Source organism: Amaranthus tricolor, chromosome 1 (genome assembly GCF_026212465.1).
Source record: "Amaranthus tricolor cultivar Red isolate AtriRed21 chromosome 1, ASM2621246v1, whole genome shotgun sequence".
NCBI classification, from domain to species: domain Eukaryota; kingdom Viridiplantae; phylum Streptophyta; class Magnoliopsida; order Caryophyllales; family Amaranthaceae; genus Amaranthus; species Amaranthus tricolor.
In genome coordinates, this window is record NC_080047.1 from 9,686,551 (window position 1) to 9,830,729 (window position 144,179).

The 144,179-nt window shown below is 32.5% G+C and overlaps 9 protein-coding genes across 23 annotated transcripts; 4 read left to right on the plus strand and 5 right to left on the minus strand.

Moving 5' to 3' along the window:
* Positions 1–6,382: 6,382 nt before the first annotated feature.
* LOC130824874 (UDP-glycosyltransferase 84B2-like) lies at positions 6,383–8,480 on the minus strand. Its single transcript, XM_057689894.1, has one exon. It carries the CDS (start codon positions 8,343–8,345, stop codon positions 6,882–6,884), a length of 1,464 nt encoding a protein of 487 aa, XP_057545877.1. The 5' UTR covers positions 8,346–8,480; the 3' UTR covers positions 6,383–6,881.
* A 9,258-nt stretch (positions 8,481–17,738) lies between these two features.
* On the plus strand, positions 17,739–72,585 carry LOC130824880 (RNA pseudouridine synthase 4, mitochondrial-like). 13 transcript variants are annotated; one of them, XR_009046808.1, is made up of 13 exons: positions 17,741–17,977; positions 18,200–18,257; positions 18,371–18,450; positions 19,732–19,845; positions 20,016–20,120; positions 22,152–22,208; positions 22,283–22,429; positions 22,512–22,570; positions 22,684–22,763; positions 24,045–24,158; positions 24,329–24,433; positions 68,124–68,209; positions 71,170–71,904. XR_009046808.1 is itself a non-coding variant. In XM_057689910.1 (10 exons), the coding sequence occupies exons 5-10, from the start codon at positions 22,728–22,730 to the stop codon at positions 72,256–72,258; spliced, it is 723 nt and encodes a 240-aa protein (XP_057545893.1). In that variant the 5' UTR covers positions 19,801–19,845; positions 20,016–22,078; positions 22,152–22,429; positions 22,512–22,570; positions 22,684–22,727; the 3' UTR covers positions 72,259–72,584. The 13 variants fall into 13 exon arrangements, 8 of the variants coding, with proteins under 8 accessions (XP_057545898.1, XP_057545912.1, XP_057545907.1 ...); XR_009046807.1 differs by having other exon boundaries at positions 17,741–17,976; positions 18,093–18,257; XR_009046810.1 differs by having other exon boundaries at positions 17,741–17,976; positions 18,093–18,257; positions 22,292–22,429.
* Positions 72,586–73,560: 975 nt separating this feature from the next.
* LOC130824915 (probable cinnamyl alcohol dehydrogenase) lies at positions 73,561–80,704 on the plus strand. Its single transcript, XM_057689939.1, has 5 exons — positions 73,561–74,681; positions 75,344–75,457; positions 78,141–78,368; positions 79,046–79,485; positions 80,289–80,704. Exons 1-5 carry the CDS (start codon positions 74,593–74,595, stop codon positions 80,489–80,491), a joined length of 1,074 nt encoding a protein of 357 aa, XP_057545922.1. The 5' UTR covers positions 73,561–74,592; the 3' UTR covers positions 80,492–80,704.
* A 961-nt stretch (positions 80,705–81,665) lies between these two features.
* Positions 81,666–89,954, minus strand: LOC130824922 (uncharacterized). 2 transcript variants are annotated; one of them, XM_057689953.1, is made up of 11 exons: positions 89,770–89,901; positions 89,545–89,683; positions 86,962–87,029; positions 86,543–86,568; positions 85,514–85,604; positions 83,840–83,935; positions 83,081–83,149; positions 82,820–82,878; positions 82,590–82,712; positions 82,216–82,287; positions 81,666–82,108 (listed from the first exon to the last, which is right to left on the minus strand). In XM_057689953.1, the coding sequence occupies exons 2-11, from the start codon at positions 89,632–89,634 to the stop codon at positions 82,044–82,046; spliced, it is 759 nt and encodes a 252-aa protein (XP_057545936.1). In that variant the 5' UTR covers positions 89,635–89,683; positions 89,770–89,901; the 3' UTR covers positions 81,666–82,043. The 2 variants fall into 2 exon arrangements, with proteins under 2 accessions (XP_057545936.1, XP_057545930.1); XM_057689947.1 differs by having other exon boundaries at positions 89,545–89,954.
* Positions 89,955–91,795: 1,841 nt separating this feature from the next.
* Positions 91,796–92,907, minus strand: LOC130824931 (transcription factor MYB44-like). The gene has a single exon (XM_057689956.1). It carries the CDS (start codon positions 92,809–92,811, stop codon positions 92,092–92,094), a length of 720 nt encoding a protein of 239 aa, XP_057545939.1. The 5' UTR covers positions 92,812–92,907; the 3' UTR covers positions 91,796–92,091.
* Positions 92,908–116,423: 23,516 nt separating this feature from the next.
* LOC130824936 (uncharacterized) lies at positions 116,424–119,276 on the minus strand. The gene is made up of 2 exons (XM_057689961.1): positions 118,882–119,276; positions 116,424–117,043 (listed from the first exon to the last, which is right to left on the minus strand). The coding sequence occupies exons 1-2, from the start codon at positions 119,174–119,176 to the stop codon at positions 116,442–116,444; spliced, it is 897 nt and encodes a 298-aa protein (XP_057545944.1). The 5' UTR covers positions 119,177–119,276; the 3' UTR covers positions 116,424–116,441.
* Positions 119,277–124,059: 4,783 nt separating this feature from the next.
* LOC130824956 (uncharacterized) lies at positions 124,060–129,948 on the plus strand. Its single transcript, XM_057689980.1, has 2 exons — positions 124,060–124,540; positions 128,778–129,948. Exons 1-2 carry the CDS (start codon positions 124,274–124,276, stop codon positions 129,054–129,056), a joined length of 546 nt encoding a protein of 181 aa, XP_057545963.1. The 5' UTR covers positions 124,060–124,273; the 3' UTR covers positions 129,057–129,948.
* Positions 129,949–130,364: 416 nt separating this feature from the next.
* On the plus strand, positions 130,365–136,057 carry LOC130824948 (reticulon-like protein B11). Of its 2 annotated transcripts, none has more exons than XM_057689974.1 (6): positions 130,365–130,791; positions 130,920–131,100; positions 132,134–132,275; positions 132,369–132,438; positions 132,554–132,735; positions 135,063–136,057. In XM_057689974.1, exons 1-5 carry the CDS (start codon positions 130,731–130,733, stop codon positions 132,724–132,726), a joined length of 627 nt encoding a protein of 208 aa, XP_057545957.1. In that variant the 5' UTR covers positions 130,365–130,730; the 3' UTR covers positions 132,727–132,735; positions 135,063–136,057. The 2 variants fall into 2 exon arrangements, with proteins under 2 accessions (XP_057545957.1, XP_057545954.1); XM_057689971.1 differs by having other exon boundaries at positions 135,590–136,000.
* A 614-nt stretch (positions 136,058–136,671) lies between these two features.
* Positions 136,672–140,765, minus strand: LOC130824942 (protein TIC 21, chloroplastic). The gene is made up of 4 exons (XM_057689969.1): positions 140,320–140,765; positions 139,138–139,395; positions 138,334–138,534; positions 136,672–137,112 (listed from the first exon to the last, which is right to left on the minus strand). The coding sequence occupies exons 1-4, from the start codon at positions 140,605–140,607 to the stop codon at positions 136,999–137,001; spliced, it is 861 nt and encodes a 286-aa protein (XP_057545952.1). The 5' UTR covers positions 140,608–140,765; the 3' UTR covers positions 136,672–136,998.
* Positions 140,766–144,179: the final 3,414 nt, after the last annotated feature.

Sequence of the window (144,179 nt, forward strand, 5' to 3'; positions counted from 1 at the left end):
TATATATAATAGCTTTTTGATGTGTGCTTAAAAGTCATGTTTTTATCTTTTAATATATTATATGTAAGTGTTTATACGACAAAAACAAAAAAAAATATGAAAAATCAAATATAAAAAATTCATTTGTAAAACATCACCTATAAAAGAAATTTATTCTAAGTGTACCTTTAAATTGGTTATATGTACTCTTGGTTTTACTCTTGGTTTTTGTTGTCGTTCAATGCTCTTTACTCGATTACACCTAGCTTGTTTTAGGAAAAATCCCAAACTAACTCCGTAGTACTTCCAAAACATAACATAGTAATATACTAAGTAAAATTATTTTAACTTTCTAAGAAATAATAAATGGTAAACTAATAAAATGTAATTAACTTTTTATATTTTGAAAATAAAAGTAATATTAAATTATATAAAAATTATACAAAATTTTTTCTTATATACAGACATTAAGGCAATATATATTATTTTTAATGTATCAAATAACATACTAATAAACAAATAAATTATATTGATATTTATACATAGTTATTACCTTAAAAAATTTTAATTTAAATTTTGGGATCGATCATACAAAGGGATGGGGAGATTGACGGGATGTAAATTACCGTATACAGGCGGGTTGGCTCAAGTGGCGAGCAGCCACTGCAGTGCTATGTGACAGGAAATTCCCAAACAAGTTAAAAGGAAAATTCTACCGGGCGGCAATCAGACCTGCTCTGCTATATGGGACTGAGTGTTGGCCTGTAAAGAAGATTTTCGAACATAAGATGAAAGTTATAGAGATGCGTATGCTAAGGTGGATGTATGAGAACACTTTGATGGATCGAATCAGGAACCAAGAGTTTAGGGACAAACTAGGGGTAGCCCCTATATCTAAAAAAAATATGCGAAAATAGATTGAGGTGGTTTGAACATGTGCAGAGAAAGACTTTCGACGCTCCTGTGAGGATGGTAGAAAGCATTATAGTAGAGGGTAAGAGGAGTCGAGGAAGACCCATGAAAACTTGGGACGAGCAAATAAGAGTTGACTTGCATGAGTTACACCTCTCTGCGGACCTGGCTAGGGATAGGAATAGTTGAAGACGTCTTATCCACGCCTTAGATTACTGATGTCCTCTTAGTGTCCCTTTTGTGTGTTTAACCTCTTGCTTTTGTAGTTTTCTTTCTCTATGTTTTGTGTTTTCTTTTGTAGGGGGTTCTCCGTTTTATTTATACGCCTTTTAGTTATCCTACACGTGTATCTACGTCTCTTTATCTTTCTCGAGCCGGGGGACTCCTTTGTTTTCTATGCGCGGAAGCAACTAGGTCGGATGATGATGATGATGATTACCTTAAAAATTTTAAATTTAAATTTTGATTTACACAAATTCTTGTATGAGACGGTCTCACTGTGAGACGACTTAATATGGGCTGATCTGATTTTTAATTTCTTAAAATTAAATGAAAGAAACTGTTTTTATATAGTTTAACTTTGGCTCCTTATATGAGCTCGTCTCACAATAAAATGATCTCATACCAAACTTGCTGATTTATTTTTTAAATTTTCTTTATTTGAAAATAGACATGTTGTCTCCTAGTAATTTTTTTTTCTTTTCTCCAAGAAAACACCATCCCAACCAATTGGTAGGAATTGATTTTTGAAGTAGTGGTTCCCAACACAACATTTGTCAAAGAACATATACTAAATTTTTTTGCTGGAGACAGCCAAACAGACAATAATGAGTCAATTTAGTATGTTAATTAGTAGTATTTTAATCAATTTAATGAGTTTCACTCACGTTATAGCAAGCAATTTGGCTATCAACATCAATAACAATGACCAAAAAAGTAAACAAAGTTCCCAATTATATTCGGTAGCGTACCCAGGATTTTAATAAGGGTAATGATTTAAATCGCTAGTAATGTACATAAAAATTAATAATTTATTTTTTTATTAATAATTTTAACTTTTTAAGAAAATTTAATCTAAATAAATAATTATTTTAAATTTTTGAGAAAAAAATAAATGATATACTACTACTAATAAAGTATATTCTTATTTTTTTAAAGCAAAAACAGTATTAAATTACATAGATAAAATATAAGATTTTTTCTTAATAAGAGTTGTATATATTATTTTCCTTTTAACAAAGAGGTTTTCAAAATAAATCATAATATTAATTAGACAAAAAAAAATATATGGAGGGGATCTTAATATTTTTCACCTAATGATATATTTAACATTTAGTTTGCTTTTGGAAATAAGTAATTTATTTTAAATTGTAGATTTTAATTATAGAATCATAAATAAAGAATTTGATAATGACCATGGTTTGGGAAATTATTATCAAATAACATTATCATTCTCAAATTCTCAACTTTAACAACATTTAAAACAATGGCGAAATAATTGACTCAAACCAAATTTTAATATTTTTAATTTGTCAAACATTAAATTTGAGTTAGTTTTAGATTTCCAAATGAAATCATTATTGCTAAAGAATTTGAGCCAATTTAAGACTGTAAATGTATATTAAATCGTGCTATTTGAGAATATTAAATCGTGTTATTTGAGAGTATGTGAAAATGATTTTGTTTGATTAATGAAAAGAATATACTACATCAACATGCTAATAGTTTTATTAGTGCCTAGTGAGAGGTTTTTAATTGAAGACCCAAATCTGCCCCATTCTTGAAAGGTAATAGAAGATTACCATTATAGTGGTTGATGAAGTGAGGTTAGAGATGAAAAATTGTGTCTACTATGGGATGGACTTTGACCAAATAGGCCAATAATAATTAACTTAAACAACTAACTTAATAAATAAAAACTAAATTAATGCTACCAGTCGCTCAAGCAAACCAACCAAACCATCTATTAAATAATTGTCAAACACACGCTAAGTTAAATTTGGTTTTTTAGCTCTACCTTATTCCCAATTAAAATACGCTAAAAATTTCAAATCTAATAAGAACAGATAAAAATATGTAATATATTTTAATGTGCATTTTGATTAAAATTACAAATTCACATTGACATAATTAATTTCCAAAATTCAGAGAAAGAATCCATCATCCGTTTAAATAGTCATGTACTACCAAAAACTTCGTTTTAAGAATTAGAATGTTTGAAAACTTCAGAAATTTGGTCAGTCAATTAATATAAAGTACTAAAAGATTTTTGTTAGTTAATAATGTAAATAATTTTAAATAATGTTATACGAATGGACAAAAATTGTATAATATATATTTTTAAAAAATACAGAAAAACATAAAATAATGTTTTGAATCTAAATCCAGACCCTGAATCCACATTTTAGTCCAATAAATAAATAGGGTTAGGATCTGAGTTTAATTGAACTTAACCCAAATCTGATCTATGTCCATCCCTATAAGCAGACAATTAAGAGTTTAAGACTGCTAAATGTACCAACCAAAACATTCGTGGACAGCTTTGTATACATGGCTATAATTAAGGTTGATGGTTTGATTTGCATGCAGATTTTGTGCATCTTACTACTCCCTCAATCAAAAATTTCCTCATAGACATTTGGAGGGAGTACGAAGATTCCTGGCATTGACAATTCGTTATACACCTAACTTTTATGTACTGTTATTGTCGGTGGGGCAATACATTGAGCCGCCGGTGGCTTCGAGTTAGCCAGTTAAAGGTAGTTGGAATATGACATCACTACCGTCCAACTCCTTTATATGAATACAAACAAACGAGGAAAACAATATTAATCCCTTTGTACATTTGATACATTGGGTTCAAAATAAAATTGAAGTTCTATAATTATCCGGTTACATAACTCAATTCGAGTTTGAATTGATTTTTAAATTAATTAAAATGATGTAAAAGTTGATATTAATATAACATTCATTTTTAAAATCGATCCGAAATACTAGATTTGAAATCAACTTCTATTCCCCCCAACACCTTAAAATTGCAACATTTGATACAAAATTGAAGGATGGTTAAGGTTATTTATATAATGTATAGATAATATTAAGAAAAAAAAATTGTGTGAATGAAAATTTTAAAAAAATGATGGAGGTATTCTTATAAAAGGAAATTATAACAAATTAAAGAGACAAATTAATATATAAAAATTTGGATTTCAAAGTAACAGTGAAAGAAGTAGTATCTGACTATCCCTTTTATTATGTTACAAACACTATATTATTTTATTAATTTTAATCGGAGTGGAAAAAATAAGTGATTGAACATAAGAAATATGCAATTAGTGAATGTCATAACGAATAATAATTTCATTTGAAAATTTGAAATTGGCTCAAATTTATTATTTGGCAAATTTAAAATTTTTAAATTTAGATTTGGATCAATTCCACCATTGTTTTTAAAGTAAATAAAGTTGAGTATTTGAGAATGACTACCCAAATCTTATCATTCTCAAATTCTTCATTTATAATTTCATATTTGAAATCCATTATTTAAAATAAAATACTTGTTCGTAAAAACTACATAAAGAAATATGAAAATTAGATAATGGTAAAAGAAACAGTTTTTAGATGATTCTAAAAGAAAGGTGTACAACTATTATAAAAAAGTTTAAATAAAATCAGAGGTTTAATTTATAATAAAGTTATCCAAAATAAAAATTGTTCACCTTTTAGGTTTATTGAACTGGTATTTACCGAACTAAAGTTGTTCTAGAATAGGTTGATATCCAAAAAGAGTAAAATCGAATCCAAACAACAACTAAAATTTATAACCGAAAGTACCCAAACCCAATAGTGACCAAATCGACTCATATCCAATTTGAATTGTGCAAGAAACCGAATGTGATCTAATTCAAAATGAATTAATTCGTACTGATTTTTAACTGAATCGATGCAAACTCAAACTGATTATTAATCGACCTGTTATAAATCTAAATAAATTTTTACCGAAAACAAGTCAAAACTTTTTCAACAAATTTAGGACTAATTCAGTTGTTTTAATGCAAGAATTATTTATAAGGAATTGTAGAAAAACAAATCATAAATTAAAAACAACACTCTGAAAGTTGATTGACTTGAGCAATGACTTTGCATGTGCGAGGCTCGTCAAAGTTATGACCAAGAAAAGTCGCTGCTAAGGACATCGACTTTCCTTGATCAAGGCTGGTCAACTTGACCAAGAAAGTCTTGTCTTTTGACCTTAAATTTGACCTTGACTTCCCTTGAAACCCTGTTATTAGCCAATTTGGGTTCAAATTGATTGACTTTTACAACGATTCCTCTTGATGCTCATTTTGAAAGCAAGTTGCCTTGTATGGGACCGTGTCACTATGAAACGTGCCCAAATAGTAAGTGATCATTTAACATACTAAATATACACGAGTTAGCCCAAATACCCAATAGAAATAATCACACTATAAAACGATCTGATTTGAAAATTTGTGTTTTAGAAATTAGTTTTTCCTAGCTAATTTTGTAATTTTTAAATTAAAAAACGCTTTTATTTCTTCAATTTTCAATTTGTGAACTATATATTATATATTTATCATAACTTCTTGTTTTTACTTTGATGTTGTTCCTTAAAGATCACGTGTGACTATACAATATTTTCACAACCTATTATGCTTATTGGATTTGAACCCAAGTAAATATCAAGGAAATTAAGTTGGACAAACTGTAATCAACTTATCAACATTTTGAGTTGATTTAGGTTTGAATCAGACTACTTCAGTTTGACTAGTCTGTGTTATAGATCGGATAAAAGTTGGGTCGAATTCAAATAAAAATAAAGTTGATCAGATTAGAATAAAATTAAAATAAATTTATATTGGAATAAGCATGTCATATTGAATAAATTGTCTTAAAATTTCAATACTAGTTTTGGTCAATTATTATTAGCCTATTGATATTATAAATTTGTAGTAACGTATCATAGTTAATGCAAAAAAAAAATAAAATGATAAACTCGTTTAAAATTTGTATAAAGTTCAGTTATTTAAGGTTCAGATCCAAATCCAAATGGGATCCATCCCATTGCGCAGATGTAGTTTTGACTAACTGAGCACTCCTTAGAATTCTAAAATCCAATTTGTCTGAATGGGTTATTTGAAAAAGCATTGCTAACAAGTGCAAAGTAACATAGGCCACAGCAATCCAGAATGGATCGTGGGCCCGTACAAGTTTTTCATGGATTGTTTCACATATGTTAGCCCAATAATTGAAAGCATATGAACTTCTTGTTTTAAGGTCGTCTCACTGTAAGACAGTCTCATACAAGACAGGCTGTATAATGTTAGAAGTTACACTAATTAGCTGAAACTCTAACATAAGCTGATTCCTTAATATGACATAAGAAGACAATATAACAACTAATCAAAGGTTATAAGTTCAAATTTCACTCATCCTTAAGTTCAAGTGAAATATTTAGTGCTAAGTATGAGAAAATTTTATGTTGCATCCATAATTTTAGCCTAAAGAACTCTCGTGTAAAAGAATGTAATAGAATATATTACATACCCTGTTAGTCTGTGACTATAACCATCAACTGAATTAATTCCTTGACAATTGAATCCAAAAACTTACCCAATATATTTAGTCAAAAACAAAATTGAATACCACTATACTAAGCAATTAGAATAATGAAATTAAGTTTGTTTGACATTACCATCAAGTTCATACATTTTATTTAGATAATTTTAGAAGCAACTACTAAAATTAATAAACCTAAAATAAGTATTGCTAGTTTATACAACATATACAAACTATTTTCTAAGAAGTTTGGGATTTAATAGGAGAATTTATTTTACATTCTATATGAGACAAACTTTCAATAAATTAGCTCGTCTTGTATGAGACAGGCCATATATATAAGTGATTATTTAACAAATTAAATGTTTGTAGGCTAATCCAATTGAAATCTTTCCGTAAAACCGTCTCATTTAAGAATTTATGCCAACAATTTCATCAATGAACTCTTGGATATTTCGATCCGATGACCCGCCATTTTCCACCGAATTCCTAGCCAAGCCCTTCCACTCATTGGACTTGGCCCAAATCTCAGCTCCCTTAGGCCCACCCATTATCTCTTCAATACACTCTTGGATCATCTCACTTTCAACAAGCCCATCTTTATTGGGCCACACCCTAAGCCCAATACCCAAAACATCAACCAAGAGCTTAGCATTAGTGGGTTGATCACTCCACATAGCGTAAGCAATAATAGGAACCCCAACACTAATAGTTTCCAACACAGAATTCCATCCACAATGAGTTAAAAAACAACCAATAGCTTCATGTGTTAAAACTAGATTTTGTGGGGCCCAATTTACCACTAACCCTTGTTCTTTAGTTTCTTGTATGAATCCCTTTGGTAACTCCCCTGCACCCTCTTGTACAGGATAATCCGGTGGCTTCACAACCCATAAAAATGGCCTCTTGGTGTTTCGTAAGGCGGTCGCGATTCGATCCATTGCTTCTCTGGAATGTACAATCAAACTACCAAATGACACATAAATAACAGATTTTGGGTTATTTTTGTTAAGCCATTCTAAGCATTTATCATCAGATTTCCACATATCAATCCCTATAAAATTTTCTTCATCATGATCATCATGAATTTTACCTTCCAAGAGTTTGGGAGGGACTAATGGACCAACGGTTCTGATCGTGACAAATGTCGAGACATAATTGGATATCACATCTTTCTCAAGTTCATAGAAAGAATTAGCTAAAACCCATTTTAGTTTATGCAAATTTTGTATAGTTTCAAAGAATGTTTTTGTTAAACCCAAAAAAGAATTAGAAGGGAGTACAAAAGAAGGAAGATCACAAGGTTGTAACAAGGGCAAACCTGGTATTTCCACACTTTTTTCAAGGTTTTGTTTGGTGGGAAAATCATTAGGATTGGATTGAAATCTATGGTAGATAGCTAATAGGGTGCATGGTTGTATCCAAAGCATAGCACATGGGATACTTAACTCCTTTGCCACGTCAGCAACCCATGGTATGAACGAGTTATTAATTAGGCATGAAAATTTTTTGGGTCTAGTTTTGTTACAAGCTAAGGATGTGATAATATTACTTAAATTTTTAGACCCAAATTTGGCTAGGGTTTCCATGTATGTATTCAAATTGGCTTTCCGATCATAATCTAGGCTAAACCCATCGGAGAAAAGTAAAATATCGATCCCTGATATTGAGGGGATATCAGGGATCTGATCGGTGACGGTGGTGGTGGATTGGTTGTGTTTGAAAAATCGATGTCGGAAAATTTCGGTGGTGGCAAGGGTTACATGAAGACCTTTGTTTTGCAAGTGTTTACCTAGTCTAAGCATGGGATTAATATGACCTTGGGATGCAAAAGCCACCATCAATACATGAATTGGTTGTTTTTCTTTCTCCATGAGATATGATTTTGGGGTTGGACAAGCAAGAGAAGTAGCAAATAGTTTAGGTATGAGGTTTGATAAATGACGAAATTGGAGTAAATAAACAAAAATGGTTCATAAAATGTTATTGGATATTGAGAAATAGTGGATGTATATTATAAATATGATTTTTTTTTTTATTTATGTTAGTGCATGGTGAAATAATGGATTTGGATTCTTGTGAATTAAGGTGGGCCACATTGGCATTATCTTTGATGATTATAAACCATGTATTAGATAAATAAAAGAAGCATGATACATTATCCTATGGTACATTATCCTATGGATGGATATCATGATATGATAAAGCCAAATACTTAAGAGTAGTTGATAGGCTTCACCGAAAAGAGAAAATAAATTTCTTTGTATCACCAAGAAGGAAAATCACAAAGATTATCTACCTTATGATCAGTTGTCTATTAAAGATGATAATAATAATCACAAACACTCTTACTCTTTTAATCAAGAAAAAGGTTGCATGAAAGCAATGTGTAATACAAATAGCATGGTCACAGTTATCAGTGTCCTGCACAAAATTAGAGTTCAAGGGGAAGAAATAGTGGACAAATCATACTCGTAATTTAGCATATTCTTTCAAACTAAATTTTTTTAACATACTTTTCTGTCTCATTCATTTTGTATTATTTAAGTGAATTTTTTTATAAGAAAAAAATAGATCATGAGTAATATACGAAAAGTATTCAAACAATACTGACCAATGGGCATTTATGACAAATCTCACAAAATGAAATTTCTAATTTTATCAACAACAAGAGAAAAAATAATTCTTATATTATAGTTGTAATAAATTTTCTCAAGAATAAGGATCCTTGTAACAAAATTGTTAAGAATCTAACAAGTGCCAAAGTTATGAGTTAAGGCTAAGAAATTGTACAAGAAACAAAATGCAAACAATGACATCCACCAAATTATGGCTACATCTTCAATCAACACCTTCAAAAATATAAGAAACTACAAGAAAACAAGACAAGAATGATAGTGAATCTAACGGTTGGCCCGTGGTCATTGTTGAATACAACTCTTTTTCTACCTCTTTGGAATTTTCTTGTTGAAATTATTTAGGAGTCGCTTTGATTGAGAGTAAATATTTATAAGGTAAATAAAAATCAAACTAGAAAAATATAGTTAATTAAATAAATGATTAAAGGGATTTGATTGTTAAAGAGGTGAAACAATTGATTAGAAGGTAATGAAAAATGGAAAATATGGCAATTAGTTTTTTTATTTTGGGGTATAAATTTATCCTAGGGGAGGGCAGGGGAATTCTTTACCCCCTAATAAGAAAAATCAACCTCTTTTTTATTCATCTTTTTTTTTTGTTTTCTCTCATTCTACCTTTATCACAATTATTTCAATAACTTAATTTGCATCTGCAATTAGTTTTTTTTACATTAGTTTGAGTTTTTTATTCCCTTAAATATTCACTAATCCAAGCGACCCCTTAAAAGAAAAAATTTAATTGTGAAAGAGAAAAATGTAGCAATTTGACTTAATTAAACAAGTAGTGATTGAAATAGACCGTCAATCTCTCAACTATCGAAGTTGATTCAACACTCAATAATTACTATATGCAATAGTTTTGTGTCAAAAAACAACTCAACTAAATAAAAAATTTAATTGATGATAGTATAGCACCCCATGCATGTTATAAGTCTATCATATCCCTTCATACGACCCCTTATATTCGTGAGTACCTTCTATTACATTAATTCATAATAATATACACCTATCATTAAAATACCAACTTAAATTTTAACAGCATTTAAAAAGTGAGTTTGAGCAACCCAAACAAGAAAGAGAAGGAAATCCACTTACAAGCAAAATAAGATTCACTATTAAAAAATTGTACCACGAGTTATTCTTCTAACTCATAAACCAATTAAACAAGTTGGACGTGTCTTTGGCATTATTTCTCTAACTTTGATTTCCGTGTAATTTTTGTGGTTTGGAATATGTGTTGCTAATCGTAGAGGTATTTAAAATAAATTCGATAATTTGAAATTTATTTGGTTATGTAGTCGAATTTGATTTAACTCAATTTTAAAAATAAATTATAATTATTTAAAAAACATTATGGTCACAAAATCTAATTTCAAGCTAACCCAAAATACCTAACTCGAGATTATACCTGATAATCTAAATGAACACATCTAGATAAAAGTAAGAGAAGTCACACTGTCTCTCTAGTGCCGCTCATTTCTTTCAATTATTGTGTTCTATCTTGAGTCCAACATGAAAATAAATTTGGCCAAATTCAAGACTTTTTTCCTCGGAATTAAATTTCAGTAATCTTTGCATATTTAAATTCAATTTTATCCTTTGTAGTCGCATTTTTTGGTTTGATTTAGAGCAGAGTTGTTTTGATTATAGGCAAAAATTTATTTACCTAGGGCTCAGAGTTAAAAAGGGTTCAATATTTTAACTTAGCAATGATGTCATAGAACGTAAAATACCGTTTATAAAATTATAATTTTACTTAAGCTCAATATCCTAACTCTAGCATGCATTTTTTTTATTAGGTTAGTTATTTCATAAATTAGGATATATTTATAGTGATAATTATAATACATAGAGGTCGAATCTGCTATTTATCCAAATATTCATTAAAAATCGAAATTAACCCTTTATAAAAAAGACTTTTTTTTTTTTTCATTTTGCCTAAGACGTATGAAGGGCATGGATCAACATTGATTTAGCGAATAGAATTTTAAGACCAACTACTAATTTGGAAAGAAGGAATCCTCAATTCGGAATTTTTAACATTTGTAGAAGTATAAGGGATTGATTTTTCTCCTTGAAGCCTCCATGCACATACACCGCAAATAATGCATATTATAATTGTAGGTTTGGGATTCAATCTCTGCTGAGTACAGGTATTTAGTCGAGGGTTTCTTGACTGTGCGTATCCTCTTTACTCCCTCATTGAGAGGAACAAGTATGGTTTGTCCGCATTTTTCAGGAAAACAAACCCACCCGAATCCTACCTTATGCGAGATATTGAGAGTGTCCTTTACGTTTAGAGTATAATTGTAGGTCTTATATATATAGAAATGAATTCATGGTCAATCATGTTATAAACCCTCAAAAACTTGGAAGCCTTAATTATTAAATTGCGTAATATATGTTAAGTGTTTAAATATATATTTATAAAGTTGTTTGAAAAATATCATAATTTTCGAAATTACACGTATTTTTTGCTCAGACTCTGAATGTGAGATGGAAAGCGCCACGACATATATGGGATGACCATGGTAGAGAAATGAGATAGAAGAGGCTTAGGGATGGTAGCAAGAGACGACTCGGGCCACCTTATATGTGTTGCAGCAAAAATGACCTGAGCTACTCTAGTAAAAAACCGTTTATAGATAAGATATGTCAAAATAAAAATTTTATGCAAATAATTTATATTATAAGACATATTTTACAGTAAAACAATTTCATTTGAAAATGTGTGAAAAAATGACATTTTTAGGGAAGAAGCCAAAGTCTTGATTGAAGTTTATATGGAAGAAACCAACTATAAGCTTTCAGTTTCTAGTCAATTAGTACAAAATATATTGCTTTTATTTGGAAACTTACTTTTTATAATGTTTTTTTTTTTTTTAATTTTTTTTTATCAGCAATTGCAATCTTGAAGTGATCAATTTAGAGTTTATAGTGCTAAATTACACATAACTTATAATCTTAAACGAGTTCATTAGTTAAAGAGATCAATTATAATCTTAAATCGGTCAATTTTGACCTTTAAGTTATAAATTATAAATGATTAATTATAACTTTTAAAAGAAATAAATTTTAACCTTAAAGCTATTAACTATGACTTTAAATTTATTAATTACAGATCGTGTATTGTAAAAAATTATAATTGAGTCGATTGGGCTATTAACATATTGATATAGAGAGAGTCGAACCTTTAAACGGAATAAGCGCGCTCAAACCACTTAACTATATTATCATTATTTTTGGGAAACTGTTTAATAATCTATATATATATTTCTCGTTTTCACTATTTTTTTTTAGAAGCTGATTAGTTGAAAATATTGACTATTTTTATTAATTTATAAGTTAGCTGGATAAATTAGCTATTTAATGAGATTTTTAATCACCTTAGTTTAGTATTACTTTACCTACTTTACGTGTAGGTGAAGATGAAACACAATAGTTTTTTAATCACTTCCATTATGACAAGTCATTTTTATAGACCAATGTTTCACTATACACCTTCCTAATTGAAGGACTTTTGTTAAGTTTCCACTTATTATAAGAAACTACCGTCTTGTTGGTTTCCTGCCTTGAAACCAAATCAAAAGAACATAGAAGGCGGCCATAGAAAATTGCACCTAAACTTAGTCTCAAAACTCAATGCACAATATACTTATCTTGAATAGATATCCCTTTATAATTTATTTGTTCTTAAATAGTAGAATAATTAAATTTTAGTAAATTTTAATCATGGAGTCTTATTAATTTATATGAGATTTTAATTAATACACTTGTGTTAATATATATTTTTAAAACTCAATTTTTTATAATTTTTAAAAATTCACACTTGAAGTTTTAAGATTGCTTTTTTACAGTGTATGACATATTATGTGACCTCAACTATTAGTATTAGCTTCTAATTGAGTTGGAATCTTGACAAGGTATCACAAGAGGTCACATGTTCAAATGTCAACCACTTCTCATTAAAAGGGAAATATTCAGCGTCAGATATGAAAATTACTTGTACTGCATTCATAATTCTCAAAGAATGGATAGAGTATTATCCTTCATGCCCAAAAACATCAAACACAAATTTCCAAAATTTCCAAACACTATAAAAAGCCACCTTAGAATAAGCATTGTTTCATGCAAATTGCACAAAGCACAAGCACAAGCTTTGTGCCTTAAACGTTACAACACACAATCTTTATTGTGCTTTTATTATAGGTTTATTTACATTTATAAGAAACCAAATCATACACATTATATCATGCATTCTACTCTTAAACATATTGTACATTGTATGAGTAGATTAATTGCATATTCTTTCCTTCTTTCTCTCATCTTATGCTCTATTCTCCCGGCGATGGAGGCTCGGCGATTGCATTCCAATATCGACAAGGTTGCTTTTAGGGCAAGGAGGATGAGCTCGGGTCCTAGCAGAGGAGGAGAAGGGCACAAGAGATTCAAACATTTTCAAGTTTTTATCGAGCACAAGGAATTTAATCCTAATCCTGGTGAAGAACACGAGTAATTGCTAATTACTATTCATATTTTTTCAATATTAGAGGAAGGCTGAAGAATTCCTACAAACAAAAATCCTACGGACAAAGAGGAATCAAAGATTAGTTATTTCTAGACCTAATCTCTGTTAATTATTTTGATTCAACAAATATAATTACTATTATCTTCCTAATCTCTGTTTTTCAAGTCATGTACATATATTTTGTAATTCTTTTGTGCCTTTAGATATTTATATAATGAAGAAAGTTGATAGGACTATATATTATTTGATTCTATTTATTTATTATTTATATAATGACTAAGTAAATTAGTATTAGGCATGAATTTATGGAGCACTAAAATGATAAGGGTCCTTACTCCTTGCCCCTTTATAAGGGCAATCCATATCGTGCACGTAAGTTTAAATCCCATTGTTTAATTACTTAATAATTAATATCATATCATATGATTTGTACCGTTTTCGTTAAAGGGTGATTAGTTCATGAATAACAAGACAAATTAAGGCTTTAACGAATTATTCAAACTAAAAATGTAGAATTGCATTCACTGTCAGGATTATGAGTTAATCTAAGGGTTGAGGACTTTCCAGTTTATCGTTGTGATAGTGGTTTACCCCTCGCATCTACAAAATGAGAAAATTCTGTATGAATTTGATCTACACTATTTTAGTGAGCACTAACCTTAAAAGATAAAAAAAATAGTAATTACATTAATTGGATGGATTACATATTTGGTCGCATGCATTTCTCATGCTCTCGCTCTTGAGGGGGGATAAGCATTTGTGCTGATGACCATGATCAAGACATTTTTACACTGTACCCATACTAATTGTGTACTGTGGTTTTCATGTTTAAAGTAATTGTAAGTGCCATATTTCATGACTTAAAAGGTTATGGAGAAGACAACATGCAGATATAACATCTGCATGTGTTTCAGCTTCATAGAAGCTAGAATTGGGAAGTATTGCCCATCTCATCTTAAGCAAACCAAAGCACCTTTCAATTACATTTCTCGCAGCCGAGTGTTTCATGTTGAAATACTCTAGTGATGTTCTTGGTTTTTAACCATCTTTCCATTATTTTAAATGATACCTTTGACCCCTATATGGTGCCAAAAAGCCTTCTCCATTTGTATATCCAGCATCAACTAGGTAATAAGTTCCTAAGAAAATTGGTCAAAAAAGCTCATTATTAATCTAAATTCATAACTTATGATGTTGAAATAGGTAATATCCTCACCATGAGGAATCTTAATTGGATGAGTTCTTAGAAGGGCATCCTTTAGGATTCTACTATCAGCTGCAGAGCCTTTCCAACCCGGTAAAACATAGGTGAACTCCACATCTACTGAACAAGCTGCCAATACATTAGTTAAAATGTCACATTTTCTTCTTCGGTACCGAGACTTGTCAGTCTCTCGAACTCTCAAGTCAACGAATGTTACATCTAAAGCCCCTAGACAATTCTATAAGTTACCACACAAAAATGTATCGTTATTAAATATACTCATATAAAACCTAAAGCACAAACTATATAACCCACATATTTGTACCTTAAACCACTTCCATCTCTCATCATTGCTATCCTCAGGTATAGGTTCAGGAGTTTTCATAGGATTTTGTGCAATCACAAAACACACCTCAATATTTGTCGGAAGTTTCTAGTAATTGTCTCTTTTGATCTTCGCAAACATCTAACAAGCAAGCTTTGCTTTTGATCATGGCCCAATGTGTTTAACAATATTACAACCCTCTCTTCAGCAAACATATTTTTTGACTCCTTCAAACCACCATGATTTTTAAGCAAATCACATAATTTGTAAAATGTACTCCTATCCATCCTAAGTTGGTTAAAACACCTTAGTTCATCTCTAAGAAATTCATTAATATTTCTCATTCCGAGCATTAAGCTTCTTTTGGCAGAATCAACATTTTTTTTTCTTGGAACTTTAAGTAATTCAAGAAAGTTCATTAAGTAAGAAATGATAAACATCATGATCATATTCCTTAATTTAATAATATAAATAAGTGAAACAATGGCCTTTTGGCACTTAGAGAGCGGCATAGGAGGCATGGTTGTATAAAAGTAAATATATAGAAAAATGATGAAAACCAATAAATATTTTCAAAGCACAAACAATTCATTTTAAAATTTAGATTTCTAAAATTATCAGTAAATTTTGATTTCACTGCTTGTAAAATTATTTTAGCATCTCTTGCAAATCATAACAACAACAACAACAATAAAATTACACTGTTAGTAGTATATTTTCAATATGTCTTGTTAATTTGTAAATCAATATTACTAAAAAGATTGATCTATTTAATCTTGGATTCCAAAAGTTCTGGGTCCAATTGAACCATTAATACAAAAAAATTTCCATTTAAAAGCAACATTTGGCTTTGAATTGTTAAACATGGCGCAACAAACCATTAATACTAGTTTTTAATTGATTCAATTATATCGGTCATGAACAGTGGAACAATGGAATTTGGAATTGTTTGAGGTTGATTTCAATTCAATAGAAAATCAGCGATATGATCAAATTTTTGTTACAGATGTCATTAGATTGGAAAAATCTGAAAATTTAAAAATAGAATTAAAAAAAAGAAATAGAACATATTAGTTGAATCAGGAGCGCAAGTAGAAAATAGAGATAAGATGCGACTGATAAATGAGAAAAAATTTTATTTCCACTTAAAACATAATCCTATTCCTAGGGGGGTGGTTAGAAATGTAGTACCCCAATTTGGAGGGTAGATTTTTGGGCTAAATTATTTACATGTACACATCTAGATATATATCACAAAATATACACAACAATCCACATGTTACAAATATTCAATATATACAAAAAGGTTACTAATGTTTAATACTAATCATTCCATATATAATGTTTATACATAAGATATGGGTTGAGTTGAGTTGAATTGAGTGAAACATTAGCGAAAATTTGAAAAAAATAAGATTATTTAACAACTTAATTCCAAAAATAAGCTCCGTGAAAACTTATTTCCCAAAATAAGCGTCCGTACATCCAAGCCTAGCTTCGGGAAGAGTCGCTGTTAGTAACAGCGAAAGTGAAAAAAAAAATTAAAAGCCCAAAGTCGCTGTTAGTAACAGCGACGTAAAAAAAAAAAAATTAAAAGCCCAAAGTCGCTGTTACTAACAACGATTTTTTTTAAGTCGCTGTTACTAACAGCGACTTTGGGCTTTTAATTTTTTTTTTCACTTTCGCTGTCACTAACAGCGACTCTTCCTGAGGCTAGGCTTGGATGTACGGACGCTTATTTTGGGAAATAAGTTTTCACAGAGCTTATTTTTGGAATTAAGTTGTTAAATAATCTTTTTTTTTCTAATTTTCAACATTAGCAAAGTTAACCTCGTAATCTTTGACTAGCATAGGAAGGCGAAAACTAAGATCTTGGGTCGAATATAATTTGGTCTAAACCGTAAATGAAATCGTAGTTTCAATATTTGGTGTGGTATATGATTTGGTCTGTTTTTTTTATTTTCAAAAATAATTGCGGTTTTCGGTCTGGTCCCGATTTTTTGATTTTTTATATCAGACCAGACCACAAATATGTACCGATACAATGACTGTAAACCATTTTTTTATAAAAAAAAAAGGTTGCTACCTTAATATTTCGAGACGTAGTTATTTTTATAGTAATAAATATACTTGAATGATGTTGATGCATTAAACTAATTACAAACTAGTATAGAAACTCGTGCAATGGACGAATTTATTAGTATAAGATATATAAAAATATAATTTCAAAGAATATTGCAAATATATATTATCGTGATTAAATTTATCAAATACATAATTTTTAAAGCAAAAATTAAATACTAATTTTTTAAAAAAGTATTTATCAAATACATCATCTTTTTATTTAATTAAACATATCAAATTCTAGATTAGACATATAAAATTATATAAATATTACTTTACCTAAGTTATCTCCAATTTTAATAAATCAAATTTTAAATTAGGTAAGAAAATATAATATGGATTTTCTCCTAATGTGTAATAAAATCAATTTATACCAATACAGCTATACAAGATACGACAGGCTGTATGTGTAAAAAAATCAATCAAGAGTATATAAAACCAATACATACAGAATGACGGTGTGGTATAAAACATTGGCGGTGGAAGGGTCAAAGGAAAGTGGGTAACTTTACCGCCTTTTTCTTTCTCCATTAATGCTGTTTCATTGGGTAAAAGAATCAGTCGCCGGAGTATTGTAGGTGACATTGATTCAATAGAAACGACTACGTCTGCGCTGAAATGGGTTTATCGTTGTTGTCCTCACCTTCCTCGTTCACTTGCTCAGAAACTCTTTCGTCTTAAACAGGTATGATTTTACTCTGAAAATAGAATTTGGGGCAAACATAATGAAAATAAATTTATGATTATAAGTTATAGAGTTGCTTTCATGACATTTTTATAATGTTTTTTTAAATTTTGCAGCGTATTATTTTGTGTTTGTGTGTGATTATTCTTCTATTAATTCCCAAAACACCGCCTATGTGGGAGCCGGTGAATGAGATTGGATTATTTTGTGTTTGTGTGTGATTATTCTGCCATAATTGCTATCAACAAACCCCCAAAACTGCCAGTACAGGAAAATGACAGGTATAACATGCATTTTGTATCCTCTGCTTTGTACAAGAATGTGCAGCTTCGATATGTAAGCATTTTTACTTTAAAATTATGACTTACCGTGATGATTGATCGACATTGTTCAGGGTGGCCTTGGGATTATAAAGAGTTTAGATAAATTGGCTGCCACATGTCTAGATATGACATCAAAGAACGTCCAAGATCGGTGAGTTATGTGCATACTTTGTTTATGTGTTGTCATTCTTGTGTGTGAACCTATTATTCTGAGCCGCACTTTTTAACAATGGCCACATTGAGTCGTAGGGGTACAGTTCTAAGCGGTTTCGGACCTACCAAACCAGTATATCTGCATCATAATGGTGTAAAAAAATCACGTTTTAAGCCGGTTCACTATATATCTCATAGTTTTGGCTGTTTTTTGGCGGTGCAACAATCGCATTACCCTGTCACAACTGAAACCCATTTGTTGCAGAATATTTAGAGTACAATCTTAGAGTTTAAAGTGTATTAGACTTCTAGTTATAGCACCATTGGTAACATAACATCAAACTGTAATGTGACTTCAAAAATCATTCATAGTTTTAGAGGTAAACAACTTATTTGTTCTCATTAAGCTCACTAGTAAGAACTTGGGATGCAGGAACTCTTGTTTGTTGAACATGAATATCACTAGAGTTAGCCATATGTATACTTCTTAAAGTGTAAGGGGAATTATGTACTTTACTAGCAGAGAGCATGCTAGTTGGTTTTCTTTATTGCATCTGCACTTGAAAGTTCATAATATGACTATGGGAGATTAGTCTGCGTGGGTTCAAATTAGTTAGCTAGCGTAACAGAGTGACTTGACTTTTTATAAACTTATTTCTGTTTGTTTATGTTCATTTTTCAACTACATTGACAGACCACTATTAGGGATGATTAGCTTGAGTGTGATAGATTAAACTAAAATCTCACAATTTTGAGTTGGTCATATCCTTCCGTTATTAACATTCATTAGAAACAATGTCTTTTCTAGGTATGGATACCGCCGGTAAATCATTCCCGTTTAGTGAGGTTCATTGTTAGAAGTTATGTGGACTTGTAGGGCTTGGTGTTGTTTCTTTGTTTCTGGCTCATGTTTTTAATTGGATAGAATATAAGAACACTTGGTAGATTCTAGTGTATGTGTTTTTAATTGTAGTTTTTGGATGGAATGTTTGAACTATTGTTTTAGTTTTCTAACAAGTTTAATGCACCCATTAGAATTGGCAGTTCTCTTGATGATATCGTGTGTGGTTTCGTTTTGTTTTCGGTTAGAATATATGAAGGTTGGATAAAAACAGATTTTTTGCGATCTGTCTGCAATTGTAAGTCGTCAGATAAGTTGACTCGTCCCAACAGAAAAGAAATCAAAGAAGAAAAAAGGGGTCGAGGACAGTGTAAAAATACATATCTTGCCTTCCTGTTTAAATAAGCCTGTTAATGAGAAGTTCATGTTTCTTTTTAGGTTCACAGACTCGATAGAGATAGTAGTGGAATCTTGGTGATGGGAAGAACAGAAACAAGCACAGCAATTCTTCACTCTATTTTCCGTGAGAAAACTGTTGGCATATCAGAAGACGTAAGTCGCTGTATCTTCATTTTGTGTTGTCTTTTCTTGACAGACAACTTATTGAAAACTTGACTCACGAATTCTTGTTTGCTGAGGTTTTCTTTGTTTTGACTCTTAGCTTCATTGCCTTGTTAAGTATCTATTTTTATAGGGATGCTACTGTCATTTCTTATTTTCAGAAGGAGACTGATTTGAGGAAGAGAAACCTACAAAAGAGATTCTTGGCTCTTGTCTTTGGGGTTCCTAATCAACTGAAGGGAATGATCTCAGTACCACTAACTAAGGTTCTTGCTTTTCTCTTTAACATATTACATCTTTTCTGATTGTACACTTGCTCTTTTTCTTTCCCTTTTTTAGAATTTCATCTATAATTGATTTGTTGTAGTTCGCCTCGTTTCTAAAAGTTTTTCCACATTACTATAAAGAACAATTTTATATTGTTTGTCCATATGAGGATATATACTCTATTAAGATAGTATTTGTTTCCTCAATGTCCATAGTTGGTATACTAACATTAATGACATGATTTACATTATCTTCACGAACTCTCATATTATGTCACAAAATTCTCAAAGTTCATCATTATCAAAGTCAATAAGCTAATTCACCAATCACGAACCTCATACTAATTTACCCTTCTTCCAAAATCTCATTAATACTCTAGTTGGTGAAACACGAAGAAACACCTTATCATCAACTTGAAACTCGATAGGTCTACGCACCTGATTCTCATACTTCTATAATACTTACTATTTCCTACTACAAGTCAACTGAAATCATCACGAAGTCTGAACACTATTCAGCAATTCAAACTGTAAGCCTTAATCATCTTCTTATGTTCATTCCTAGGCATTACCAACACTAATGACATGATGTAATTTATCTTCACGAACTCTCATATTATTTCCCTAATTATCAATGTTCATCATTATCAAAGTCATTAATTTACCCTTCTTCCAGAATCTCATTACTGCTCTAGTTGGTGAAAACCGAAGGAAGACCTTATCGTTAACTTGAAGGTTGATAGATCTATGTCATTTATTTGCATAGCTCTTTTGTCAATTCAAAGAACTCAAATCCCAAACTTTTATAATACTCACTATTCCCTCCTACAAGTTAACTTCAATCATCACGAAGTTTGAACACTATTCAACAACTCAAACTATAAGCCTTAATCATCTTCTTATGTTCATTCCTGGGCATTACTAACTCTAATGAAATGATGTAATTTATCTTCACGAACTCTTATATTATTTCACCAAATTATCAATGTTCATCATTATCAAAGTCATTAATCTACTTCACTAATCCGCTCATATTATTTCACCAAATTATCAATGTTCATCATTATCAAAGTCATTAATCTACTTCACTAATCCGCTCAAAAATCTCCTAGGTTCCCATGAACCTTAGACTATTTTACCCTTCTTCAAGGATCTCATTACTGCTCTAGTAGGTGAAACATGAACGGACACCTTATCATCAACTTGAAACTCGATAGGTCTATGCCATTGATTTGCATAGCTCTTTTGTCTCAAAGTATAATAATAACAAAGTCTAAACACTTTTCAGCAACTTAAACTGTAAGCCATAATAATCTATATTATGTCTCAAAATTATCAAAGTTCATCAATCTCAAAGTCAATTGTAATCATCACAAAGTTTGAACACTATTCAGCAATTCACAATAAGCCTTAATAATCTTATGTTTATTCCTAGACTCTACTAACGCTAATGACGTTATGTACTTTATCTACATGAACCCTTATATTTTGTCACAAAACTATCAATGTTCATAAACATCAAAGTCGATAATTACGGGTTGAGAAATAATTTAATCAAATGAATGGAGTAGGATTTTTAATTTGAACGTCTATTGGTTCATGTTGGGGAACTAAACCCCTTGGAGATATTACTGTGAAGGTTTTTGTAAGAAAATTTGGTACAAGGGAATAGGAATTGTAATACTTTAATATGAGACTTTAAAGATTAGATTTTAACAACAAAAAAATATTTATGCCTTGTTTGTCGTGTTAGGGGCTTGGAAGGAAGAGATGAAAATGAAAGTCTCAACTAAAATACCATCCTTCTCAAGACATTTTTAGACGATTAAAGACTTGGAACTTTTTTTAGACAAAATTTCATTCTCTTTCTCAAATCCCACCTGCCAAGCACCCCCCTAAGTAATGTACTTAATTATGAGAGATGGGGATATTGGATGATGTGAACAAATCTTTTTGAGGTATTGTTTTGAATTTGATAGTGGGTTTAGGGAATTCTTCTTGATCGTTTAATTTTTGAGGTTGTGTGGGCAGGTTAGAAGAGACAATGTAGACGGCAACGCTGATGCTTCCGATTGCCCGTTGAAACGGGTAACCTTTGATGTGTAGCTTTTAAATCTTTGTTGAAAAGTTTCCAATGTATTAATCTGAGTGGTAGTGTCAAGTTTTGGAAGGTGGGAGCTAAAGACGTGATGAGGGAAGGAGAGCGGATCTTTCTACCTATAGGTGTTATGGAACCACCTATCAAGAAGCAGGAGTATGAGTGTAGCGAAGAAGAAATGAACTTCATTCGTTGCCTTGAGATATATAAGGTGTGATATCCTTTAACTTTTATTTTTACTGTTGTTTTGTGAATTTGGCTTGACTCACATTCTCAGTATGTTGTGAAGTCAGGATTCTGCCATAATTGCTATCAACAAACCCCCAAAACTGCCAGTACAGGAAAATGACAGGTATAACATGCATTTTGTATCCTCTGCTTTGTACAAGAATGTGCAGCTTCGATATGTAAGCATTTTTACTTTAAAATTATGACTTACCGTGATGATTGATCGACATTGTTCAGGGTGGCCTTGGGATTATAAAGAGTTTAGATAAATTGGCTGCCACATGTCTAGATATGACATCAAAGAACGTCCAAGATCGGTGAGTTATGTGCATACTTTGTTTATGTGTTGTCATTCTTGTGTGTGAACCTATTATTCTGAGCCGCACTTTTTAACAATGGCCACATTGAGTCGTAGGGGTACAGTTCTAAGCGGTTTCGGACCTACCAAACCAGTATATCTGCATCATAATGGTGTAAAAAAATCACGTTTTAAGCCGGTTCACTATATATCTCATAGTTTTGGCTGTTTTTTGGCGGTGCAACAATCGCATTACCCTGTCACAACTGAAACCCATTTGTTGCAGAATATTTAGAGTACAATCTTAGAGTTTAAAGTGTATTAGACTTCTAGTTATAGCACCATTGGTAACATAACATCAAACTGTAATGTGACTTCAAAAATCATTCATAGTTTTAGAGGTAAACAACTTATTTGTTCTCATTAAGCTCACTAGTAAGAACTTGGGATGCAGGAACTCTTGTTTGTTGAACATGAATATCACTAGAGTTAGCCATATGTATACTTCTTAAAGTGTAAGGGGAATTATGTACTTTACTAGCAGAGAGCATGCTAGTTGGTTTTCTTTATTGCATCTGCACTTGAAAGTTCATAATATGACTATGGGAGATTAGTCTGCGTGGGTTCAAATTAGTTAGCTAGCGTAACAGAGTGACTTGACTTTTTATAAACTTATTTCTGTTTGTTTATGTTCATTTTTCAACTACATTGACAGACCACTATTAGGGATGATTAGCTTGAGTGTGATAGATTAAACTAAAATCTCACAATTTTGAGTTGGTCATATCCTTCCGTTATTAACATTCATTAGAAACAATGTCTTTTCTAGGTATGGATACCGCCGGTAAATCATTCCCGTTTAGTGAGGTTCATTGTTAGAAGTTATGTGGACTTGTAGGGCTTGGTGTTGTTTCTTTGTTTCTGGCTCATGTTTTTAATTGGATAGAATATAAGAACACTTGGTAGATTCTAGTGTATGTGTTTTTAATTGTAGTTTTTGGATGGAATGTTTGAACTATTGTTTTAGTTTTCTAACAAGTTTAATGCACCCATTAGAATTGGCAGTTCTCTTGATGATATCGTGTGTGGTTTCGTTTTGTTTTCGGTTAGAATATATGAAGGTTGGATAAAAACAGATTTTTTGCGATCTGTCTGCAATTGTAAGTCGTCAGATAAGTTGACTCGTCCCAACAGAAAAGAAATCAAAGAAGAAAAAAGGGGTCGAGGACAGTGTAAAAATACATATCTTGCCTTCCTGTTTAAATAAGCCTGTTAATGAGAAGTTCATGTTTCTTTTTAGGTTCACAGACTCGATAGAGATAGTAGTGGAATCTTGGTGATGGGAAGAACAGAAACAAGCACAGCAATTCTTCACTCTATTTTCCGTGAGAAAACTGTTGGCATATCAGAAGACGTAAGTCGCTGTATCTTCATTTTGTGTTGTCTTTTCTTGACAGACAACTTATTGAAAACTTGACTCACGAATTCTTGTTTGCTGAGGTTTTCTTTGTTTTGACTCTTAGCTTCATTGCCTTGTTAAGTATCTATTTTTATAGGGATGCTGCTGTCATTTCTTATTTTCAGAAGGAGACTGATTTGAGGAAGAGAAACCTACAAAAGAGATTCTTGGCTCTTGTCTTTGGGGTTCCTAATCAACTGAAGGGAATGATCTCAGTACCACTAACTAAGGTTCTTGCTTTTCTCTTTAACATATTACATCTTTTCTGATTGTACACTTGCTCTTTTTCTTTCCCTTTTTTAGATTTTCATCTATAATTGATTTGTTGTAGTTCGCCTCGTTTCTAAATGTTTTTCCACATTACTATAAAGAACAATTTTATATTGTTTGTCCATATGAGAATATATACTCTATTAAGATAGTATTTGTTTCCTCAATGTCCATAGTTGGTATACTATCATTAATGACATGATTTACATTATCTTCACGAACTCTCATATTATGTCACAAAATTCTCAAAGTTCATCATTATCAAAGTCAATAAGCTAATTCACCAATCACGAACCTCAGACTAATTTACCCTTCTTCCAAAATCTCATTACTAGTCTAGTTGGTGAAACACGAAGAAACACCTTATCATCAACTTGAAACTCGATAGGTCTACGCACCTGATTCTCATACTTTTATAATACTTACTATTTCCTACTACAAGTCAACTGAAATCATCACGAAGTCTGAACACTATTCAGCAATTCAAACTATAAGCCTTAATCATCTTCTTATGTTCATTCCTAGGCATTACCAACACTAATGACATGATGTAATTTATCTTCATGAACTCTCATATTATTTCACCAAATTATCAATGTTCATCATTATCAAAGTCATTAATTTACCCTTCTTCCAGAATCTCATTACTGCTCTAGTTGGTGAAAACCGAAGGAAGACCTTATCGTTAACTTGAAGGTTGATAGATCTATGCCATTTATTTGCATAGCTCTTTTGTCAATTCAAAGAACTCAAATCCCAAACTTTTATAATACTCACTATTCCTTCCTACAAGTTAACTTCAATCATCACGAAGTTTGAACACTATTCAGCAACTCAAACTATAAGCCTTAATCATCTTCTTATGTTCATTCCTAGGCATTACTAACACTAATGACATGATGTAATTTATCTTCACGAACTCTTATATTATTTCACCAAATTATCAATGTTCATCATTATCAAAGTCATTAATCTACTTCACTAATCCGCTCATATTATTTCACCAAATTATCAATGTTCATCATTATCAAAGTCATTAATCTACTTCACTAATCCGCTCAAAAATCTCCTAGGTTCCCATGAACCTTAGACTATTTTACCCTTCTTCAAGGATCTCATTACTGCTCTAGTTGGTGAAACATGAACGGATACCTTATCATCAACTTGAAACTCGATAGGTCTATGCCACTGATTTGCATAGCTCTTTTGTCTCAAAGTATAATAATAACAAAGTCTAAACACTTTTCAGCAACTTAAACTGTAAGCCATAATAATCTCTATTATGTCTCAAAATTATCAAAGTTCATCAATCTCAAAGTCAATTGTAATCATCACAAAGTTTGAACACTATTCAGCAATTCACAATAAGCCTTAATAATCTTATGTTTATTCCTAGACTCTACTAACACTAATGACGTTATGTACTTTATCTACATGAACCCTTATATTTTGTCACAAAACTATCAATGTTCATAAACATAAAAGTCGATAATCTATTTCACCAATCCGCTCAGAAATCTCCTAGGTTCCCACGAATCTCATGCTAATTTACCCTTCTTCCAGAATCTCATTACTTCTCTAGTTGGTGAAACACGAAGGAACACCTTATCATCAACTTGAAACTAGATAGGTCTATGTCACTAATTTGCATAGCTCTTTGTCTATTCAAAGAACTTGAATCTCATCTCAAACTTTTATAATACTTACTATTCCCTCCCACAAGTCAACTGTAATCATCACGAAATCTGAACATTATTCTGCAACACAAGCTATAAGTCTTAATAATCTTCTTATGTTCATTCCTATGCTTTACTAACACTAATAACATGATGTACTTTACCTTCACGAACTCTTGTATTATGTTACAAAATGATCAAAGTTCATCAATATCAATGTTGATGATCTACTTCACCGGTCCGCTCAAAAATCTCCTAGGTTCCCATGAAACTTAGACTAATTTACCCTACTTCCAGAATCTCATTACTGTTCTAGTTGGTGGAACACGAAGGAACACCTTATCATCAATTTGAAACTCGATAGGTCTATGCCACTTATTTCGTTAGCTCTTTTCTCTATTCTAAGAACTCGAATATCAAACTTCTATAATACATACTATTCCCTCCTACAAGTCAACTGTAATCATCACGAAGTCTAAACACTATTCAACAGCACAAACTATAATCCTTAATCATCTTCTTATGTTCATTCCTAGGCTTTACTAACCATAATGACATGATATACTTTACCTTAACGATTTCTTATCTTATGTCACAATATTATCAAAGTTCATCAATATCAAAGTCGATAATCCACTTCATCAATCCGCTAATAAATCTCCTAGGTTCTCACGAACCTCAGACTAATTTTCTCTTCTTCCAAAATCTCATTACTGCTCTAGTTGGTGAAACACGAAGGAACACTTTATCATCAACTTGGCACTTGATAGGTCTATGCCACTGATTTACATAACTCTTTTGTCTATTCAAAGAACTTGAATCTCATCTCAAACTTTTATAATACTTACTATTTCCTACTACAAGTCAACTAAAATCATCACGAAGTCTGAACACTATTCAGCAACTCAAACTATAAGCCTTAATAATCTTCCTGTGTTCATTCCTAGGCTTTACTAACACTAGTGACATGATGTACTTTACCTTCACGAACTCTTGTATTATGTCACAAAACTATCAATGTTAATAAATATCAAAGTCGATGATCTACTTCACCAATCCGCTCAAAAATCTCCTACGTTCCCACGAAACTCAGACTAATTTGCCCTTCTTCCCGAATCTCATTAATGCTCTATTTGGTGAAACACGAACGAACACCTTATCATCAACTTGAAACTCGATCGGTCTATGCCATTGATTTCCATAGCTCTTTTGTCTATTTAAAGAAATCGAATGTCAAACTTTTATATTACTTACTATTCCCTCCTAAAAGTTAACTGTAATCATCACGAAGTCTGAACACTATTCAGCAACTCAAACTATAAGTCTTAATAATCTTCTTTTGTTCATTCCTAGGCTCTACTAACACTAATGTCTTTATGTACTTTATCTTCACGAACTCTTATATTATGTCACGAAACTATCAAAGTTCATCGACATCAAAGTTGATAATCTATTTCACCAATCCGCTCAAAAATCTCTTATGGTCCCACGAACCTCAGACTATTTACCCTTGTTCCATAATCTCATTACTGCTCTAGTTGGTGAAACACGAAGGAATACATTATCATCAACTTGAAACTCGAGAGGTCTATGCCACTTATTTGCATAACTCTTTTGTCTATTCAAAGAACTTGAATCTCATCTCAAACTTTTATAATACTTACTATTTCCTACTACAAGTCAACTAAAATCATCACGAAGTCTGAACACTATTCAGCAACTCAAACTATAAGCCTTAATAATCTTCCTGTGTTCATTCCTAGGCTTTACTAACACTAGTGACATGATGTACTTTACCTTCACGAACTCTTGGATTATGTCACAAAACTATCAATGTTCCTAAACATCAAAGTCGATGATCTACTTCACCAATCCGCTCAAAAATCTCCTACGTTCCCACGAAACTCAGATTAATTTGCCCTTCCTCTAGAATCTCATTACTGCTCTTGTTGGTGAATCACGAACGAACACCTTATCATCAACTTGAAACTCGATCGGTCTATGCCACTTATTTCCATAGCTCTTTTGTCTATTTAAAGTACTTGAATCTCAAACTTTTATAATACTTACTATTCCCTTCTACAAGTCAACTGAAATCATCACGAATTCTGAACACTATTCCGCAACTCAAACCATAAGCCATCATAATCCTCTCATGTTATTTCCTAGGCTTTACTAACACTAGTGACATGATGTACTTTACCTTCACGAACTCTTGTATTATGTCACAAAACTATCAATGTTCATAAACATCAAAGTCGATTATCTACTTCACCAATCCGCTCAAAAATCTCCTATGGTCCCACAAACCTCAGACTATTTACCCTTGTTCCATAATCTCATTACTGCTCTAGTTGGTGAAACATGAAGGAATACCTTATCATCAACTTGAAATCATCAACTTGAAACTCGAGAGGTCTATGCCACTGATTTGTATAACTCTTTTGTCTATTCAAATAACTTGAATCTCATTTCAAACTTTTATAATACTTGCTATTTCCTACAAGTCAACTTAATTCATCACGAAGTCTAAACACTATTTAGCAACTCAAACTCTAAGCCTTAATATTCTTCCTATGTTCATTCCTAGGCTTTACTAACACTAATGACATGATGTACTTTCCCTTCACGAACTCTTGTAATATGTCATAAAACTATCAATGTTCATAAACATCAAAGTCGATGATCTACTTCACCAATCCGCTCAATAATCTCCTACGTTCCCACGAAATTCAGACTACTTTGCCCTTCTTCCAGAATGTCATTACTGCTCTAGTTGGTTAAACACGACGGAACACCTTATCATCTACTTAAAACTCGATCGGTCTATGCCACTGATTTCCGTAGCTGTTTTGTCTATTTAAAGAAATTGAATCTCAAACTTTTATAGTACTTATTATTTCCTCCTACAAGTCAACTTAAATCGTCACGAAGTCTGAACAACTATTGAGCAACTCAAACTATAAGTCTTAATGATCTTCTTATGTTTATTCCTAGGCTCTACTAACACTAATGTCTTTATGTACTTTATCTTCACGAACTCCTGTATAATGTAACAAAACTATCATTGTTCATAAACATCAAAGTCGATGATCTACTTCACCAATCCGCTCAAAAATCTCCTACATTCCTACGAAACTCAGACTAATTTGCCCTTCTTCCAGAATCTCATTACTGCTCTAGTTGGTGGAACACAAAGTAACACCTTTTCATCTACTTGAAACTCGGGAGGTTTATGACACTGATTTGCATAACTCTTTTGTCTATTCAAAGAACTTGAATCTCATCTCAAACTTTTATAATACTTACTATTTCCTGCTTCAAGTAAACTCAGCAACTCAAACTATATGCCATCATAATCCTCTCATGTTCATTCCTAGGCTTTACTAACACTGGTGACATGATGTACTTTACCTTCACGAACTCTTGTATTATGTCACAAAACTATCAATGTTCATAAACATCAAAGCCGATTGTCTACTTCACCAATCCGCTCAAAAATCTCCTAAGTTCCCATGAAACTCAGACTAATTTGCCCTTCTTCCAGAATCTCATTACTGCTGTAGTTGGTGAAACACGAAGGAACACCTTATCATCAACTTGAAACTCGATCGGTCTATGCCACTGATTTCCATAGCTCTTTTGCCTATTTAAAGAAATCGAATATAATACATATTATTCTCTCCTACAAGTCAACTGTAATCGTCACGAAGTCTGAACACTATTCAGCAACTCAAACTATAAGTCTTAATAATCTTCTTATGTTTATTCCTAGGCTCTACTAACACTAATGTCTTTATGTACTTTATCTTCACGAACTCTTATATTATGTCACGAAACTATCAAAGTTCATCAACATCAAAGTTGATAATCTATTTCACCAATCCGCTCAAAAATCTCCTTTGGTCCCACGAACCTCAGACTATTTACCCTTGTTCCATAATCTCATTACTGCTCTACTTGGTGAAACACGAAAGAATTCCTTATCATCAACTTGAAACTCGAGAGGTCTATGCCACTAATTTGCATAACTCTTTTGTCTATTCAAAGAACTTGAATCTCATCTCAAACTTCTATAATACTTACTATTTCCTCCTACAAGACAACTGAAATCCTCACGAAATTTGAACACTATTCAGCAACTCAAACTATAAGCCATCATAATCCTCTCATGTTCATTTCTTAGCTTTACTAACACTAGTGACATGATGTACTTTACTTTCAGGAACTCTTGTATTATGTCACAAGACTATCAATGTTCATAAACATCAAAGTCGATGATCTACTTCACCAATACATTCCCACGAAACTCAGACTAATTTGCCCTTCTTCCAGAATCTCATTACTGTTCTAGTTGGTGAAACACGAAGGAACACCTTATCATCAACTTGAAACTCGAGAGGTCTATGCCACTGATTTGCATAACTCTTTTGTCTATTCAAAGAACTTGAATCTCATCCCAAACATTTATAATACTTACTATTTCCTACTACAAGTCAACTGAAATCATCACGAAGTCTGAACACTATTCAGCAACTTAAACTATAAGCCATCATAATCCTCTCATGTTCATTTCTAGGCTTTAATAACAATAGTGACATGATGAACTTTACCTTCACGAACTCTTGTATAATGTCACAAAACTATCATTGTTCATAAACATCAAAGTCGATGATCTACTTCACCAATCTGCTCAAAAATCTCCTACATTCCCACGAAACTCAGACTTATTTGCGCTTCTTCCAGAATCTAATTACTGCACTAGTTGGTGAAACACGAAGGAACACCTTATCATCAACTTGAAACTCGATCGGTCTATGCCACTGATTTCCATAGCTCTTTTGTCTATTTAAAGAAATCGACTATAATACATACTATTCCCTCCTACAAGTCAACTGTAATCATCACGAAGTCTGAACACTATTCAGCAACTCAAACTATAAGTCTTAATAATCTTTTTATGTTCATTCCTAGGGTCTACTAACACTAATGTCTTTATGTACTTTATCGTCACGAACACTCATATTATGTCACGAAACTATCAAAGTTCATCAACATCAAAGTTGATAATCTATTTCACCAATCCGCTCAAAAATCTCCTATGGTCCCACGAACCTCAGACTATTTACCCTTGTTCTATAATCTCATTATTGCTCTAGTTGGTGAAACACGAAGGAATACATTATCATCAACTTGAAACTCGAGAGGTCTATGCCACTTACTTGCATAACTCTTTTGTCTATTCAAAGAACTTGAATCTCATCTCAAACTTTTATAATACTTACTATTTCCTCCTACAAGACAACTGAAATCATCACGAAATTTGAACACTATTCAGCAACTCAAACTATAAGCCATCATAATCCTCTCATGTTCATTTCTTAGCTTTACTAACACTAGTGACATGATGTACTTTACTTTCAGGAACTCTTGTATTATGTCACAAGACTATCAATGTTCATAAACATCAAATTCGATGATCTACTTCACCAATACATTCCCACGAAACTCAGACTAATTTGCCCTTCTTCCAGAATCTCATTACTGCTCTAGTTGGTGAAACACGAAGGAACACCTTATCATCAACTTGAAACTCGAGAGGTCTATGCCACTGATTTGCATAACTCTTTTGTCTATTCAAAGAACTTGAATCTCATCCCAAACATTTATAATACTTACTATTTCCTACTACAAGTCAACTGAAATCATCACGAAGTCTGAACACTATTCAGCAACTTAAACTATAAGCCATCATAATCCTCTCATGTTCATTTCTAGGCTTTAATAACAGTAGTGACATGATGAACTTTACCTTCACGAACTCTTGTATAATGTCACAAAACTATCATTGTTCATAAACATCAAAGTCGATGATCTACTTCACCAATCTGCTCAAAAATCTCCTACATTCCCACGAAACTCAGACTTATTTGCGCTTCTTCCAGAATCTAATTACTGCACTAGTTGGTGAAACACGAAGGAACACCTTATCATCAACTTGAAACTCGATCGGTCTATGCCACTGATTTCCATAGCTCTTTTGTCTATTTAAAGAAATCGACTATAATACATACTATTCCCTCCTACAAGTCAACTGTAATCATCACGAAGTCTGAACACTATTCAGCAACTCAAACTATAAGTCTTAATAATCTTTTTATGTTCATTCCTAGGGTCTACTAACACTAATGTCTTTATGTACTTTATCGTCACGAACACTTATATTATGTCACGAAACTATCAAAGTTCATCAACATCAAAGTTGATAATCTATTTCACCAATCCGCTCAAAAATCTCCTATGGTCCCACGAACCTCAGACTATTTACCCTTGTTCTATAATCTCATTATTGCTCTAGTTGGTGAAACACGAAGGAATACATTATCATCAACTTGAAACTCGAGAGGTCTATGCCACTTACTTGCATAACTCTTTTGTCTATTCAAAGAACTTGAATCTCATCTCAAACTTTTATAATACTTACTATTTCCTCCTACAAGACAACTGAAATCCTCACGAAATTTGAACACTATTCAGCAACTCAAACTATAAGCCATCAGAATCCTCTCATGTTCATTTCTTAGCTTTACTAACACTAGTGACATGATGTACTTTACTTTCAGGAACTCTTGTATTATGTCACAAGACTATCAATGTTCATAAACATCAAAGTCGATGATCTACTTCACCAATACATTCCCACGAAACTCAGACTAATTTGCCCTTCTTCCAGAATCTCATTACTGCTCTAGTTGGTGAAACACGAAGGAACACCTTATCATCAACTTGAAACTCGAGAGGTCTATGCCACTGATTTGCATAACTCTTTTGTCTATTCAAAGAACTTGAATCTCATCCCAAACATTTATAATACTTACTATTTCCTACTACAAGTCAACTGAAATCATCACGAAGTCTGAACACTATTCAGCAACTTAAACTATAAGCCATCATAATCCTCTCATGTTCATTTCTAGGCTTTAATAACAGTAGTGACATGATGAACTTTACCTTCACGAACTCTTGTATAATGTCACAAAACTATCATTGTTCATAAACATCAAAGTCGATGATCTACTTCACCAATCTACTCAAAAATCTCCTACATTCCCACGAAACTCAGACTTATTTGCGCTTCTTCCAGAATCTAATTACTGCACTAGTTGGTGAAACACGAAGGAACACCTTATCATCAACTTGAAACTCGATCGGTCTATGCCACTGATTTCCATAGCTCTTTTGTCTATTTAAAGAAATCGACTATAATACATACTATTCCCTCCTACAAGTCAACTGTAATCATCACGAAGTCTGAACACTATTCAGCAACTCAAACTATAAGTCTTAATAATCTTTTTATGTTCATTCCTAGGGTCTACTAACACTAATGTCTTTATGTACTTTATCGTCACGAACACACATATTATGTCACGAAACTATCAAAGTTCATCAACATCAAAGTTGATAATCTATTTCACCAATCCGCTCAAAAATCTCCTATGGTCCCACGAACCTCAGACTATTTACCCTTGTTCTATAATCTCATTATTGCTCTAGTTGGTGAAACACGAAGGAATACATTATCATCAACTTGAAACTCGAGAGGTCTATGCCACTTACTTGCATAACTCTTTTGTCTATTCAAAGAACTTGAATCTCATCTCAAACTTTTATAATACTTACTATTTCCTCCTACAAGACAACTGAAATCCTCACGAAATTTGAACACTATTCAGCAACTCAAACTATAAGCCATCATAATCCTCTCATGTTCATTTCTTAGCTTTACTAACACTAGTGACATGATGTACTTTACTTTCAGGAACTCTTGTATTATGTCACAAGACTATCAATGTTCATAAACATCAAAGTCGATGATCTACTTCACCAATACATTCCCACGAAACTCAGACTAATTTGCCCTTCTTCCAGAATCTCATTACTGCTCTAGTTGGTGAAACACGAAGGAACACCTTATCATCAACTTGAAACTCGAGAGGTCTATGCCACTGATTTGCATAACTCTTTTGTCTATTCAAAGAACTTGAATCTCATCCCAAACATTTATAATACTTACTATTTCCTACTACAAGTCAACTGAAATCATCACGAAGTCTGAACACTATTCAGCAACTTAAACTATAAGCCATCATAATCCTCTCATGTTCATTTCTAGGCTTTAATAACAGTAGTGACATGATGAACTTTACCTTCACGAACTCTTGTATAATGTCACAAAACTATCATTGTTCATAAACATCAAAGTCGATGATCTACTTCACCAATCTGCTCAAAAATCTCCTACATTCCCACGAAACTCAGACTTATTTGCGCTTCTTCCAGAATCTAATTACTGCACTAGTTGGTGAAACACGAAGGAACACCTTATCATCAACTTGAAACTCGATCGGTCTATGCCACTGATTTCCATAGCTCTTTTGTCTATTTAAAGAAATCGACTATAATACATACTATTCCCTCCTACAAGTCAACTGTAATCATCACGAAGTCTGAACACTATTCAGCAACTCAAACTATAAGTCTTAATAATCTTTTTATGTTCATTCCTAGGGTCTACTAACACTAATGTCTTTATGTACTTTATCGTCACGAACACTCATATTATGTCACGAAACTATCAAAGTTCATCAACATCAAAGTTGATAATCTATTTCACCAATCCGCTCAAAAATCTCCTATGGTCCCACGAACCTCAGACTATTCACCCTTGTTCTATAATCTCATTATTGCTCTAGTTGGTGAAACACGAAGGAATACATTATCATCAACTTGAAACTCGAGAGGTCTATGCCACTTACTTGCATAACTCTTTTGTCTATTCAAAGAACTTGAATCTCATCTCAAACTTTTATAATACTTACTATTTCCTCCTACAAGACAACTGAAATCATCACGAAATTTGAACACTATTCAGCAACTCAAACTATAAGCCATCATAATCCTCTCATGTTCATTTCTTAGCTTTACTAACACTAGTGACATGATGTACTTTACTTTCAGGAACTCTTGTATTATGTCACAAGACTATCAATGTTCATAAACATCAAAGTCGATGATCTACTTCACCAATACATTCCCACGAAACTCAGACTAATTTGCCCTTCTTCCAGAATCTCATTACTGCTCTAGTTGGTGAAACACGAAGGAACACCTTATCATCAACTTGAAACTCGAGAGGTCTATGCCACTGATTTGCATAACTCTTTTGTCTATTCAAAGAACTTGAATCTCATCCCAAACATTTATAATACTTACTATTTCCTACTACAAGTCAACTGAAATCATCACGAAGTCTGAACACTATTCAGCAACTTAAACTATAAGCCATCATAATCCTCTCATGTTCATTTCTAGGCTTTAATAACAGTAGTGACATGATGAACTTTACCTTCACGAACTCTTGTATAATGTCACAAAACTATCATTGTTCATAAACATCAAAGTCGATGATCTACTTCACCAATCTGCTCAAAAATCTCCTACATTCCCACGAAACTCAGACTTATTTGCGCTTCTTCCAGAATCTAATTACTGCACTAGTTGGTGAAACACGAAGGAACACCTTATCATCAACTTGAAACTCGATCGGTCTATGCCACTGATTTCCATAGCTCTTTTGTCTATTTAAAGAAATCGACTATAATACATACTATTCCCTCCTACAAGTCAACTGTAATCATCACGAAGTCTGAACACTATTCAGCAACTCAAACTATAAGTCTTAATAATCTTTTTATGTTCATTCCTAGGCTCTACTAACACTAATGTCTTTATGTACTTTATCGTCACGAACACTTATATTATGTCACGAAACTATCAAAGTTCATCAACATCAAAGTTGATAATCTATTTCACCAATCCGCTCAAAAATCTCCTATGGTCCCACGAACCTCAGACTATTTACCCTTGTTCTATAATCTCATTATTGCTCTAGTTGGTGAAACACGAAGGAATACATTATCATCAACTTGAAACTCGAGAGGTCAATGCCACTTACTTGCATAACTCTTTTGTCTATTCAAAGAACTTGAATCTCATCTCAAACTTTTATAATACTTACTATTTCTTACTACAAGTCAACTGAAATCATCACGAAGTCTGAACACTATTCAGCAACTCAAACTATAAACCATCATAATCCTCTCATATTCTTTTATAGGCTTTACTAATACTAGTGACATGATGTACTTTACCTTCACGAACTCTTGTAAAATGTCACAAAACTATCAATGTTCATAAACATCAACGTCGATGATGTACTTCACCAATCCGCTCAAAAATCTCCTACATTCGCACGAAACTCAGACTAATTTGCCCTTCTTCCAGAATCTCATTACTGCTCTTTTGTCGATTTAAAGAAATCGAATATAATACATACTATTCCCTCCTACAAGTCAACTGTAATCATCACGAAGTCTGAACACTATTCAGCAACTCAAACTATAAGTCTTAATAATCTTCTTATGTTCATTCCTAGGCTCTACTAACACTAATGTATTTATGTACTTTATCTTCACGAACTCTTATATTTTGTCACGAAACTATCAACGTTCATCAACATCAAAGTTTATAATCTATTTCACCAATCCGCTCAAAAATCTCCTATGGTCCCACGAACCTCAGACTATTTTTCCTTGTTCCATAATCTCATTACTGCTCTAGTTGGTTAAACACGAAGGAATACCTTATCATAAACTTGAAACACAAGAGGTCTATGCCACTGATTTGCATAACTCTTTTGTCAATTCAAAGAACTTGAATCTCATCTCAAACTTTTATAATCCTTACTATTTCCTCCTACAAGTCAACTGAAATCGTTACGAAGTCTGAACACTATTCAGCAACTCAAACTATATGCCATCATAATCCTTTCATGTTCATTTCCAGGCGTTACTTATACAAGTGACACGATGTACTTTACCTTCACGAACTCTTGTATAATGTCACAAAACTGTCATTGTTCATAAACATCAAAGTCGATGATCTACTTCACCAATCCGCTCAAAAATCTCCTTCATTCCCACGAAACTCAGACTAATTTGCCCTTCTTTCAGAATCTCATTACTGCTCTAGTTGGTGAAACACGAAGGAACACCTTATCATCAACTTGAAACTCGATCGGTCTATGCCACTGATTTCCATAGCTCTTTTGTCTATTTAAAGAAATCGAATATAATACATACTATTCCCTCCTACAAATCAATTGTAATCATCACGAAGTTTGAACACTATTCAGCAACTCAAACTTTATTTCTTAATAATCTTCTTATGTTCATTCCTAGGTTCTACTAACACTAATGTCTTTATGTACATTATCTTTCACGAAATCTTATATTAGGTCACGAAAATGTCAAAGATCATGAACATCAAAGTTGATAATCTATTTAAGCAATCCGCTCAAAATTCTCCTTTGGTCCCACGAACCTCAGACTATTTACCCTTGTTCCATAATCTCATTACTGCTCTAGTTGGTGAAACACGAAGGAATACCTTATCATCAACTAGAAACTCGAGAGGTCTTTGCCACTGAGTTGCATAACTCTTTTGTCTATTAAAAGAACTTGAATCTCATCTGAATCTTTTATAATACTTACTATTTCCTCCTACAAGTCACTGAAATCATCACGAAGTCTGAACACTATTCAGCAACTTAAACTATAAGCCATCATAATCCTCTCATGTTTATTCCTAGGCTTTACTAACACTAGTGACATGATGTACTTTACCTTCACGAACTCTTATATTATGTCAAAATAATCAATGTTATCACTATCAAAGTAACTAATCTTCACTAATCCGCTAAAAAATCTCCTAGGCTCCCACGAATCTCTGACTAATTTACCCTTCTTGTAGAATCTCATTACTGCTCTAGTTTGTGAAACACAAAGGAATACCTTATCATCAACTTGAAACTCGATAAGTCTATGCTACAGATTACTATAGCTGTTTTGTCTATTTGAAGAACTCGAATCTCAGACTTTTATAATACTTACTATTCCGTCCTACAAGTCAACTGTAATCATCACGAAGTTTAAACACTATTCAGCAACTCAAACTATAAGCCTTAATAATCTTCGTATGTTCATTCCTCGGCTGTACTAACACTAATGACATGATGTACTTTACCTTCATGAACTTTTGTATTATGTCACAAAAATATCAATGTTCATAAACATCAAATTCGATGATCTACTTCACCAATCCGCTCAAAAATCTCCTACGTTCCCACGAAACTCAGACTAATTTGCCCTTCTTCCAGAATCTCGTTACTACTCTAGTTGGTGAAACACGAAGGAACACCTTATCATCAACTTGAAACTCGATCGGTCTATGCCACTGATTTTCATAGCTCTTTTGTCTATGTAAAGAAATCGAATATGATACTTACTATTCCCTCCTAAAAGTCAACTGTAATCATCACGAAGTCTGAACACTATTCAGCAACTCAAACTATAAGTCTTAATAATCTTCTTTTGTTCATTCCTGGGCTCTACTAACACTAATGTCTTTATGTACTTTATCTTCACGAACTCTTATATTATGTCACGAAACTATCAAAGTACATCAACATCAAAGTTGATAATCTATTTCACCGATCCGCTCAAAAGTCTCCTTTGGTCCCACAAACCTCAAACTATTTACCCTTGTTCCATAATCTCATTACTGCTCTAGTTGGTGAAACACGAACGAAAACCTTATCATCAACTTGAAACTCGAGAGGTCTATGCCACTGATTTGCATAACTCTTTTGTCTATTCAAACGATAAGCCATCATTATCCTCTCATTTTCATTCCTAGGCTTTACTAACACTAGTGACATGATGTACTTTACCTCATGAACTCTTGTATTATGTCACAAAACTATGAATGTTCATAAACATCAAAGTCGATGATCTACTTCATCAATCCGCTCAAAAATCTCCTACGTACCCACGAAACTCAGAATAATTTGCCCTTCTTCCAGAATCTCATTACTGCTCTAGTTGGTGAAACACGAAGGAGCACCTTATCATGAACTTGAAACTCGATTGGTCTATGCCACTAATTTTCCTAGCTCTTTCGTCTATTTAAAGAAATCGAATCTCAAACTTTTATAATACTTACTATTCACTCCTATAAGTCAACTGTAATCATCACGAAGTCTGAACACTATTCAGCAACTCAAACTATAAGTCTTAATAATCTTCTTGTGTTCATTCCTAGGCTGTACTAACACTAATGTCTTTATGTACTTTATCTTCACGAACTCTTATATTATGTCAGAAAATTATCAATGTTCATCACTATCAAAGTAACTAATCTTCTTCACTAATCCGCTCAAAAATCTCCTAGGCTCTCACGAATCTCACTAATTTACCCTTCTTCTAGAATCTCATTACTGCTCTAGTTTGTGAAACACAAAGGAATACCTTATCATCAACTTGAAACTCGATAGGTCTATGCCACTGATTACCATAGCTCTTTTTTCTATTTAAAGAACTCGAATCTCAAACTTTTATAATACTTACTTTTCCGTCCTACAAGTCAACTGTAATCATCACGAAGTCTGAATACTATTCAGCAACTCAAACTATAAGCCTTAATAATCTTTCTATGTTCATTCCTAGGCTTTACTAACGCTAATGACATGATGTACTGTACCTTCACGAACTCTTGCATTATGTCATAAAACTATCAATATTCATAAACATCAAAGTCGATGATCTACTTCACGAATCCGCTCAAAAATCTCCTACGTTCCCACGAAATTCAGACTAATTTGCCCTTCTTCCAAAATCTCATTACTGCTCTAGTTGGTGAAACACGAAGGAACACCTTATCATCAACTTGAAACTCGATCGGTCTATGCCACTGATTTCCGTAGCTCTTTTTTCTATTTAAAGAAATCGAATCTCAAACTTTTATAATACTTACTATTCCCTCCTAAAAGTTAACTGTAATCATCACGAAGTCTGAACACTATTCAGCAACTCAAACTATAAGTCTTAATAATCTTCTTTTGTTCATTCCTAGGCTCTACTAACACTAATGTCTTTATGTACTTTATCTTCACGAACTCTTATATTATGTCACGAATCTATCAAAGTTCATCAACAACAAAGTTGATAATCTATTTCACCAATCCGCTCAAAAGTCTCCTATGGTCCCACGAACCTCAGACTATTTACCCTTGTTCCATAATCTCATTACTGTTCTAGTTGGTGAAACACGAAGGAATACCTTATCATCAACTTGAAGCTCGAGAGGTCCATGCCACTGATTTGCATAACTCTTTTGTCTATTCAAAGAACTTGAATCTCATCTCAAACTTTTATAATACTTACTATTTCCTGCTACAAGTCAAATGAAATGATAACGAAGTCTGAACACTATTCAGCAACTCAAACTATAAGCCATCATAATCCTCTAATGTTCATTCCTAGGCTTTATTAACGCTAATGACATGATATACTGTACCTTCACGAACTCTTATATTATGTTAGAAAATTATCAACGTTCATCACTATCAAAGTAACTAATCTTCTTCTCTAATTCGCTCAAAAATCTCCTAGGCTCCCACGAATCTCACTAATTTACCCTTCTTCTCGAATCTCATTACTGCTCTAGTTTGTGAAACATAAAGGAATACCTAATCATCAACTTGTAACTCGATAGGTCTATGCCACTGATTACCATAGCTCTTTTTTCTATTAAATGAACTCGAATCTCAAACTTTTATTATAGTTACTATTCCGTCCTACAAGTCAACTGTAATCATCACGAAGTCTGAATACTATTCAGCAACTCAAACTATAAGCCTTAATAATCTTGTTATGTTCATTCTTAAGCTTAACTAACACTAATGACATGATGTACTTTACCTTCACGAACTCTTGTATTATGTCTCAAAACTATCAATGTTCATAAACATCATTGTCGATGATCTACTTCACCAATCCTCTCAAAAATCTCCTATGTTCCCACGAAACTCAGACTTATTTTCCCTTCTTCCAGAATCTCATTACTGCTCGAGTTGGTGAAACACGAAGGACCACCCTATCATCAACTTGAAACTCGATCGGTCTATGCCACTGCTCTTTTTTCTATTTAAAAAAATCGAATCTCAAACTTTTATAATACTTACTATTCCCTCGTCAAAGTCAACTGTAATCATCATGAAGTCTGAACACTATTCAGCAACTCAAACTATAAGTCTTAATAATCTTCTTTTGTTCATTCCTAGGCTCTACTAACACTAATGTTTTTATGTACTTTATCTTCACGAACTCTTATATTATGTCACGAAACTATCAAAGTTCATCAACAACAAAGTTGATAATCTATTTCACCAATCCGCTCAAAAGTCTCCTATGGTCCCACGAACCTCAGACTATTTACCCTTGTTCCATAATCTCATTACTGTTCTAGTTGGTGAAACACGAAGGAATACCTTATCATCAACTTGAAGCTCGAGAGGTCTATGCCACTGATTTGCATAACTCTTTTGTCTATTCAAAGAACTTGAATCTCATCTCAAACTTTTATAATACTTACTATTTCCTCCTACAAGTCAAATGAAATGATCACGAAGTCTGAACACTATTCAGCAACTCAAACTATAAGCCATCATAATCCTCTAATGTTCATTCCTAGGCTTTATTAACGCTAATGACATGATATACTGTACCTTCACGAACTCTTATATTATGTTAGAAAATTATCAACGTTCATCACTATCAAAGTAACTAATCTTCTTCTCTAATTCGCTCAAAAATCTCCTAGGCTCCCACGAATCTCACTAATTTACCCTTCTTCTCGAATCTCATTACTGCTCTAGTTTGTGAAACATAAAGGAATACCTAATCATCAACTTGTAACTCGATAGGTCTATGCCACTGATTACCATAGCTCTTTTTTCTATTAAATGAACTCGAATCTCAAACTTTTATTATAGTTACTATTCCGTCCTACAAGTCAACTGTAATCATCACGAAGTCTGAATACTATTCAGCAACTCAAACTATAAGCCTTAATAATCTTCCTATGTTCATTCCTAGGCTTTACTAACACTAATCACATGATATACTTTACCTTCACGAACTTTTGAATTATGTCACAAAACTATCAATGTTCATAAACATCAAAGTCGATGATCTACTTCACCAATCCGCTCAAAAATCTCCTACGTTCCCACGAAACTCAGACTAATTTGCCCTTCTTCCAGAATCTCATTACTGCTCTAGTTGGTGAAACACGAAGGAACACCTTATCATCAACTTGAAACTCGATCGGTCTATGCCACTGATTTCAATAGCTCTTTTGTCTATTTAAAGAAATCGTATCTCAAACTTTTATAATACTTACTATTCCCTTCTAGAAGTCAACTGTAATCATCACGAAGTCTGAACACTATTCAGCAACTCAAACTATAAGTCTAATAATCATCTTGTGTTCATTGCTAGGCTGTACTAACACTAATGTCTTTATGTACTTTATCTTCACGAACTCTTATATTATGTCACGAAACTATCAAAGTTCATCAACATCAAAGTTGATAATCTATTTCACCAATCCGCTCAAAAATCTGCTATGGACCCACGAACTTCAGACTATTTACCCTTGTTCCATAATCTCATTACTGCTCTAGTTGGTGAAACACGAAGGAATACCTTATCATCAACTTGAAACTCGGGAGGTCTATGCCATTGTTTTGCATAACTCTTTTGTCTATTCAAAGAACTTGAATCTCATCTGAAACTTTTATAATACTTACTATTTCCTCCTACAAGTCAACTGAAATCATCACGAAGTCTGAACACTATTCAGCAACTCAAACTATAAGCCATCATAATCCTCTCATGTTCATTTCTAGGCTTTACTAACACTAGTGACATGATGTACTTTACCTTCATAAGCTCTTATATTATGTCAGAAAATTATCAATGTTCATCACTATCAAAGTAACTAACCTTCTTCACTAATCCGCTCAAAAATCTCCTACGTTCCCACGAATCTCACTAATTTACCCTTCTTCTAGAATCTCATTATTGTTCTAGTTTGTGAAACACGAAGGAATACCTTATCATCAACTTGAAACTCGATAGGTCTATGCCACTGATTTCCATAGCTATTTTGTCTATTTAAAGAATTCGAATCTCAAACTTTTATAATACTTAATATTCCGTCGTACAAGTCAACTGTAATCGTCACGAAGTCTGAATACTATTCAGCAACTCAAACTATAAGCCTTAATAATCTTCCTATGTTCATTCCTACGCTTTACTAACGCTAATGACAAGATGTACTTTACCTTCACGAACTCTTGTATTATGTCTCAAAACTATCAATGTTCATAAACATCATTGTCGATGATCTACTTCACCAATCCTCTCAAAAATCTCCTATGTTCCCACGAAACTCAGACTTATTTTCCCTTCTTCCAGAATCTCATTACTGCTCGAGTTGGTGAAACACGAAGGACCACCCTATCATCAACTTGAAACTCGATCGGTCTATGCCACTGCTCTTTTTTCTATTTAAAAAAATCGAATCTCAAACTTTTATAATACTTACTATTCCCTCGTCAAAGTCAACTGTAATCATCATGAAGTCTGAACACTATTCAGCAACTCAAACTATAAGTCTTAATAATCTTCTTTTGTTCATTCCTAGGCTCTACTAACACTAATGTTTTTATGTACTTTATCTTCACGAACTCTTATATTATGTCACGAAACTATCAAAGTTCATCAACAACAAAGTTGATAATCTATTTCACCAATCCGCTCAAAAGTCTCCTACGGTCCCACGAACCTCAGACTATTTACCCTTGTTCCATAATCTCATTACTATTCTAGTTGGTGAAACACGAAGGAATACCTTATCATCAACTTGAAGCTCGAGAGGTCTATGCCACTGATTTGCATAACTCTTTTGTCTATTCAAAGAACTTGAATCTCATCTCAAACTTTTATAATACTTACTATTTCCTCCTACAAGTCAAATGAAATGATCACGAAGTCTAAACACTATTCAACAATTCAAACTATAAGCCATCATAATCCTCTAATGTTCATTCCTAGGCTTTACTAACGCTAATGACATGATATACTGTACCTTCACGAACTCTTATATTATGTTAGAAAATTATCAAAGTAACTAATCTTCTTCTCTAATTCGCTCAAAAATCTCCTAGGCTCCCACGAATCTCACTAATTTACCCTTCTTCTCGAATCTCATTACTGCTCTAGTTTATGAAACATAAAGGAATACCTAATCATCAACTTGTAACTCGATAGGTCTATGCCACTGATTACCATAGCTCTTTTTTCTATTAAATGAACTCGAATCTCAAACTTTTATTATAGTTACTATTCCGTCCTACAAGTCAACTGTAATCATCACGAAGTCTGAATACTATTCAGCAACTCAAACTATAAGCCTTAATAATCTTCCTATGTTCATTCCTAGGCTTTACTAACACTAATCACATGATATACTTTACCTTCACGAACTTTTGTATCGTGTCACAAAACTATCAATGTTCATAAACATCAAAGTCGATGATATACTTCACCAATCCGCTCAAAAATCTCCTACGTTACCACGAAACTCAGACTAATTTGCCCTTCTTCCAGAATCTCATTACTGCTCTAGTTGGTGAAACACGAAGGAACACCTTATCATCAACTTGAAACTCGATCGGTCTATGCCACTGATTTCCATAGCTCTTTTGTCTATTTAAAGAAATCGAGTCTCAAACTTTTATAATACTTACTATTCCCTTCTAGAAGTCAACTGTAATCATCACGAAGTCTGAACACTATTCAGCAACTCAAACTATAAGTCTTAATAATCTTCTTTTGTTCATTCCTAGGCTCTACTAACACTAATGTTTTTATGTACTTTATCTTCACGAACTCTTATATTATGTCACGAAACTATCAAAGTTCATCAACAACAAAGTTGATAATCTATTTCACCAATCCGCTCAAAAGTCTCCTATGGTCCCACGAACCTCAGACTATTTACCCTTGTTCCATAATCTCATTACTGTTCTAGTTGGTGAAACACGAAGGAATACCTTATCATCAACTTGAAGCTCGAGAGGTCTATGCCACTGATTTGCATAACTCTTTTGTCTATTCAAAGAACTTGAATCTCATCTCAAACTTTTATAATACTTACTATTTCCTCCTACAAGTCAAATGAAATGATCACGAAGTCTGAACACTATTCAGCAACTCAAACTATAAGCCATCATAATCCTCTAATGTTCATTCCTAGGCTTTATTAACGCTAATGACATGATATACTGTACCTTCACGAACTCTTATATTATGTTAGAAAATTATCAACGTTCATCACTATCAAAGTAACTAATCTTCTTCTCTAATTCGCTCAAAAATCTCCTAGGCTCCCACGAATCTCACTAATTTACCCTTCTTCTCGAATCTCATTACTGCTCTAGTTTGTGAAACATAAAGGAATACCTAATCATCAACTTGTAACTCGATAGGTCTATGCCACTGATTACCATAGCTCTTTTTTCTATTAAATGAACTCGAATCTCAAACTTTTATTATAGTTACTATTCCGTCCTACAAGTCAACTGTAATCATCACGAAGTCTGAATACTATTCAGCAACTCAAACTATAAGCCTTAATAATCTTCCTATGTTCATTCCTAGGCTTTACTAACACTAATCACATGATATACTTTACCTTCACGAACTTTTGAATTATGTCACAAAACTATCAATGTTCATAAACATCAAAGTCGATGATCTACTTCACCAATCCGCTCAAAAATCTCCTACGTTCCCACGAAACTCAGACTAATTTGCCCTTCTTCCAGAATCTCATTACTGCTCTAGTTGGTGAAACACGAAGGAACACCTTATCATCAACTTGAAACTCGATCGGTCTATGCCACTGATTTCAATAGCTCTTTTGTCTATTTAAAGAAATCGCATCTCAAACTTTTATAATACTTACTATTCCCTTCTAGAAGTCAACTGTAATCATCACGAAGTCTGAACACTATTCAGCAACTCAAACTATAAGTCTAATAATCATCTTGTGTTCATTGCTAGGCTGTACTAACACTAATGTCTTTATGTACTTTATCTTCACGAACTCTTATATTATGTCACGAAACTATCAAAGTTCATCAACATCAAAGTTGATAATCTATTTCACCAATCCGCTCAAAAATCTGCTATGGACCCACGAACTTCAGACTATTTACCCTTGTTCCATAATCTCATTACTGCTCTAGTTGGTGAAACACGAAGGAATACCTTATCATCAACTTGAAACTCGGGAGGTCTATGCCATTGTTTTGCATAACTCTTTTGTCTATTCAAAGAACTTGAATCTCATCTGAAACTTTTATAATACTTACTATTTCCTCCTACAAGTCAACTGAAATCATCACGAAGTCTGAACACTATTCAGCAACTCAAACTATAAGCCATCATAATCCTCTCATGTTCATTTCTAGGCTTTACTAACACTAGTGACATGATGTACTTTACCTTCATAAGCTCTTATATTATGTCAGAAAATTATCAATGTTCATCACTATCAAAGTAACTAACCTTCTTCACTAATCCGCTCAAAAATCTCCTACGTTCCCACGAATCTCACTAATTTACCCTTCTTCTAGAATCTCATTATTGTTCTAGTTTGTGAAACACGAAGGAATACCTTATCATCAACTTGAAACTCGATAGGTCTATGCCACTGATTTCCATAGCTATTTTGTCTATTTAAAGAATTCGAATCTCAAACTTTTATAATACTTAATATTCCGTCGTACAAGTCAACTGTAATCGTCACGAAGTCTGAATACTATTCAGCAACTCAAACTATAAGCCTTAATAATCTTCCTATGTTCATTCCTACGCTTTACTAACGCTAATGACAAGATGTACTTTACCTTCACGAACTCTTGTATTATGTCTCAAAACTATCAATGTTCATAAACATCATTGTCGATGATCTACTTCACCAATCCTCTCAAAAATCTCCTATGTTCCCACGAAACTCAGACTTATTTTCCCTTCTTCCAGAATCTCATTACTGCTCGAGTTGGTGAAACACGAAGGACCACCCTATCATCAACTTGAAACTCGATCGGTCTATGCCACTGCTCTTTTTTCTATTTAAAAAAATCGAATCTCAAACTTTTATAATACTTACTATTCCCTCGTCAAAGTCAACTGTAATCATCATGAAGTCTGAACACTATTCAGCAACTCAAACTATAAGTCTTAATAATCTTCTTTTGTTCATTCCTAGGCTCTACTAACACTAATGTTTTTATGTACTTTATCTTCACGAACTCTTATATTATGTCACGAAACTATCAAAGTTCATCAACAACAAAGTTGATAATCTATTTCACCAATCCGCTCAAAAGTCTCCTACGGTCCCACGAACCTCAGACTATTTACCCTTGTTCCATAATCTCATTACTATTCTAGTTGGTGAAACACGAAGGAATACCTTATCATCAACTTGAAGCTCGAGAGGTCTATGCCACTGATTTGCATAACTCTTTTGTCTATTCAAAGAACTTGAATCTCATCTCAAACTTTTATAATACTTACTATTTCCTCCTACAAGTCAAATGAAATGATCACGAAGTCTAAACACTATTCAACAATTCAAACTATAAGCCATCATAATCCTCTAATGTTCATTCCTAGGCTTTACTAACGCTAATGACATGATATACTGTACCTTCACGAACTCTTATATTATGTTAGAAAATTATCAAAGTAACTAATCTTCTTCTCTAATTCGCTCAAAAATCTCCTAGGCTCCCACGAATCTCACTAATTTACCCTTCTTCTCGAATCTCATTACTGCTCTAGTTTATGAAACATAAAGGAATACCTAATCATCAACTTGTAACTCGATAGGTCTATGCCACTGATTACCATAGCTCTTTTTTCTATTAAATGAACTCGAATCTCAAACTTTTATTATAGTTACTATTCCGTCCTACAAGTCAACTGTAATCATCACGAAGTCTGAATACTATTCAGCAACTCAAACTATAAGCCTTAATAATCTTCCTATGTTCATTCCTAGGCTTTACTAACACTAATCACATGATATACTTTACCTTCACGAACTTTTGTATCGTGTCACAAAACTATCAATGTTCATAAACATCAAAGTCGATGATATACTTCACCAATCCGCTCAAAAATCTCCTACGTTACCACGAAACTCAGACTAATTTGCCCTTCTTCCAGAATCTCATTACTGCTCTAGTTGGTGAAACACGAAGGAACACCTTATCATCAACTTGAAACTCGATCGGTCTATGCCACTGATTTCCATAGCTCTTTTGTCTATTTAAAGAAATCGAGTCTCAAACTTTTATAATACTTACTATTCCCTTCTAGAAGTCAACTGTAATCATCACGAAGTCTGAACACTATTCAGCAACTCAAACTATAAGTCTTAATAATCTTCTTTTGTTCATTCCTAGGCTCTACTAACACTAATGTTTTTATGTACTTTATCTTCACGAACTCTTATATTATGTCACGAAACTATCAAAGTTCATCAACAACAAAGTTGATAATCTATTTCACCAATCCGCTCAAAAGTCTCCTATGGTCCCACGAACCTCAGACTATTTACCCTTGTTCCATAATCTCATTACTGTTCTAGTTGGTGAAACACGAAGGAATACCTTATCATCAACTTGAAGCTCGAGAGGTCTATGCCACTGATTTGCATAACTCTTTTGTCTATTCAAAGAACTTGAATCTCATCTCAAACTTTTATAATACTTACTATTTCCTCCTACAAGTCAAATGAAATGATCACGAAGTCTGAACACTATTCAGCAACTCAAACTATAAGCCATCATAATCCTCTAATGTTCATTCCTAGGCTTTATTAACGCTAATGACATGATATACTGTACCTTCACGAACTCTTATATTATGTTAGAAAATTATCAACGTTCATCACTATCAAAGTAACTAATCTTCTTCTCTAATTCGCTCAAAAATCTCCTAGGCTCCCACGAATCTCACTAATTTACCCTTCTTCTCGAATCTCATTACTGCTCTAGTTTGTGAAACATAAAGGAATACCTAATCATCAACTTGTAACTCGATAGGTCTATGCCACTGATTACCATAGCTCTTTTTTCTATTAAATGAACTCGAATCTCAAACTTTTATTATAGTTACTATTCCGTCCTACAAGTCAACTGTAATCATCACGAAGTCTGAATACTATTCAGCAACTCAAACTATAAGCCTTAATAATCTTCCTATGTTCATTCCTAGGCTTTACTAACACTAATCACATGATATACTTTACCTTCACGAACTTTTGAATTATGTCACAAAACTATCAATGTTCATAAACATCAAAGTCGATGATCTACTTCACCAATCCGCTCAAAAATCTCCTACGTTCCCACGAAACTCAGACTAATTTGCCCTTCTTCCAGAATCTCATTACTGCTCTAGTTGGTGAAACACGAAGGAACACCTTATCATCAACTTGAAACTCGATCGGTCTATGCCACTGATTTCAATAGCTCTTTTGTCTATTTAAAGAAATCGCATCTCAAACTTTTATAATACTTACTATTCCCTTCTAGAAGTCAACTGTAATCATCACGAAGTCTGAACACTATTCAGCAACTCAAACTATAAGTCTAATAATCATCTTGTGTTCATTGCTAGGCTGTACTAACACTAATGTCTTTATGTACTTTATCTTCACGAACTCTTATATTATGTCACGAAACTATCAAAGTTCATCAACATCAAAGTTGATAATCTATTTCACCAATCCGCTCAAAAATCTGCTATGGACCCACGAACTTCAGACTATTTACCCTTGTTCCATAATCTCATTACTGCTCTAGTTGGTGAAACACGAAGGAATACCTTATCATCAACTTGAAACTCGGGAGGTCTATGCCACTGTTTTGCATAACTCTTTTGTCTATTCAAAGAACTTGAATCTCATCTGAAACTTTTATAATACTTACTATTTCCTCCTACAAGTCAACTGAAATCATCACGAAGTCTGAACACTATTCAGCAACTCAAACTATAAGCCATCATAATCCTCTCATGTTCATTTCTAGGCTTTACTAACACTAGTGACATGATGTACTTTACCTTCATAAGCTCTTATATTATGTCAGAAAATTATCAATGTTCATCACTATCAAAGTAACTAACCTTCTTCACTAATCCGCTCAAAAATCTCCTACGTTCCCACGAATCTCACTAATTTACCCTTCTTCTAGAATCTCATTATTGTTCTAGTTTGTGAAACACGAAGGAATACCTTATCATCAACTTGAAACTCGATAGGTCTATGCCACTGATTTCCATAGCTATTTTGTCTATTTAAAGAATTCGAATCTCAAACTTTTATAATACTTAATATTCCGTCGTACAAGTCAACTGTAATCGTCACGAAGTCTGAATACTATTCAGCAACTCAAACTATAAGCCTTAATAATCTTCCTATGTTCATTCCTACGCTTTACTAACGCTAATGACAAGATGTACTTTACCTTCACGAACTCTTGTATTATGTCTCAAAACTATCAATGTTCATAAACATCATTGTCGATGATCTACTTCACCAATCCTCTCAAAAATCTCCTATGTTCCCACGAAACTCAGACTTATTTTCCCTTCTTCCAGAATCTCATTACTGCTCGAGTTGGTGAAACACGAAGGACCACCCTATCATCAACTTGAAACTCGATCGGTCTATGCCACTGCTCTTTTTTCTATTTAAAAAAATCGAATCTCAAACTTTTATAATACTTACTATTCCCTCGTCAAAGTCAACTGTAATCATCATGAAGTCTGAACACTATTCAGCAACTCAAACTATAAGTCTTAATAATCTTCTTTTGTTCATTCCTAGGCTCTACTAACACTAATGTTTTTATGTACTTTATCTTCACGAACTCTTATATTATGTCACGAAACTATCAAAGTTCATCAACAACAAAGTTGATAATCTATTTCACCAATCCGCTCAAAAGTCTCCTACGGTCCCACGAACCTCAGACTATTTACCCTTGTTCCATAATCTCATTACTATTCTAGTTGGTGAAACACGAAGGAATACCTTATCATCAACTTGAAGCTCGAGAGGTCTATGCCACTGATTTGCATAACTCTTTTGTCTATTCAAAGAACTTGAATCTCATCTCAAACTTTTATAATACTTACTATTTCCTCCTACAAGTCAAATGAAATGATCACGAAGTCTAAACACTATTCAACAATTCAAACTATAAGCCATCATAATCCTCTAATGTTCATTCCTAGGCTTTACTAACGCTAATGACATGATATACTGTACCTTCACGAACTCTTATATTATGTTAGAAAATTATCAAAGTAACTAATCTTCTTCTCTAATTCGCTCAAAAATCTCCTAGGCTCCCACGAATCTCACTAATTTACCCTTCTTCTCGAATCTCATTACTGCTCTAGTTTATGAAACATAAAGGAATACCTAATCATCAACTTGTAACTCGATAGGTCTATGCCACTGATTACCATAGCTCTTTTTTCTATTAAATGAACTCGAATCTCAAACTTTTATTATAGTTACTATTCCGTCCTACAAGTCAACTGTAATCATCACGAAGTCTGAATACTATTCAGCAACTCAAACTATAAGCCTTAATAATCTTCCTATGTTCATTCCTAGGCTTTACTAACACTAATCACATGATATACTTTACCTTCACGAACTTTTGTATCGTGTCACAAAACTATCAATGTTCATAAACATCAAAGTCGATGATATACTTCACCAATCCGCTCAAAAATCTCCTACGTTACCACGAAACTCAGACTAATTTGCCCTTCTTCCAGAATCTCATTACTGCTCTAGTTGGTGAAACACGAAGGAACACCTTATCATCAACTTGAAACTCGATCGGTCTATGCCACTGATTTCCATAGCTCTTTTGTCTATTTAAAGAAATCGAGTCTCAAACTTTTATAATACTTACTATTCCCTTCTAGAAGTCAACTGTAATCATCACGAAGTCTGAACACTATTCAGCAACTCAAACTATAAGTCTTAATAATCTTCTTTTGTTCATTCCTAGGCTCTACTAACACTAATGTTTTTATGTACTTTATCTTCACGAACTCTTATATTATGTCACGAAACTATCAAAGTTCATCAACAACAAAGTTGATAATCTATTTCACCAATCCGCTCAAAAGTCTCCTATGGTCCCACGAACCTCAGACTATTTACCCTTGTTCCATAATCTCATTACTGTTCTAGTTGGTGAAACACGAAGGAATACCTTATCATCAACTTGAAGCTCAAGAGGTCTATGCCACTGATTTGCATAACTCTTTTGTCTATTCAAAGAACTTGAATCTCATCTCAAACTTTTATAATACTTACTATTTCCTCCTACAAGTCAAATGAAATGATCACGAAGTCTGAACACTATTCAGCAACTCAAACTATAAGCCATCATAATCCTCTAATGTTCATTCCTAGGCTTTATTAACGCTAATGACATGATATACTGTACCTTCACGAACTCTTATATTATGTTAGAAAATTATCAACGTTCATCACTATCAAAGTAACTAATCTTCTTCTCTAATTCGCTCAAAAATCTCCTAGGCTCCCACGAATCTCACTAATTTACCCTTCTTCTCGAATCTCATTACTGCTCTAGTTTGTGAAACATAAAGGAATACCTAATCATCAACTTGTAACTCGATAGGTCTATGCCACTGATTACCATAGCTCTTTTTTCTATTAAATGAACTCGAATCTCAAACTTTTATTATAGTTACTATTCCGTCCTACAAGTCAACTGTAATCATCACGAAGTCTGAATACTATTCAGCAACTCAAACTATAAGCCTTAATAATCTTCCTATGTTCATTCCTAGGCTTTACTAACACTAATCACATGATATACTTTACCTTCACGAACTTTTGAATTATGTCACAAAACTATCAATGTTCATAAACATCAAAGTCGATGATCTACTTCACCAATCCGCTCAAAAATCTCCTACGTTCCCACGAAACTCAGACTAATTTGCCCTTCTTCCAGAATCTCATTACTGCTCTAGTTGGTGAAACACGAAGGAACACCTTATCATCAACTTGAAACTCGATCGGTCTATGCCACTGATTTCAATAGCTCTTTTGTCTATTTAAAGAAATCGCATCTCAAACTTTTATAATACTTACTATTCCCTTCTAGAAGTCAACTGTAATCATCACGAAGTCTGAACACTATTCAGCAACTCAAACTATAAGTCTAATAATCATCTTGTGTTCATTGCTAGGCTGTACTAACACTAATGTCTTTATGTACTTTATCTTCACGAACTCTTATATTATGTCACGAAACTATCAAAGTTCATCAACATCAAAGTTGATAATCTATTTCACCAATCCGCTCAAAAATCTGCTATGGACCCACGAACTTCAGACTATTTACCCTTGTTCCATAATCTCATTACTGCTCTAGTTGGTGAAACACGAAGGAATACCTTATCATCAACTTGAAACTCGGGAGGTCTATGCCATTGTTTTGCATAACTCTTTTGTCTATTCAAAGAACTTGAATCTCATCTGAAACTTTTATAATACTTACTATTTCCTCCTACAAGTCAACTGAAATCATCACGAAGTCTGAACACTATTCAGCAACTCAAACTATAAGCCATCATAATCCTCTCATGTTCATTTCTAGGCTTTACTAACACTAGTGACATGATGTACTTTACCTTCATAAGCTCTTATATTATGTCAGAAAATTATCAATGTTCATCACTATCAAAGTAACTAACCTTCTTCACTAATCCGCTCAAAAATCTCCTACGTTCCCACGAATCTCACTAATTTACCCTTCTTCTAGAATCTCATTATTGTTCTAGTTTGTGAAACACGAAGGAATACCTTATCATCAACTTGAAACTCGATAGGTCTATGCCACTGATTTCCATAGCTATTTTGTCTATTTAAAGAATTCGAATCTCAAACTTTTATAATACTTAATATTCCGTCGTACAAGTCAACTGTAATCGTCACGAAGTCTGAATACTATTCAGCAACTCAAACTATAAGCCTTAATAATCTTCCTATGTTCATTCCTACGCTTTACTAACGCTAATGACAAGATGTACTTTACCTTCACGAACTCTTGTATTATGTCTCAAAACTATCAATGTTCATAAACATCATTGTCGATGATCTACTTCACCAATCCTCTCAAAAATCTCCTATGTTCCCACGAAACTCAGACTTATTTTCCCTTCTTCCAGAATCTCATTACTGCTCGAGTTGGTGAAACACGAAGGACCACCCTATCATCAACTTGAAACTCGATCGGTCTATGCCACTGCTCTTTTTTCTATTTAAAAAAATCGAATCTCAAACTTTTATAATACTTACTATTCCCTCGTCAAAGTCAACTGTAATCATCATGAAGTCTGAACACTATTCAGCAACTCAAACTATAAGTCTTAATAATCTTCTTTTGTTCATTCCTAGGCTCTACTAACACTAATGTTTTTATGTACTTTATCTTCACGAACTCTTATATTATGTCACGAAACTATCAAAGTTCATCAACAACAAAGTTGATAATCTATTTCACCAATCCGCTCAAAAGTCTCCTACGGTCCCACGAACCTCAGACTATTTACCCTTGTTCCATAATCTCATTACTATTCTAGTTGGTGAAACACGAAGGAATACCTTATCATCAACTTGAAGCTCGAGAGGTCTATGCCACTGATTTGCATAACTCTTTTGTCTATTCAAAGAACTTGAATCTCATCTCAAACTTTTATAATACTTACTATTTCCTCCTACAAGTCAAATGAAATGATCACGAAGTCTAAACACTATTCAACAATTCAAACTATAAGCCATCATAATCCTCTAATGTTCATTCCTAGGCTTTACTAACGCTAATGACATGATATACTGTACCTTCACGAACTCTTATATTATGTTAGAAAATTATCAAAGTAACTAATCTTCTTCTCTAATTCGCTCAAAAATCTCCTAGGCTCCCACGAATCTCACTAATTTACCCTTCTTCTCGAATCTCATTACTGCTCTAGTTTATGAAACATAAAGGAATACCTAATCATCAACTTGTAACTCGATAGGTCTATGCCACTGATTACCATAGCTCTTTTTTCTATTAAATGAACTCGAATCTCAAACTTTTATTATAGTTACTATTCCGTCCTACAAGTCAACTGTAATCATCACGAAGTCTGAATACTATTCAGCAACTCAAACTATAAGCCTTAATAATCTTCCTATGTTCATTCCTAGGCTTTACTAACACTAATCACATGATATACTTTACCTTCACGAACTTTTGTATCGTGTCACAAAACTATCAATGTTCATAAACATCAAAGTCGATGATATACTTCACCAATCCGCTCAAAAATCTCCTACGTTACCACGAAACTCAGACTAATTTGCCCTTCTTCCAGAATCTCATTACTGCTCTAGTTGGTGAAACACGAAGGAACACCTTATCATCAACTTGAAACTCGATCGGTCTATGCCACTGATTTCCATAGCTCTTTTGTCTATTTAAAGAAATCGAGTCTCAAACTTTTATAATACTTACTATTCCCTTCTAGAAGTCAACTGTAATCATCACGAAGTCTGAACACTATTCAGCAACTCAAACTATAAGTCTTAATAATCTTCTTTTGTTCATTCCTAGGCTCTACTAACACTAATGTTTTTATGTACTTTATCTTCACGAACTCTTATATTATGTCACGAAACTATCAAAGTTCATCAACAACAAAGTTGATAATCTATTTCACCAATCCGCTCAAAAGTCTCCTATGGTCCCACGAACCTCAGACTATTTACCCTTGTTCCATAATCTCATTACTGTTCTAGTTGGTGAAACACGAAGGAATACCTTATCATCAACTTGAAGCTCGAGAGGTCTATGCCACTGATTTGCATAACTCTTTTGTCTATTCAAAGAACTTGAATCTCATCTCAAACTTTTATAATACTTACTATTTCCTCCTACAAGTCAAATGAAATGATCACGAAGTCTGAACACTATTCAGCAACTCAAACTATAAGCCATCATAATCCTCTAATGTTCATTCCTAGGCTTTATTAACGCTAATGACATGATATACTGTACCTTCACGAACTCTTATATTATGTTAGAAAATTATCAACGTTCATCACTATCAAAGTAACTAATCTTCTTCTCTAATTCGCTCAAAAATCTCCTAGGCTCCCACGAATCTCACTAATTTACCCTTCTTCTCGAATCTCATTACTGCTCTAGTTTGTGAAACATAAAGGAATACCTAATCATCAACTTGTAACTCGATAGGTCTATGCCACTGATTACCATAGCTCTTTTTTCTATTAAATGAACTCGAATCTCAAACTTTTATTATAGTTACTATTCCGTCCTACAAGTCAACTGTAATCATCACGAAGTTTGAATACTATTCAGCAACTCAAACTATAAGCCTTAATAATCTTCCTATGTTCATTCCTAGGCTTTACTAACACTAATCACATGATATACTTTACCTTCACGAACTTTTGAATTATGTCACAAAACTATCAATGTTCATAAACATCAAAGTCGATGATCTACTTCACCAATCCGCTCAAAAATCTCCTACGTTCCCACGAAACTCAGACTAATTTGCCCTTCTTCCAGAATCTCATTACTGCTCTAGTTGGTGAAACACGAAGGAACACCTTATCATCAACTTGAAACTCGATCGGTCTATGCCACTGATTTCAATAGCTCTTTTGTCTATTTAAAGAAATCGCATCTCAAACTTTTATAATACTTACTATTCCCTTCTAGAAGTCAACTGTAATCATCACGAAGTCTGAACACTATTCAGCAACTCAAACTATAAGTCTAATAATCATCTTGTGTTCATTGCTAGGCTGTACTAACACTAATGTCTTTATGTACTTTATCTTCACGAACTCTTATATTATGTCACGAAACTATCAAAGTTCATCAACATCAAAGTTGATAATCTATTTCACCAATCCGCTCAAAAATCTGCTATGGACCCACGAACTTCAGACTATTTACCCTTGTTCCATAATCTCATTACTGCTCTAGTTGGTGAAACACGAAGGAATACCTTATCATCAACTTGAAACTCGGGAGGTCTATGCCACTGTTTTGCATAACTCTTTTGTCTATTCAAAGAACTTGAATCTCATCTGAAACTTTTATAATACTTACTATTTCCTCCTACAAGTCAACTGAAATCATCACGAAGTCTGAACACTATTCAGCAACTCAAACTATAAGCCATCATAATCCTCTCATGTTCATTTCTAGGCTTTACTAACACTAGTGACATGATGTACTTTACCTTCATAAGCTCTTATATTATGTCAGAAAATTATCAATGTTCATCACTATCAAAGTAACTAACCTTCTTCACTAATCCGCTCAAAAATCTCCTACGTTCCCACGAATCTCACTAATTTACCCTTCTTCTAGAATCTCATTATTGTTCTAGTTTGTGAAACACGAAGGAATACCTTATCATCAACTTGAAACTCGATAGGTCTATGCCACTGATTTCCATAGCTATTTTGTCTATTTAAAGAATTCGAATCTCAAACTTTTATAATACTTAATATTCCGTCGTACAAGTCAACTGTAATCGTCACGAAGTCTGAATACTATTCAGCAACTCAAACTATAAGCCTTAATAATCTTCCTATGTTCATTCCTACGCTTTACTAACGCTAATGACAAGATGTACTTTACCTTCACGAACTCTTGTATTATGTCTCAAAACTATCAATGTTCATAAACATCATTGTCGATGATCTACTTCACCAATCCTCTCAAAAATCTCCTATGTTCCCACGAAACTCAGACTTATTTTCCCTTCTTCCAGAATCTCATTACTGCTCGAGTTGGTGAAACACGAAGGACCACCCTATCATCAACTTGAAACTCGATCGGTCTATGCCACTGCTCTTTTTTCTATTTAAAAAAATCGAATCTCAAACTTTTATAATACTTACTATTCCCTCGTCAAAGTCAACTGTAATCATCATGAAGTCTGAACACTATTCAGCAACTCAAACTATAAGTCTTAATAATCTTCTTTTGTTCATTCCTAGGCTCTACTAACACTAATGTTTTTATGTACTTTATCTTCACGAACTCTTATATTATGTCACGAAACTATCAAAGTTCATCAACAACAAAGTTGATAATCTATTTCACCAATCCGCTCAAAAGTCTCCTACGGTCCCACGAACCTCAGACTATTTACCCTTGTTCCATAATCTCATTACTATTCTAGTTGGTGAAACACGAAGGAATACCTTATCATCAACTTGAAGCTCGAGAGGTCTATGCCACTGATTTGCATAACTCTTTTGTCTATTCAAAGAACTTGAATCTCATCTCAAACTTTTATAATACTTACTATTTCCTCCTACAAGTCAAATGAAATGATCACGAAGTCTAAACACTATTCAACAATTCAAACTATAAGCCATCATAATCCTCTAATGTTCATTCCTAGGCTTTACTAACGCTAATGACATGATATACTGTACCTTCACGAACTCTTATATTATGTTAGAAAATTATCAAAGTAACTAATCTTCTTCTCTAATTCGCTCAAAAATCTCCTAGGCTCCCACGAATCTCACTAATTTACCCTTCTTCTCGAATCTCATTACTGCTCTAGTTTATGAAACATAAAGGAATACCTAATCATCAACTTGTAACTCGATAGGTCTATGCCACTGATTACCATAGCTCTTTTTTCTATTAAATGAACTCGAATCTCAAACTTTTATTATAGTTACTATTCCGTCCTACAAGTCAACTGTAATCATCACGAAGTCTGAATACTATTCAGCAACTCAAACTATAAGCCTTAATAATCTTCCTATGTTCATTCCTAGGCTTTACTAACACTAATCACATGATATACTTTACCTTCACGAACTTTTGTATCGTGTCACAAAACTATCAATGTTCATAAACATCAAAGTCGATGATATACTTCACCAATCCGCTCAAAAATCTCCTACGTTACCACGAAACTCAGACTAATTTGCCCTTCTTCCAGAATCTCATTACTGCTCTAGTTGGTGAAACACGAAGGAACACCTTATCATCAACTTGAAACTCGATCGGTCTATGCCACTGATTTCCATAGCTCTTTTGTCTATTTAAAGAAATCGAGTCTCAAACTTTTATAATACTTACTATTCCCTTCTAGAAGTCAACTGTAATCATCACGAAGTCTGAACACTATTCAGCAACTCAAACTATAAGTCTTAATAATCTTCTTTTGTTCATTCCTAGGCTCTACTAACACTAATGTTTTTATGTACTTTATCTTCACGAACTCTTATATTATGTCACGAAACTATCAAAGTTCATCAACAACAAAGTTGATAATCTATTTCACCAATCCGCTCAAAAGTCTCCTATGGTCCCACGAACCTCAGACTATTTACCCTTGTTCCATAATCTCATTACTGTTCTAGTTGGTGAAACACGAAGGAATACCTTATCATCAACTTGAAGCTCGAGAGGTCTATGCCACTGATTTGCATAACTCTTTTGTCTATTCAAAGAACTTGAATCTCATCTCAAACTTTTATAATACTTACTATTTCCTCCTACAAGTCAAATGAAATGATCACGAAGTCTGAACACTATTCAGCAACTCAAACTATAAGCCATCATAATCCTCTAATGTTCATTCCTAGGCTTTATTAACGCTAATGACATGATATACTGTACCTTCACGAACTCTTATATTATGTTAGAAAATTATCAACGTTCATCACTATCAAAGTAACTAATCTTCTTCTCTAATTCGCTCAAAAATCTCCTAGGCTCCCACGAATCTCACTAATTTACCCTTCTTCTCGAATCTCATTACTGCTCTAGTTTGTGAAACATAAAGGAATACCTAATCATCAACTTGTAACTCGATAGGTCTATGCCACTGATTACCATAGCTCTTTTTTCTATTAAATGAACTCGAATCTCAAACTTTTATTATAGTTACTATTCCGTCCTACAAGTCAACTGTAATCATCACGAAGTCTGAATACTATTCAGCAACTCAAACTATAAGCCTTAATAATCTTCCTATGTTCATTCCTAGGCTTTACTAACACTAATCACATGATATACTTTACCTTCACGAACTTTTGAATTATGTCACAAAACTATCAATGTTCATAAACATCAAAGTCGATGATCTACTTCACCAATCCGCTCAAAAATCTCCTACGTTCCCACGAAACTCAGACTAATTTGCCCTTCTTCCAGAATCTCATTACTGCTCTAGTTGGTGAAACACGAAGGAACACCTTATCATCAACTTGAAACTCGATCGGTCTATGCCACTGATTTCAATAGCTCTTTTGTCTATTTAAAGAAATCGCATCTCAAACTTTTATAATACTTACTATTCCCTTCTAGAAGTCAACTGTAATCATCACGAAGTCTGAACACTATTCAGCAACTCAAACTATAAGTCTAATAATCATCTTGTGTTCATTGCTAGGCTGTACTAACACTAATGTCTTTATGTACTTTATCTTCACGAACTCTTATATTATGTCACGAAACTATCAAAGTTCATCAACATCAAAGTTGATAATCTATTTCACCAATCCGCTCAAAAATCTGCTATGGACCCACGAACTTCAGACTATTTACCCTTGTTCCATAATCTCATTACCGCTCAAAAATCCTAGGCTTTACTAACACTAGTGACATGATGTACTTTACCTTCATAAACTCTTATATTATGTCAGAAAATTATCAATGTTCATCACTATCAAAGTAACTAATCTTCTTCACTAATCCGCTCAAAAATCTCCTACGTTCCCACGAATCTCACTAATTTACCATTCTTCTCGAATCTCATTACTGTACTAGTTTGTGAAACACGAAGGAATACTTTATCATCAACTTGAAACTCGATAGGTCTATGCCACTGATTTCCATAGCTATTTTGTCTATTTAAAGAATTCGAATCTCAAACTTTTGTAATACTTAATATTCCGTCGTACAAGTCAACTGTAATCATCACGAAGTCTGAATACTATTCAGCAACTCAAACTATAAGCCTTAATAATCTTCCTATGTTCATTCCTACGCTTTACTAACTCTAATGACAAGATGTGCTTTACCTTCACGAACTCTTGTATTATGTCTCAAAACTATCAATGTTCATAAACATCATTGTCGATGATCTACTTCACCAATCCTCTCAAAATCTCCTACGTTCCCACGAAAGTAAGACTTATTTTCCCTTCTTCCAGAATCTCATTACTGCTCGAGTTGGTGAAACACGAAGAAACACCTTATCATCAACTTGAAACTCGATCGGTCTATTCCACTGATTTCCGTAGCTCTTTTCAAAGTTCATCAACATCAAAGTTGATAATCTATTTCACCAATCCGCTCAAAAGTCTCCCATGGTCCCATGAACCTCAGACTATTTACCCTTGTTCCATAATCTCATTACTGTTCTAGTTGGTGAAACACGAAGGAATACCTTATCATCAACTTGAAACTCGAGAGGTCTATGCCACTGATTTGCATAACTCTTTTGTCTATTCAAAGAACTTGAATCTCATCTCAAACTTTTATAATACTTACTATTTTCTCCTACAAGTCAAATGAAATGATCACGAAGTCTGAACACTATTCAGCAACTCAAACTATAAGCCATCATAATCCTCTCATGTTCATTCCTAGGCTTTACTAACGCTAATGACATGATATACTGTACGTTCACGAACTCTTATATTATGTTAGAAAATTATCAACGTTCATCACTATCAAAGTAACTAATCTTCTTTACTAATTCGCTCAAAAATCTCCTAGGCTCCCACGAATCTCACTAATTTACCCTTCTTCTCGAATCTCATTACTGCTCTAGTTTGTGAAACATAAAGGAATACCTAATCATCAACTTGTAACTCGATAGGTCTATGCCACTGATTACCATAGCTCTTTTTTCTACTAAATGAACTCGAATCTCAAACTTTTATTATAGTTACTATTCCGTCCTACAAGTCAACTGTAATCATCACAAAGTCTGAATACTATTCAGCAACTCAAACTATAAGCCTTAATAATCTTGTTATGTTCATTCTTAAGCTTAACTAACACTAATGACATGATGTACTTTACCTTCACAAACTCTTGTATTATGTCACAAAACTATCAATGTTCATAAACATCAATGTCGATGATCTACTTCACCAATCCAGTCAAAAATCTCCTACGTTCCCACGAAACTCAGACTTATTTTCCCTTCTTCCAGAATCTCATTACTGCTAGAGTTGGTGGAACACGAAGGAACACCTTATCATCAACTTGAAACTCGATCGGTCTATGCCATTGATTTTCGTAGCTCTTTTTTCTATTTAAAGAAATCGAATCTCAAACTTTTATAATACTTACTATTCCCTCCTAAAAGTCAACTGTAATCATCACGAAGTCTGAACAATATTCAGCAACTCAAACTATAAGTCTTAATAATCTTCTTTTGTTCATTCCTGGGCTCTACTAACACTAATGTCTTTATGTACTTTATCTTCACGAACTCTTATATTATGTCACGACACTATCAAAGTTCATCAACATCAAAGTTGATAATCTATTTCACCAATCCGCTCAAAAGTCTCCTATGGTCCCACGAACCTCTGACTTTTTACCCTTGTTCCATAATCTCATTAATGCTCTAGTTGGTGAAACACGAAGGAACACCTTATCATCAACTTGATACTGGAGAGGTCTATGCCACTGATTTGCGTAACTCTTTTGTCTATTCAAAGAACTTGAATCTCATCTCAAACTTTTATAATACTTACTATTTCCTCCTACAAGTCAAATGAAATGATCACGAAGTCTGAACACTATTCAGCAACTCAAACTATAAGCCATCATAATCCTCTCATGTTCATTCCTAGGCTTTACTAACACTAGTGACATGATGTACTTTACCTTCATAAACTCTTATATTATGTCAGAAAATTTTCAATGTTCATCACTATCAAAGTTACTAATCTTCTTCACTAATCCGCTCAAAAATCTCCTAGGCTCCCACGAATCTCAAACTAATTTACCCTTCTTCTAGAATCTCATTATTGCTCTAGTTTGTGAAACACAAAGGAATACCTTAACATCAACTTGAAACTCGATAGGTCTATGCCACCGATTACCGTAGCTCTTTTGTCTATTTAAAGAATTCGAATCTCAAACTTTTATAATACTTACTATTCCGTCCTACAAGTCAACTGTAATCATCACGATGTCTGAATACTATTTAGCAACTCAAACTATAAGCCTTAACAATCTTCCTATGTTCATTCCTAGGCTTTACTAACACTAATGACATGATGTACTTTACCTTCATGAACTCTTGTATTATGTCACAAAACTATCAATGTTCATAAACATCAAAGTCGATGATCTACTTCACCCATCCGCTTAAAAATCTCCTACGTTCCCACGAAACTCAGACTAATTTGGCCTTCTTCCAGAATCTCATGACTGCTCTAGTTGGTGAAACACGAAGGAACACCTCATCATCAACTTGAAACTCGATCGGTCTATGCCACTGATTTCCATAGCTCTTTTGTCTATTTAAAGAAATCGAATCTCAAACTTTTATAATACTTACTATTCCCTCCTACAAGTCAACTGTAATCATTATGAAGTCTGAACACTATTTAGCAACTCAAACTATTAGTCTTAATAATCTTCTTGTGTTCATTCCTAGGCTCTATTAACACTAATGTTTTTATGTACTTTATCTTCACCAACTCTTATATTATGTCACGAAACTATCAAAGTTCATCAACATCAAAGTTGATAATCTATTTCTCCAATCCGCTCAAAAGTCTCTTATGGTCCCACGAATCTCACACTATTTACCCTTGTTCCATAATCTCATTACTGCTCTTTGAAACTCGAAAGGTCTATGCCACTTATTTGCATAACTCTTTTCTCTATTCAAAGAACTTGAATTTCATTTGAAACTTTTATAATACTTACTATTTCCTCCTACAAGTCAACTGAAATCATCACGAAGTCTGAACACTATTCAGCAACTCAAACTATAAGCCATCATAATCCTCTCATGTTCATTCCTAGGCATTACTAACACTAATGACATGATGTACTTTACCTTCACGAACTCTTATATTATATCAGAAATTTATCAATGTTATCAAAGTAACTAATCTTCTTCACTAATCCGCTCAAAAATCTCCTAGGCTCCCACGAATCTCAGACTAATTTACCCTTCTTCTAGAATCTCATTACTGCTCTAGTTTGTGAAACACAAAGGAATACCTTATCATCAACTTGAAACTCGATAGGTCTATCCCACTGATTACCTTAGCTCTTTTGTCTATTTAAAGAATTCGAATCTCAAACTTTTATAATACTTACTATTCCGTCCTACAAGTCAACTGTAATCATCACGATGTCTGAATACTATTTAACAACTCAAACTATAAGCCTTAATAATCTTCCTATGTTCATTCCGAGGCTTTACTAACACTAATGACATGATGTACTTTAGCTTCACGAACTCTTGTATTATGTCACAAAACTATCAATGTTAATAAACATCAAAGTCGATGATCTACTTCACCAATCCGGTCAAAAATCTCCTACGTTCCCACGAAACTCAGGCTAATTTGGCCTTCTTCCAGAATCTCATGACTGCTCTAGTTGGTGAAACACGAAGGAACACTTTATAATACTTACTATTCCCTCCTGCAAGTCAACTGTAATCATCACGAAGTCTGAACACTATTCCGCAACTCAAACTATAAGTCTTAATAATCTTCTTGTGTTCATTCCTAGGCTCTACTAACACTAATGTCTTTATGTACTTTATCTTCACGAACTCTTATATTATGTCACGAAACTATCAAAGTTTATCAACATCAAAGTTGATAATCTATTTCACCAATCCGCTCAAAAGTCTCCTATGGTCCCACGAACCTCAGACTATTTACCCTTGTTCCATAATCTAATTACTGCTCTAGTTGCTGAAACACGAAGGAACACCTTATCATCAACTTGAACTCGATAGGTCAATGGCACTGATTTGCATAGCTCTTTTGTTTATTCAAAGAACTTGAATCTTATCTCAAACTTTTATAATACTTACTATTCCCTCCTACAAGTCAACTGTAATCATCACGAAATCTGAATACTATTCAGCAACTCAACCTATAAGCCATCATAATCCTCTTATGTTCATTCCTAGGCTTTACTAACACTAGTGACATGACATCATGTAATTTACCTTAACGAACTTTGATATTATGTCAGAAAATTATCAATGTTCATCACTATCAAAGTAACTAATCTTCTTCACTAATCCGCTCAAAAATCTCCTAGGCTCCCACGAATCTCAGATTAATTTACCCTTCTTCTACAATCTCATTACTGCTCCAGTTTGCGAAACACGAAGGAACACCTTATCATAAACTTGAAACTCGATAGGTCTATGCCACTGATTTCCATAGCTCTTGTCTATTTGAAAGAACTCGAATCTCAAACTGTTATAATACTTACTATTCCCTCCTACTAGTCTACTGTAATCATCATGAAGTCTGAACACTATTCAAACAATAAGCCTTAATCATCTTCTTATGTTTATTCCTAGGCGTTTACTAACACTAATGACATGATGTACTTTACCTTCACGAACTCTTATATTATGTCAGAAAATTAGTTCATCAATGTCAGAGTAAATAATCTTTTTCACCAATCCGCTCTAGAATCTCCTAGGTTGCCACGAACCTCTACCTAATTTACTCTTCTTCCAGAATCTCATTACTTCTCTGGTTGTTGAAAAATGAAGGAACACGTTATCATCAACTTGAAACTCGATAGGTCTATGCCACTGATTTCGGTAGCTCTTTTGTCTATTTAAAGAACTCGAATCTCAAACTTCTATAATACTTACTATCCCCTCCAATAAGTCAAATGTAATCATCACTAAGTCTGAACACTATTCAGCAACTCAAATTGTAAGTCTTAATAATCTTCTTATGTTCATTCCTAGAATCTACTAACACTAATGACTTTATGTACTTTATCATCACGAACTCTTATATTATGTCACAAAACTATCAAAGTTCATCAATATGAAAGTCGATAATCTACGTCACCAATCCGTGCAAAACTCTCCTAGGTTCCCACGAATCTCAGACTAATTTACCCTTCTTCTAGAATCTCATTACTGCTCTAGTTTGTGAAACACAAAGGAACACCTTATCATCAACTTGAAACTCAATAGGTCTATGCCACTGATTTCCATAGTTCTTTTGTATATTTAAAGAACTCGAATCTCAAACTTTTATCATACTTACTATTCCCTCCTACAAGTCAACTGTAATCATTACGAAGTCTGAACACTATTCAGCAACTCCAACTATAAGTCTTAATAATCTTCTTATGTTCATTCCTAGAATCTACTAACACTAACGTCTTTATGTACTTTATCTTCACGAACTCTTATATATTATGTCACAGAACTATCAAAGTTCATCAATATGAAAGTCAATAATCTACGTCACTAATCCGCGCAAAACTCTCCTAGGTTCCCACGAATCTCAGACTAATTTACCCTTCTTCTAGAATCTCATTACTGCTCTAGTTTTGTGAAACATAAAGGAACACCTTATCATCAACTTGAAACTCGATAGGTCTAAGCCACTGATTTCCATAGTTCTTTTGTATATTTAAAGAACTCGAATCTCAAACTTTTATCATACTTACTATTCCCTCCTACAAGTCAACTGTAATCATTACGAAGTCTAACACTATTCAGCAACTCCAACTATAAGTCTTAATAATAATCTTCTTATGTTCATTCCTAAGCTCTACTAACACTAATGTCTTTATGTACTTTATCTTCACGAACTCTTATATTATGTCACAAAATTATCAAATTTCATCATTATTAAAGTCGATAAACTACTTCACAAATGCGCTCAAAAATCTCCTAGGGTCCAACAAACCTCAGACTAATATACCCTTCTTGAATCTCATTACTGCTCTTTGTTCCTATTATACATACATTGGTGTTTGGTGCATTTGCTAGTTTCACTTTGGTGACCCCTGATTTGTTAGAAAATGCTGTATGCATGTAAATGATGATTTTTGCCTTCGTAATGCGTAATTTTTTTAATTTAATTGTTGATGGTGCACAAATGGATACTTTATTTTGGTCAAGATTCTAGAATGGATCTTGGATAGGCATATATCAAGCGATTGGCTATCTATTTGACCATGATTATGGCTTATGGCTTACTTAACTTGGCAACTCAAGGGTGGCCATCTCTCTTAAAATTCTTGCCCACGGGTCTACACAAATAGAAAAGGGTATCTTAGTTATTAAAGCTACAAAATATTACACTCTCTGTGTCCCTCTAAGAAAGCACCACTTGACTCAAAAAGCTCTCACATATTCAATTCAAATGGTGCTTTTTCAGAGGGACGGGGGGTGAGTATGAATTAGAGAATTTAGCACATTAATAGGAGTCCACAAACAAGATGTTAGAGTTTGTTAGAGGGGTGAGGAGTAGCCTATATATAAGAGGGGAATGAGAGAATGGAAACTAGAGAAATAATGTAAAATAGAGTTTATACTCTTTGCAAGAGAACAAGCCTCTCAAATACCTTGTAATACTTTTCACAATCTTCCATCAATATCATTTTGCTTGTCTTTTCTCTCTCTTCCTGTTCTTGTAATACTATGGCCAACTCAGGTCACATCATATGTATGACAATTGTAGTTTGCATATTGTTAATATGGAGATTGTGGTTTATCTGTTTATTGTTTTACGTGCTGTTAGATGATGGCAGGTCTGAACGAATTACTATTGCAGATGGTGCTTCTTCAAGTCAGCATGCTGTGACAGAGTTTAGAGTCATTGAGACTTCAGCTTACGGTACTTTATTATTTTCATATGTATTTTTGATAAATATTTTTTTCTTTAGTCACTAACAAAGGTAAGGTCGTGTATATCTAACCCCTTAACCCCACCCTAGTTGGGAGCCTCTTTATGGCATTGGTTTAATGGAATGTCGTTGTTAAGTTAGTCAATTCATTTTTTCAACCTTTTAACTTTCAGTAACACAGTAAGTTACCCTAGTACAAGCTGCAAAAGGGCTGAAGAAGTCATTTGTTTCTCGTCGAAGGAGAAACTGTCGGGTATCAATTACCATTACTTGATTGTCTTGTTTCACCCGGAGTCTTTCAAGTGGAAGTTCATTGTCTCCGTTTTTACAGTTTCGGAATTTTTTTTATCAAAGAATTATTAAAGATCAGGATTACTGTCATATGATTCACTAATCTCCTTGCAAATCGCGAATCAAAAAAAGGATGAGTTTTGGTCTTTCCCTCCTGTTGATAGATGATACCACTACTTCTCTATCCTCCTTATCTTGTCTACCTATTTTATGGATGTGTAATTAAGACGTACGGAGTTATTTTACTTGATTTATAAAAACAAAAAAAAAATACTAGCTTGAGAATTTTGGGAGGAAACTCAACGTTTTGATAGTTCCTAATCTCCTATCAAGAATTCTACCTTTAGAATTTAAGGTCTTATGATTAATCATTATATTTCCCAATCTACTTTTTGGGTTATGGTCATAATTCTCAGTCTAATATCCTGCACAAAGTCAAAGTCTGAGGAAGATGTAGCGAATAGATTAATATTCGTACCCTTTGAGGGAGAGAGAAGGAAAAATTTATGTATTCAATTAATCTCGAATCTACTCTTCTCTTAACCAAAATAGAAAGTTACGTAAGTTTTTTTTTTTGTGGAAAGGTTATAAATCGTAAATTATAACGAGTATAACTCTTGCATCAACTAACACTCCAAGTGACCCCAATTTGCTAAATACTATATAGAGTTTTGGATAAAATCAGAGAGAGAAAAATGAAATCTAAAGTCAAAATAGCATTAACTTACCTCTCGTTACAATATAAACTTTACAAAGTGCAAGCTGTTTACTTATTTAATCCATTATTGTGGTCTCCTGTTCTCTCTCAATTTATTGAATTTTTTATTTTAATTTGTCTTAATTTACTCTAATTTTAAACCGATTATAAATTTTTGATTTTCACCAAAACTTGGTCGAGACCGTCTCAAATTGAGACTAAGAGTGGGTCGGCTCAATTCGCGTATGTAATAACATCACACATTTTCCTTATTTTTTCATTTTCTGGGCATTGATCAATTTTGACCTTAAAGGTATCAATGTCAACGTAAAGTAATACTTAAAATTGGCCGGTATTTTAGGAAAATTTGTGGGAATACTTTTCATTTAGTTGTGATAGTTGTTGGTGGGTGAGTCACACCAACAACCAAACTTAGAAGCCAAAAAACAGACAAAAACAAAAAGTAGGGAGTGAACACGAAGTCTGAACTTGAATCTCATTACTACTCTAGTTGGTGAAACACGAAGGAACACCTTATCATCAACTTGAAACTCGATAGGTCTATGGCACTGATTTGCATAGCTCTTTTGTCTATTCAAAGAACTTGAATCTCATCTCAAAGTTTTATAATACTTACTATTCCCTCCTACAAGTCAACTATAATCATCATGAAGTCTGAACACTATTCAACAACTCAAACTATAAACTTTAAAAATCTTCTTATGTTCATTCCTAGGCTTTACTAGCACTAATGACATGATGTACTTTATCTTCACGAACTATTATATTATATCACAAAATTATGAAAGTTCATCAATATCAAAGTCGATAATCTACTTCACCAATCCGCTCAAAAATCTCCTAGGTTCCCACGAAGCTCAGACTAATTTACTCTTCTTCCAGAATCTCATTACTGCTCTAGTTGATGAAATACGAAGAAACACCATATCATCAACTTGAAACTCTGTAAGTACTTTATCTTCACGAACTCTCATATTATGTCACAAAATTATCAAAGTTCATCATTATTAAAATCGATAAACTACTTCACAAATGCGCTCAAAAATCTCCTAGGGTCCAACAAACCTCAGACTAATATACCCTTCTTGAATCTCATTACTGCTCTTTTTTCCTATTATACATACATTGGTGTTTGGTGCATTTGCTAGTTTCTCTTTGGTGACCCCTGATTTGTTAGAAAATGCTGTAAGCATGTATATGATGATTTTTGCCTTCGTAATGCGTAATTTTTTCAATTTAATTGTTGATGGTGCACAAATGGATACTTTATTTTGGTTAAGATTCTAGAATGGATCTTGGATAGGCATATATCAAGCGATTGACTATCTATTTGACCATGATTATGGCTTATGGCTTACTTAACTTGGCAACTCAAGGGTGGCCATCTCTCTTTGTCCTAGTCCTTCTTAGTTAGTTGTTGTGACTGTAAATTCTTGCCCATGGGTCTACACAAATAGAAAAGGGTATCTTAGTTATTAAAGCTACAAAATATTACACTCTCTGTGTCCCTCTAAGAAAGCACCACCTGACTCAAAAAGCTCTCACATATTCAATTCAAATGGTGCTTTTTCAGAGGGACGGGGGTGAGTATGAATTAGAGAATTTAGCACATTAATAGGAGTCCATAAACAAGCTGTTAGAGTTTGTTAGAGGGTGAGGAGTAGCCTATATATAAGAGGGGAATGAGAGAATGGAAACTAGAGAAATAATGTAAAATAGAGTTTATACTCTTTGCAAGAGAACAAGCCTCTCGAATACCTTGTAATACTTTTCACAATCTTCCATCAATATCATTTTTGCTTGTCTTTTCTCTCTCTTCCTGTTCTTGTAATACTATGGCCAACTCAGGTCATATCACATATGTATGACAATTGTAGTTTGAATATTGTTAATATGGAGATTGTGGTTTATCTGTTTATTTTTTCTGTTCTATTGTTTTAGGTGCTGTTAGATGATGGTAGGTCTGAACGAATTACTATTGCAGATGGTGCTTCTTCAAGTCAGCATGCTGTGACAGAGTTTAGAGTCATTGAGACTTCAGCTTACGATACTTTATTATTTTCATATGTATTTTTAAAAAATTTTTTTTCTTTAGTCACTAATAAAGGTAAGGTCGTGTATATCTAACCCCTTAACCCCACCCTAGTTGGGAACCTCTTTATGGCATTGGTTTAATGGAATGTCGTAAGTTAGTCAATTCATTTTTCAACCTTTTAACTTTTAGTAACTCAGTAAGTTACCCTATTACAAGCTGCAAAATGGCTGAAGAAGTCATTTGTTTCTCGTCGAGGGAGAAACTGTCGGGTATCAATTACCATTACTTGATTGGCTTGTTTCACCCGGAGTCTTTCAAGTGGAAGTTCATTGTCTCCGTTTTTACAGTTTCGGAATTTTTTCTATCAAAGAATTAATTAAAGATCATGATTACTGTCATATGATTCACTAATCTCCTTGCAAATCGCGAAACAAAAAAGCGAATTATGGTCCGTTTTGGGCTATTTTACTGTCATTTTGAGCGAATCGCGAATTCAAAAAGCGAATTAACTAGCGAATTATGTTGCACTGATCAGGATTTCTTTTAAGAAACACAGTTTACTGACAATTCATTCTCTTCTTGAAAATTTTCCAGGGTATACATGGTTAGAGCTATGCCCAGTCACAGGCAGGAAACACCAGGTTTTTTTCGGATGAACATTTGTTCTCCTTTTCCCTGTTACAGTATGCTATTCTAACATCACAGCCTCATGTCGAATTTCCATCCTCGTACAAATGCAGCTTCGAGTGCATTGTGCAGAGGTTCTAGGAACAGCTATCGTAGGAGACTGCAAATATGGCCGGCAAGCTCATCGGCAATGGGAACCTTTACCGTCAAGCCTTGATGAGGACGTTACTGAACCAAAGCTAGTACCCTTCGGCCTCAATTTACATTGTGGAAGCATATCCGAGAAGCAACCCCATTTGCATCTACACTGTAAGCAAATGATTTTACCCAACAATTCTGTTGCTCTCGATCATGCTCTCGTGATGTAGACTCTGATTTGCTTCTTTTTTATAAACAAATTGAATTTATGTTATGATATATACCTACTGTAAAATATTATCGAATATTATTATAAATATATATTTATGATCAATCATATCTTTATAAGCATCATAAAGACTATCATGTTTAATTTAATGAAAATATATTTATCTGCTTTACCCTTACAATTGATCTTGAACAAAACGGCTTCATAATGAGATCATCTTATGGTTTTTATTGGAAAAAAAGTAATAGTTGCAACACACTTAAAATTACAGCTTAATTCCTTAATAGTTACTCATAAAGCTAGCAATTACTCATACATTTACTTCCAATGAACAAATCATACTAGAGTGAACACAGACCACTCTTGTATTAGTAGTTTAGATAATCAAGTTTTTCCTAAATTAAATAAATTCATACCTTTGATCTCTGGATTTAAATTATTCGTATTTTGCCATAGTTGAATTAAAATATACTTTATCTTGTCTCTTTACTTGTAATATTTTCTATTTAAGTTCTATTAGTTTTGCTTTAGGAATAATAATCTATGACTTTTATTATTTATATTTTCCTTTTTAATTTTCAATACTCACTATTTTCACTCTTTTTATCATTTTTTTAAAATTTCATGTAATTAGGACAAAATTGATAAGAGGAATAGTAATAAGATCATAATAGGATCAGAGACACTAAGCAGTTTCACACTAGTTTCTTTTATTGACTTTATTTATGAACCAAACACAAAATATAAGTGCATCTATTTCTTTTAAATGAAAATTGTTTCATTTATGTAAAAGAAACACATATAGATAGTCAATATGAAAATGAAAATTGCATGTATTTTTTAGATGAAGAATATATATTTTTTTAAATAAAAAGAGTCACATCTAATAAAATATAATAATATTATAAAATATATTATTTTATTGAACACATTGCATTAGAAAAAATAATAATAATAAATAAAACCTTGTATGAAGCAAACATCACACTCTCACCTACCACATATGGAAAATTTTAGATTCTTTAGTTTTGAAAAAAGTAACTAAAAAATTAAATTTTAATATGAGTAATTATTAAGAAAATAGATGGGAAAGCATCACTTTCTCCCACCAACTACCAAAGTTGGTATAGTGGAGTGGGCAGTGATGAGTTTTGGTCTTTCCCCCCTGTTGATAGATGACACCACTACTTCTCTATCTTCCTTATCTTGTCTACCTATTTTATGGATATGTAAATAAGACGTACGGAGTTATTTTACTTGATTTATAAAAACAAAAAAAATACTAGCTTGATAATTTTGGGAGGAAACTCAACGTTTTGATAGTTCCTAATCTCCTATCAAGAATTCTACCTTTAGAATTTAAGGTCTTATGATTAATCATTATATTTCCCAATCTACTTTTTGGGTTATGGTCATAATTCTCAGTCTAATATCCCTCACAAAGTCAAAGTCTGAGGAAGATATAGCGAATAGATTAATATTCGTACCCTTTGAGGGAGAGAGAAGGAAATGTTTATGTATTCATTTAATCTCGAATCTACTCTTCTCTTAACCAAAATAGATGGTTACGTAAGTTTTTTTTTTTAGTGGAAAGGTTATAAATTGTAAATTATAACGCAGTATAAATCTTGCATCAACTAACACTCCAAGTGACCCCAATTTGCTAAATACTATATAGAGTTTTGGATAAAATCAGAGAGAGAAAAATGAAATCTAAAGTCAAAATAGCATTAACTTACCTCTCATTACAATATAAAACTTTACAAAGTGCAAGCTGCTTACTTATTTAATCCATTATTGTGGTCTCTTGTTCTCTCTCAATTTATTGAATTTTTCATTTTAATTTGTCTTAATTTACTCTAATTTTAAACCGATTATAAATTTTTGATTTTCACCAAAACTTGGTCAAGACCGTCTCAAATTGAGACTAAGAGTGGGTCGGCTCAATTCGCGTGTATAATAACATCACACATTTTTTCTTATTTGTTTTATTTTCTGATAATTTATCAATTTTGACCTTAAAGATATCAATATCAACGTAAAGTAATACTTGAAGTTGGCCGGTATTTTAGGAAAATTTGTGGGAATACTTTTCATTTAGTTGTGATAGTTGTTGGTGAGTGAGTCACACCAACGACCAAACTTAGAAGCCAAAAAACAGACAAAAAACAAAAAGTAGGGAGTGAACAATACTCTAATCCATCATTTCTTATAATTTATAAATATACACTTGTATTGTATTCCCACTAAATAATTCATCCATTCCCATACTTCCTATCCTTAACCCAAATACCTCAATTCAACTGAAAAATCTGAAATAAAAAAGAAATATTTCATGGGTAGCCAAGAATCTGGAAGAATCATAACTGGTTGGGCTGCTAAAGACTCATCTGGCCATCTTTCCCCTTACTCCTACTCTCTCAGGTATTTTTTTCTCCCTTTTTCTACCACTTTTTTTATTTTTTTTATTTTTTTTTTAATTAAATATGATCTCCTACCATCAAACCTGCCCGTTATAAGAGGTTATGAGGAGTATGAGGACGATTTGTGTTGAATCTACACTTCTAGTCAATAGAATATATAACATAAGGTATCCACACTTCACCCCATAGAATATATAATATATTATGAGAAATCAACCATCAATTTAAATTTTTATTGAATTAGTTTTTTTACACTTAAAATTACGCTATTGATTATAATAATACCAAAAAAATAAAATAAATAAAGGACCCTCATTTTGTTTTTACCTTGATATTTGAATTTTTGTACAATTTCAAGAATTCAATATAATTTATGATTGACGTGGGGCTTGAACCAATCACGAGGGTAAAAGAAACGAAATTAACCGCTAAATTAATTTATAATTTTCATTTTTGAAGAACTTAAAAGTATTTATTAAAATTATATGCAGTTGAGTGACCTTAAAAACCAATCCATATAATAAATTGAATATTTTGGAGTATTTGTTAAATTCTGAATTCTAATATAAAGTTTTGTACACTTGCTTTTTTTCTTCTAAAATGTTAATTATGTATGTTTTTATTTTTATTTAATTAAATAATAACATTGTTGATGTAAAACAGAGAAACAGGGGCAGAAGATGTATACATAAAGGTGTTATCGTGTGGAATTTGTCATACTGATCTTCATCAAGCCAAGAATGACCTTGGAATGTCTCGCTACCCCATGGTCCCTGGGTACCTTCCCTTTTTCTAATGCTCTTTTTGTTGTTCCTTTTATTAAATAAATTTCAGAGACCATTTTTACAAAAGACAGCTCTCTAGATTCAGACCTATATAAAAAAAAATAAAAAATTCTTTATTAAGACCGTGAGACAGCTTAATATGGGTTTGCCCAATCTTAAATTTTTAAAATTTAATTAGATTTGTTATAAATTAACATTTATTATTTGATTGTTTTGTCTCTCATAACTCACCTATTTAACTAAACAATCACAATTTTAGACGTACACATCTTTGAGTTTAGGCTCTAAAATTAATGTATTATTCTATAATTAAAAATTCATTTTAATAAATATAAAAGTAAAAAAGTTTGATTATGCATGAACGAAAGTAAATTGTTGAAGAAAATCGATTAATTCTATAGTTGAAGCTAGCAAATATTGATTTTTAGGACTAGGTGTTTGGATTTGATTCTCATATTTTTTTTTCAATCTACCCTATAATAATTAAAAAAAAATAAATTATAGAGAATTGATAAATAGTATGAAAAAGTGATAATTTTTTAAAAGAAAAAATTGTCCAGAATAATTCAATATATTGTCCATCTGCTGTGAATAATCTCTATTATTAATTATTTCTAAATAATCGAACCTTTGTATATTATTTGCCTACAACACTCATTTCCACATTTTAACCGGCTATTATAGGTACCTACCACCAAAGAGGAGTATGTTAAGACCTACAAGAAGCATAAGAGGGGGGAAAGAAGTGAGTGTAGCGGCTAGTAGGTATCTACAGTGGCCGGTTAAAATGTGAAAAAGGTGCAGTCAGCAAATGATATACAAAGGTTGAATTGTTTAGAAATAATCAATAATAATTGAAAGCTATAGATGAAATTATTCTAAACTAACTTTTCCTTTTTGAAAATGTATGAAGTTGATGATTAGAAGTTGAGAGTAGTTGGTAGTTGGTACCTGGCACTTGGTAGGAATTTAAGAAAAATAATAGGTGTGAAAAGGTAGAATGCGCCAATCCAATGTTACATTAATTTTAGGTGGAACTAATAAACATATTTCTCTCTTAAAAAAAAGCATACTTGTACTCTCAAAAAAAATAAACGAACTACATTTATTCTTTATTCCTTCCTTATAAAACGAGGTTGCAGTGGTGAAATTTGGATGAAATATTAAATATAAACTTGAGTTTAAAAAATGTTAATTATTGAGCCATTATTATATGATTGTTAAAAGTGTTATTATATAAATATTATTAGAAAAAATTATCGTAAATAATTCAACCTTTTATTTATTTATTGTGAATAATCTCAAATTTTGATTGCTATCTTATAATCTAATATTTATTATGTATTTGCTCCCAATATACGTAGTGATTTGAACCACCAGAACCCATGACTCTGAATCACCATAGCGCTATCCTTACCCTTTCCTTCTTACACTGGGTATGATGTGAATAAATTAAAAATGAGATTATTAACAAATAATCAAAAATATGATTATTCATAGCGAATAAAAAAAAAAGTTAGATTATTTTCGACAATTTTTTCAATACCATATGGAGAAAAAGAAGATTCGATAGTGATGCCCCTCCTATTCTAAAGGACAAAGAACAACAAATGATTTATTTTTTGTCCTTCAAATGTTATGACATTATATTCTTTTTAACAACAAACAAACTTTGACTTTAGGTTCGGATACGTAAACACTTAGTTTAAACTTTTTATAATCAAATTTTCTTTAGGTTTAATAACTCTGAAAAGTTGTTCGGATAAGATAACGCCACGTGCCTACTGCAAGATAATGTTATTTAGGTTCGTTGTATATAGTTAAATTCTATATTTACTCTATGATTAACATGAATACAAGCTGATACTCTTTTTTAGTCAATTAAGATTTCTACTTATGATAGGACTTGCAGATATTGTGTAAGAGAGTGTCACACCCTACTTATTATATCTTTAAATAATGGAACTTATATTACTAAACTTTTAATATGTTAATTTAAAATCTGGAGAAATTCAAGAGTCAAGATTTTGGTCGTGCTCAGTAATTTGATTTAAAACTCTATTATTAAATTGTCTATTAAATAACAGGGGTGAAGCAAAAATTTTAGAGGCCCTATTTATTTTTACGATGTCTTTCATATAACAAAACAAACAAACTTAGTATACCACTATTTAAGCAATTGAGCTAAAGGTATAAAAGCGTTAAAATGTTTTTCTAAAAATCTGGGGGGGCAAAGCCCCTGCCCGCCCCCGAGAAGTATCGCCTCTGCTTCATTATATCAAAAGTTAATTAAAATTTTTTTATTTCAAGAAAAGTAATTCAAGACAAAATGTATTATAACATTGTATTCTAAAATTATTTCAAATATAAATAGTTTACAAAAAATCACTTAAAAAGTTTTGCTCAAATTCGGGCCTAAATAGCACCATTTAATATTTAAGGCCCCTTAGTTTTAGAGGCTCTAGGCGGTAGATTATCCGGATATGCTAAGAACCGGCTCTGTGTAGAACAAAGACAAATGATTTCGATAACATTTAAAAAAATGTGCTTAATAAGATTTGAATTCGGATTAATATTGTCACATAGCAAAGCTTCCCGACTTAATTCAAGCACATATATTAGCATTTATAATTACATGAATTTATACATAAGTCGTCTAACACAATGAAATGCAGGCATGAAGTGGTTGGTGAAGTGGTGGAGGTAGGATCAAATGTGAGCAAATTCAAAGTAGGAGACCGTGTCGGAGTCGGGGTGATCGTCGGATGCTGCCGGAACTGCCACCCTTGCAAATCAGAAGAAGAACAATATTGCAACAAGAAGATTTGGTCTTATAATGATGTCTATTCTGATGGCAACCCTACTCAAGGTGGCTTTGCCTCCAACATGATTGTTGATCAAAAGTATGTCCTAATTTTCATTTAGTAGCTACTCCTAATTCCTGTTTGTTTCTTCTTTTATATATCAATTTCCTCCGATTCACGGTAAATGTCACGTTTGAATTTGCACAAATATTAAGGCAAGAATGGACACCGACCACAACAAAAAAATGTTTACATCTGCAAATTAAATAAAGCAATGAAGAGACAATTGGAAAATAACTCACATGTGTGTACAAGACCCACACAAGAGAAGAGTTGACTTGACGCAAACCCAAGGACGTTTCATCTTAAAAGCAATTTGTAATAGGAGGAGTACCCATCAAGCTTATATGTTAATTCTTTCTAATTCTACAATGTGAAATTACATGTGGGTTATTTTTCCAACATGGTCCACTGTAAAATGTGTCACATGTTCAAATTAAAGAGATAATCATAATAAAAAGTTCAGATCTGTTAAAAAATTGGACATTTGCTCTAGATTGAAGGGAGTAAAAAATTTTCAGAAAAATCAGTCAAACAAAGGAAAAAAAGCTCTCACAAAGAGCGTTGTATTCATGCTTGTGGCCAAAAGGGTTTTTATATGACGGGCATAATAGAGTATACAAGATATTCGAGGGTTTCAACTATTTCTTTTTAAACTTTTAGTTAACTTGGTTCTTTGACGATCATCATGTAAATTTTGTTAAATTCCCTTGCAGATTTGCGGTGAAGATACCAGATGGAATGGAGCCAGAGCAAGCAGCCCCATTATTGTGTGCTGGATTGACAGTATACAGCCCACTAAAGCATTTTGGGCTGAACAAAAGTGGGCTAAGAGGGGGGATAATGGGCCTAGGAGGTGTGGGCCATATGGGAGTAAAGATAGCCAAAGCTATGGGCCATCATGTAACAGTTATAAGCTCATCTGAGAAGAAGAAAAGGGAAGCATTGGATCATTTGGGTGCTGATGAGTATGTGGTAAGCTCAAATGCTGAGAAAATGCAAGAGTTGGGTGACTCACTTGACTATATAATTGACACAGTACCAGTTTTTCACCCACTTGAGCCTTACCTTCCTCTTTTGAAGTTGAATGGGAAGTTAATATTAAATGGTGTCATCAGTACTCCTTTAACTTTTTTAACTCCTATGGTTATGCTTGGTAAGTTACTAAACCTATCTCTTTCAAATGTTGTGATTTAATAAGAATGTAATATGAATTATAAGGGCTTTTTGGTAAGCTAATTAGTTAGTCTGTCTCAAAAAACATTACCTAAAAATGTTATGTTGAGATCGAGAAATAAAAAGAAAAAATGCTTATAGGATTGCTAGTATTACACATATCAACTTGGTGCATCTTTTTATAGGAACGTCAGTTGTAAAAAATTCTAATGTTTTGTCAGTTTGGGGAGTAGTCTAAGGATAGATTACCTCATGAGATGTTCTTAAGAGTCTCAACGAGTAAGGACAAAGTGTATTAAAAGGACTTGTTATGATCCAAAACCAATAGAACTATAGATTTTTTATTTCGCTGAGAAAGGATAATCTAAACCTCAAACACATTGAAGATTTATCTGTCATGGAACCAACTCAACTAAAAGCTTAAGCTGATGGTTGAGGCCCCATGATATGTTATATAATCTAACACGCTCCCTCACATGAGAGCCTTTTGAGCCAGAAGCGTGGATGCAACACAGACCCTCTTCATACCTGGCACTGAATATTCCAATTAAACGAGGGGTTGTCGAGAGTCGAACCCGTGGACCTCTTTCACATTGGCTTCTGATACCATGTCAAGGAACCAACTCAACCAAAAGCTTACGTTGATAATTGAGGCCCCATGATATATAAACTCTAACATGGATGAGGTTGGCGTGTCTCTTAGTGAGATCGTCTCATACAAACAGTTTGTGATTATTGACTTGCATAGGTTGATGTAAGCAAGTTAAAATTTGTGAATTTCAGGTAGAAAGTCCATAACAGGAAGTTTTATAGGAAGCATGAAAGAAGCAGAAGAAATGCTACAATTTTGTCAAGAAAAAGGAGTGAAATCTCAGATTGAGATTGTTAAAATGGATTACATCAACCAAGCAATGGAAAGGCTTGAGAAGAACGACGTTAGATACCGTTTTGTGGTTGATGTTGCAGGCAGCAAACTTGATCAGTAATTTTCATGGATTACTAAGAAGGCTTGAACTGATCATTGTGTTTTGATCTTTGTTTTTCTATCTGTTGTTTAAAAATTAAATTGTTTTGTTTGTTTGTGTGTAAACTCAAAACTTAATTCTTCTCAAGATGATTTAAATCTGTGAGCGATGTGGAATGTGCAAGAAGAAAAGCAGAGTACTAGGAAATAAATAAAGGTCTTTCCATTAATAAAATGTTATCTTCCTATTTTTATATGTTGATTATTGATTTATTGTGCTGCCTCATCATGTGCTTTTAGTGCTAAATGTAGCAATTTCGGTAAACAGAAGAGTTAGATGCTAAGGTTTTAGAGATTAACAACTTGAACTCATTTTCAAATGCTAGAATTGGCTTACATATTATATTTAGCAAATTTTGAATTCAGAAATGTGTCGATTTCATAGAATTTCAATAACATAAAATGGGCAAGTATTAAAATTTGAAAATTCTAATATATAAATGTCACTTACAATTCTCAAATTTAAATATCACAAACTCTAAATAGTGAAATATTATCTTAATGTATTTTTGTGTAACGTCTTTGTCGGACAATATATAAAGCTCTACACAAAAAATGAGAGAGATGATATTGTAAAATTCTAAATTGAAATAGAACTTTCATATTATAATAATAAGGTCAACTAAGGATCCTTTGTTGAATGCTACCATGTTTTTGTCATATTATTCTCTTTTTCACTATCTCATTCAAAATACAGAACTTAAGTAATTAGATCAACAAAAAAACATGATAATTGATTGCTTGAAATTTTTGAATATTATTTAAACATCATGTCACAAAAAATTTAAGAATATAGAGTATCGGTATTTTAGAACCTCAAATTTTTTTAAATGTTCAAAGACACTCAATAAAACATCTGAAAAGATATAAGCTAGTTCCTATGTCTCTAAGAGATTGTCACATTTTTCATTTTAGTATATATCCTTCTATTTCTTATTAACACATCTTCTCTTATTTTCTCGTACTAACAATTCTATCCATATGATTTAGTAATTCATATCAATTTTTCAACACATGTGTCAATTGTTAGTATTGCAATATCTTAGAAACAGACTGAGTACATGTACTAAAAAATGAAAAATTGTTCATCAAGCATGCAAACAAGAAACTTTCTATTTTGTTACAAAATATACCTCTAAAGCTCTATTTGCCGTCATATTTCCAAGTTTACATCACTCATTCAACAACTGGACTAAACGAACAGCAGAGTGGTCAAAAGAATGGGGGGAAACCATTACAATTAGCATTGCACAACATAGATCCAATAGTTAACAATATCTTCCCTCTGCATTCTGCATCCTATTTCCTTCCCTTGCTTTAAAAAAAAGGTAACTACATCGAGGGAGTAGTCGGAGAACGAGACCTTATATATGTCGTAAAAGTTGCAAATAACCACTTGAAAATTCCTTCATATTTCAATGGAACGTTCATAGCACCGGTGTCCTAAATGGGTGTCAACTGCCATGTATCATTTTTCGGGTTGTGCATAAAATTTGGATAGTTCACCTTCAAAATTATACTCGGGTACTGAAGTAGATGTTCAATACATATCTTGAAGGATTGAAGCCACTAAGAATAACTGTAGAAACAAAATGAAATAGCAATCAGATGAAATATTAGATAGCCAACGGTCAGCTAATTAAGCTTTTTCTTTGATTAATAAATAATGGGATTCTTCATACTTACAAATAGGACAAAGGATTATAACAATGCCAATAGGATAGAGGAAAAAGGTCGTCCTCTCCAGAAAAGGCAGCACTGCAAAGTTGAATGGTTTATTCAGAAACAATGTCTCTTATGCTAGCATTCACTTTTTATTAACAAAAATAACATGCCGTTATCATATGTCAAATGGCCCCCCGGTTTGGATGTCGGATGCACACAACCTTACCTTGTAATAATAAAAAGGTTGTTTCCAATGGATCCTTGATTCTTTAAAGACAACAACAAAAATTACAATTTTATGTGATAATTCATCAACCATGCTTGGAAACCTTTGATAAATTATTGACCATGGGACTGCACTAAAGTTCCTAAATCACGAAAGATATCAGTCTTACCATCGTAACCTAAAAAGTTGAGATAATGGTAGTACGAGACGGAAACCATGAAAAGCAAGTTTGATAACAGAACAGGTATAAATCCATGCGCCAGAAGAAGTGGTGACAAAAAGTAATGTATCACTGCAACCAAAGAAGTCCATCGAAATATTCAGACATGCAAGCATTATAAATTGTCTTTAACAACTGAAAATACATACTTCTATAAAATAGGAGAACACCAAACTTACCGTATAGTAGAACAAACATTGGGAAGAAAGAATTGCAGTGCACATCAAATGCATACAACCTAGCATACCAAATCATTGCCAGGACAAAAGTTATGCACGAGTTCAAGAATGCAAAACCAAAATTCAGCTTATACCTCAAATCCTCAATAAAACCAAATAAGAAATAAATAAAGTGCTCAAAATCCTCGAGAGTTTAGTTAAACAAATGCCAACCCATATGACATCATATTCCTCACAACTAAAAGCCTGAAGCATACTCACCATTCCACTCGTTGTTCAACCACATAACTATTTGGAGCCTCTTCTCTGAGGTAGTTATTTGTCAGAAACCTGCATTTTCAGAAAAATGTAAGCATCGACCTATATGCTATAAGCAACGAACACGTTTAGAAGCTCCAGCCTATAATTGAGGGTCACCCATTCATGAGACAATGCAAGAATGCAACAACGAGCTAGTTACCAATTTATCAAGTAAATTATGGGGAAGGTAAAATTCCATCTTTGCGAATTCAAAATTTTTAAAAACACACTCAATAGCACATTGCCACAGACAAGATGCCGAATCTGGTTTAAAAATATCTTACCAGTTTCAAAGGAAACCAACTACTTTCAATCAATACATAGCACTGTCAGCGAGGGAAAATAAAAAATACAGAAGAAAAAACTAAACGGTACGGAAATTGGCACATATGAGGCAGATGCAGACCTTATACTAGAATAAACACTGAATAGCACCATTGTGAACATTCATTTATTTTCTACCCATTGTAGCATGCCCACCACCCAAAGGTTCATATCCAAAATTCATATTATGAGGCCAATACTAGAGCATGCATACTGATCTGACAGCTTAGCATGCCCAGCGTTAAACATTTAGTTGAGCATACAAAGGTTTTATTCCATTTCAAGTGAGGAGGCATACTACAGAACAAAAGTGGCAATTCCTATTCAAGAGACACTGAAAGAACATGGAAATTGGAAGTCTCCCCATTTGGAGGGATGGGCTGAGAAATAACCTACCAACAAGAAGTTGCCAGCATTGCTCCTGTTATGATGAAATGGAAAAGCAATACTGAAAGAACTACGTAAACAGCATGTCCTGTGCTATGATCATACCTGCATTCCAATACAGTCGAATATCAGAAAGTTCAGCTAATATTAGTAACCTTTTTGGGAGTTCATACTATCCTCTCCTTAGAGCCTAGACTCAGGGCGAACGCGCTGGCTTTTTGTAGGCGAGGCACATTTTTTCGTTAAAAAGCTTTAAAATCAATTTTGAAACATACATAATAATTAAAACAACATGACATTCATATCATAATAACCAAAAGCTTGAAAACATTCATTTACTTAGCACGTAATTATTAAAATGAGAATACGAAGAATACATAGTTATTTCTTCATCTTCTCCCTTTTTCCTCAATTTATTTTTTAGAAGCAATGGTTTCTTGTACTTCAAATCTAAGTGAATTTGAGTTTGAGTCTCATTTCTTTTCAAACAAAAAAGATTTTAGTTGATCACTCAACCAAATGAATAGGTGCACCAGGCGCAAAACGCATCAAGGTGCACGCCTCTTGTGGTCAGCTTTGTCTCACCTAGCTCAAGGGTTTTCGGCTGAACTTAAACTCGAGGAGCACAAGGCACAAAGCGAGGTGTGCTTTTTACATGACTTTAGATGGTTGTCAATGGTTGTGTTCAATTTAGGGGACGATTTTAGATGCTTTAATAGTAGTGGTTTACGATGAGTATTGGAGTATATTGTGTGGTGGCTTTTTGAGATAGGATGACTAAGGACCATAGTGCAAAAAAGTGGTAACAGTCACGATTGTAGTAACAAGGATGATGCGGAGTACTGCCAAACATTGGCCTAATTTATGAATAACGCTTGGAATGGCATAAAACGTGGTTTTTTTACACCTATATGGTGCGGGTAAAAATAATTGGCTAAATTTGAATATCTTTAAGATGAGACTGATACAATAAGATGCAGCCTTATTTTTGCACTTGCGAGGAACGTAGTGGATTAGAGTTAGTGGTGGTGGCAATAGTGGGCCCGAGGATATGATGGTGGTAGTGATTGTGTCTAGGTTAGTGGGTTAAAGTCTAAAGAGGATATGATTTAACTTAATTATTTTTTGGAAGCGAAGAAGAATTTAAAGATTAATCCTCCCTTATATTATTTTTTTCTTCGAATAGGTTTTACTTCAGAAGCAAAATGAAACAAGATCACAACAATTTTCTGTTTATAAGGATTGTCAAATCCTCAAATGTCACAAACATTTTCACCTAAACTACCATAAATCTTCGAAGAACAAGAAATCAATGCTCCAAACTTAATGCAGAGCCATTTTTCATGAACATTAAGGATCTTGTTGCGAAGCTTTATCAATGTAAACGGATAGACGCTGACGCTAGCAAATTCACAAAGAAAAACATGAGTATAGAAATTTAGTATTAGTATCCAACTAGCTATTCCAATTGCTACTTTTTTTTCCCAGGCTAGCTATTAGTTAGGATAACACATGCATGAGCTTTACTCCTCTCAAAAACTAGCTAAAATGAACAGCCCAACTAAGTATCATGGTTTAAAAGTGCATAATTAACAAAGGTTTTCATGATTGCTACAATTGTTTGGTATAAATTTTAAAATCGCATTAAATAGACAAGTACTCAAGTAAAAATTAGGAGCTTACGCAACGCAATATGCCAAAGTTGTAACTGCTAAGAGAAGGATGCATATAACAACAAAAGCAGGATCATCACGTGCCCATTGATTCTTGGTTTCTAAAACAAGGAAATGGTTACATTAGCTACTTCTATTCGTTTTGGAGCCTTTGCATTCCAGAAATTAAAATGCCATTCAGTTCACAACAAAATGCTCTAATTTCTAGATTATAAAAACAAGAAAATTGAATATGGCCAACTGCCTAAACAAAATTAGGATCTTCTACTATGTTAATATATGTATATACTATATTAAAATGGACAAGCAAACATATCGCCAACCCTAAAAAAAAGTAGTTTTACAAAATGCACTGAAAATTTCAATTTTAAAAATTTTATTTGACACAAAGAGCGACCAAAGTAACAAGATAGAAGAACATACTCCCTTTGTCTCTATGACAATGTTTTAACTTATAAATTGAGAATAAAATACAAATTAAGAGTGATAAGTGAACAGTGAGAAAAAATAAATGAGACTAATGGCTAGAATTGGAGGAAGTAGCAACTTTTGTTTATGGTAGGTTATTTGACATAAAACAAAGGTAAATTAATGGATAAACAAAAGTTGATATTATTCTAGGAAAACGACCTCTAAATTGGAATCATTCATGAATTATCACAAATTGATATTTTTCTAGGAAAACAACCCTGTAAAAGTTTGTATTATTCATGGTAATTTTTCCTATTTATAAATACATATCATAAGTAATTCTAAATAGGAAAAAACAAAAGGAAACAGAGATAGTTATTAAACAATGAAAATTGCTTCTAATAATACACAAATATACCAAATATATGGCACTAACCAACAAGAAATCTATGAGATAAAAGGAAATCTTAGCCCCTATATTTGTCTAAAAAAGCTACATAGCTAAACACTAAATCAATAGAACAATGCAAAATATAATATCAAATATTATAGATCTTTGTGCTTTTTACTCATCAAAAGTAATTTCATTGCACCTATTAGCAAAAATTGGTAAAGGAAATATGCTTACGTTTGTGGTACTTTGTGTGTTGATAACTGCATGATTGTCCATTTGACATGTCAAACCAAAGAGAAAACAACATGTTAGATAACACATCTCTAATATCGATTTTTTCAGAAAGAATATGACTTTCTTGATTTCAAAGAATACAAAACAAGAGAAACTTAAAAGCAGAATCAATGCATCATAGAGCAAGAGACGATGGTAGTTTTACTCGGACAAACTCCCCCTAAAAGTTAAAAGTAGATGAAAAACCTTTGATTCTCTAAGAATAGTTCAAGAATACATGTTTAACCTTACAAGATGATATCATGATAAGCAATTCTTCGTGTTTTTAAATTACAGTGTCTAAATAATAATAGGAGAGTTCAAGCAAAAGATGACCCCGCAAATAAAATGAGTCCAAGCATATAAAAAAGATCACTTACACTACTTTTGGTGAGGTACACAGGTGAAGCATTTGCCAGAAAGTATATTCAATATCCATTTGTTGCCACTGCACTCAAACAACAGAGAAAATAAAACTTATGATCTCATACGTTTTAATCTCTCATTCTCTCCACCTTGGCACACAAGAATTAATGTGAAAGCAAGCTGCTAATTAAATATTAACTACCATAAGCATTCCATGTTTAAATCTGGATTCAGGACTATAATAACCTATCAAAAAGCAAGCAACAGTCTGCCATGATCAACCAGCACAGTGCTTTCAGTGAATCAATATCAGTATTAAGGTTCTGAACAATGAGCACAGAATTCACTCAAGAGCTAATTTTCCAATGAGCTTTCCGCACAAGGAAGCAAGTTTTTCTCCCTTACAGTAAAAGTTAAGAATGTGACTAGCCAAATAACAATACAACAGCCAAGAATTACATATTTCACCTTTCTTTTTATAACTTTAAAACTGATAAAAGCAACATATGAAAACCTTCATGACTAGCAATGGACTAAGCTAGTGAACAACGTTAAAAAAGAAAGAACCAGCACCTATTTGGTCCCACCTCATCAGTAAATCATTATGTGGGGAACACGAAATGTCACATCAGTCAAAACCATCGTTACCAAAACCTGAAAACTTCCCTCTTAATTCCTGTTTCAAAACCTTCGTTTCTAAAACTCTATATTAATGTCTCCAAAACTACATTCCTCAAATGTTTTTTTCAAGACCAAAACCATATATAATACCATAAGCCCTTCTTTTTCTTTTTTTCTTTTTACTCATTTTCTTTTCATATCTTTATTTACTCATTTCATTTTTAGTTGTAAATATAAGTGTGCCTATGCTTCGTACATTTCGAAATTCAAAAAGTAATGTTTCTCATTCACATTTCCATTTCTCGTATCTGATCTAATTTCGTTTCTAGTAACATTTGTTCAAAACCAAGCAGAGCGATTTTCATCTGTTCTAAGCAAAAGCTAAAAAGTGACCATGTCAAGTTTTAAATCTAGTGGAAAATTCAATAAATTAAAATCCTTCACTATGTTGAAGCTATGAGATACGCTTCCTCATTTCCTTGTATAAGTTAACCTACAAATATACAATGACTTCTTTGATAATTGCAGTCATTCAAAATCAGAGATACTGTTTCACTAAAATATTTCAAACATGCTCCAAGGGACCGCTAAAATATTTTCGATATTTGCCTTTTCTCACCATTAAGAGAAAAGTAAGAAAAAAAAAGCTACACTAAGCTGTTGAACTCATAGTAGCAACACTTATATATTTATAGCTTCTCAACATCCAACCAGATAAGTCCACTAAGCCCCCTCTAAACGTGTATGAGCTTACATTTTAATATCCAAAAACCCCACCTCTCGCAAGCTATGCATTGGGTCATCATTTGTATGTAGTGATCAAGTAACTTTTACTACCATCTTATATCTTTCTAATTCCAAACACTAAAACAACCCTGTAATTCTCTGCTACCGACCTTCCGATCCACATGAAGAGTTCCCAAATGTATCTGCATACTCTAGTGCAATATTACTAATGATGCACCATGATTTTCTTCAATTCACTACAAGACTCATCAATTGAAATGTGATGGCCTTTACAACTACGAAAAAGTAAATGACAGTCCCACAAGTGGATCTCCGACATCAACAAACATGTTGATTATGGCATATCAGCCATTATTTAAACCATGGATTCCATCAACTGCCCCTGGAAATTTTGGTCAAGTTTCATCACTGCATATCAATAAACTCCAACAGCTTTAAAACACCTCCAATAATTTTTTTACCTAATTAGATAGATGAAATCCTCCCCAACTTCATACCCTCAACCGCCATTTCCCCACTCTAAAATGAACAAACACGCATCATCAACTGCCAAGCAGCCAAGCACCAACCCCTTCACCCTTTTCCTTAATCTCTCGAAAACAACTCAAACCAACTCTAGCTTCTAAATGCATCAAAATTTTGCAAAATGATGTGGCATAATTACTCTAAATACCAAATTTTGGATCGATCATATAATGCCGCCACACAAAAAAAAAACTAAGGAATAAGAGCAACACCAAAGACCCAACTTACCACATCCGCTACATTAAACAAATGTTAAATTGTGAAATCGCTAGAATAATCCTCATTTTGCATTCAATAAAATCTTGGCACAAATTAATATCATCAAGTAGATTGCAATCATTTCTACTAAAATTGCAAATTTAGCCCAATTTCTTAAGATCCAAAAAGAAATTAGCAAATAAAACCTTCTAGTTACCGCATTGACAATAAAATAAACAGAAACAAACAGCATCTGCAGTAAAATAAACAGAAACAAACAGTATCGACATAAATATTATAGACAATCAAAGATTAGTAACAATAGAACCCTACAAAGATCTGTTTTAATTCAAAAAGAACTAGAAATATCACAAAACTTTTCCACAATATCCAAAATCACTTTCACACAACCAACCGAATTTGAACAAACAAATCCAGATCCAATAACAAGAAATGGAGTAGCAAATTTTAAAATTAAACGAAAATGGAAAAAGAAAAAGAATTGCCTTGATAATTCGACGGAGATAATGAGGGAAAACAGGATTAGGTTGCCGCGAAGTGGACGGTGTGCGTCCTTTCGACGATGTCGGCAACATCTTCGTTCCTTCGATCTTAGGATCTCTTCTTATTCAGCGCTTCTCTTCACTGTTTTTTTTTAATAAAAAAGATTTGAGGGAGAAAAATTGTGTTTGTGGAGATCGATGAATGGATAACAAGAAGAAAAGCTTCACCTAAACTTCGTTGATGGAAGACGATGACTTTCTCTCTCCTCTCTTGTTTGTGAACTCCATTGATAGTTTGATACTCTTGAATTTTTATTTTTTTTTAGTTGTAGCCTTGTGGGATACTGGGATGAAGGCAGGTTTAGTTGAAAATTGAATTCAGATCTTTCATAAAAAAAAAATAAAAAAGTGGTATTTCATAGCTTAATTTACTTTTTTTAATTTGTAGTTACTTAAAATAAAAACAAAAGAAAATTGAAAATGAGATTATATTTTTATTTGCTCATGCTAATGAGATAATTTAAAATATAAAACTAAATTTAAAACTTACAATTAAAAATTTGTAGTTAGGCAGAACACATCCATTCAATTACCATAGTAAACCATAAAGTGTCACGGTCACCATTTTGTGACATTGGCAAGACACGACATATGATGGTGACTTGTGTTAGAAAATATAAAGAATTCGTGTGTGACTTGTGGCCCTAAATATGGCCCTTGCGACGCTTTTGATTGTGTCGTGTTTCATTATAATTTATGTACCATTGCTTAAGGTAGTCGATATGACACATTATATGACCTACTCTATTAGAGCCTATTATTTGATATACTTTACTATAGTCATAGATGTTAATTTTTAATTAAGAGAATCACATCCCACTTTCAGTAAAACACTTAACGTAAAATTTCTTATTATAGTTTGCTCGCTTCTCAATCTATTTTTATACTTGTAAATCAAAAGAAAAATCAAATAATTAAAAAATTTGTTATAAAAAAATTTGTTTACCAATTTTAGTAACTTATAACGTGTGAAGTTGTAACTTGTAACCCTCTCATAATAATTTTATTACAATTGAATTGCATTGTTACTCGTTAGCTCATTGAATAGCTAAAATTAGATGTTAAACACACTTTGAATGTTATTGTACTCTCAACCTCTTACTTATTGGTTAATAATTACTTGGTATTTTACCTTACAATTTTCCCAACAATACTTGCATCCCTTAATCCTCCCCATTCCCCAAAAATTGGCAACAACTCCGTATCAATAAGTAGCATAAATTGAAGTTTCTTATTTCACTTTGCTATTGAAACTCAAAAACATCTATATACTTCTTTTATTACCTTATACTTATTATATTTGACTTTTTACACAATCCATATCATTATTTAATCGTTTATGTAATGAATTACACAAAACTAAAAATTATAAAATATTAATATTATAAGGTTAACTAGCCGCAATATATAAAATAAGTTTAAACTATAAGTTGTAACACCCCGACCCCTCAGATCACCAATGACTACTAATGGAGACTGTAAACCGGTCCCACAGATCAAAACAAGTCTTTCTAGCGCACTTTGGCTCACTCATGTGTAACCGGGAAAATTTCCCAAGAGATCACCCATCTTAAGATTGCTCCCCACCAAACACGCTTAACGGTGGAGTTGTTAGTAAATATGAAAAAAAAAATGCATCTTATTAATATGAGTAGTCTATCAATCCTTTTAAATCTCAATCTGGAGTATCACATAAATAATGTCAATAATCATAATTTAAGAAGAATACAATATCTTAAAAGAAACGGTTGGACCAAGAAATGAAAGCCCATTGGGCCAAATTAATCTGGTGAAGTACGAGACTAACAGTTTACTAGTACTACTATGTATTATAAAATGCCCATAAATGCCCCTGCCCCACCCAAACATCAACCGAACCATCATCTATCCCGTTTTTATTTAATTTAATAAAATAAAATTCATCTATCCCGTTTTGAAATCAAACTGTCCCTTAATTGTACCGCACTCCAACCGTACATCCTCCGTACCTTTTCAATTTTAACATACTATTTTATACATAAATAATTGCCTCCTAAATTTACAAATATCATAATAAGAGAATAAAAATTAATTACATTATATTAAAAAGTATTAATGAAAATTTCATCACTAAATAATTTTATCTTATGTTTCTATTTTATTCTTATGAGGATATCACTTTCATCATAAGAATTAACGCTTTTTAAAATCCAAATTTCTACCAAAAATGTTGGTCCATTTCAATGTTTTGAGTCTAAATAGTAAAATATCTGATTTTTTTTCTTACTCCTAACGATCTATGGCTCTGTCTCCTCATTTTTTGTACATTTTTTTTTTCACAAAACAACTTGTGAAAGAAACTGCCCAAATCTTAACAAAAGGGGAACTTTAAATTTGAAAAAAACAAAAAGAGAAAATATGCAGGAAAATCCATCCTTTCCATCAATAAAAATGGCCATCGTAAAAGCGCTGAAAGACGGCGTTTCGAGCATTTTCTTCACCATCAGAAAACTAAGTACTACCACCATTTCTCTCAGCTTCCATCATATAGTGTCGCACTTCTTTCCTTATCATTTCTTGCATCACCACCATTAACTCAGGACTAAACGACATCGCTTCCTTGCCACCGCGAGTCACCTCTTGAGTCGACTCACTCCGAGTATTCGCGTTATTGTTATTCTCGGAAATTCCAGGTAAACACAGACTCAACTCAAGTAACGGCTCATCCTCATTCTTCTCTACCAGATTACCCGATGATGATCGAAAAACGACGCCGGATGAATCACTGACGTCAGATTCCGTCGGACTCAATGGCGGAGAGGAGGAAATCTCAGGCCGTTTTATCGGTCGAAAAATTTCATCACCGACCGAAGTAATCGACGAAAACTTCCGCTTCAAAGTACTATTCCAGTGGTTTTTAATCGCATTATCAGTGCGACCATTGAGATGTCTAGCAATCGTAGCCCACTTATTACCATACTTCGCGTGCGCTTTAACGATGATATCATCTTCCTCGGGAGAAAACGGTCGGTGTTCAACTTCTGGTGAAAGCTGATTACACCAACGAAGTCGACAAGATTTTCCAGACCTACCAGGAATAGATTTGCTAATCACAGACCAATTCCTAGCACCGTATTTTTGCACCATTCTTTGAAGGAGTTCATCCTCTTCAGGACTCCAAGGACCTTTGATACGATCCGCCGCCATTGATAGATTTTGGAGGTTTTCCATAATTCAAACCCAAACCCTAACCCTAAATTGAAATTTGTGAGGAGGCGGAGATGTTGTGGCCTCTAAGATTAGAGGGTGTTCGTGGTAGAAAGAATGCGTGAGGAGAATATAAAGGAGGGGTTACGAGAAAGGAGCAAATCAGGTATTATCCGGTACACGGTTATAAGGGAAGACAGCTGGGGTGGGGGCCACGTGAACTTACGTAACTGCTTGGAAATTTACTGGATTTAACTAACCCATTTATTTGGGAGTTTATCGAGAAACAATTCAACTAATTAGGAAAAGGCTTGAGGTGTCCATTCGTCTACTACTTGCAGTTGAACAATGTGAGTATTTATTTTTGTAACAACCATTTTCAGTTTTTTTCTTTTCCTTTTGAACGGTAACAACACAAGTAACAACTATTTTTCAGTTTTTAACATCTTTTAATAATTTTGACTATCTATTATTTTTTCTAAATTATCATTATAAATCATTCTTAGCGTTGAGACGAGTTTATATAAAAGACTTATTATATTAAAAAATTTTATTATTGGGTTATTTAACTCAAATATGAAGCACGTTTCACAATAAAACCTTTTCATATAAAAATTTGTGTAACTTATATTTTTATTTTAAATTGTATTTTTAATTGGATAGTATAGTTTGTGGTTCGCTTAAAGCATTAAATCAAGATTATTGTGTCCATATTAATGTATATTTGATGTGACTTTATTTTAGTAGAAAATGTATTCTGTATATTAGTCTATTAGGTGGACTTTTACTTTCTACTATAAATCATAAATAATAAAAAAAAAGTACTAGAATGTGTTTAGTTTCTACTATTTTTTTTATTAGTCATTTTATATGAGATTGTCTTGCAATCCTTTATTTCAAACATTAGAAAAATGAAAACTAAATTCCAGGAAGTGGTTTTTTTTTTAACAAATAGATATAATTGTTTTTTTATATAGTTTGCACTGACTCAATTGAAATCGTCTCACAGTGAGACAACCTTAAAAGAGAATTACTAATTTTTTATTTATATAAACATATGGCCACATTTATTAAAACACAAATTGTTGTGAGAGACTGTCTTTTCGAGAGATACATTGAATATATATGGGCTAAATAACCAGATTAATACGTTAAAGAGAAAAAAATAAGAATGTAGACTTTTTGTTTTGAGACCGTATCTTTGAGATACGGTCTCCCACTAGTTGTTATTAAAATTAATATAAAATTTAAATTTAAATTTAAGGAGAATTGTGTGAAAGTTAAAAGGATAAGAAGATGACGAAAAATAACTAAATCCTATTCTATGGCATTTAATTTGTTTATTTTAACATTTTAGTTTGTTTAAAATTCTTTGCTTTGTATCTATTTTTTAAATGACCCATTTTTTAACTTTAATTTGATTTACATATTTTCTTTTATAATTAAATAGTTAAAATTTTAATCTATTATATTTAATTTTTAAATCTATGTCAAAATCAAATATGACAATTTCACTAGACAGATACTCTAAGGAGTAACGAGGATTTCAGGAGATAAGATTTAGACAGAAAGACAGGCTGGAAGGCAATAAGGAGGGAAATGTCATTTCAAAACAGATGCACGGAAGTTTGGCTGAAATGGAGAAAACGACAAAAAAGGGGTTGCGTGGGGAAGCGTTACGGGAAGTGAACAAAATTAAAAAACTTGTAATATTGGGATGACGCTGAGTTGTAAGTCCAGGCTGTATTACCTGCTAAAAGATCGACACTCTTAACGGCCTAGTTATTTCTTTACTCATTCCACTCCTCGCTGACCACCGTCCTTTCTTCTTCGCCTTATTAATAATTTATAAATTGATTTTTATTATTTTTGACTTTTTAATCAATTAAAAAAACTAAAAAAATGTGTTTTGTAAATAATATTATAGACAGGTTGAAAAGTTAACTTTTCGTTAAAATTAAGAAGTTTTTTTTTGCTTCTTAATCTATTTTTTTCTAACAAATAGTCAATAATTAATATTAAATATTTCTTTTAACAGATGGGTTATCCTGCTAGTTTAAAAGTAAAAAAAATAAATTAAGTAATACTAAAATGATAATTTTTTTCCTATTTTTGGAGTATTTCATATATTATCTCATTGATTTACATGTATTATAGGAATTTCTAAGACCTTCTTTAAGGGCACAATTGATGCGCAGTTTGTCGGCATTTTGCTATGCATAGTTTTCGTTGGTTTTTATTAGTTGCTACAAATAGTGATATTTTTTCTCATAAGATGTTACTATCTATAACAACTAATAAAAATCAAAAAAAGTATACGTGACTAACTATAAATGCGTTGCTGTTGCTTGTACCAACATAGGCGACATCTTAACCATTCCTACTTTATTAGTTTTTTAGTATTGATTTTAATCAAAGTTGAATACAATTTCTTTTGAATTTGACTATTTGAGCATTGAAGTGAGAATAAATTATTAATGTTAGATTGAATTAGATAGAAAATCAATTGGAGAGAACAAGTTTTAAGTACTCAATAATAACTAATTTTTTTATATTAAGGGCTGTAAATTTTTCTACAACTAAGTAAGGAAGAGATAATAAATTCTTTTTGTATGTGGAGAGAATTAAACTCTCAATATAAGGGATGTAGCAATGATGGACATCAAAATGTAATAAGGTTATATTTGGGAATATATATTTCAATTTGAATTATAGATTTTAATTGTAAAATTATAAATGAATAATTTAATAATAATTAGTTTTGAAAAGTTATTATAAAATTTTCAATTTTTAGTTCCTTTTTAAAACAATGATAGAATTGAATTAATTATTTTAGTGTCAAATCAAATAAAACTGAATCTTATGCATTCCTGGTGAAATCATTGCTAAAGAAAAAAAGTAATCTTACTAAAATAGAAAATAATGTAAATAGAGATGGATAAATGAAATACAAAATGAGTCCCATAACTACAAGCAGAGAGCGAGCTTCCCTTGATCTTTCGCTTTCAAAAGTAATACTTTTATACTCCTTTACGTTAGAACATTGAAATGGAATAAAATGATTTTTTTTTAAATAATAATTGTATAATGTAGTTGTGCTAAACGGTTAGAGAGCATTTTCTCCCAGAAGATAAGCATCTCTCGATTGCTACATTGTCTTTGTCTACCAACAATGGAATGTATTATAAATATGTTATATCAACATAAGAATCTTAGGTACGTTAATTTAGTGATTCAAAACTTTTTTTATTTTTATAATTTGGATTGGATTTTAATACCTATAGCAATGATTTATGAATTTATCCTCTCGTCTTTTATCTGTAAAAATTTTCTAGTTTAATTTTAAATGAAAATGAAAAATACGATTGAATTTTTATAAGATAAATAAAAAATAACTCTTTATTATTAAAATATAATCACACAAAATTCAAACTTTTAGAACTAAATTTTTCCTATTTATATTATAATTAGGCTTACGGTTAGTTCTCACATCATTGCAATGTAATATATATGAGCTATTCTTGTGAGAGAACTTCTCTTGGTGAAACGACCTGATACAAAGAACTCATATTTTCATAATATATATATTAAATGGGCTATTTAATCCAAATATAAAAAGCGGGGTGATAACATATATACACAATTTGTGATATACTATAAATAAATACTTTAATAGACTAGTGGTTGTTTATTTTATTTTATAGAAGTAATTAGCATACTCCATTATATGACGTTGTGGCCTAACTTTATATAATTGGTTGTTTACTACTAGCAAGGAAAAGAGATTGCTAGTTAAAAAAAAAAAAAAAAGTTAAAAAGTGTAGCCGTGCTATGAGCTATAAAATAATACTCCTTAAGTAATTGTTACTTAAGTTGGATCCAATTTTATTTTTAAGTACAACTTTGGGTTTTTATTCATGATTATTGTCCAAAAGAGATTACATACTTTTCCATTGGTGTTTTTTTTTTATGGAAAAGAGAGATATTTGATATAAATGAAGAGGAAAAATAATATATTATGAGGATAAAATTAAAAAATAAAATATATCATGTATGAATGAAATTAAAAAATAGTGGTTAAATATTATATAAAAAGAAATAATATAAAAAAAAAAGAAAAATAATAAAAAATAAAAAATAATTCGTGGATTCAAAATATATCAATTATAAGTAATATATACAATAGTTTAGAATTTCAAATAAAAAGTTAAAGTTTTCAATTTTTCTCTATTTCATTAAAGAGCTAAAAAGTGAAATTAACCTTTAATAGAAGTATAGAACTACTAAATAACCCTTGGTTTACCACTAACGCTAGAAGGTGTATACATGTTTGAAAAATAACAAAGTAAATTTACGTATTTTTTTTATGAATTCGGTTGAAATTTTTTATTAGTTTTTTCTCTATTTTTATTAGTGATAAATAAAACTTGAAATTAAATTTCATTATATATATTTGTATTTTTCCAACATAAAGTAATTTTCTAAGAAACATTAAAAGGTATAATTCCATCAAAATTTTATATCGTATTAATATTTTTTTCAAAAAAAAAAATATTAGCCAAATATCGTTCTCAAGGACTACAATAACGTAAATAGATAAATATTCTTAATTAGTTTTGAGATGGAAATTGATCAACAAATACTTCTTGTAGAAAACATACGTATTTGTTTAAAGATAGGAACGAGCAGGAATTTATTGCATCAAATACAAGAAATAAATACAAGAAACCAACCCACCAATCACCAACTTTAACTAATCATTAAGGTAGTACTTTTTTTTTTTTTTTTTTTATTATGTAGTATTAAATATTTATTTCATGGAAGAGGTAGACTAGATGAGAATTGATCTATGAATTACAAGATGTTTTCCTTCTTTTTTAAGAATCATTACGGTATTAGTATTAATTAATATTGTTTTAGGTAGGTTGATGGAAGAGGAAGACTAGGCGAGAATTAATTTAAGGATCATAGTATGTAGTTAGATGGATGTTTTCCTTCTTTTTTAAGATTGTATGTAGCTGGAAAAGTAAAAGTGATCGGTGAAAATTAAATTCAAAATCTTTTTTAAAAAATAATACTTATTTACCGACTAATAAAAAATATGATTTTCTTCTTATATTGATGGTTTTGGACTTTAGATGGTCAAAATTATTCTACCAACTAATACCTAACCGGTTAGTTAAACCCGTTTTTTGCATTAAGGATGGGAGGCAATATTCATTGAATTTCATGCTTGTTTTTTAAAAAAAAACAAATTTATGTTTGTTAGTTGTGACGTCATAAGTTATGAGAATTTTTCAAAATCATACGCCAATATTTGAAAATAATCTCATAAACAGAATTCAATTTAGTTGTTGTTGATAATTGAGTGCGGGTATTTATTTTTGCCACTATAGAATATTAAATTGATGACTATTATTCATCATTATCATTATCATATCCAGTGTATCCCGCACATAAAAAACTATGATCAGGGTCTGGGGAGGGAAGGACGGCGGCAACTCATAACCATAAAGGAGAACGCGACCAAATAGCCCTTGACTCGAGAAAAAATAAGAGAAGTTTTTGTAACGACGAAGACCGTGTAATTTAAAAACAAAGGTGATGCACAAGTATGCGGGAACTATAGATGGATTAAACTTCTAAGCCATACTATGAAACTGTAGGAAAGAGTGATCGAGAAAAGAATTAGACGAGAGACGGTAATTAGAGAGAACCAATTCAGATTCATGCCGGGAAAATCATCCACCGAGACAATCCATCTTTTGAGGAGACTGATGGAAAAGTATAGGGAACGAAAGAAGGATTTGCATCTGGTGTTCATTGACTTGGAGAAAGCGTACGATAGCATACTCGTAAATCCATGTCTGAAGCAATATGAGGCAACCAACAATGGTCTTGCAATCAGCCCTAGACGCCATTCCCAGTTGCCGATACATGTACGCCAGCGTCACCGCACCCTAAGCGATCTCATCCTGATCGACATTGACGGTTAGTATTGGGTGAGGTCACATGCCAGTTCCGGTCTTATCCGCCAACAGTGTAGAGTCGACAATAGCTATGTAATAGGCTGTCGACTGGGTCTCCATAGCCTGGGACTGATGGCACAAGTGCATAACTTCACCAACATTGATGCAACCGCTGGTGAATATCCCTTTTCATCGTAACTCGGAGATGGGCTCCCCAAATAGACCAGCAATAGCGAGCTTTCACTCCCCCTCAGCAGGTTCAGCCGGTAGTAAACCTACGTATGCCCAATATGCGTTGGACGTCGTGTAACATAATCGTCATCTCCCCCCAGGGCATGTGGAAGGTGTTCGTATCCGGCTGCCACCTCTCCATGATGGCCGATATCAAAGCACAGTCAATGTGCTGGTGCATAATGTACGGTAGCCGGGCGAGGGGAGTGGCAAGTAGAACATCGTAAAGCGCATTAGACATATCCCGCTTTCCGATGATCGCCTCTAACGGCTTCTTTCTACTACGACACTCCAGAACCGGAGGCGTACGCTCAGAGCCCTATAAAATAACTTTAGCTATATGCCCCCTATAGCTGGGTATCAAGCGCGTATCAGTGGGCCCCCGGGCTGGGGCGATGTGATCATCTAGTCCGTTCCAGCGGACTGTGAGCGCCTGCTCCCCCGTGGCGACTCATTATCCACGTGACTATCTCTGGCATGCTCAAATGTGCCTGCAGAACTAGGGCCGGCACGCATGAATTTATCGTCGTGCCCGCGGACAATTGTCCAATCCACTGGGCGACCAACAGAGCCTTGGTGCTCATCATCATCATCACTAGAAACCCCCCAACTACTCTAGAGGCTAGCCTGGTCATCAAACCAAATGCGCACTTGGTGCAGCGTATTCGACCGTTGGGCCTCACTGTGTCTGGCAACCTCTTCCTGCCTAGCCCTCCTAGCAGAACTCGTAACTCCCCTCTCATGAGGGTCCCCTCTGAGTAGGTTAGGCTTAGAAATATTACCGCTCAACAAGTGTCTAAAAAAACTCTTTCCTTTTCCTTGATTACCAGTCATTTACTACAATTTTGATAATATAATTAACTATTATTAATAAATAAAAATAATCAAATGTTACATTAAATTAACCACACGAACAAAAGACAATAATTAATTAACATATTAAACTACACATTATCAACAAATATAATTTAACAACAAAAATATTAATTATATTATTATTATTATTCTAATTAATTTTCTAAATTAACAATAATCATAATAATAATAATAATATTAATAATAAAAATAATAACAATAAAAATAATCATAACAATAATAACAAAAACAATAATAATAATCATAACAATAATAACAAAAAAAATATTTATAAATAACATTAAAATTTTTTTTTTACTAACAATAACAATAATAACAACAATATCAACAATAAAAATAATAAAAATAATATTCAAAAGAAATACAAAAAGTTAATAATAATAATAATAATAATAATAATAATAATAATAATAATAATAATAATAATAATAACAATAATAATAATAATAATAATAATATTAATAATTAATAATAATAATAATAATAACAATAATATATATATATATATATATATATATATATATATATATATATATATATATATATATATTTTAAAAAACAATAGTGAGTCGCTGGTTTTTTGCGACTGACCCGCGGCTCAGTCGCACGCGACTCATTTTTCTTCTTTTTTTTTACAATTAATTAAATTCGAATGAAAATTACTTCGATTATTTGTTTGCGGTGTGAATTTCTTAGCTTTTGATACACGAATTTTATGTTGTAATTTAATGTTTTAAGAGTGATAATAGCGTCTTTTAGTGAGGTTAGAGCATATATAAGAAATTTTAAATCCAAAAGCAAATTGGTAAATTCATTAAAATAGGGGTGACGGTGTTTAAGGATTGTATAAAATTTTTGACATGTAGTTATCATGTCTTTATGCACCTGATAACCATCCCTTATCACGTGCCATGGACCAACATTTCATTTGTCCTTAGTTACCATCTCAATCTTTATTTTATCTTAAGTTAGATGCTTCACTATTCACTAACAACGAATGTTTATCAACAAACTTAAGTGGGGGTGACATTGATGAAAAAAGCTAAGCTAGGTTATATGTTGAGTGTCCTAACTCCTAGCTAGACATTATTCTAGTCAATTTTGTTACTTCTCAATATAATTTTGGTGATTGTAGGAAATTTTTACAATAAAAAAATTATTTTAAATTTTATTGGAGTATATAACATATTATGAAGTTCAATTATTAGTTTAAATTTTTAGTTGAGTTGATTTTTTAACATGACTATAAAAGCCAGCCTGACAAAAGATCACATATTTAAATCTTAACCATTCCGAATTTAAAGTAGAATAATGCTAAGTATGAGGAGGGGCATGTGTTGCATTTGATCCTTTTAGCCCAAATAACTCTTGTGTGAGGGGAAATTATTAAAGTATATATAAAATATGCCAAGTTCATTTATTAAGTTTCGCTCCATAATATAGAGTTGTCCAATACATTTTATAAACTCTATCAAACACAATATTTTTCATATGGAGTACATATTTTAGCATGAATGCATCAATTGTAGTATAAATGTAATCACCCCTATTTGTAATGGCTTTCGTAGGTTATTCATCCCTATTTGTATAAAGGTTGTAGTTTGGTCGGATTTTAAAGATAAATCAAATTAAATTCGACCATATTTAGCCCTATCGGTAATAGCTTTTGTATGTTATTCAAGTTCATTTATTATTGATTTCAGTGTATAATTGCTCTCGAATGTTTACATATATTACTTCTATAATGTTGTTTTATAAAGTATTTTTATATTACATTCATCGATCCACTGGTAAACAACCTATTTCTAATATACATCAATAAATAGTCATATACTAATCACCATCGACAAATATATTTTATTTGTCTATTAATTAATAATCTGTTTACCTATTGTATAGACATCATGATTCCTAAAAAGAAAAAAAAAAAGTATATTCCTAGACTCCTAGTAAGTAGTAACTCACCAAGCATGAAAATCATAAATTTGAGAAACACAAACTAAGTATGCAAAAATTGAGATACACCATCACAAACAACAATACCAACAATATAAATCACCTTATTAATTTAAAAATTTATGGGAAAGCTAATTTTGTATTTGCCGAGACTCTAAACTATAACTCTAATTATTTAGTTAAAAATTCAATTAATATTAAATCACACTAACATATAACATAAAAAAAATGATAAGTAAATTGATTCAACACACATATAAAAACAGACAATCAGTCTATCTTATACTAATATCCAAAATCCAACCTTGAATAAAACATTTTAGATGAATAATTAAGTGAACAACAATATGAGAAGACAGAGATGGGCAGAGGATATATGTTTCCCATCACCCAATTAACCTTGATTTTAATCCTATAATGTGAAAGCAGATAAACAATCTTAAAAAAACCTACTTTTTCCTAGGCATTGCACATGGTTTTTGTTACCAAAATTATGATCTCCAAAAAGGTTAAAACCAGATAAAACAGAAAATTAGAAAAATTCTCTTTTTTTTAAAAAAAAAAACTTGAATTATTGTTACTTTTGTTACCAGAATCCAATGACTTTAGGCCTAAAACGAACGGAAGAAAGCAGGAACACAGACTCAGACATAATCTCAGTACACTTTATATTATAAGGTTGAGGCTAACATGTGTTAAACATTATATATTGTACATAACAGAAAAGGGTCACCAATCAAAAGGGATTGCTTAAACTACATTATATATGTCTGACATCTTGGATTATTTTTTTTTTACATTTACAAGGAAGACGGTGGTGAGAGTTTATTTTCTCGGGGCGATCACAATTAACGGTCTGTTTGATTAATGGTACTAATTGGTCGTAATAGAAATAATTTGCAGTGTAACTTTTATGATATGTATCATGTTATTCCTATGGTAATGAAATTTTAATCATAAAAATGTTTTTTTTTCACAATTATTCATTACTATCAAATACCGCATGTTTAAATAGTAATGCATTGGAATGAATTTTGTGAAGAAAGTGAGATTGTTGAAGGAAAATAAGCATGAATATTAAACGTATCTATACCATTCTCATCATTTAGTACCCATTACTAAACGGGCCGTAAATTCTTATTACAAGAATGAAAGAGAAATTATTAAACCCCCAGATCAATCAATGTTTCTCGTGAACACTTTTTTGTTACTTAATAATAAACAATATTTTGGTTTTTGGTTAATTTTCGTGTCAATTATTTAGATGGTCTTAAGATGTTTAGTTATTTGGTTTGGGATGATAATCAATTGTATTAAATAACTCATTAAATTATGTGTACTTCTTACTTGTTGCAAAGATCAATCGGAAATGAAATAAGTTGCCAAGATCGATATGATGTTAAGAACTTTGATGAACGATAACAATTAGAATGAACTAACAAACGTTTGATAAAATAAAATTTGCAAAATGACACCATGATTTAAGGAGGTTCACCCGATGATGGCTATGTCCTTCGTGGTGTGTAGTTTCTTATTTATATTATTTCAATGGAGTAAAACACTCTTACAAATGAAGTATTACAATTGAGTAAGAGATAAAACAAAAGGCTATATATTTGGCTTAGGAGTTGTGTTTGATGTGTCTTGGATGAGCATGAGAGCTCTCTATTTATAATACTAAGTACATTCAATGAAATGACAACCTTAATTCTAAGTATTAACTATTTTGAAACTGCTCCAAGAAGTTAAAGGGACCGAAAAACAGCAGCTTATGAATTGTCAGAAGATCCGCTCAACCAGAACAGAGGCTTGCTCGGTCGAGCGACCCGGTCGAGTGACCTTCAGTATCCCTTCTGTCAGTTTCTGCTCCACTAAACATAGCAAAGCATCTTCAAAGAACCTTTTGCACTTCTTCATTAAACATCATCAAGACACATTATTCCCATGATTACTTCAAGTATTAAATCACACTTTAAACACCACGAACAATAAGTTACCAACTTAAATAAAGTGTGCACTCAAGTCATACCATTCGTAACAGGAAATAACTTTTAATTATAACTAACGGTGAGGTTACAGTACATCAGACCTCTCAAGTCGTACTTAAGTGAGAGCCATATTATGAACGTAGAATGTTGAAATATTATTGGTATTTGGTAATATAGTTTATTTTAGTAAATATCAAAATACACAAGGAAATCTCTGTAAAATACATCAGAGGGAACATTTAGAACATGTATAATAACGTTTACAGGTTATTACAACACTTATTCTAACCCATATTAAGGGCATAAATCATAAACAAATTTTTTTTTATTATCAAATAGACTGAGAAAATGAAAGGACTAAATAAAAATGGATTTTTAAAATTTATGGCGATATTAACAGTATATTAGTAAGTAAAAATACAGTGAACATGGATGTAAAACACAAATCCAAGAAGATACTGTTGTTTCGCAGACTTTAGTGCGATATGCACTGAGATTTGGGAAAGTGAGTTGTATACTTTAAATAAGTGTATGCTTGGGTTTATATATATGGTACTGGATTAATTGAATTCAAATTGTTTGTTTAATTAAAGATCTTTTTTGTCATTATTTTTTTATTATTAAAGGATAAGAAGGGATGGAAAACATTAGATATGCATTAAATTCAAGACTTTTTCTAAAAAAATATGGAAAGTGTAAAAAGTGATACTTATTTTACAATTGAAATTATCTACTAGATTAAAAGGTAAATTCTACCGAATTGTCCTTAGGCAGTACTATATATGCAAGAGAATGTTGGCCTGTAAAGAAGTTTTTCGAACAAAAGATGGACGTAGCAAAGATGAGAAAATAGACTAGGTGATTTAGAAATGTGAAGAGGAAAACTATAAATGCCTCGGCGCAAATGGTGGAAAGCCTATAGGAGTGGACAAGAGAGATCGAGTTAGACCCAAGACGTACTGTTACAATTTTAAAGTGACCAATAACAATCTTAAAAGTGATCAGTTTCAAGTTTAGAGTGATCACTTTTGTAGTCTTAATATCCTTAAAGTAATCCATTATAATCTGAAAATGGTTAATTAAAAAAATATATTGATTATATGCTCCCGTCTTGTAATGCAACTAGTCTCTTGAGAGACCGTCTTTTTGAGTGACATATCTCAACCCCAATTAATTAAAGATTAATATCTATTTACCGTATTCTTAATGACTGCTTACGTTATCCTTAATGGTTACTTACAGTATCCTTAATGCCTACTTTCAATATATTAAATGTCTACTAACATCATTCTTAATACCTACTTATAATATTTTTAAAAATACATAATGGATCTGCCCAATTAAAGATGGTCTTTTAAAGAGACCGTCTCTCACAAAAATTTGTGTTTATCATGAAGCGGACTCATTAAATACTTGCTTATTGAAGATTGCTGGAGTGTATTCAAGGCGAAGACTTATTCTATAAGCCCAAGAGGACAATACAAGAAAATTTGAATAAAGTAAGATTATTTAACAATTTAATTCCAAAAATAAGCTTCGAGAAAACTTAATTCCCAAAATAAGCGTCCGTACATCCAAACCTAGGCTCGGGTTAAATCGTTGTTACTAACAGCGAAAGAAAAAAAAATTAAAAAAATAAAATGCATAAGTCGCTGTTACTAACAGCGACTGATGCCTTTTATATAATTTTCCAGTTTCCTTCTCCCTCATTTTATTTGACGCGATTTTTTTTCCTTCAATCAACCTAAGAAATCTCCCTCTTCTTTCCACCATTAAAATCAACTTCAATCCTTCAACTAAACTCATCAAATTTCAAGTTTGTACCACTAATTAGTTCTGTCATTTTCCTACATCGGCCTAAGGTACTATTTTTTTGTGTTTTTTTTTTCCATTTTTGAAAAATTAGGATTTATTGAATTTTAATCAACTTTCACGTTAATGTAGGTTCATAAACTTGCAATTTACTAATTGTTGTTGATCTACAGCTTATTGAGGTACGTTTTTATTATAATTTTTTTTATTTGGTGTTGATTTTAAAATGTATATCGTGTATGGTGGTCATTTACACTTAAACTCTACGAATATGTCGAATGTAGTTGTTATTTACCTTGATCTTCATAATGAGGTTGTTTGTTAGTAAATTTTTTGTTGAATTTAAAATGTATAGTGGTCATATATTTATGAACCTCTTGGTGATGTTGATTTCGTATGTATTGTTGTAGAAATAGATTCATTTCGTGTGACTGTTGTATGCTTTTGGAATGGTTCAATTCGACCAACTAGTAACAATGTTAAGTATGTTTGGGGAAGACGTAAACTGTTTGCATGCAAGTCATACATGGATTTGAATGAATTTAAACATTTTATATGCTCTAAGATTGGCATTGACACTACAAGAAGTACTGTTAATTTAAGTTTTAAGTACAATCTAAGTGGAGATTTGTTAGTTTTTCCGGTTGAGGATGAGGAGGGTATAGATGCAATGTGGGAGTATTCAAGGTCTACCCCTACTCCTTCTTTAGAGTTATATGTAGAAGAGGTACCCCTAGGAAAAGAAGATATCAATGTTGTGGAAACAAATGCATTCATGAATATAACTTCTTCTGCTCCTTCTCATACACCCTTTCCTACCCAAGAAACCCAAAATCCCTTTATGCCATCTTCCTCTTATCCTTCTAATAAACCCAATCAACTTCAATTTCAAGTCACAAATGATGATACTTATAACTTAGAAGATACAAATGAGCCGTGGGGTGATGTTAATAGTGAGAGTAATGAATTCGTAGAAGCTCCTTCTGAGGACGATGTGGGTGTTGACGAGGAGGCTCTAGTTAATGACATGAGCTTAGGCAACATTCCAACAATCATTGCTTCTACACCCTATGCAATGGTTCCTCCTCTAGATGAACACATTGAGGACAACTCTTGGAGGTCTTGGGATTGTTATACAACCTACATCGATGAAGGAGAGTTTCAAAAGGGTATGATGTTTGATAACAAGGATGCCTTGTTGGACGCTGTTAGATTGTATCACATTTGTAGGAACGTTGAGTACCGAACTGAGACTTCAAATCAAACCGTGCTCACCTTGAAGTTTAAGAGAGGGTGTGGTTGGAGGCTTAGGGCTAGGAAGAGCTCCTATTCACCATCATGGGAGATTATTATGTATAGAGGGTTGTGTATTAAGTATTGAAAATGTGTCAGCTGGGCACATTCATTTGACATCTTCCGGGATTAACAATCTTATTAGAAATTGTGTTGCTCAAGACCCATCAATTAAGGTCTTTGTTGTCCGTCAAATGGTGAAAGACCAATTCGGTGTCGAAGTGACCTATAAGCGGGCATGGTGTGCTAAACAGCAAGCCCTTCTCTCCATCTATGGTACATGGGAAGATTCTTATCCTCTTCTTCCACGTTTCTTGAAGGCACTGCAAGTTTCAAACCCCGGGACTGTAGTTGAGTGGTTCTTTAAGGAAGATAATGATGTTGATGTGTACGTCCGTCCTAGTATTAGAACTTTCCAACGCGTGTTCTAGGCTTTCCAACCTAGTATTGAGGGATTCAAGTATTGCAAACCCCTTATTGCCATTGACGGAACACATTTGTGTGGTAAGTATCGCCATACGTTGTTGACTGCGATTGCCCAAGATGGGAACAAGGGAATCTTCCCGCTTGCCTTTGCTTTGGTCGAGAAAGAATGCATAGCCGCCTGGTCTTGGTTTATGGCGTGTGTTCGTAAGCATGTGATGCATAGTCCAGGGTTATGTGTTATTTCCGATAGACATGCGGGCATTTTAGCAACCATGGAGGAGCCGAAATATATATATATATATATATATATATATATATATATATATATATATATATATATATATATATATATATATATATATATATATATATATATATATATACATATATATATATATATATATATACATATATATATATATATACATATATATATATATATACATATATATATATATATATATATATATATATATATATATATATATATATATATATATAGATATACATATATATATATATATATATATAAATATATATATATATATATATATATATATATATATAGATATACATATATATATATATATATATAGATATACATATATATATATATATATATATATATATATATATATATATATATATAAATATATAGATATAATATATATATATATATATATATATATATATATATATATATATATATATATTATATCTATATATATATATATATTCATTCTTGTACTAATAGTTCTTTTAAATTTACTCGTTTTAAATTATTAATTTTCAAATGTTACATTCAACCCAACTTGAAATGAACTTTATCCTCGAAGTTAAACCAAGTCTCAAGCACATACCCAAGTATCCAGTTACATACATATCATAAAGCTATGCTACCCAATTACTCATACTCTATGCAGTGTAAGAATCTATATAACATGACTAACTATGAAAACCAACCAAAATTTAAGCCCTAACCTTGTTAAAACTTAGTACTATTCCTAAATCTTACGATTCTATCCAACTAAGAATAAAGTTCGTCCTCGAACTTAACTCTCTAAGACTAAGGAGATGCAATAATTATAGCTTTTAAACCTTTGTTTTGAATAACTGTGTTTTATTATTTTGGATTGTTACTTCTCATACAGTTTAATCTGATCCTCTGTTGTTTCCATCTTTTAGTTGTTTACAGATCGGATCCAGTCGGGAACGATAGGTTAGCGGAGTTAATTTGAGTTCCAAGGATGTTATATTGAGCTGAGCACACGAGAATTTATAGTTTTGTATTAGGATTTTGATAAATGTATATTAGTCTTGGTTGTGTTGGTTATATTGGACTCGAAGTGAATTGTATGATTACCTTGTGTTTTAGTTTAGATGTTTGGTTTGAGAATTAGTTGAGTTAGTTACGTTAAAGAGCTAGTGACTTCTTTGCTCAAGTTTTGGATGTGTGATTTAAGTTTCTTGGGAAATGAACCCCGTGATGACCATGTTTACTCAATCAACGGTAAGTCGGGTTGTTACACCTGCACAAGTCAAAGATGTGTTGTAACTTGTACTTCATTTAGGGTATTCAACTAATTCTTATGTAAGACCATTTAATCAAGAGATGAACCTATATAATCAGTCTATTTCTCTAATTGATCATTTTGAGATTGTAAGTGATCACTTTAGACTATAAAAGTGACCACTTAAAAATGGTAATTGATCACTTTATAAATTGTGTCAGCTCAATAAAGATGGTATCACCGTAATACCGTCTCATTTGAGAATTTGTTTATGCTATGTTTAGGAACGATGATTTTATTTGTAATTCTAGAATTGACTCAAATTTAATATTTGGTAAATCAATGAAATTCAATTATAGATTTCAACCAGTTCCTCCATTGTTTTAAAAAAGGTAAATTTAAGAATTTAAAAATGACTTTCCAAACTTTGTCATTCTATTATAATTAAACTCTACAATTTAAAATGAATTACTTATAATGAATTACTTATACTTCCAAACACAATCTTAGGGAATTATGAATGATTATGTGCCGAGTATGAGTTGCATACGACTAGACTTAGACTTAAATCCACTTAAATGTGTTGACTCGAATTTGGACCCGTAGGGTTTCAAAATATTGGACCCTAGATCTAGACCTGCTAGATTTGAAGGGTCTTGAATCTTAAATAGGACTTTGGGTCTTAAAAGAGTCTTAATTTTAATTATTTATATTTTACAAATTTACATTTTACTATTTTGGGGTATAATTAGGTCTAAAATGTTTACATAGGTCAAATATAGTTCTAAAGTAAGTCTAAATAAATATAAAATTGATTTATAATTGATTACGAGTTGATCAATCATGAATAGGGTCTAGGACGAAAAATGGCGATCATGTGGGACTAGGAGGGTATAGCCATAGGGTAGATATGGGCTAAAAGATCCTATATTTAGACAAAGACCCATTTATTTTTTTGAACCTAAAACTAAATCAGGCCCATTGAGCCTAAAAAATTAGACTCAAGCTCTAAAATTGAGTAAAATATGAAGCGAGTTCAATAGAATCTTATACCTAAAACCATTCCTGGTTATATATTTGTCCAAGATTATATAGAACAGCTACTCTTATGAGAGACCATCTCTCAAAAATACGACTTCAAAACAAGAAGGTCACATTCTTACTTTCTCTTTAATTTGTATTAATTGGACTATTTAGCCCATATATCTAACATGTCTCTCGACGAGATCCTCTCTCGCAACAATTTGTGTATATAGAAATTATATAAGTGATATACAAACACAATTACCTGAAGCTGTTTAGTGGAATGAGCTGATTGCAGAACAGTATTCCCATAATCATCAACAACATTAACAAGCTCATTAAAATCCTTAGAACTAATCTTCTTAACCAATGCTTTAAATCCTTCAAATTGGGCATTAATTACAGTCAAATGAAGGGCAGTTTCTCCACAAGCAGTAACTTCCCAAACAGCTTCAGGACACATACTCACCAATTCATTTATAACATGACCCTTCCATTTGATTGCTGCATAATGAAGTGGTGTTCTTCTCCCTTTATCTTTAATGACGCCAATATCAGGGCTCACCTTTAAAATCTCCTTAACAATGTCGGAATTTCCGATCGCAGCAGCTATGTGAAGTGGTGTGAAGCCATCTTTGTTGCAATCCCAAGCAAAGGCAGGCATTTGGTGCAAGATTTGCTTGACAAAAATGGTTTTGCTAGCAAGGGTGGCTATGTGTAGAGGTGTATCAGCATATGGTAATAGGGATATTTTGTGTAAGGCTAGAGGATCTTCTAATATTGCATGTAGTTCAATTGTATCTCGTTGTTTTGCTGCTTGGAATAATCTTATATCCATTGTTCTAATCACTATATGAAGGAAAAAGGTTCGGAAAGTTGCACAAACTCTTGTGAGAGACGGTCTATTTGAGAAATCATCTCTAAATGAGTTGGTCTATTATATATTTTTTAAAATATTATATATAGGCATTAAGAATGATGTAAGTAGAAATTTAAGATATTGAAAGTAGGCATTAAGAATATGATAAGTAAGCATTAAGAATATTGTAAGTAGGCATTAAGAATATGATAAGCAGACATTAATCTTTAATGGACTGAACTTAAAATAGTCTCTCAAAAATATGGTCTTTCAAGAGACTAGCCGTGAAAGTTAAAGCATGTTACTAGTATGCACTACATTATTAGTGTTACCAATGGAATCTAGCCCATGAATGAATTAGGTCATGACCCAGTTGTTTGAATTGTGAAACATATGATAGAGAAATTGATAGTTGTGTTGGTTTTATACATTTAGGGGTGGAACATAGAATATACTGGTTCTATTTAATCTTTAGAACCACCCTTATGCACATTTGTAGAAACAAGTGTTCACGCTTTGATCTACCTTAAACTAGTATTTAGATTCGCCTCTTATTATCATATTTGTTAATATATATATATATATATATATATATATATATATATATATATATATATATATATATATATATATATATATATATATATATATAAAAGGTTTAAGCAAATTAAATGCAAAAAAAAAACAAGTATACATATAGAAAATTAAAGTAGTGCATTGAAGAATCAAACGAGCAAAATTAGCAAGGGATAGTGAGGTGCTCACCTTATTGAAATTTGCAATGGTATGTTCTTTTAATCATAAATTTTGCTGCGAGGGATGATAACCAAATGTTCTTGGTGGGCTTAATGTATATATGCATGCCTTATACTTTGCCTTCAAATTTTAAAATGGTCGATCATTAGTTGGATTTAGAAATTTCCTCAAACATCGTTATCGGAGAATGTTTCTTCTTACTATTAAATAATTAATTAGTTGGCTAAATATAAATAAATGGAAAATATCTATTTCTTTTCTCCAACATCTTTGTAACAAAGGGCATAAAAAGAGTTGTTCTTTATATATGATATATGATAGACAGAAAGATTACAAATTTAAATCAAATGTTTGAATATTGTGACGAAATGTAATAAAAAATAGATAATAAGGGTTTTGTCCGATCCCATGCATATTTTTTAGTATAATTGAATAAATACAATGTAGTATATAATTTAGGGATAAAATTGATATATTTTATTCTTTTATTTTTAACATTAAGTATAAGATTTAAATTTTTGCCCATTTAAATTTTCTTTGAAGTTTTGGTATCGGTAGTATATACTTCATGAACATTAAAGCACTCCAACGTGCCAAGTGATATGATTATATTTTCCTAGTCTTTCTTGATAATACACATTTAATATTATATCTATTCGAGGATCATTGTTACAAATTTGATGCTGATCAAGTATGCTGGTATGACTTGTTTTTAAGGAATAGAGTATATAATAACATGTCTTTGTATTAGAATCCGATGTCTTAATATGAGACGGATCCATATGATCAATCCATTTTTTAATTAATAACTTTAAAATTATAAATGATCTTCTTAAGTTTTAGTTGATTACTTTAAGACTATAATTAAAAATGATTCCTTCAAAACTATAAATGATCACTTAATTAAGGTTATTATTAGTAAACAGAGGCAGAGCAAAAATTGATAAATTTTTTTAAAATCCTGCTCAATTTCAAAAATTATGATATGTTTTTAACAACTTTGTACTTTTAAACAATTAATCTACACTATATAATTTTTATTGGGGCCCTCTGTGGTTAAACATATTGAATATGCTCATAACCTCTTCTAAATTAACCAATTTAAGATTATAAGTGACCAATTTAAGAATTTAATTAAATGAACGTTTTAAGACTGCAAATTTAAATATTGGGTCAACTCAATAAAATAGTCATAATTTAACAGCCTTTACGTATTAAGTGATATGGTGACTTCTCATAGAAACATATACGATAACAGTTTCATAATCCTAAATTCAATATTTCAAGTTTATCTAGTTCTAACAACCAAAATATATTATTTCCTTCGGAACGTACAAACAAAAGATTTGATCACAATAAAATTTGTTAATCATATAATAGTTCATTTAATTTAATATTATATGTGTATTCCTAATAACAAAATATACTTGCGAAAATTATGGTACTCAAATGACACTCATTTTTACATCACTCTCCTAGATTCTAGCTCAAAAGCTCAGTTATCATATCACTTTGCACGTTGGCTTTGAATGGTACTGTTACCAAAAAAAATGATTTTATGAGGTGATTAATTTTATAAAAAATTTAATTTATATTTTCTCATATTCAATCAAATGTTCTATTTATTTTTTTAAAGTATATAACATATCTTGGGGACTCGACCATTAGCTTAAACTTTTGGTTGAGTTGGTTCCTTGACATGGTATCAGAAGTCTGCGTGACAAGACGTACGAGTTCGAATCTCAACCACCCCTCATTTAAAGTGGAATATTCAGAGTCTATTCGCATCTACAATTAGCCCAATGGGCTCTCGTATGAGGGGGCGTGTTCAAGTACACTCTAACAGCTTTTTTTAACGTTGTTCACTAATTACATTTAATTTGTATTTTATTGTCAAGTTTATTTACTTTATTCTGAAATATTTGCTATATTAGTTTTATTATATTAGTCTTATTGTTAGTCTTCTTCTTTCAAAATTTTTGTACATTGCAGCTAATATAAATAAAGGTCGAGATCCAAAAATATATTTTAATTAACACCTTTTATGTATTCTAATGTATATTTTAGCATAGGATATAAGTTTGTGGATTATCTGTCTCTGCTTATTTAACAAGCTTATTTTCTATAATTATTCTTAAATGATTTCTTCTACTTATTGTTTCTTTATTGATTTCAAATATAAGCAATCTCTACTTGTATTGAATTCGTTCTCTCAATAATACACCATTGTTTAAAGATCTTTTCTTTCTTCATATATTAAGGCTGGTGTGTATTTTTTTATGGAAAATTTGCAAAGAAACACCTTATAAAATCAGTTTTTTTGTAAAAAAAATACCTTTTAAATTTTTTTTGTAAAAAAACACCTTTTAAGAGACTTTTTATTAAAAAAAACACCTTAAATCAGTTTCCGGTGAATTTTATCAACTTTCCGGCGTTGACTATGCCATTTGTCAACTTTCAGGCGTTGACAAAAGTTACTGGAAATTGATTTAAGGTGTTTTTTTTTAATAAAAAGTCTCTTAAAAGGTGTTTTTTTACAAAAAAAATTTTAAAAAGTGTTTTTTTTACAAAAAAACTGATTTTATAAGGTGGTTCTTTACATTTTTTTTATTTTTTAATTATAGAGTGGCTGAATGGAGTGTTAACTGCAAACTGAACTCGCAATTTTTATTAAAAAATGATAATATTTACTTTCCACTTAGATAAGAATGAATCCACTACAAAACTAGACATTGTTTATATATTTATTTATATTTAACAAACTAATTAATTCTTTAAAAATTAGTAAGAAACATTCTCTAACAAGGACGTGGAGAAAGTACCTGAATCCAGCTAATGGTTAATTAATTACCATTCAAAACATTGAAAGTCAAAGCTGGAGACATGCGCATAACTATCTCAAGTAGCCACACAATGTTAAGCACGCCAAAAAAAAAAAAAAGGTGTTGTTTTTTAACTTAGTACATATGAAAATAGCATACCCCGAATTAGATTTAATCAGTGTTAGAGCATATAAATTGAAGACCAAGGAATAATGCACAATAAAAATTATATGGATTAATTCTCTTCACGTACAAGAACAATTAATTAATTGATCTGTAACGATTTTATAGCTTATTTTTGAATTTAAAAAATAATAAATTATAATTTGCTTAAACTTTCATAATCCTTTTGATCAATTTTTTTATGAGACTATCTCACGATGAGATCAATTTAATATTTAGACAAATTTAGAATTATCCTTCTTAAATGAGAATACGTGAATCTTTTTAAATCCTATCCCCACAATTACACAAGAATTTAAAAAGAAAATATGGAGTATTAAATTATATAAATAAGAGAAATGTGTGAATAAAAATTAAAAAAAGTAGTGAAAAGATCAGCCAAATAAAATTGTTATTGTAAAATAAAATAAATAATCAAAATAACAACGTTAAGAAACTCGCGAAGTCAGAAACTGAGGAAGTAATTTACTACATAATTGTTTAGAAAATACAAATTAGATCCTGTAAAAGCCATGAGAGCAATGGATGCGAAAAAATTCCAATCTCCAAGCAGAAAAACAAGGGGATATAAATGAATTACATGAATTGTTAGATGTATTTTAATGGCCTTACAAAAAGCAGTCCTGTTAGGATATTACCATATGCTGTACATGACATTTGTGATTTGCCAATATATTTGGATACTTGCAAACTGAAATATATTTGGATACGGGCCGGGTGAAAAAAGTGTTGGCTTGAGCTATGCTCAAATTAAAAATGGGTTCAAATGCCAAATGGGATGGACCATGTTAGATTGAAATAAACATATTAGATTGAAAAAAAATCTAATAAAGAATTTTTTACTTTTGTCAAATATAATTCATCAACGGTTAAAATTTTTAGTAATGCATAATAATTCAAGCAAAAAAATGTAAATAAAAACTCGGATAAAGCCCCTTTTTATTTTTGCAAATATAGGGTCCATTTTAAGCTTGATCCACTTGAAACTTAGTCCATTGAATGCCCGAATATTTATGGATCAGACTCAAGCTCCTAATAGGCCTGAAATATTTGCCAAGATCGATACGTCGTTAAGAACTTTGATGAACGATAATAATTCCATTGAACTAACAACGTTTGATAAATAAAATTCGCAACATTAACACAATGATTTAAGGAGGTTCACCCAAAGATTTGCTCGACCTACCTTGGAGCGAGCTGGTCGAGCGGAACTTCAGAGAGCTTCTGACAGTTTTGCTCGACTTTGCATAGTAGAGCATCTTGAATTAAACCTTAGCACTTCTTCATTAAGTCCATACCTCCCATAATTAACTCACATTTTATTACCTCATTAATCCATACTTTAATCATCATCATAAACCACAAACATTAAGACTAAACTTTAAACATCCATTCATGACATTTCTAGGATTCCATCTCATAAGTCACTACATGAATGCACACATAAATGTACAGTCAAGTCACACCATTCATAACAAAACTCTTGATCCATTGCACTTAATTCTAGCCATGATCAAACCTCCCACCTTCTTCATCCCACCCAACCATCCACCACGCCTTTTAAACACTCCTTTAAAAAATTACCATTTTGAGACAAATGCACTTGTCATCAAAGATGCCACAAATAAGGATTATCAGTCATTTGTAAATTTAACCACATCAATATTTTAGGGTGTTTGACAAACCACTAATAGTTAATTGAAGTAACTGATTTGACACTAAAATCAGCTTGTTCAAAAGTAACTGAGAACAATAAATTGTTTCAATCAAACTATTTACCAAATATTCACATTAGATGATTTGATCACCAAACAATCAAAATCATCTAAAATTCAAATAGAAAAAGCATTCATGTTTTGTAGAGAAAGGAATGACATTATATGTAATGTACACTACACAAAACAATTCATTTATACAACTAAAACCCCTAAAATAAAACCAAATTTGAGTCATACATTAGAATCCTCCAATTGACAATGAGGACATTGGAATACTTTATTTTCACAACCCTCAACAATTATACCCTTAATCTCACTTAAACCATGTACATTACACCTAATTGATACATTTTCTAATGATTTCTTATCTTTAGAACCAATAATGGCTGCCACTAAGTAAAATATCGACAGTAACAAAGACATATATTCAAATTTTACAATATCTTTTCTTGTAATTTTTTCTGTTAAATTTACAATTAATTGAATTAATGAACTAATAATACCAAAGTAAATAGAAAATTTACCAAATAATCTCCCTTGATTACCAGGATAATAAAACCAACAACAATAACCTCTTTTTTGCCATACCATTCCATTTATCTTGCGTTCGTGTAACGCCTCCATAATCGCCATTGTTAAGCAAACAGAGGAGGTAATAATGCTTAGCTTGAGGTATTTTTGACGACCCATTTTGCCTTCGCTTTCCTCTTGCCCGAATGTTGCTTGGCATATCTCAGCAAATACGTTTAGTAATATCAACACCCATTTTAGGAAGTTTTTGTTTAGTAGAGTTTTTAAACCTACTATTTTGAGTATGCCATTCTTCTCTTCACCTAAAAAATAGCAGACAATTTTATGAAACTTTTACAAAATGAGAATAATTCTAACATTTTCATGATTTTCCTCTAATAATTTCATCAATCGATTAATCATGAATAATTTTAACTTAGGGGTATTTCTGTAGGGTAAACTTGGATAACCCGATAATCTGTTATAGTAGGTAATTCGCCAAAAAAGTAAATTAAAAATTAATTTAAAATTAGAGAAAACTTTTCAAAATTTACATTAAAAAATCTAAATAATAAAACAAAATCATAATTTTTAAAATATTTTTTAAATATTTTTTTCGACTTTTTATTATAATTTATCTTTTTTAAAAAAAATAATACCGGGTTTACTATAGAAAAATACCTCTTAAAGTTGAGATTATTCATGGTTAATTAATATGTAGAATTATTGTAAGAAAATCATGAATTGATTGGATTAGCCTATGTAATTTTTTCTTAATATATTGCCTCCAATACATCATTTTTGCCACATTTTCTTTCACCAATCTTAATGATAAAGAAAAATAATAATATAGTTCAATCACAAATTCTCAAAGGAAACGGTCTTAAGGTCAGATTATTATTGTTATGTTGTAATGTACACTTGCTATCCTAAAGTGATCACTTTTTATATTTTTGGAAGGATCACTTATAGCCTTAAATTGATCACTTACAAGTTACAACCTTAAAGTGATTAATTAGAGAAATAGACTAATATTAATTATATGATTAGCTCGTCTCATGGTGAGACGGTCTCATACAAGACTGGCTATAATTCAACACTTGACGAACCCTTTGGTTGTTGGTTTTAAATGGTCGTAATGGTAATAATTTGAAAAAGTTATCCAGAATAATCCAACTTTTTACTAATTTTTCTACAATAATTAATCCTAACTTTTAATTAAACATGGATAGTCCCTACTATAAGAAGTGCTTGCTAAGAATGCATTAAGATAACTTCTTACCTATACAACAAGTTATTTTGCATAAATAATTAAAAGCGTAAATACAAAATTAAATTATACAAAAATTTTAAAATTTTAAAATTTTAAAATATTAAAAAAAGAATTTAAGTAAATTTATTTTTGATTTTAGCTTTTAATTTATAATATTTTTTATTTTTATTTTATTTTCATTTTTTTATCAATTTACCTGCAAAAATCGGTGATCACCATTTAGGCAATAATTTTCTTAGGTAAGTGACTCTAAATTTGAGATTATTCATAGTTAATAAAAAACAAGTATCATCGTAAGAAAATCAATAAAATGTCAGATTTTAGGTAATTTGTCTTAATAATTTATAGTGTAAACTTCATGAAATATACCATGCTATTCCAAGGTAAAACTCTAATCATAAATTATATTTTTTTGCAATTTTAATTACCACCAAACACCATATTTTCCAAATGGCAATGCATTAAAATGAAATTTGAGAAAAAAAATAAAATGATTAAAGTAGCTAGAACAAGTATGATATATATTTAAACTTATCAAATACTTTCCCATCAAAATTATACTACATTTTTTTTACAATACTGACAATATCTTAACCATTGGTTATAATTTTTCAAGAATTATTAACTTTGAGCAACTTTGAAAAACTAAGTAAAGAAAAATGCTCTAGAAGTGATCACAATAAGCTGAACCCACATGATTAGATAAACTCATCTAAATGAGTTTGCCATACAAATTACTAATGTGTATAATAACATATCTTGTTGCTTCAACCATCAGTTTAAATCAGCTTAATAATCTTCTAGTTAAGTTGGTTGCTTAACAAATCACTTAATGACCTATAAAAAGATTAATCAACTAAATATTATTTAAGGTAGCTAATCAATTACCTTGATTGCAATTTAGATTTTCTATTTCCAAGAAATCTTCTTTGTCAAGAAGTGGGTGTTTGTCTCCCTCATATCCTCCTTTATGTAGAGGTGAAGAAAGGTATTCTCGAGGAGGACATTCTTCTCGAAATGAAAACACACCAGGATCTGATACTGAACTTGGATGTTGTTTAAATAATTTCTTCCCTGCTTCTTTTTCTTCCAATTCCTTCGGCACCGAAAGCATACTTTCTGGGATAACATCATAATTATCTGCTTTGATTTGAACCGTTGATTCATCGACGATCATCATCATGATCGTTAAAGTAATGAGTCTTATTCAGGTAGCTCGTGTTTATTATATTAGTATTAAATGTAGGGTGGTAAGTGCTCAGATGGTAATTGGTACCAAATTGTGGACTTGTTAGAGTTGTTAGATGAACTTTATTATATTTATGATTATTATTTTATGTTACAACGTACGTTTATTAATTTCCTGCAAATTTCATACATTATTTCCTTGCGCTTTCTATTGGTTTTGTCGTTCTGTGATTATGACTTTTTCTTTTCGATTTATCTCATGGCATAAAGATTTTGTTCATGTCAACCAATCAAATTACTTCCTCTCTTCCATATTATTTGCATTAAATTAATTTTTGTACTACTTATTATTCTATGGTAATTTGCATATTTTGGCTATTATATGAGAAAAAAATATATAGTCATAATATCAAATTTTTATAATTTTTAGTTATGTATAACTCTAGTTATAAACGATCCGACAAACGCATTGAATTGCGCAAATATTTTTTTTTGTGCAAGTAATAAGGAACGGAGAAAGTATGTAATTTTTTCGTTGATTTTCCTACAATAACACTAACTTTTGATTAACTATGAATAATACCAACTTAAGGGTTTTTTTTTCCAACAATACTACCTACTTTAGTTTATTAACTAATTTACCAATTTTTTTATCATATATTCCTATAATTTGATTTTTAACTACATGATAGAGATATTCTAGTGAAACATCCCTTTAAGTTCATATTATTTATGATTAATTAAAAATTAGTATTATTGTAAGAAAATAAGCAAAATGTGCTATTATTCATTATAATTTCTCTTATTATATATTGCAACTTTTTGTTTATTTGTGGGACCATACTTCTAACTTTTGCACAAGTCAATTTATTGGATGTTATGAACCTCATTTGACAACACGATCATTCACATTCTGAAGCTTCTAAGGAATGTATGCCCACTCATTCCTTGAATTCATTGAAGCATTACAGACGGTTAGTGGCTTATTTCGGAATTAAAGAAATGATGTCAAAAAAAATAATAAATGTTAAATGCATTTCATGGATTTTGAACTTAGTCACCGAAGAAAATAAAAATGCGGAATTAAGTCTCTTTTGATTTGAATGTATTTTTTTATATTATTCAATGACATAACTGTACTCCTATTTATACAGATAATAAGAAAGTTAATCACGTCCTTATAGTATTGAGTTAGCCTAGTAAATAAGCATTTTTCTTTCACTTTTGTAATAAAGATTTAATTCTTACCATCTATTGAAAAAACTAATTAATTTTAATTTTATTGGTATAAATAATAGATTCTCTTACCTAACTTCAAATAATAAAAAAAATTGTCAACCCTAATTTTATGGTCGTTTCTCTACGTACTTTAAAGATATGATAAGCCTTGAAGGTCAATGCACTTGCTAGCTTGACTTGTTTTTCCTTGGATCGTCATTTTTCTAGAAATTATCTTCTGCTTTCACACTTGCTAGCTTGAACTTGTCGAACGTACGTCTACAAATTTATTCTACACAAGATTTATCAAGATTACAAAATTTAACACTCCCCTAATCTAATAAATTTTATATGAGCTTTGTAAAGATGTCAGCGAGTCGCTCCGTTGTACCATAGAAATGTAATTCGATCTCTTTCTTGTCAACCAACTTACATATGTAGTTATAACGTATCTCAATATGCTTGTTCGACCGGGAAAAACTGAATTCTTTGTGAAAGTGATAGTTGACATTGGGCCGGATCGGGGCGGTTGGATCAAAATATAAATGTGTCGGGCCAGGTCAAAACCCATTACACATTGACCCGTTTTTTAAAACTTAATAAAATAGTTTTTTTTACTATACTTTATGACCCGTTGGGTCGATCCACTAATGTATATAATAATATCATTTAAAAATATAAAAAAAGTGGTAAATTTTTTTCGCAATTAATTCTTATAATTATCCGACCGATCCTTTATGCCAAGGCCCCATTATTAATCCAACCCGCTAATATCCCGTTAAAATGTGACCCGACCCTTAACCCATTGGGTCGACCCCATTAAATACCACTAGTTGACATATTATCGTAGAATATGGTACTTGGTTTTTCTTTTTTTATGGGGTGGATCCATCAATATCCTTGTAAGTCAAACTCCTTTGCTTGCAGCGCTTATAGCATAAATATATTCAGCTTCTGCTAATAATATTAGTGGTACAATTTGAAGACCATGAGATTGCTTTTGTACCGAGCAGAAAGACATAACCATAAAAGCAACAATTGGTTTGCAGTTGATCATTCTGCATTTATTTCTTGTAATAGAAAGATTTGACTTGCGCTTTGCTTTACTTCTATGGCTAGAATGTTAAATTAGACTGGATTTATTGTCAATGCCAGCACACTAACGGGGAGATACGAGGTGCACACGCTTCATAAGTTAAGGGGATATATATTATTCTAAAACCACATGACAATGAGAAGAAGGACGCTAATAACTTATAAAATATAAACACCATATTCAATTTGTCAATGTCGGATAAATCTGAAATTATTTCATGAGACAAAGATTGCTCGGTTTATATTCTTTTATCATGACCTGTTTGAAAATTATCAACATCTTGTCTTTGGTGCCTGTATAAAACAAATTATCAACATACAAGAATAAGATAAGAAAATCTTGTGACCCTTATCAACATACAAATTATCAATATATATATATATATATATATATATATATATATATATATATTATATTTATTAATTAATTTATATATTTTTAATGCTTATGGTTTACATGTTTTCTTTATAATTTTATTTTTAATAAAATAATATATATATATTGTCTAAAAGTTTTAACTGTTGTTGATCTATATAAATATTTTATACGAGAATATCAAATAAAAACGGAAGAAAAATAATGAAAGGTTCTCCGTAGAGATGATAAAATGGATGCACAAGTGTGAATTTCCCTTCTCCATAGTATACCCACTTACCGCCAGCTATTTATGTTAAAAGAGAAAATTTTAATCTTTGAACTTTTGCCTAATTAATACAAAAGGATCAACAACAGTGTATTGTAGATACAGAGTAGGCGAATACGGAAAGGGAAGAATGTAACCCCAGGTGCATAAGACTTCATATTAGTGCAAGATTTTCATATTTATGTCTAGAGATGATAATGGGTATTGGACCCGACCTGGATCCGTGGATTCGTATCCGTTTTCACAGATCTGGGTCCTAAAAATATGGACCCGTCGGATTCGGATCCGTTTACATTTTACGGATCCAGATCCGAATCGTAGAAAATTACCTGGACCCACGGATCTATAGGACCCTTTTTATTTTATTTATATTAAATATATATTAAGCATATCTCAGTGGCTGAAAGCCTGAAATCCCATTTCCCAGTAAGCTCTTGTTTAAGGGCATCGACACGATTGGAAGCAACCTGAAGCATCTCCTCTTTCTCGGTGATAGCATCAGGTTTCACAGCCATTGCCAGAAGTTTCTCTTCCATTGCTGCCATGCGTTTTATAACTGTCACGATTCATGAATTCATCGTTGGAAATACTTGGAACAGTTGACTCACAGCCTTGATTTTTAGCAATCGAATCATAACAATACATGGGGGTGGCATATAGATTCACATCCGTCATCTTCTTGGGCATGTTGCAAGTCAATCTCACCATTGTGACTATGCCCATAATAAAAGCCATTAAACCAGCCACTATCTGAGTGCTAATTCCATGTGGTGGCTTGAAACCATTGTTCAAGCTGTAGCAATCAGCTGCTGCAAATGCAGAAAATTTAGACTTTATTCCTTTTATAGAATAGTAATATGATAAAGGGCACTAAAGTTCATTTCACTACTACATCAACAAACAGCTTTAATGTGTTTGTTGGATATTTTCAAGACAATTTTAAGTTGTATAATGTTTTTTTGGATGATTGATTGTGAAATTATATATATTATTAACATTAGTTTATAAATATCGTTTTATTGCAATCTCAACACATTCAAAAGTACAAAAAAAAAAAAGCAAAAACAAGTCAGACCCGTTTTGGACCCGAATCTGGTACTGGATCCGCATTATCCGCGGATCCGGATCTAGGTCTTGCAAAACTGGACCCGCGGATCCGGGTCCGAATCTGGATCATGTTCTTGAAAACGGATCTGGATCCGGGTCCATCTGGACCTGGTCCAGATATGACCCATTGCCATCCCTCCATTAACTACCAAATTAATATTTTTATCCATTTGCTCCTGTTGAATAATTTATGTTGTGTAAACTACTTTCTCCATTTCATTATACCTGCTATTAACAACGATATATTTCTAGACAATCACTATCAATTGAAAAATATTTTAGATTGAAGGTAATATGAAATCTCACCCGTGCAATGCGCATCATCTCTATTTTCCGTTTCATGTTCACGTCACCTTTACGCAGAGCAGTATTTTCTCACTTCCATAAAATTTGTGTAATTGATAATTGGTGGAAAAAAATTTATGAATAAAAAATATATATATAAATGAAATAAAAGAGTAAGTTAAATATTTTAGTGACAATTTACATAAAAAGTTGTGAATAAAAATAAAGTTAGATTAAATTTAATGCTTTCTTATTCGTTCCAATTTACTTGTAATGTTTGTTTTTTCACATAGTTTGATGCACTTATTTAATTTTAATATCTTTAATTATATATAATAAAAGAATTATAAAAATTTAATATTAATAATCTACGTAATAATATAAATTCAACGAGATTTCACTTAATTATGTTTTAACCTATAAATTAAAAACTAATCAAAAATTAAAACTTATAAATAATTAGTGCTATTGTTTTAAGGTTATAACTAATTTGAAACGGAGGAAGTATTTGATAGACAACTGTGTGACAACTGACAACTTTCGTTGGATACAGGCGTACCGCGTACAGCATACAGGGAGTACCGGATTAGTACCTCGTCTCCGTCAAAATTTTAGGGTTTACGGTTCTCTGAATAATCCACTCCCGATATCTGGAAAATATTCAATAATCACACAAACTTCTCCAATTCTCCTTCATATTTTTCAATCCCCCTTTAAATTCTTCCAGTTTTGAGGAGAGTATAATGTCGGCGGGTCAAGCAAGGGCTGTATTAGAAGGAGACTTGCAGATTGTTTCAGTAAACAATGATGCGAAGGCTGTGGCTGCGGCTGCTTTGCCACCGAGACCACCTAGTGATGGTAATAACGCACTTGTAGAGTATCGCCCGATTTTCAAGGAAGAAGAAGAAGATTTGGAGGTTAAACTACGTCGTATAATTGACAATGTTCCTGTTCGTGTTAGTAATACTTCCGGTAGTTCTGCTGGTTCTGGTTCCGGTGATTTTCACCAGGTTTGTTCTGTTTCTTCTTTTTCTGAAACCCTAGTTTTTATATTTTGGGGATTTGTGTGTTTATGGCTTCGAAATGTAAATATTACTAGTTGTTTATGTTTGTTTCGTTGTGGTTTATGAGATAAGTTACTATTTTGCTTTGAATTGGTGGAATTGATTTTCTATGGTGAAAAGAGTAATGTTCCATGCTTGTAGAGATGCATTTATAAATAATGTGATTTAGGGATGATGCTTTCCGAATTAGAGAAACTTGATATTACTAGTTGCTGAATCTGAAAAACTGGTCTTATGTTGTCTAGAATCAAAGCAAAAGACTAGATTTATGTGGTTTAGTTGATATGAATCCGTGGTTTATACAAATCGGTGTATTTGTGGATGTTATGAGTGGAGAGAAAGTGCAATGGCGTGGACTCTTTTTGTGGAAAGGAGTATGGAAATGTATGATATTGTTTGGGAAACTGAATTTTCTAAACATCAGGAGTGGGTTGATCTGGGGCATATGGTTTTAGAATCCGGAATGAGTGTTTTAATTGGTTGGCGGAAATTATAATTTGATTTAGTATAGGTGCAAGCTCTCCGGTGAAGTTACATTATAGAAAGAGTTTTGGCTGATATGAAAGGTTCTCCATTTGGTATCGAGAACCACAAGGGCAAGTGTTCTAAAGGGGATTCAATCTCAGGTGATGAGTAGCTGAGTATGACCCTCATATTTTTTGACTAAGCTATCAGCATGGTGCTTGTATAGATCATGCTTCAGTTGTCTGGTGTAGTTATTTAGTAGTTTCTCTGTTACTTTGTCATAACGTATTTCATAAGATGCTTAAGCCTTTGTCACAATTCGGGATATGCACTCTATTCTCTTGACTTGAATTTTTATGTCCTAAAAAACTTGCTCTTTTGAATATCTGATAGTTGAGAAAGCTATTAAACTGTTGGAATTTTCTACATAGACTACTGTCCATACCTTTACGAGGAAGACTGTGTTGGTATTCTCTTGGTTTAACATGGGGCTTGTTAATTTTAGTTTCAAATGCATAGGAGACTTTTTGACATTTAGAGCTGAATGACGAATTGATATCATAATGATTTATGTCCTTGTGATTTTATTCTTCTAATCTTTTAAGCTCTAGTTTCTCTTTACTCGTGATTGGTTCATCTATTCTGTTGCATCTATATCTCACCGGAGTTTCCCTTTCTCTTTTTTTTTGTCATCGGAGGGTTTTGATTTTAGAAGCAATCCCCTCTTATGTTTTGGGGAAATGAGGTAAAAAGACATGGTTTTGGGTTTAATGTGTTCAATCACGCATTATAATTGATATGAAGAAAGTTCCGTTTTCCCTTTCCTCTTTTGGCTGTAAAAGGGTGGTTGGGTGGGTGATGGGGATTGGGTTGAGGATACTGGACTTGTGTGAAGTTAGTTTTTGGGATGCTCATAATTTTTGTTTTCTTGGATGGATAGTTCAATAAAGTTAATACAAGTACTAAGCCAACATATAATATTGTTTGAAATGAAAGCTTTAAGAGGTTTCACAAATGAAAAACAAGATGACAAGAACAACAAAAGCAATGGAAGAACACAATGATACATGAGGTATCTTGGAAACCTCCTTCTCAACAAATGTTTATTTATAATTTGGATTCAACAATACACATATAGATAACCTTCTATACTTGAGAACAATCTCTTAAGATCACAAATACTAATACAAAAGTAAGAAAGCTCTTATGGTCAACAATCTAGCCCCTCACTTGTGTATTTTACGTCTCTACAATGTTGTGTGCTGTGATGATTCTATGAATGTATATGCCCTTTATATAGAAGAAATACTACAGTCTAGAATCACACAATAACTACATTAAACATAGCAATAAACTCAAACACAATGCCTTCCTTCAATTCCCCAAACATACCAAAAATTGACTGTTGGAGCATCCTTAGCAGCCGCTCGTTTGAGCCAACCCCTTGCTTGTTCGAGCAACATGACTTTTGAGCTTGCCCACTTTGCTCGGACGATCACTTACCTTGCTCGAACGAGCACACTGCTCTTCACCATCTTCGTTTGTTTTTTCTCGAATCGAGCAACCTTTATACCCATTCCTTGCCTCGTTCAAGACATGGTCTAACCTTCTTAGTGAAGCCTTATTCGCCTCACGTCAATTACTTCATGTATCGACCCAAACCTCAATTCATCATAACGCGACACATCCTCACCGACCTTCTCCATGAGGATGTATCGACCAAAGTACAAGATAAGGCATTTTCGATTAAATGTTCAAACTCTTCGTCATTTTCATGAGTTTTGGCACTTGCATCAACACTGATTGACATGCAAATAAAAAGAGGTACAAATAACCTTGTGCTTGTTTAGTACTTCCATCCCGTCCGCTCGAATTCGCTTTTGATCCTATTTTTAATGAATACTGGTTTGCCAGCAAAACTGTAGCAAATCAGCAAGGAACCGCATGAATGTTATGAATAAAGTGAAATGTCAATGGATATTGTATTGCTGTAATTCAAGAATTACATAATGGATGGAAATATAAGCTTTCGAGAAACTTGCTTTCTCCCAAAAAGGAGTATAAACTCACTGTAAATTCGGAAACCATATTCTTCTCTCTTTCTCTGTTCTTCCTTCCTTATTTATACAAGTTTTCTCCTTCCCTAAGTTTATCTTTTTCCTAGGTACCTCTATATTTCGTGTTTAGAAACATTCCCTTAATATCTTAGGAAAAAGAAGGTTAAAGACATGATATTAGGTTTGATGTGTCAGTTCATGATTGGTAGGGAAGCACTAAGTCATGTACTATGCATTTTGACTTGAAAATAAGAACTAGTAAATATAAGGACCAGTGTAACATAATCGTTAGTTAGTTCGCCTAAAACCAACCATAATTCGCTTTTTTTGATTTGTGATTCGCAAGACAATTAGCAAATCATGTAACATTAATAAGGACGTCATGGTTAGGTTGACTGGCATATGAGTTAACTTCTGCAGAAGTTATTGAGTTTGCATAGCTTCTTCACAATATCTGCTGTGCCAGTGCTTTCATGTAGAACAAGATCACTCATAGTGCTTGTTGCAAAGTTACTTTTCATGATATGAGAATCCTGAGCGGCATTTCAGACGTATGTCTATGTTGGGAGATTCTGATTCTGTGTGCGTAAGTACCTTTACATATTCGACGTTCCTCCTTTAACAAGTTGCTACTTGTCTACTTTGCAAGATCAACCCTTTTTTCTTATTTATGCCCTTTTATCTTTTTGTACTGTCATATAGTCTATAAAAAATTAATTCCATGATTTCCAACCATCAATGACGCCTGGTTAAGCATGAATACTGTATTCTTTTCTTTGCTTGTCCGTCCTTAGATCACCTCAACGGCTCAACTGGGTAGTTGCTGAAGCATAATGAAACTTAGAGATTTGAAGACCAAGATGCTATTGCTTGATGTGCATTATGGGTTCATTCTCGGAAGATGCGTCAAATTTTTACAATCTGACGGCATTATGTGTGAAAATACAAGTTTTAGATGAGTTAATTGAGGTTTGCTAACGACCTTTTGGCTTGTATTCATGCTCATTGTGACCCCTTGAGTTTAAGCAAACTTTTCTACTTTATCAAGGTGAACATTTGTTAGGATCAATTTTGTGTCTTTTTTTTTGTCTTTTGGGTTGAAATTTACCAAACAGGAAATGTAGCAAATTTTTGGGTCATCCCTAAGTAAATTATGGAGCAAAATGGAATGAACCTTAGGAGTATATGTTTTAGAAGTTATATTAGGTGTCATTTGTCAACATGTTGAACCCAAGTGATGTGAAGTTGTGTAATTGCATTCTAGAGTCCAATATTTTCTCGGTCTTCATGTTTCATTATTGCATCTCAATGACTTGGTGAATTGGCCCATTTTAATCGTGGTACCACACCAATGCGATTGCTCTCTGCCATGGGAATCGAGAAAGATGTATTGTTGACAGTTTGTTGATGGTAAGCGTAGTTGTCATTGTTCAGGAAATAATTTGTCCTCCGGGTTCTTCGCTTTGTTGTATTTTTAAATAGGAAAGTTATGTGAGTATAAAGCATAAATTCTCCTTTAAGATGATGGATGGGAACCTAGGTTGGCCTTGTACTACTGGCTTCTTTATGCAAGATTTGCTCGTGGGCTTTTATATTTTTTTCTGCTCTCGACTTTATTATTCAGATATTTAGGTTAGAGTACTAAAACGCTGATTATTCAGTATCGGCAAATGAGAAGGAAAGAGCAAGATAGGCTTGCGAGAATGGAGGTTGACTATCAAAGACGGAAAGAAGTTGCAGAATTCGAAATGAGAAGAGAACAGAGGCTGAAAGCTGCTGAAGAACGAACAGCAAAAAAGCGTGCAAAACGTCAAAAAAAGAAGCAGAAGAGGAAGGAAAAGAAAATCAAACTAAATGCAGCCGGTGAAGAGATTCAAAACAAGGATTCTTCTGATGGCGGTGGAGATAGCGACAATAGTGAACAGGCAGGGGACGATTAATTTGAACCATTACTCCAGCTTCTCCATTCAGAATACTTTTGCAACAAACGCAAGATCACACAAATCCAACATTATGATTGACTTCGACTAATCAGAGGCAAAATTCTTAGATGTGCAACTTTGGGATCGTTCAATTGAAACTAAATGATAGTACTAGTATCATACCTTCAACAATTCATAATGTTGCGTAGTTGGGTCGACAATTCAAGTTCCTGTGATCTGCCGAGTAAAGTTACTCTAGTAGTTTGGTTTGTAAGGTTACTAATCTTCTTGTAATAGTTATGTGATTATGTTAGCTGTGTTTGATAATGATAATTGATGATGTTGTTATATTCATCGCTTAGAACTGTAAAGACCAACACTCATCACTTAGTATACTCTCGTTCCCTTGAGTTTGCCTTATTCGCCTGAAAAGAACCCAAATTTTATAGGTGATTTTAACACCACTCAGGCACTCACTGACCAAGAGTCGTAAATTCAAAGGAGCAGCCTAAGCAGGCACGACTCACCCCATTTCATCAATGAGTCGACCAGGACTAGTGGTAGTCATGACTTGGTCTGTGACCAGAATTATTTTGATGAGACTTTCAGATATTAATTAAAACCATGACTGAAGTAGTACTGGACAGGTCCCATGGTTGAAGAACTACGTGTTAGAAAATTTTGACAATGCTGAGAGCCATCTTGGGAGCTTGTGACTAGTAACTGTGAGCTGAGTACTTTCCTTGTGTCATTGTTTTTCTAGTATGAGGCATACCCGGTGAATACCATGTACGAATTCTAACTATGTTTTGCAAGTGAATATTAATGTCATTCATATTGACCGCTGGGCCGTGAAATTATTATATATGATAGTGGAGAAAATCGTGTTTCTATAGTAAAAAAATCTTTTGACAAAGGGGTGATTGACAATTAGTTATTGGCTGTTTTGATTAGTTTGTTTAACCTGTTAAAATTTGTGGCTGTTTTTATTGGTTTTTGAGCTAACTAGATGTATCATGTATTTAGGATTTTATTTTGTAAAATTAAGTATTAACCATTGATTATTTATTATGGAAAAGTTGACTACTAAACCAAAAAGACTATGTAAAAATCTATCCAAAATAATATTTTCATTTCGACTTAAAAAAACTATTTATCAACACTTAAAATCTTTTATCCAAAGCACCAAAATTAATTTAAAAAAAAACAAATACATCTAGAAAATAAAATCCAACCCAATTGTGCACCATGTTTATTCTAATCGGCTATTCTTATGAGAGATCGTCTCTCGTAGAAACGATCTTAGTACAAAAATCTTATATTTTTATTTTTTCTTTAATTTATATTAATTAGGCTATATAACTCATATATTCTATGCTTCTCTTAAAAGAGATGTATTTCAAAAAACTGTGTTCTACCCTTTTTCGGTACTTGAAAATAAGTTCAACTAGTCCTGATTTATGAATATTCTCCCTTTTCAATTTCCCTTTCTCGTCACGTTGATTGTATTTGTCGTCACCATTTACAAACGACTCCCCAAAAAATAACTTTTCATTTTCTCCCCAACCGCTTTTCCATCTTCCGGACACCAGAACTTCTCCATCTTTCTCTCCATTCTCGAAGAATCTCAGATTCAGAAACCCTAAAATTCTTCAGAAAATCTAGACAACCGCAAAACCTAATTCATCATAAATGGGCGAATCTCACGCTCATCATCGCGTATCTGTTCATCAAGCTCTCGGTGCTGGTTCTGGTACTCTTTTAATCTTCTTGTTAATCTCTCATTTTACAATCCGATCTTCGAATTGATCGCTTTTTGATCTGTGAAATTCATGCATGATTTTGTAATTCTTGCTGTTTTCTTATTGTTATTTTTGGCAGTGGCAGATGTACTATTATGGAGAAAACGTTTCGGAAGTATTGCTTTACTAGTTTCGTCAACATTATTATGGTTCCTCTTTGAACATGCTGGTTATAATCCTTTATCTTTTGTCGCTAATGTGCTTTTACTCCTTGTGATCATCCTCTTTTTTTGGGCTAAATCCGCGTCTCTTCTCAATAGGTATCTTTGTTGTTATATTATATGCTTTTATAGTTTCGAGTTTCAATTTGGTACTCCAAAGATTCCATACAGTTGTATATATGACTTCTTGAAAGGTATACTTAATTACCTATCAGTGAAAATTGTTAAATAATTATATTTTTAAACCATTAGCGTAAAATGAATTGAATAAGATGCTACTTAACCATATGTTGGCTTATGAAAGTTTATGTATCAACAACTACAGAAAATTCCAGCTGATCACTGGCTATGCTATTCAGCATCAATCTTATTAGGTGTAAACATCCTCTAATTTATTTCACCAAGACAAAAATGGATGAGTAAAGTTGATAGGCAAATGTGAGGTTTGATTCGTATAAAGTCCAAAACACCAAGATCTGCTGTTCGTGTCATACATCTAATTTATTTCACCAGCATTATGGATTCACCAATTCATTAGAATGAATAGTGATGTTGCAACTAAAAATTTCACAAGTATAATGTACTATTCACCGAAAACTCAGTACTTATCACAGATATGAGAGTAAAAAAAAAGAAGAAACTAGAAGAATAAAAGGATCTTCTGAAGGAAGCTTGGAAAAAATTTAATACCCTCCCTGAGTGTAAGCCACTCAACTTAAATTCACGTAAGTACCAATTGAAATCACAAAATTACACAATGATTTTCTTGCTTGGCTTTTACGTCAAAATATTACATATTTCACACCTTGTATGCTACCGTATTCCCAGAAAGCATAATTGATCTGTCACCTTATCATCTTAAGATAAGATAGATTGTTATGTACTACCAAGATTTCTATGCTTTGTTACATTTTGCAGTCCCAACTCTTTTAAATATACAGTCCAATTCTATAAGAAAGTTATTTGCCTAATTTGTCGTTTCTTATTCATTGATACTTGTTCTTTCAAATATGGTTCAAGTTTTGTAATGACTAGTAAGTTCAAAGAACTAGATCCACAGACTGAGTAGTTTGTTAGTTTTTTCTGCTGGTCAAAAATTGAAGTTGTGGAACATTTCTTTTTGATGAATTAGACCTCTTCCCCCTGTCCCTGATTTGGAGATATCAGAGAAGTCTGTTGAACAGGCAGCTGATGTGATTCGAGCATGGGTTAATCATGCATTGGCACTTGCTCATGAGATTGCCATTGGTGGGAATCTGAGGATTCTTCTTCAGGTTTTGTGATTTCTTGTGTTCTACACTTGATTGCTCTGTTTGGTATTTGTTGAGGATCTATTAAGTCGTATTTGTTATGAATTTTTTGTGCAGGTTGCTGCGTTGTTGTGGTTTATTTCCTCTATTGGTAGCTTGTGCAATTTCATCACATTTGTCTACATTGGTGAGTTGACAGTGTTTTGTCTTATGTTACCGTGCTTTCGCCATTTTTGTCCTGCCGCTAATTGCTTATGAGTTTAGTTAATTCATTTTGAAGCTTCACTTGATGTTTTGTTTAGGAGTGCTTCTTGCTCTATCAATTCCAGTGTTGTATGATAATTACCAGAGCCAGATTGATGATAAGCTGCTTGTAGCGTTTAGAATCATCGAGACCGCTTACAGAAAGGTTGATGCAACTGTACTGAGAAAGATTCCAGTTTCTTTTTACAAGAAGAAGAAGAAAAGTCAGTAGGTTGAATCGGTAATCTTCTTTAACTTCTCCCTAAACGTACTTATCTTCTCCAGCTTTACATTGCTGGCTTGACATGTTTAGCTTTTGAGTTATGGAAAATACACCTTCAGATTTTTGTACTTCTCTGCTTAAGTAGACTGCTTTGTGTGTATTTTATATATTGATGTTCCTAATGGTTTTAGGTGAGTGCTTTTATGAAGAAGGCAATACTGTAAAAGTTATCTTTAGTTTCTTCTTTTATCAAAGCAATTCATGCATACTAGTTCCATTTCACAATTCTAGCCTTAAAATTTTGAGCATACATGTGCTTCAAAATATTGGAGTTGGAGTGTTTGGTTTAAAAAACCGCGTATTGTTGTACCTAGGCGTGCTCCAAGAGAAATGATGGAAAAAATTGCGTATTGTTGGTTTTTTTACAATTTACCTTGTTAATTTTCTTCTTTCACTTTTCCTATTTGTCAATGTTTCTACCATTTTATTTCTTAATGCCTCCGTGGGTTAAGTGTCCTCTTGTGCAATTGTGGTCTATATTAGTTGCTTAGTGCAATGATAATCATGTTTTAGATCTTTTACGCTGCAAGAATATGAATCTCCTGTATTTCTTAGTATCAAAGTATGCGTTAAAATGTTTTGCAAGTTTTTGAACAAAAATGTGCACCTTATGCCCTTACATTTCAAAAGCTCGCACTTCCACTTTGCGCCCTATACTTAAGCTGCAACACTCATTTGCAACTTGGTGCGCCTCAGTCTTGCCTTTGAAAATTAAGGGAGTAGGCAGTAGTACAGTTTCTCCTCTGGTGAATCTTAAAGCAATCTTTATGCTAATGTTCCATAGATATATTGGTGATGGTAAAAGATGATCAGTCAATAAGATTTCTTGCTTTGGGGACTAGGGTTTATGGAAAGGATTCCTAATTTTTTTCAATGATTGATTGCTATCAGGGCTTATTTTCTTTTTTCGATACTGTCGTATTGAGAATCTTTAATGTTTTTTTGTTTTGAGATTCTCGTGGTCGTATTGATGATATTGTGCATTGATGGTATTGCCATGTTTTTTAAAGTGTCTATCATTTATGTCTTCATTGGCATATTTCTTGAGTTATATAGTGTAGTAAATTAGTTTCATGTGATATGTTTTTCTGTATTGTTTTTCTGTATCTTGTGCATGTGTATCAACTCTTGATACTTCTATATCACTTCTTTTTAATTAAACCCCCCGCCACAATATCTCTTTGCATGAACCGTTCCCTCAGCCCTCTCTCCTACCCTTTCCTCACCTAAACTTTCTTCATCAACAACAGAAATGGAGATTTGTGTTTCTTGACGGGAAATATTGGAGATTTGTGTTTATTCTTGTTCGGTAGTTCTGAAGATTTGTGTTTCTTCTAGTACAGTACGAGAGGTTTGTTTATCTTCTAGCTGGGCAGTAATGGAGATTGTGCTTCTTCATGATGGGCAGAAATGGTTATTTGTGTTGTTTTTGGAGATTTGTGTTTCTTATTGGGCAGTAATAGAGATGTGTTTCTTTTTGATGGACAGTTGAAGAGATTTGTGTTTCTTTTAGTTAGGTGGTAACGGAGATGTGTCTCTTTTAGTTGGGCATTTACTATTTCTTCTAGTTGGGAAGTAAAGGAGCTTTGTGTTTCTTCTTGATAGGCAGTAATGGAGGTTTGTGTTTCTTCTTGATGGATAGTAAAAGAGATTTGTATTTCTTCTAGTTGGGCAGTCTTGGAGATTTGTGTTTTTGGATAGTAATGAAGATTTATGTTTCTTTTTGATGGACATTAATGGAGTTTTGTGTTTCTTTTTTAATGGGCAGTTATGGGAATTTGTTTTTTTTTTTATTCTTGGGTTGTAATGGAGATTGGAGATATATGTTTCTTCTTGATGTGTATTAACACTTGATGGCATCAAGGGAGATTTGTGTTTCTTGTTGATGGACATTAAGGATAACTTGTTACAGGTTAACATGATGATGATGCTCATTAAAAGAAAAAATGATGTATATTCCTATGATAAATGAAAGGGTATTATTTATAAAAAGCGAGTACCTATAGGAACGGTTTTAGAAGTAAATATTTCTAATAATTGAAATATTTCTTTTTATAAGAAAATACAATTTCCTTTTTTCTGTTAAAACTAGTTACTCAATATATTTGTATCAATCTGTTCGCATTATAATTATATGCTGGCAATTGTGAGAAGCTGTAGATGTGTTTTTGCATTCCCTTGGATGTTCTCTGTGGTTGTTTATTGATAGGCAGCCTTTGATGGAAGAGTGACATGTGAAGATAGCTCATTTGGTTACCTATCAAAATAATTTGCTTGGCCTGCAGGCTACAAGGGATGGCTGGATTGACCGTTCTATTTGAGGATTAGATGGAGAGTTGGCATTTCAGATTTGAGATTTGAGAATGTCCATAACAGTTGAAGAAGAGGATGATCAATTAGGTGTACTAATTTTGTTTATCTGTGTTGGTTTTCTGAAACAAGCTGCCTGTGAGACCTTGGTTGTGACTATGAAGCCTTAATGATTCATCCCTTAGAAGTTACAAGGCCAGTGACAGTGAATTGTGGGCTTGATATTTGGCTATTTTTTTGCCGTTCCCTATTTTTCAAGCGTGAGCAGGATTATTCTGTATATAGTAATTAAAATAAAACTACACAAAGTAGGAGAAATTAATTGTTGAAGTCTTGATCTTGAATAAGCAAGCGATTTGTGTATTTGTATATGTTGTAAAAATTATGCGACCATTTCTCGAGACTTCTCATTCCTTAAGCTTACATTTGAAAAGGTGTACTTTCCAATTTCAGCACTTTTGATATAATTCTGAATTAATGGATTTTATTTGATGTTTTTCAGAGTATTATTTTTGAGAGGGGCTTTCAAGATGTGCATACGACTACACTTTCTTAGATACAATGTTCAAGATTGGTATGTGCGACTCGATTATTTTTGCATTGAGGTTTTAAGGAGTCGGAAAATCTTGTAGCTCTAGATTAGATCACTCTATGGCTTTCTTCTGGAATTGAGAAAGAAGAGTGTAACTGTGTAAGATTTGTTCTAGTGGTGAACTGGAGATCATCACTTTTTCTCTGAAGCAGGAAAATGGCTTACATTAGTGTGTAACTCATCATCATTAGTTTTGCTTGTATTTTCTCGGTGATGGAGACTCGATTTGAAACTGGAAATAGTTGAGCGCCTTTGATGGCAAATTGTAGATATTTAGTTTAAGATGTGTGTGCTAACCTTTTTTCTCTTTTTTTTTTTTTTGAGAAAAATCTTTTTTCTCCAAGTCTTAACAAAAATGATATTTTCTCATGTTTGTTTGGACGTGTTGTTGAATTGTTTGTGCCTTAATTTTTTTTGTTTTTTTGTTGATCTTTGGAACAGGTTAGAATGTTAATCATGGTGTTTGATTTTGAGTTCATTTAAACTTGAACAGCAGGAAATTGTTAAAGAGTGGCAACATTTGAGCTAGATTTGAGTGAACACCCTTATTAGATAAAACATGGAAATTGAAACGTCTATATTAATCTACTATTGATAAGGAGTTTTTCTCTATTCCTTTTAAATAACCTCATTCGCAAATGGATTGATTTTAAGTGGAAGATAAAAATTTGGTTATAAATGAAATTGAAAATAAATTGTATGAATGATTAACAGAAAATTGATAGATGTGAATGTGATAAAAATAAAGTGGTAGAGTTTATTTGTGAATTGAAAGTGGCAAAAGGAATAGTTTAAGCGTCAAAACTATAAATTATGTAACGAAAAATTGTAACAAACTCAGATACATACAGTTATACAGGTCTATACTAGATTACAAAAATATGTTAAAATCTAAATAAATGTCTCGTTTTTCTAGTCAGAATTTAGGAGCTGTTGACTGGAGTTTGAGTTTGATTTATTTAAGACTTAAACGAAAACTTAGTTCTACCAAATTTAATAGAAAGGATTTAGAATGCTTACAAATAACTCTTGAGCAAAACGTATGGAACGTTGAACAATTTGTTTACAGAGAACGGCATCTCTAGCTAAGGCTAATTAACAAAAGATGTGCTGTTCAGTTGAGTTTTAGGCGCTGAACAAAATACTCTAGTTCTCAGTACCCTAATAGCCTTCATGATTACAGCTCTTGTTCACATACTGCACAATTATCAACAGCAATAAAATACAAGATTCATCAGCCCACATTCGGCTTTTGACTAGAACTAGAAAAGTATCAAGAACCTTCGTGTATAATGTTGAAATGAAATGCTCAAGAAGGCCTAGGCCGTCTTGACGACAGGGGCAGCTTGACCGCTAGGTGATGTCACTGATCGCAACAATTCCAAAGAGGAAACAAGTCCAAAGAAATGAGACAGTATAGTGTTAGCTGATGCCTGCCAATGGAATGAATAAATGAGTTATACAGAGTTTTACATTCCATCTTGATCCTTTTTCTTTTAGATTTGGTGAAAACTGAAATTTATTAACCATTGATACTTTCTCTCTTAACTGTTGGTGTTCTTGTTCTTTGTCTTTTACATATCACTCTTATACTTGTTTGTATTACCTAGTTTTTAGTCTATTCATATTTATTTTTATTTTATGATAAGGTCAAGCTTGTATTGTAAAATGCGAGCTTGCAGATTCAAGTTCATTCAAATCCTTTGCGTTGGAGGAATCTCTCTTTATGGGTATGGGTTGCTGTTTTCCTTCCCTCCCTAGATTTGATCATAGCTATGGGTGGGATAGCTAGGGACAATAATGACGATGAAATTTATTGACTCTTCAGAATAATATCTAAAGGGTCAATATTCATACCAATAGCAGGACCGAGATAAGAAGAGAATTTGTATTCAATGATATAAAAGTTAGTTAAATTGCGGATGAACTTAAAGAAAGAGAGAAAGGATCATGACCAAACATATGTGCCAAATTCAATAAGACGGACCAAAAAAAGAAAATGAGGCTAATTCTTTGAGATAGAGGGAATAGGAAGTAATTAATTACAATAGACATCTATCAAAGTCTATTGTGAGATCTCTGACAAGATGTGAACCATTAGCAAGTTGCAATTTATGGCCTGAACCCTGGAGTGGGGCAATGACAGAATAAAATAACAGCTTTTTTTCTGATAGCCAGAAGAAGAAAATATAGCGGGTGACTCATGACTGGAACGGAATCATCAAAGGTGATACCTAAAACTCTATGCCATCGAGCCATCAAAACAAAAATTGTCATGGTAGCAGCTTTAATTCATTGTGCATACAAAGGGGCCCTTAACATAGATCTTATTTCTATGTAAGACTAAGATACAGGCATGTAGCAGTTGCATTCCCACTTGACACAACCAAAAGTCAGTGAGGGACCATCTGTTTGATAGTATGAGTTGTTTTAGTGAAGTTTTTTAGTTGGGGCATAGATGCAACAAGCTCTTCAACTTTGTGTTAATGCGATATTCCCCAGCAATTATTACAACAAAAAATCAATCTATCTGCATTTATGCAAGGAGTAACACTAAACATTTGGATTTTGGAGGGGGGCTTGTGAGCAACTGAATATAGGGTACACATGTATACATGATACAATTATCTCCGTATAAGTAGCTCAAGACTTACCTGGACCACGAACACGTCCAAAGCAAGGACAGGGCTTGTGCCAGGATTACCCTGATAGAATGGAGTTGTTGATGTAGTAAGAGCCTTTGCAACCAGTAATCCAACTGTGGATTGCAATCCCAAGACCGCAGAGCCCATACCAAGAAGATTCAAAATTATTCCATTTTTCAAACTTTTGACGACATCAGCTCGAGGGGGAGCCTGAAACAATAAAAACTTATGATAAATTTTCTTATTGAAGATGATCATAAGAAATTTTTGAGTATCCAAGGTTCAGTTCTTTATTTGACAATCAAATAAAAAAGTCCATATCTTGAAAAGGATTATGTAGGAAAACAAGAGAAAACAATAGAGAAGATTATCAAGATGCAGATTTATGAAATAAATGGTTACTGATAAGAAAAAAGGAGTTCAATTATAGCCCGTGCACCAAAGATTTAAAGACTTAACCTAACCTAAAGCTTCCAAGTAGATAAAACCACAAATTCAAAATTCTTTAAGATATTTGTGACCTAAAGTTTAAATAGTATTCCAATTTCCATGTACTGCAGTCATTCTGAGAGGAATTCTAAAGCTAACATAATATAAATGACAACAATCGTATCAAGAACACACCCTAGACTTTCTAGTGATTCTACTAACTGGATAATAAACGGAAGGGAAATATAGTTCGGTTGCCATATGTACTATTCTATAAACGTAGAATCAGAATTGAAGATGTCTCCATACAACATTGGAAAAAAAGAGGCTTAAATGATTTCAACTCCATCAGTGGTTATCAGTTACTTTTTGCTTTGATCCTACCTTTGATGGGTCATTTGCTGTTCTCCGTAGTTTCTCTGACAGCCGAATATAACCAAATGACCAAAAAATAGATATAAACGCAGCAGCGATTCCACCAGCTGTAGCATAGAAAGTAGCTGGCGATGTCATCTTCCCGGTGATTAAAACGGAAAACGAAAGAATCACAGCAGCAACAAGTGTGCACACTAGCTGTCCCCAGAATCCAAAAGTACCCAACCGTTTGAAATATCTCGCTGTGTTTTCTAGTCTTTTAGCGACCTGCACCAAATTCAAAATATGATGAAAAATAGAAAAGGCAAAGACAAGTTACATTAGCATACGAGTTAATGAGCACGCATGTCAAACTTTTTGGGGACAGAATTGAGGAAGTCTTAAATTAATATTAGACACTGATCGCAAATCTTATTTAGACATAGAAGTATGAATTAACAAATTGTAAACGGCTAAGGCTGCAATGCTAGAAGATTCAGATTCATGTAACTGCGACTAACTTATAAATTTCAGGGATAGTGTACCTACATGAAGTATGTTTGCATTTACTTCAAAGAGAGAACTCCAACGTTCTGAATATTGCACAGCACCTTACGGATAACTACAGAACTTGACTGCCAATTCACAGTATGCAGTGATAACGTGCACATACATATCAGATTTTTCCTTCGATTCCTCTCTTTCACATTTTTTATTACTTAATAAGTATAATATAAGTTCTAACGAACATATAGTTCAATTAAGTCCAGCTCTAAAATAAATTATTTCCAATTCTAATAAATTCAATATCAACTATCTAAAGCTCAAGATTCAAGGTTGCTTCAAAGTTTTCAGGCAAATTCCAATTCATTCGCTAAATCTCAATGATCTAGGTCCAAATCTCACCAATGCAAGCAGATTAGGGCATAAAACCAATAAAAATCTAATTTACAAATGTCTCAAAATTGGATTACAGCTTTGAAACCAAAAACAATTTCCAAATTGCTAAATGAACAATGCAAAAACATGATACAATAATATCGCGCGATATTGAGCAATATAAAAACTTAAAATTTAAAAAATTAACATAAATTGCACTACTGAAACAAACTAGCTTATAATTAAAGCTACATGAAAATACCAAATCTCAATTGCGAATTCGCGAGCTCAAAACCTAGAAATTAAAAAGAAAATCAAAGCAAGATAACTGACCTGAGCGAGTTTAACCTGGTCAGTTTCATCAACAGGTGAAGCGTAATCGGTAGATGTAGGAGAAGTCGCCATTCGAGGAAGAATTTGCACCATTTTTATCGATTTTGTTAAGAAGAGAGAAGGAAGGTGGGAAGAAGACAACGAGAGAGAGGAGATAGAATTTGAAGGAGATAAGAACCGAGTAAAGCTTGGAATTTGCCTCGGAAGACGTAATTGTGCCATCGTCGATGGCGGTGCTGAAGGTGGAGGAACGCCGGAGCGCGTAGCCGGAAAAAGCAGCGTCTGCATTCTTGAAGTTTGAAGTGGTTTCTTTTGGGTTTTTTGTTGCTCAAGTTGTGAGCAGCTGAGCTGAGAGACCTATGTCAACATTATTTTGATGGGCCGTGGTGGACTTAAAAATAGAGCTTTTGGATTCGTCTCACGCAAATTTTATCGAAATTTCAAATTGTCTATTGTCGTAAATAAAATTTATTATTTTTAAAATTTTTAGTATATGATAGTAAAAAAAAAAAAAAAAAAAAAAAAAAAAAAAAAAAAACTAGTTGATGGAAAGAAATATAATACGTCATAAGATCAAATGAGAGATTGAATTTGTGTATGAGATTAGGATAAAAAACTTAAATTTCATCATCATCATCATCCTACCCAATTTATCCCGCTCATAGAAAACTAAGACCAGAGTTTAGGGAGGGAAAGACGGCGGCAACTCATACCCATAAAGGAGAGCGCGGCCAAAAGAGTCCCCCGACTCGAGGAAGATAAAAAGATGTGATTACACGTAATATATAACTTAAAAACCTAAATTTATTATCAAAATTTTAACAAAGAAACTAAGATATTCTAGATTGCTACATGTTGCAATTTCAAAGTAGTAAAGATTGTAAAAATAGTAACAAATGTTGTAAAAAATGTGAAATATATTTCCAATATAGGACTTGGTTTTTTTTAAATCTAATTTTTGGGGCAAGGCACATCATTGTTTAGCTTATACATTTTTGTAAAAATATTTAAGAACAATAAATTTATATTTAACCTAATATCTCATTTTAGAAATCTAGTAATAAAATAATTATTACTTGAAGCACTTTTCGATTGTTATTTAGTAATAAAATAATTATCAAGGGGGTTTGTGTTGATGATGATAACTACACTAATTTTAAAATAAAAAACTATTTTTTGGCAAAGTAAATTTTATAAAATGCCAGAAAAAAACCGAAGTTTTACATCCTAAATCAAAAGATATAGGCGTCATACACGAACCAAGCTCCAACGGGCCAAAAAATAAGACATTGAAGGGAAATTGACACCTAAAAAAAACAAAAAAAAAAAAAAAAAAAAAAACCAAAGCAATACAACTCATTGTAAAAAAAAAACTAGAGGCTATAGAGGAGGCATCCAAACTCCTCATCCTACACTCTGTTAGCCACAGCATCTCCATAAAGACAAAAAATCTATTTCTAGCCTATACATCTTGTTTTTGTAGTCGTATACAATTTTTCTATTAACCACATAGATGTTCATCAATCCATTGCTTACCAAAGAACAAAAACAAGACAATGACATCTTGTTTTAATAAATTAAACTTAACTCAACAGTAGCATTAATAATCTGAGTAACAATAGGTTTGCTTATGTTAATCAAGCAATCAACATACAATCAAAATTGTTGATTTCTCCTAGTTTCCGATCATGAATTTATCAAATAATCAAATTAAAATCTAGGTTGCACTTGACAATCAAGTACAAAACAATCAGATTTTGCAAGTATAACCACTCAATATTTCATTACCCCCTAACATTAATGGCCTGTTTTGTATGTCGCAATAAACGGTGGTAATAAGAATGAAAAAATTAGTGTAATTTTAGTTGAAATATCTCTTGGCTACCTTAATGATTATGCTTGTCCAACTCCAATCATCTCATTTTTTTCATAAAATTCATTCCAATGCATTACCATTGGGTTAGATGGTATTAGGTGGTAATGGAAATTTGTAAACAAAAACCTTTTGTGATTAAAGTTTAATTACTATGGGAATGATATGAAACTTTTAATGAAATTTTACACTTTTAATGAAATTTTACACTTTAAATCATTCCTATTACCACAATTTAGTAACAATAACCAAACGGGCCGTAAGTGACTTAAAGTGAGGTTTGGGGTCAAGTGTACACAACATCACCCTTGTTCGTGATTACACTAACAAACAAATTGTTTTTAATTGACCTTTACTAACAAATACCATCTACGACTTCACATAAATATTTAGACTTTGCCATTACAAAACAGTAAAAAAAAAATCTAATTTGATTCCCTTATTTTTTTTATTTCTAACTTCTAAGCTTGTTTATGTGAAAATTTGAACTACGTAAGCAAATTTAAATAAAAATTCTTAAACTAGGCATAGGGAAATTTAATTTCCAAAATAAGCACGAAATTTTCAAAGTTATGGTTTGTATTTGTACGCTGCTAGTAACAACGAACAAAGAAGACCTGGTAAAAAAAAAGTCAAGCTCCTTGTTCGCAGTTATTAACGGCGAACAAAAGAAGCCCTGATTAAATAAGGTCAAACCTTTGTTCGATGTTAGTAACAACGAACAAATGTTTGACCTTGGGGGAAATGAATTAAAATAATTTTGGAACAATTTATAAAACGCATTCGTTGGTAAAAAAAAGTCAAACATCTTTATTCTCACTATATAAGTGGGTACAAAAATATTAGCTTTTATTGACTAGCATCTTTGTTCATTTTTACTAACAGCGAACAAAATCTTTGACTTTTATTGACCTTATTTTTTATTCGCTACTACTAATAGCAAATAGTACCAAATTCAGTGCTTATTGGAAAATAAGTTTTCCCCATACTTAATTTAAGAATTTTATACATAATTTTACTTTTTTTTTTTGAGATTACATAATTTTACTTATTTGATTCAAATTTTGTTTTATGTTGTTTCATGGCCCAAATACTTTTGGTTTGTTGATTTGGATCATATAGCTTGAAGCCCATTGCAAACTAATCAGTTCTATTTAGAATGTTCTAAACTTATCGACTTCCAAAATATGTGATTATCATTAATGAAATAATAGTATGTTACATTAAAATTAATTATTTTTCTTGCTTGTGTAGAATTAATCTCAAAACATAGTAAAATTATAAGAATGATATCCTAACCACGAAAAAAGACGCTCCTCCCACATAATTGCTATATATTTTACTTGATTAGAATTATGTGGAAGAAGTGTAATTCTTGATCTATGGAAGAATCTCTTACACTTCCCTTTGTGTTCTCATTGCCATTGCCATATATCCACTAGTATTCCATTAAAACACTTGCAAGATTACCTTGTAAGGTAAATTAACCCTCTTGTATCTTGGGCTGATTTCCGAACTTTTAAAGGCTCTTGGAGAATTTTAAATATAATATTTTTGAGTACAAATGTGTGTGTCATTTTCAAAGTGACAATAATAAATGTTATTTTTATCAAATAATAGTACTGATTTGTTCAATTAATTTAATTAAAGAATAAAATACAACAAAATAATAATAGATTAATAGCACTACTTTTGATAGAAATAATAGCATTACTTGTTACAATAAAAAAAATAAATCCCAAAATGATTAATGATTACCAAATAAGTAGTCATTATCAGCTAATAGATCGTTGTTAATTATAAAAAGGTATTGGCATAGATTATATAAAGATTTACATGTGTCAATAAAAATATTACATTTTTTAATACTTAATTCAAACTCAAATATATTAATTTTTTAAAATTCTTAAGATAACGGGAACCTAAGTCGATGGCTCTGCTTCATGCCAATTGCTCGTACACGTTTTACATTCAAACTATCTAATTT

Coding starts and splice junctions, on each gene's coding strand:
- LOC130824880 (XM_057689915.1), top strand. CDS start 22,728: ATGTCTAGATATGACATCAAAGAACGTCCAAGATCG. Junction 24,434..71,169: donor TCTCAGTACCACTAACTAAG/GTTCTTGCTTTT, acceptor CTATTGTTTTAG/GTGCTGTTAGATGATGGTAG. Junction 71,905..72,003: donor TCACAGGCAGGAAACACCAG/GTTTTTTTCGGA, acceptor GTACAAATGCAG/CTTCGAGTGCATTGTGCAGA.
- LOC130824948 (XM_057689974.1), top strand. CDS start 130,731: ATGGGCGAATCTCACGCTCATCATCGCGTATCTGTTCATCAAGCTCTC. Junction 131,101..132,133: donor TCCGCGTCTCTTCTCAATAG/GTATCTTTGTTG, acceptor TTGATGAATTAG/ACCTCTTCCCCCTGTCCCTG. Junction 132,439..132,553: donor CATCACATTTGTCTACATTG/GTGAGTTGACAG, acceptor TGTTTTGTTTAG/GAGTGCTTCTTGCTCTATCA.
- LOC130824922 (XM_057689947.1), bottom strand. CDS start 89,634: ATGTTGCCGACATCGTCGAAAGGACGCACACCGTCCACTTCGCGGCAA. Junction 87,030..89,544: donor ATCTCCGTCGAATTATCAAG/GCAATTCTTTTT, acceptor GTTTGAGTGCAG/TGGCAACAAATGGATATTGA. Junction 82,713..82,819: donor AATGTTTGTTCTACTATACG/GTAAGTTTGGTG, acceptor CTTTGGTTGCAG/TGATACATTACTTTTTGTCA.
- LOC130824942 (XM_057689969.1), bottom strand. CDS start 140,607: ATGCAGACGCTGCTTTTTCCGGCTACGCGCTCCGGCGTTCCTCCACCT. Junction 139,396..140,319: donor ACCAGGTTAAACTCGCTCAG/GTCAGTTATCTT, acceptor AATTTGGTGCAG/GTCGCTAAAAGACTAGAAAA. Junction 138,535..139,137: donor CAGCAAATGACCCATCAAAG/GTAGGATCAAAG, acceptor TTATTGTTTCAG/GCTCCCCCTCGAGCTGATGT.
- LOC130824936 (XM_057689961.1), bottom strand. CDS start 119,176: ATGATGATGATCGTCGATGAATCAACGGTTCAAATCAAAGCAGATAAT. Junction 117,044..118,881: donor AAATCTAAATTGCAATCAAG/GTAATTGATTAG, acceptor GCTATTTTTTAG/GTGAAGAGAAGAATGGCATA.
- LOC130824931 (XM_057689956.1), bottom strand. CDS start 92,811: ATGGAAAACCTCCAAAATCTATCAATGGCGGCGGATCGTATCAAAGGT.
- LOC130824956 (XM_057689980.1), top strand. CDS start 124,274: ATGTCGGCGGGTCAAGCAAGGGCTGTATTAGAAGGAGACTTGCAGATT. Junction 124,541..128,777: donor GTTCCGGTGATTTTCACCAG/GTTTGTTCTGTT, acceptor CTGATTATTCAG/TATCGGCAAATGAGAAGGAA.
- LOC130824874 (XM_057689894.1), bottom strand. CDS start 8,345: ATGGAGAAAGAAAAACAACCAATTCATGTATTGATGGTGGCTTTTGCA.
- LOC130824915 (XM_057689939.1), top strand. CDS start 74,593: ATGGGTAGCCAAGAATCTGGAAGAATCATAACTGGTTGGGCTGCTAAA. Junction 74,682..75,343: donor CCTTACTCCTACTCTCTCAG/GTATTTTTTTCT, acceptor GATGTAAAACAG/AGAAACAGGGGCAGAAGATG. Junction 78,369..79,045: donor AACATGATTGTTGATCAAAA/GTATGTCCTAAT, acceptor ATTCCCTTGCAG/ATTTGCGGTGAAGATACCAG.